Genomic DNA, 144,179 nt, shown 5'->3' on the forward strand with positions numbered 1-144,179 from the left:
CGGTCAACAAGTACAACTTCAACTTGAGAGTGGAGCTCTCAATAGTACAACATAATGACTTCAAGGGGTGGGGGCTCCAGATCTGAACGGCAGGAGTGTGTATACGCTTTCCATCCAGCCCAGCTCCTACCTGATTCCAAAACCGTATCGTATCGCGGCGATTCGTTAGGTTGATCATTTAAAGTCCGCTGTTAGAGCTGGGACAACAACAAAAAACGTCACACACTGCCGCTCTTCTGGACTTCCTGCAATGGCTGAAACAGGACCAACGTGTTCCAGGTTCCAGGTTCTTTAGTTGAGAGGTGATGAGACTCAGGCACACACATTGGTCCTGGAATAGTGACGATTGCAAAGAAGGTTCGCAATTTGGCATCAATGACATGGCAGTCATTCTACCTCAGAAGCAAACATGTGAATACCAATGAATTTAAATCCCACCATAGCATTTAGGACCAAATAGCATGACATAACCTTGCCTACTAGCTATACTAGTGATCGATACCAATGATCTAATACAGGCAAATATATTGATAAAAGCCTCCTTGTCCGAGAGGGATTGACATGGTTATCAAAATGTCACGCCAGGGTAACTACACAAAACCCAGCCCTCATTTCAAGTGTTTCTAAAAATCCCCTATTGGGAAATGAATGAATGAAAAAAACAATTGGGAACCATTTCTGTGTTTGACCTCGAGATTGTACAGGTATTACGACTCACACTCTGGTACTCTACAATGGCTTGAACAATAGGCTAGCGAGTCTGAGGAGATTGTCTAGGCAGAGACCATGGCGTGTTTTCTACGATGAGACTGTGGCAGCTATTACTCAGACCTTTTATGAATGTACACTCCCAGTCAGTAGCCTTTTTGGACTTATGAGCAGGCTACTCCTCTGGATAGGCATCGAGTTGGACAGCTAACGGGCTATTTGCTGAATGAACATCCCCTGATCAATCGCTCCCTGTGTCTCATATTTTACATGACAAAATGACTGTGTTATTGCCTTGCAAAAGAACCTTGTCCTCTATTTATCCCTCTATCGACATCTGTAAAGGATCCAAAACGCTGTGACCAGAGTTGAGGTCCATTCCATTTCAATTCCAGTCAATGCAGGAACAACACCGAAATTCTCTTCAATGCTTTTCAATTAGGGAAATGTGGACTTCGAATTTGCATTTTGGTTTGTTTTCTGAATTGAGTGGAATTGGGAATGGAATTGACCCTAAACCTGGTTGTGTAATTTGACTGCTGAGCTATTGTCAGAACATTATGTTGCGAAATAATTTCGGAAAGATGTGATCTAAAATGCTGAACGTGTGCACAGTGTTTGCAGTTCAAGTGCACTCAGTGGTCCCCCCCCCCCCATTGATGTCACAGAGCAATTGACAGATGTTCTTTCTGTTTTTCTCTGCAAAAGCATATAAAAAGTACTTCCATTTTAAAATGAGGTGAAATTAGATTACTATTGGTTGTGAATAGGCTACTGGAAGGCTGTTGAGTTGTTTTGTAAATTGTTGCTCAGTTAAAATATCCATATACGCCCTTTAAATTCATTACCAGTCACCGCCAGCACACAGAGACGTTGACATTAGGTTGCCTTATGCAACAATGCACCCACCGCACGCCCGCACTTACACACACACCACACACGCAGCACACATCACCATCATCAGAGGTGGCGCGTTGTTGGGAAGTTATTAAAATGGAAATGAGAATGTGTGATGTTGTGATGTTAATTGCGGAAGGGAAGAAATGATTTATGTTATTTAATGCAGTGTCTGAAAGAGGGAATGAGGCTGCTATCTGCTAAATAGGGTAATTAATGCTATATATTACTTATGTTTGTCCAAATTAAGGAATGAAATTATAGACGGTGGTGGCGGCTGCGACTCCGCGTTTATCTGTGAAAAACCGGCTTTATTTTTTATCATCTTTACTAGGCCCATTTATCTCTCTTCTCTCTCTTCAATTTTTACTTCAATTTTGCTTCCTATTCTTCCTCCATTTTTTTCCTGTTGTCTACATTGTCACATTTGTGCCGTCCGTCGGTTGCTGGTTTGAACAACAGTTTTTGGAGGTCATGTAGTCAGAGCAAGTCTCTGTCTCTCCTCAAAGACTACTTTTGAAATGCCATAAACAGTCACTGGGTTTTTCCGGTCTGTATCTGGGCTGAGACTTAAAGCTCTTGTGTCCCACTACGTGAAGAAAGACAAAGTTTTTAACCAATGACGCAAAAGGTATCAGCCCCAACCTCCCACCTATGTGTCCCCACCCTCTATTACTGAAACACTCCCACATAGGAAGAGAATAGCCTCCCCTCTTCATACAATTAACTTTGCCTATTACGTTGTGTGTGTTTGCCAAGTGCACTCCCCCCATTGATGTCACAGAGCAATTGACAGATGTTCTTTCTGTTTTTCTCTGCAAAGCTTATGAACGGCAGGAGTCTTCAGGAGTCTCATGTCACAAACTTCCAGATGTGCGGCCAAGTCTGTCGATACATGACTTGATGTACAAGATTTCTTATATCCATCTGAGATGCTTGCGTAAACTACCAGGTGGATCAGATTAAATCCAGACACATGTATTAAACTATGCATTTAATACACCTGATGGAGGCAGTAGAGTAGAGAAATATGATTTCCAGAAGTGGAGTTAGCCATGCACGACCATGATTGAAGCTCTAGTCTACAGCATGTTCATTTAGTCGGTAATATTCTGTGTGTAACCTACTGAAATGGGTTGTTTCACTACCCATCTCAGTGAGGACCCTGTTGTGATGATTGTCCTAACGACAATGTGAGTCCGGAGTGTCACTGCTCTACACAGGCCTCCTACAGGGCTTTACACTAGCTAGAGCTAATGTAGCAGCAGGACACATGCATGCGCGCATGCACACACACACACACACACACACACACACACACACACACACACACACACACACACACACACACACACACACACACACACACACACACACACACACACACACACACACACACACACACACACACACACACACACACACACACACACACACACACACACACCATTGCACCCTGCCCACTGCTGCGGCGTACCACTGAGATATTAATGTTTAAGCTAATTAGATCACAGACACCAAACTATTGGATCCATAGACGGTGTTATTGTAAAGGCTGCATATTTCACTTACTGAATGCAATTTGTATGGGCTGTAATTGCACGAGTGTATGGTAATTTCATGATGAAACAAACAATACTAATACGAATGCGCCGCATGGGAAGGGGTTGTTTTAGGCTACAGCAAGGTCATGAAGAAAATTTTTTGTTTTTCTTATAGAATAATTAAGGTGTATTGTTTTTACACACACAAATGACCAAAGAACTGGTCTAAATGAAAACGGAACATTGATTATGCTTTTCGGTCTCCTCATTGATATGTTAGATATCTGTTTAATGATAACAGTAACACATTTCAAGGGGTAGGGGTCATACTGTGCTGTGCTGTTATTTTTAACATTGACAGCTCTCTCATTCTCTCTCTCTCTATCTCTCACTTTCTTTCTCATGAGAAACATTTCATCCTCTCCTCTGCTCCTGAATGCATATGTCGCCGTAGAAATAGAATGAATAGAACGGGCAAACCCCATTCAAGTCATTGAGGGCATAATGGGTGGACTGGCAGCCAAGCAGTAAGTAAAAGCAGGATGTGCACTCATCCATATGTGCTGTGATGTGTTGATCCAACTCAACTGACATTACAACAACAACAAACAATCTATATTTCAGCAAAGACCAAAGTTTCATTATGTTAAGAGTCCATGTTATCACAGAAATGAACTCAACCGCATAGATGCCCATGCCGTCCCAGTGCCAACCCTACTCTCATTTTCTTTCTTTCTTTCTTTCTTTCTTTCTTTCTTTCTTTCTTTCTTTCTTTCTTTCTTTCTTTCTTTCTTTCTTTCTTTCTTTCTTTCTTTCTTTCTTTCTTTCTCTGTCTCTGTCTCTGTCTCTGTATCTGTCTCTGTCTCTCTTTATCCCTCTCTCACATTGTCTTTATCCCTCTCTCACATTGTCTTTATCCCTCTCTCGCATTGTCTTTATCCCTCTCTCACATTGTCTTTATCCCTCTCTCGCATTGTCTTTATCCCTCTCTCGCATTGTCTTTATCCCTCTCTCACATTGTCTTTATCCCTCTCTCGCATTGTCTTTATCCCTCTCTCGCATTGTCTTTATCCCTCTCTCGCATTGTCTTTATCCCTCTCTCACATTGTCTTTATCCCTCTCTCGCATTGTCTTTATCCCTCTCTCGCATTGTCTTTATCCCTCTCTCGCATTGTCTTTATCCCTCTCTCGCATTGTCTTTATCCCTCTCTCGCATTGTCTTTATCCCTCTCTCGCATTGTCTTTATCCCTCTCTCGCATTGTCTTTATCCCTCTCTTGTCTTTATCCCTCTCTCGCATTGTCTTTATCCCTCTCTCGCATTGTCTTTATCCCTCTCTCGCATTGTCTTTATCCCTCTCTCGCATTGTCTTTATCCCTCTCTCGCATTGTCTTTATCCCTCTCTCGCATTGTCTTTATCCCTCTCTCGCATTGTCTTTATCCCTCTCTCGCATTGTCTTTATCCCTCTCTCGCATTGTCTTTATCCCTCTCTCGCATTGTCTTTATCCCTCTCTCGCATTGTCTTTATCCCTCTCTCGCATTGTCTTTATCCCTCTCTCACATTGTCTTTATCCCTCTCTCGCATTGTCTTTATCCCTCTCTCACATTGTCTTTATCCCTCTCTCGCATTGTCTTTATCCCTCTCTCGCATTGTCTTTATCCCTCTCTAGGAGTTCCTGTCCTGTGTAGAGGCCCATATGAAGGTGGACTTGTGAGGCATTTGTTTCTCAAACAAGACACTCTAATGTACTGTCCTCTTGCTCAGTTGTGCACCGGGGCCTCCTATTCCTCTTTCTATTCTTGTTAGAACCAGTTTGCAGAATAGTATACAGAATTGTACGAGATCTTCAGTTTCTTGGAAATTTCTTGCATGCATTCATTTCTCAGAACAAGAATAGACTGACGAGTTTCAGAAGAAAGTTCATTGTTTCCGGCCATTCATTGTTTCTGGCCATTTTAAGCCTGTAATCGAACCCACAAATGCTGATGCTCCAGATACTCAACTAGTCTAAAGAAAGTAAGTTTTATTGCTTCTTTAATAAGCACAACAGTTTTCAGCTGTGCTATCATAATTGCAAAAGGGTTTACTAATGATCAATTAGTCTTTTAAAATGATAAATTTGGATTAGCTAACACAATGTGCCATTGGAACACAGGAGTGATGGTTGCTGATAATGGGCCTCTGTACGCCTATGTAGATATTCCATTAAAAATCTGCCATTTCCAGCAACAAAAGTAATTTACAACATTAACAATGTCTACACTGTATTTCTGATCAATTCTATGTTATTTTAATGGACAAATGTGCTTTTCTTTCAAAAACAAGGACATTTCTAAGTGACCTCAAACCTTTGAATGGTAGTGTACATCTTTTCACATTCCTTATATTATGCAAACCAGACGGCATAGTTTTCTCGTTTTAAAATGTACGGATAGCCAGGGGCACACTTCAACACTCAGACATCATTTACAAACAAGGCATTTGTGTTTCGTGAGTCCGCCAGATCAGAGGCAGTAGAGATGACCAGGGATGTTCTCTTAATAAGTGCGTGAATTGGACCATTTTCCTGTCCTGCTATGCATTCGAAATGGAACAAGTGATTTTGAGTGTCAAGGAAAATGTATGGAGTAAAAAGTAAATATTTTCTTTAGGAATGTAGAAAAGTAAAAGTTGTCAAAAATATAAATATTAAAGTAAAGTACAGATACCCCCCAAAAACTAATTAAGTAGTACTTTAAAGTATTTGTGCTTAAGTACTTTACACCACTGACAATGGGTGACCAAATTCACAAAGCATCTTAGAGTAGGAGTGCTGATCTAGGATCAGTTTTGCCATTGAAATCATAATGAATAAGAGGGGGGACCTGATCCTAGATCTGCTTTATGAATACAGGTCCAGATAAATGAACTAGTGCCCTGTTGAAACCAGTTGTTATATGAGTATAATGGCTGTTCTGTGTCGTTGGAAGATGATACAGTATATTTGTGAGAAACGCTCTGCCTTAGGAGATCAGAAGGGGGAAAGAGACTGACTCAGGTAAGACCACAGACACATACCTCACAAAATATAAAAGAATCAAACCCACGTTCCTGGCGTTGCAAGGGCCGTGTTTTACCCACTGAGTGCCTGTGCCCGCTCCCATGTGTTTGATGTTCCAGAGCCGAGGATCCTGTGTGAGTCAGGTGCAGAGGCAGGGGAGGAAGAGGAGGAGGGACTGTGAGCGCCTAACCTTTTTCACCGTCCTAACTGAGACGACTACCCCTCTCACTGAGCCATGCCTCCCGAGCCCACAACCCCTGAATGTGTGTTTGTTTGTATCAGGTTGGATACTGGTTGTATATGAAAGGTTTGATCCAGATGATATACTATGGGATTCCAATACCTCACCACTGCTGTCAGAATCTCATCTGTTATAGTTAGCTAAATGTGTGTGTGCGGTGTGTATGTGCGCACAGTGTGTGAGTCAGTGGTAACTATGTTAACAGGGCCGGCAACCAGCAGAGTGTTTTAATAATGTTTCTGACAGAAGAATTAATAAAAACAGTAGGAGGTTGTATCAGCTGTCTCCCAGCTAGTTGGCATGTGTGTGTGTGTCCTGCTGAGCTGTTGTCAGATAACCAGGCCTTTTCACGCTTATTAATCCAGGAGCACTGTCCTCAGAGCCCCCACACACACAATCTCCAGGATGATTAGACTACCACCGCCGATAGTGTGATTATGATGGTAATGTGTGTGGGGAGAAATCAATGGTATGACATTAGCCTCTCAGTCAATAAGAATCCTCCTCTCTTCCACTCATCCACCTTTCCTCTTCTCTTACGTTTTCCTCTTGTCCTCTCCTCAGTTCACCTGATTTCCTCCTTTCTTTTCCTCCTCTGCCTCCATTAGTTGAATCACATCCGCTTGATAATTCATAGTCGCTTTAGTTAATGACTCTGTAGGTTGTAGGCATATTACTGTGGGTTGTTTGTTCTGTTGCCAATACATATAATTGTTTCTACATATATCACACTGTGTGTGTGTGTGTGTGTGTGTGTGTGTGTGTGTGTGTGTGTGTGTGTGTGTGTGTGTGTGTGTGTGTGTGTGTGTGTGTGTGTGTGTGTGTGTGTGTGTGTGTGTGTGTGTGTGTGTGTGTGTGTGTGTGTGTGTGTGTGTGTGTGTGTGTGTGCGTGCATGCACACTTGTGTTTGTTCAGACGAGTGGCTCTGGCTCTGATCACTTAGCAGGTTTCCTATTGTGTGTGTGGCATTGATTAATTTCCCTAATAATCATCAGGCCCCTTTCTCTTCCAGTATGTGCAATTTGATTAGTAATCATTGTGAGGGGCTCGTGGGTGAGTTGGGGCCCCATATGTTTTCGGGGTGGTGGGTCCCCCAGGGGGCAGAGAAAGGGAGAGAGACAGTAAGGGGGCCAGGTGCGCGCACACACACACACACACACACACACACACACACACACACACACACACACACACACACACACACACACACACACACACACACACACACACACACACACACACACACACACACACACACACACACACACACACACACACAGTGGGAAATGAGGGGGGACAATAGAATTAGTCACACATAATCACAATCGTAGCTGTGACTGGCTTCAGAGTCACACATAATACAAGCATCAGGGTCCATTCACGCTCTAAGTCTAGCTGGAGCATCGCCATCTTGGCCAGTCTCTATCTTATCCGATCAATCAATGTTAATAATCTCAATAATGAAGTGGTGACTGTGTCATTTTAATCATGATGAAGACGTGTGATTAAAATGATCAATCAAGTGCACCCTGAAATGGTGATGATGTCTTTACATCCCATGAGAGTACAAGGGTAGACACGGGCTGGGTTTCATGGTTTGCATATTAGGTCGTGAAATTTTTACAATGGATACATTGCAAATTCATGCACAACTCTTTCTTTAAAATTGTTATGAATTCATGTAAAGGGTTCAAATTCAAGTTGTGTAGTGCAATTCATTTGTTCAATATTTATAGCCTTATAGCCCACTTTGGTGTACACTGTCATGTCCTCCGATGACGATGCAACACGGACTCTCTGTGTCCTCTCTCTTCCAGGTTAAAGCTAATGTGTGTGTGTGGTGGTGATCAGTGGCCTGCCTGTAACAGAGGGGCTGCTGTTGTTTGGGAGAGACCGTCTGTACGTGTGTGAGGTCTTTGCCGTTTTCCGCAGGAAACCAGAGAGAGAGAGAGAGAGAGAGAGAGAGAGAGAGAGAGAGAGAGAGAGAGAGAGAGAGAGAGAGAGAGAGAGAGAGAGAGAGAGAGAGAGAGAGAGAGAGAGAGAGAGAGAGAGAGAGAGAGAGAGAGAGAGAGAGAGAGAGAGAGAGATATTTCCCTCTCTTTCTACCTCACCTCCTCGTTATTTCTTCCCCTTTTACCTCTCTCTTTCTCCCATCCTACTCTCTCTATACACGTTCTGTGGTGCCAACATTGAGGTGACGTTAGAGGGATTGCTGAGGTCATAACTAATGCCAGGTGAACGTGGGCACATACACATACACAACAGGTAGATAATGTATATAGTAGAAACAGAAAGAACCCACTGCAAATTTTCAAGACATTCTTTATTTCAACATTTTACAACATAAAGACTGAAGGCAACCTCTCTTAATGGCCTGTGGAATCATTGTTTGACAGGTAAAATAAGAAATGTTCACCGTCGACCTAAACAAACAGTGACACAGTGCCAGGTGACGTACATTGATATGACCTGACTTCAATAGAAAAGTATATTCATTCGAAAATTACAATGGCAACATTGTTGTCCATTTTGTTGGTTTGAGCACTGTCTATTTGGACCAATCATCACATCATAGAACTGTGCTCAATTGCTCATTGGCTATGTAGAACTATATCCCGTTGTTCATTGGCTGTCCTTGAGTGTCAAATCTCTCCCTGGACCATTATTGGTCACTCCTCACCTCCACTGTTCCTGATTGGCTTGGGCCACTGAGTTTGGTGTAACCAGCCCGGAGTACGGCACACCCCTGCTCTCCGCCTCACCTTCTTTGTCCCTCCTCCGTCCTAGCATCCAGCTCCTCTCCTTCTTGCAACTCTCCAAACAGGACCCACACAGACTCCCCTCCTTAGCCAGGTACACCCCCTCCTCCAGCCCCCCTTCACCCCTCATCGCTCCCGAGTCTCCCTGGGCGTAGGACAAAGGGTTCCTCTTGGTGTTGAGTCTGATAATGCTCGGTAACACCTTGATAAACTCAGGCAGGGAGAGGAACAGGTTATCAAACAGGCCCAGCTCTTGGAGACTACAAAGCCCCACCATGGTGGGAGGCAGGGTGTCCAGGCGGTTCATGCCCAGGTTGAGGCTCCGTAGGCGGGCTAGGTTGCCTAGCGAAGGGGGTAGACCCGCAGAGGTCAGGCGATTGTTGGACAGGTTGAGGTGTGACAGCCCCACCAATTGGCTGACTGTCTCCGGTATGGCGTCCAACTGGTTGCTATGGAGATCCATCCAGCTGAGGGAGACCAGGTCACCTGGATGACCAGAGAGGAAATAGGTTTTACTTAATTGTCATTCTATGCATGTGCTTTGTTCTGTGTTTTTTAGAAGGTGGGCTCAATACACAGCTGTGTGACTTACTAACACACCTAATCAACAACAGAATCCAAATCTGCCAAGACTGATACTATTTGCTCTTCCCAATGTGACCATACCTCAAGGCAACCATCAATTCTTTGCCGATTGGAATTCTGTCACTCACTGTATATTATGATGTTGTTACGTAAGTCTACTATTGAAATAGCCAAACGATCTAAAGGACAGTAAATAAATACCAATGAAGTCTGGTAGCTTCTTGAGTTGGTTGCGGCTGAGGTCCAGCTCGTTGAGGTCTGGTAGTTTGAGGAGACACTTGGGGAAGGTTGCGATCCCCATATTACTGAGGTCCAGTCTGCGATGGCCATCAGTGGTCACACGCACAGCGTTCTTGGCCATCTTCAGAGTCACCTTCTTCCCCTTAGCACCTCCTCCTTTCTTCCCTCCTTTAGCCATGGTGCTGCAAGGAGACGTGGTGAGAACAATCAATCACATTATATCATTATCAGTGGTTACCCAGACTGGGGAGCGTGTTTCAGTACCAAAGGTGGCCAGGGCATGCATGTGTCGTGTGAGTCCTCCCTGCAGAGTAACTGAGTCCCAAACCATATTGTGTGTGTGTGTTCGTGTGTGTGTGCGCGTATGCGTGCGATGGAGAAAGAGTGAGAGTGAAATGAGAAGGCTGATGTTATTTACACAGGGGCTCATGTCTGGCCTGGGGTGGGAGAGAGGGCTCCACACTCGACGCAGAGTGAGGGAAATGTAGACCTGTGTGTGTGTGTCTGCCTTTGCCTGTTCACCCAGTGCTTCTCTTAATAAGGCTAATGCCTGACAGAGATCTATCTGAACAGCAGAGAGGCGACAGAACAGACACAGTGTAATACATACATAAGGTAATACTGGTAAACAAATGAGTGGTGAAGCTTCCACACAGTTCAGCTGGTTGAACTGGGAAGCCTCTCCCAGGTGGGAAGATGCATGCGTGAAAAGAGACTGAGTCAAATCAGGACGTTGATAAATTACGGTTAGGGCTCTGCTCCTCTCCCCTCTGTTGCAGAGAGCAGTGTGTGTGTGTGTGTGTGTCTCAGAGAGCAGTGTGTGTGTCTGTATTAAAACCCTAAGGCCCTCTATCGCCTCATTAATCATATTGAGGATCACAGAGAACAGAGAGGTGATTCACCATCGCTTGTTTCCATTACAACCTTAGATAGGAAACTATTGCTTGCAATGACTACCTGCAATTATACTATATTGTACAGAGCGACAAATGCAATGATTGATTTAGGCTGCTTTTACAAAATAATGTGATAAGGAGTTACTTGGGGTAAAAATTGCATATACTTCAGATGGCTCTTGATTTGTGAAATCAAGTGTATGACTTTGTATTAGTCTCGTAGAATCCAGAGATATCTCTGTAAATGGGAATGAGACCAAGGCATTTACCACAAGTCTGCTGTTCAGACTGCATTTCTGGGCTTTACGGGTGAGAAATAACGGAATATTATTGAGCTTAGTGAAACAATATGTCCTGATTTAAGCCCAAGTCCATTTTTGGATTTAACTTGGGGGCTTTTCACACTACTCAGCCGAACCAAGCCAAACCAAGCCAAGCCAAACCAGGCCAAGCCAAGCCAAGCCAAACCAAGCCAAGCCAAACCAAGCCAAGCCAAGCCAAGCCAAGCCAAACCAAGCCAAGCCAAACCAGGCCAAGCCAAACCAAGCCAAACCAAGCCAAGCCAAACCAGGCTGTATTGAACACGCCTAGTTACACATGCATCCACCATAGATGCTGGAACCATGTTGAAAAGAAATGGCCTTTCCATGCCTGTATATTTTGGTTTGGCAGGATAGAGGGTGAAAGAAAAGTTATGTACTGTAGTACTAGATGAGGATAAGTCATACACCCCCCTATCCACATCGACGGGACCGCAGTGGAGAAGGTGGAAAGGTTCCTTCCTCAGCGTACACATCACTGACAGACTGAAATGGTCCGTCCACACAGACGGTGTGGTGAAGAAGGCGCAACAACGCCTCTTCAACCTCAGGAGGCTGAAGAAATTCGGATTGGCGCCGAAAACCCGAGGTCAGTACAGGTGTGTCAAAGCTGGGACCGAGAGACTGAAAAACAGCTTCTATCTCAAGGCCATCAGACTGTTAAATTAGCCACCACTCGCATATTAGAGGCTGCTGTCCTATATACATCGACTTGAAATCACTGGCCACTATAATAATGGAGCACAAACTAATATTGTTTGCATATTTCGCATTACTCATCTCATATGTATATACTATTCTACTGTATCTTAGTCTATGCCTCTCTGACATTGCTCGTCTAAATGTTTATATATTTTTAATTACATTCCTTTACTTTAGATTGTGTATATTGTTAGATATTACTTGTTAGATATTATTGCACTATTGGAGCTAGAAAACTAGCATTTCGCTACAAAGGCAATAACATCTCCTAAACACGTATATGTGTAAATAACATTTGATTCGATTTAAGTACTTACCATGCTTTATCTACAGTAGAGTGAAGAGGTTCGACCAGTTGATCTGGCCTGGGAAGTTTGGTAGCAGTGTAGTGTGTCTGTCAGCAGCTAACTGGCCATTCCCTGCCACCTGAGAACCATGCTCCTTACAATCATAGACAATTCCGTTTTCAGACAATGCTGCATCTTGCAATTGCAAAACACGGTAGGCGTTCTGATGTTTCCGTTAGTGGACTCCATTAGAGTATAGTTTATGGTAGTATCAAACTTGAAAACACCTTTCATATGTGGATGAATAGATTTAGAGTTGAGTTGAGCACTCTCAATGCCCCAGTTGCACCCTCCCTCTTCCACTCTCCTTTTCTCTACACAGAGGTGGGCAGGAAAGGGTTTCTGTTGTTTAAGGACGTTACTAAGCAACAGGAGTCCGGGGCGCCAGGACTGTATAGCCATGTTACTGCCCCAGAGAGAGAGAGAGAGAGAGAGAGAGAGAGAGAGAGAGAGAGAGAGAGAGAGAGAGAGAGAGATACTGCCCCAGAGTGAGAGGGGATAGACATTTCAGCAGCCATTAAAATATAATAGTCTCCCAAATCAGATTAAAATATATCTAGAAATGTTTTCTAGGAGTAGAAATTGTAATTTTTGGCATAGATACTGTGGAGCTTCAACACACCGATTATATTGCAGGCTTCAGTTGTTGGACTGAGATATTTTGTGGGAGTAGTGCTAGTGCTCAGTAGTTGGCAGGTCTTCTAATGTCTGAACCCCCTCTTTTATTCTCGCTATACACCAAGTCACTTGGCTCTGTCATAACCTCACATGGTCTCTCCTATCATTGCTATGCAGACGACACACAATTAATCTTCTCCTTTCCCCCTTCTGATGACCAGGTGGCGAATCGCATCTCTGCATGTCTGGCAGACATATCAGTGTGGATGACGGATCACCACCTCAAGCTGAACTTCGGCAAGACGGAGCTGCTCTTCCTCCCGGGGAAGGACTGCCCGTTCCATGATCTCGCCATCACGGTTGACAACTCCATTGTGTCCTCCTCCCAGAGCGCTAAGAACCTTGGCGTGATCCTGGACAACAAACTGTCGTTCTCAACTAACATCAAGGCGGTGGCCCGTTCCTGTAGGTTCATGCTCTACAACATCCGCAGAGTACGACCCTGCCTCACACAGGAAGCGGCGCAGGTCCTAATCCAGGCACTTGTCATCTCCCGTCTGGATTACTGCAACTCGCTGTTGGCTGGGCTCCCTGCCTGTGCCATTAAACCCCTACAACTCATCCAGAACGCCGCAGCCCGTCTAGTGTTCAACCTTCCCAAGTTCTCTCACGTCACCCCGCTCCTCCGCTCTCTCCACTGGCTTCCAGTTGAAGCTCGCATCCGCTACAAGACCATGGTGCTTGCCTACGGAGCTGTGAGGGGAACGGCACCTCAGTACCTCCAGGCTCTGATCAGGCCCTACACCCAAATAAGGGCACTGCGTTCATCCACCTCTGGCCTGCTCGCCTCCCTACCACTGAGGAAGTACAGTTCCCGCTCAGCTCAGTCAAAACTGTTCGCTGCTCTGGCTCCCCAATGGTGGAACAAACTCCCTCACGACGCCAGGACAGCGGAGTCAATCACCACCTTCCGGAGACACCTGAAACCCCACCTCTTTAAGGAATACCTAGGATAGGATAAAGTAATCCTTCTCACCCCCCTTAAAATATTTAGATGCACTATTGTAAAGTGGTTGTTCCACTGGATGTCATAAGGTGAATGCACCAATTTGTAAGTCGCTCTGGATAAGAGCGTCTGCTAAATGACTTAAATGTAATGTAAATGTTTTGAACCCTGGCTTAGTGATCATATTACTGTTGAATTAGAAAACAGTTGGAGAAGAAACTTCGATGCCACTTCTATGGCTTAGTAAGAGTTCCTTTCTCTGTTGAAAAGCATGAAACACACACATAGATGGGTGCACACACACACACACACACACACACACACACACACACACACACACACACACACACACACACACACACACACACACACACACACACACACACACACACACACACACACACACACACACACACACACACACACACACACACACACACACACACACACACACCTCATGTGTGGTGATGGCTCCTTAGCGGTTTCACATCTTCAAACACCTGTTTAAAAAAGCACAATAGAGCATTGGCTCACCTTAATGTCATAAAGTAGCCTACCTAGTTATATTCGACCAGCAACTGTCTCTGATAATATTCTATGGAACATTTGTGTTGTCTTCGGGGACAAAAATAACTAATTCCCTGTAAACCCATAGATGGCACCATACACTACTCTACATGAGAACACACTTCACACACACACAAATATAGCTGAGTGTCCTTGTTTTTCTACAACACTCAATAACACACACAATCCATCTCACACACACAGCCTCACCTCTCCCCACTCACTACGGCACTGTTCTCGAGTCTGAGGTTGAGAACTCTCAAAGGCACAACAACAACATTCCCATGCATGGTTGCTAGGCAACCCACAGTCAGAACAGGTCCCTGTGATGTCACTGACTGACAGAGTTCTAAATGTTTTCATTCATAAAATCAACATTTGTATTTATAGAAGACCTTTCATACATTTCAATGGGACAATAGGGTAATCAAATTAAATCAAATTGTATTTGTCACATGTGCTGAATACAACAAGTGTAGACCTTACAATGAAATGCTTACTTACAAGCCATTAACCAACAATGCAGTTTTAAGAAAAATAAGTGTGTAAAAATAGATAAGTAAATCTAAAATAAAAGTAACAAATAATTACGAGCAGAAGTAAAATAACAGTAGCGAGGCTATTTACAGGGGGTACCAGTACAGAGCAAATGTGCTGGAGCACCGGTTAGTCGTGGTAATTGAGGTAATATGTACATGTAGGTAGATTTAAAGTGACTATGAATAGATGGTGTGTTTGGATCATGACAGTTTGTTGGTGATGTGGAAACCAATGAACTTGAAGCTCTCAACCTGCTCCACTACAGCCCCGTCGATGAGAATGGGGGCATGCTCTGTCCTCCTTTTCCTGTAGTCCACAATCATCTCCTTTGTCTTGATCACATTGAGGGAGAGGTTGTTATCCTTGCACCACACTGCCAGGTCTCTGACCGCCTCCCTATGGGCTGTCTCATCGTTGTTGGTTATCAGGTCTACCACTGATGTGTCAAACTTAATGATGATGTACAGGAGGGGACTGAGCACGTAAATCTGAGGGGCCCTGTGCCTCCTTTGCGTGCACACGCTTTTCAGTTCCGCCCACAAATTTTCCATAGGATTGAGGTCAGGGCTATGTGATGTCCACTCTAATATCTTGAATTTGTTGTCCTTAAGCCATTTTGCCACTACTTTGGAAGTATGCTTGGGGTCATTGTCCATTTGGAAGACCCATTTGCGACCAAGCTTTAACTTAGCAAATCTCTTGAGGTGAGATGTTGCTTCAATATATCCACATAATTTTCCCTCCCTCATGATGCCATCTACTTTGTGAAGTGCACCAGTCCCTCCTGCAGCAAAGCACCACCACAACATGATGCTGCCAACCCCGTGCTTCATGGTTGGGATGGTGTTCCTCAGCTTGCAAGCCTCCTCCTTTTCCCTCAAAACATAACAATGGTCATTATGGCCAAACAGTTATATTTTTGGTTCATCAGACCAGAGGACATTGCTCCAAAAAGTACAATCCTTATCCCCATGTCCAGGTGCAAACCGTAGTCTGTCTTTTTTATGGCGGTTTTGGAGCAGTGGCTTTCTTGTTGAGCGGCCTTTCAGGTTATGTCGATATAGGACTCGTTTTACTGTGGGTATAGAGACTTTTGTGCCTGTTTCCTCCAGCATCTTCACAAGGTCCTTTGCTGTTATTCTGGGATTGATTTGTGCTTTTCGCTCCAAAGTACGTTCATCTCTAGGAGACAGAACGAGTCTCCTTCCTGAGCGGTATGACGGCTGCGTGGTCCCATGGTGTTTATACTTGCGTACTACTGTTTGTACAGATGAACGTGGTACCTTCAGGTGTTTGGAAATTCCTCCCACACGTCTCAGAAAGACACGGCAGTTGGAACCAAAAATCTCCAATTTGGACTCCAGACTAAAGGACACATTTCCACTGGTCTAATGTCCATTGTGCGTGTTTCTTGGCCGAGTCAAGTCTCTTTTTCTTGTTGGTGTCCTTTAGTAGTGGTTTCTTTGCAGCAATTCGACCATGAACGCCTGATTCACACAGTCTCCTCTGAATAGTTGATGAGTTGATGTTGGGATGTGTGTGTTATTTGAACTCTGTGAAGCATTTATTTGGGCTGCAATTTCTGAGTCTGCGAACTCTAATGAACTTGTCCTCTGCAGTAGAGGTCACTCTGTGTCTTCCATTCCTGTAGCAGTCCCCATGGGAGACAGTTTCATCATAGCGCTTGATGATTTCTGCACTTTTTTTCCGTATTGACTGACCATGTCTTAAAGTAATGATGGACTGTCATTTCTCTTTGCTTATTTGAGCTGTTCTTGCCTTAATATGGACTTGGTATATCTTCTGTATACCCCCCTACCTTGTCACAACATAACTGGTTGGCTCAAACACATTAAGAAGGAAAGAAATTCCAGAAATAAACTTTTATCAAGGCACACCTGTTAAATGAATGCATTCCAGGTGACTACCTCATGAAGCTGGTTGAGAGAATTCAAAGAGTGTGCCAAGCTGTCATCAAGGCAAAGGATGGCTATTTGAAGAATCTCAAATATATTTAGATTTTTGGTTGCTATATGATTCCATATCTGTTATTTCATAGTAAAAATAAAGAAAAACTGAATGAGTAGGTGTTTAACCTCTTTGGGCTAGGTAAGTAAACTGCCTCTTACTCAGGCCCAGAAGCTAGGATATGCATATAATTGGTAGATTTGGATAGAAAACACTCTAAAGTTTCTAAAAACATTAACTTCATGTCTGTGAGTATAACATAACTTATATGGTAGGCAAAACCCCGAGGACAAACCATACTCCCCCAAAAACAGTTCAGCTTACCACTATTTTTCAATGGCTAGTACTATAATTATAAGCCCAAGTCCTCCAAAATTGCAGTTCCTAGGGCTTCCACTAGATGTCAACAGTCTTCAGAAAGAGTTTCAGGCTGGTTTTTGGAAAAATGACCCAGAAATTGTAGTTTTTCTAGGTGGCTCCCATTTTAGCTGTAGTGTATCCAAGCGTGTGGAGGAAAGCGTGTTCTTTCTTGTTTATCTCCGGTAAAGACAATAACAATTCTCCGTCTTAAATTGTATCCTTTCTTTGCGTATTAGGACACCTAAGGTTTGATTATAAACGTTGTTTGACTTGTTTGGAAAAGTTTATTAGTAACGTTTGGGATTAATTTTGTATGTATTTTGATGGAGGGAAACTGAGTGGATTATTGACTGAAGCGCGCCAGCTAAACTGAGTTTTTATGGATATAAAGAAGGACTTTATCGAACAAAATGACCATTTCTGAAGTAACTGGGACCTTTTGGAGTGCCAACAGAAGAAGATCATCAAAGGTAAGGCATTTTTTATATCGCTATTTCTGACTTTCGTGTCGCACCTCCTTGGTTGAAATATGTTTGTCATGCATATGTATGATGGGGCGCTGTCCTCAGATAATCGCATGGTTTGCTTTTGCCGTAAAGCCTTTTTAAAATCTGACATGGTGGCTGGATTAACAAGAAGTTAAGCTTTATTTTGATGTTTTGCACTTGTGATTTTATTAAAGTTAAATATTTCTAATAATTTAATTTGAATTACGCACTCTGCAATTTCACCGGATGTTGTCGAGGTGTTCCGCTAGCGGAACTGATACGCTCTTCTGACTTCGTGGCTTAGTTCATGTGCAACGGATATGAAAAATCTCATTTGAAAACCAAAATCACATTCCTATCTTAACAAAATAAGTTGAATCATTCGTCATATTATTTTAATCATCATATTAGATGGAAACTTGAAAGCTAGAATGTGTTTCCTTCTTAAGTTACAGTATTTTCTTTATACATATTTTAATGACAACACAAATAGAAAATCAATACGACAGGATTAATCTTTAACTTCTCTAGGGTAGGGGGCAACATTGGGAATTTTGGATGAAAAGCGTGCCCAAATTAAACTGCCTGCTACTCAGCCATAAAAGCATATGCATATAATTAGTCGATTTGGATAGAAAACACTCTGAAGTTTCGTAAACTGTTTGAATGATGCCTGTGAGTATAACAGAACTCATATGGCAGGCAGAAACCTGAGAAAAAATCCAACCAGGAAGTGGGAAATCTAAGGTTGGTCGTTTTTCAACTCATTCCCTATTGAAGATACGGTGGGATATTGGTCATGTTGCATTTCCTAAGGCTTCCATTAGACGTCAACAGTCTTTATAACCTTGTTTGATGCTTCTACTGTGAAGGGGGCCGAATGAGAGGGGAATGAGTCAGAGGTCTGGCAGAGAGCCACAAGCTGGCCACGCTCGTTCACGTGAGAGCGAGCTCTGCCTTACCTTTGATGATCTTTGATGATCTTCTTCTGTTGACACTCCAAAAGGTCCCAGTTACTTCAGAAATGGTCATTTTGTTCGAAACTGTCCTTCTTTATATCTCTTTATATCTATTCTCCGGTTGGAACATTATTGAAGATTTATGTTAAAAACATCCTAAAGATTGATTCTATACTTCGTTTGACATGTTTCTACGGACTGTAACGGAACTTTTTGACTTTTCGTCTGCTCCTAGTGAACGCGCTTTGTGAGTTTGGATTTGTTTACCAAATGCGCCAACAAAAGGAGCTATTTGGACATAAATGATGGACATTATCGAACAAAACAAACATTTATTGTGGTACTGGAATTCCTGGGAGTGCAATCTCATGAAGATCTTCAAAGGTAAGTGAATACTTATAATGCTATTTCTGACTTCTGTTGACTACACAACATGGCGGATATCTGTTTGGGTTGTTTTGGTCTCTGAGAGCCAGACTCAGATTATTGCATGGTGTGCTTTTCTCGTAAAACATTTTTGAAATCTGACACAGCGGTTGCATTAACTTCTTGCGTCGAGCCAACCCGGATCCGGGATCATGACTACAGCCTCAAGCCCATTACCATAACGCAACGTTAACTATTGATGAAAATCGCAAATGAAATGAAATCAATATGCTAGCTCTCAAGCTTAGCCTTTTGTTAACAACACTGTCATCTCAGATTTTCAAAAATATGCTTCTCAACCATAGCAAACTAGCATTTAGCATTTAGCGTTAGCATTTAGCATTACCATTTAGTGTTAGCATTAGCAGGCAACATTTTCACAAAAACCAGAAAAACATTAAAATAAATCATTTACCTTTGAAGAACTTCGGATGTTTTCAATGAGGAAATAGATAGCAAATGTTCAGTTTTCCTGAAAGATTATTTGTGCAGGAGAAAACGGTCCATTTTCTGCGTCATGTTTGGCTACCAAAACAAAACGAAAATTCAGTTATAAAAACTTTTTCCAAAATAACTCCATAATATCGACTGAAACATGGCAAACGTTGTTTAGAATGATGATGTATCGTTCCTGGAAGTGTGCTTCTCCCTCTGAATCGCATGGTAAAATGATTGCCACTGAGAATTACGCACCAATTTAGACAAAGGATACCGGGCGGACCCCTGGCAAATGTAGTCTCTTATGGCCAATCTTCCAATGATATGCCTACAAATACGTCACAATGCTGCAGACATCTTGGACGAACGGCAGAGAGCATAAGCTCGTTCACGGCACATTCACAGCCATATAAGGAGACGATAGTAAAACAGAGCCTCAAAAATTCAGCTCATTTCCTGTTTGAGGTTTCGCCTGTAGCATCAGTTCTGGGACACTCACAGATAATATCTTTGCAGTTTTGAAAACGTCAGAGTGTTTTCTTTACAAAGCTGCCAATTATATGCATAGTCAAGCAACTTTTCGTGACAAAATATTGCACTTAAAACGGGCACGTTTTTTAAATCCAATAATGACATAGCGCCCCCATAGGTTGAAGAGGTTAAAGAGAAGTGGATCTAAAATTCCATGCATAACAGTTGTATCTTTTAGTAATGTTTATTATGAGTATTTCTGTAAATTGATGTGGCTCTCTGCAAAATCACCGGATGTTTTGGAACTACTGAACATAACGCGCCAATGTAAACTCAGATTTTTGGATATAAATATGAACTTTACCGAACAAATCATACATGTATTGTGTAACATGAAGTCCTATGAGTGTCATCTGATGAAGATCATCAAAGGTTAGTGGTTAATTTATCTCTATTTCTGATTTTTTGTGACTCCTCTCTTTGGCTGGAAAAATGGCTGTGTTTTTCTGTGACTTGGCTCTGACCTAACATAATCGTTTGGTTTGCTTTTGTCGTAAAGCCTTTTTGAAATCTGACACTCTGACTGGATTTACAACAAGTGTATCTTTAAAATTGAGTAAAATACGTGTATGTTTGAGGAATTTTTATTATGTGATTTATGTTGTTTCAAATTTGGTGCCCTGCAGTTTCACTGGCTGTTGACGAGGTGGGACACTACCGTATAGAGGTTAAATCCCCACGGACCATTCTTAACATTCCTATCTTAGAAATATTGTTCCAATATTCACTTTCTGGACAAAAAGGTTTTGGATGCAAAAGTCTCCTGGAGGCCGCAGGCATTCCTTGGTTGATACTGAAAAGCCAAGGGACAGATTCCCCACATGCCTAATTTAGTGTTAAAGGTGTTAAAACCGCCCCCCCCCCTTCCCCTCTTCTGTGAGTAAGAGGGTCTGGTTGTTGTCAGCTATTTACTAAGGTGATCTGAGGCCTTTGCTCCTCACCCAGGAGAGTCATTACATTTACATTTACATTTAAGTCATTTAGCAGACGCTCTTATCCAGAGCGACTTACAAATTGGTGCATTCACCTTATGAAATCCAGTGGAACAACCACTTTACAATAGTGCATCTAAATATTTTAAGGGGGGGGAGGGGAGGTGAGAAGGATTACTTTATCCTATCCTAAGTATTCCTTAAAGAGGTGGGGTTTCAGGTGTCTCAGGAAGGTGGTGATTGACTCCGCTGTCCTGGCGTCGTGAGGGAGTTTGTTCCACCATTGGGGAGCCAGAGCAGCGAACAGTTTTGACTGGGCTGAGCGGGAACTGTACTTCCTCAGTGGTAGGGAGGCGAGCAGGCCAGAGGTGGATGAACGCAGTGCCCTTATTTGGGTGTAGGGCCTGATCAGAGCCTGGAGGTACTGAGGTGCCGTTCCCCTCACAGCTCTGTAGGCAAGCACCATGGTCTTGTAGCGGATGCGAGCTTCAACTGGAAGCCAGTGGAGAGAGCGGAGGAGCGGGGTGACGTGAGAGAACTTGGGAAGGTTGAACACTAGACGGGCTGCGGCGTTCTGGATGGGTTGTAGGGGTTTAATGGCACAGGCAGGGAGCCCAGCCAACAGCGAGTTGCAGTAATCCAGACGGGAGATGACAAGTGCCTGGATTAGGACCTGCGCCGCTTCCTGTGTGAGGCAGGGTCGTACTCTGCGGATGTTGTAGAGCATGAACCTACAGGAACGGGCCACCGCCTTGATGTTAGTTGAGAACGACAGGGTGTTGTCCAGGATCACGCCAAGGTTCTTAGCGCTCTGGGAGGAGGACACAATGGAGTTGTCAACCGTGATGGCGAGATCATGGAACGGGCAGTCCTTCCCCGGGAGGAAGAGCAGCTCCGTCTTGCCGAAGTTCAGCTTGAGGTGGTGATCCGTCATCCACACTGATATGTCTGCCAGACATGCAGAGATGCGATTCGCCACCTGGTCATCAGAAGGGGGAAAGGAGAAGATTAATTGTGTGTCGTCTGCATAGCAATGATAGGAGAGACCATGTGAGGTTATGACAGAGCCAAGTGACTTGGTGTATAGCGAGAATAGGAGAGGGCCTAGAACAGAGCCCTGGGGGACACCAGTGGTGAGAGCGCGTGGTGAGGAGACAGATTCTCGCCACGCCACCTGGTAGGAGCGACCTGTCAGGTAGGACGCAATCCAAGCGTGGGCCGCGCCGGAGATGCCCAACTCGGAGAGGGTGGAGAGGAGGATCTGATGGTTCACAGTATCGAAGGCAGCCGATAGGTCTAGAAGGAAACTGAGGCCTAGGGAGATGTCAGACCATTAAAATTATACCATACTCTGCTATAAATAACCAAAATATCATGTCTTTCCTTTGTTTTGGTGTAAAGAAGCAGAACATTAGGAAAATATTGAAATTTAATGAACTATCCTTTTACAAAACATTTCATGAAACACCTCATATTTCCTTAGACAAATGTGCAATTTACTTTTTTCATTCACAAATATGCATTGCAACTGATCCCACTGATTGTACAAAGAGCGCCTTCCTCAGACCCGCCAGCAATTCGTTAATCTTATCTCTTCTCAGTTGTCCTTGCAAGCCGTCATATTTTTCGCTGATACCGAAACTTGTTGCAAACACACCAAGCACAAAGGTTTTCCGTGCATCTCTGAAATAAATAGGAGCAGTCTCAGTTGAATGACTAGTCTTGAAACCTGACTGATTTGGATCAAGAAGGTAATTCTGAGAGAGATAGCGGGAGAGCTGACCAAGGACGGCACGTTCAAGAGTTTTAGAGAGAAAAGAAAGAAGGGATACTGGTCTGTAGTTGTTAACATCGGAGGGATCGAGTGTAGGTTTTTTCAGAAGGGGTGCAACTCTCGCTCTCTTGAAGACGGAAGGGACGTAGCCAGCGGTCAGGGATAAGTTGATGAGCGAGGTGAGGTAAGGGAGAAGGTCTCCGGAAATGGTCTGGAGAAGAGAGGAGGGGGGATAGGGTCGGGATAAGTTGGGCAGGTTGTTGGGGAGAAGAGAGGAGGGGATAGGGTCGGCCGGCCGTCACAAGACGCGAGATTTCATCTGGAGAGAGAGGGGAGAAAGAGGTCAGAGCACAGGGTAGGGCAGTGTGAGCAGAACCAGCGGTGTCGTTTGACTTAGCAAACGAGGATCGGATGTCGTCGACCTTCTTTTCAAAATGGTTGATGAAGTCATCTGCAGAGAGGGAGGAGGGGGGGGAGGAGGAGGAGGATTCAGGAGGGAGGAGAAGGTGGCAAAGAGCTTCCTAGGGTTAGAGGCAGATGCTTGGAATTTAGAGTGGTAGAAAGTGGCTTTAGCAGCAGAGACAGAGGAGGAAAATGTAGAGAGGAGGGAGCGAAAGGATGCCAGGTCCGCAGGGAGGCGAGTTTTCCTCCATTTCCGCTCGGCTGCCCGGAGCCCTGTTCTGTGAGCTCGCAATGAGTCGTCTAGCCACGGAGCGGGAGGGGAGGACCGAGCCGGCCTGGAAGATAGGGGACATAGAGAGTCAAAGGATGCAGAAAGGGAGGAGAGGAGGGTTGAGGAGGCAGAATCAGGAGATAGGTTGGAGAAGGTTTGAGCAGAGGGAAGAGATGATAGGATGGAAGAGGAGAGAGTAGCGGGGGAGAGAGAGCGAAGGTTGGGACGGCGCGATACCATCCGAGTAGGGGCAGTGTGGGAAGTGTTGGATGAGAGCGAGAGGGAAAAGGATACAAGGTAGTGGTCGGAGACTTGGAGGGGAGTTGCAATGAGGTTAGTGGAAGAACAGCATCTAGTAAAGATGAGGTCGAGCGTATTGCCTGCCTTGTGAGTAGGGGGGGAAGGTGAGAGGGTGAGGTCAAAAGAGGAGAGGAGTGGAAAGAAGGAAGCAGAGAGGATTGAGTCAAAGGTAGACGTGGGGAGGTTAAAGTCGCCCAGAACTGTGAGAGGTGAGCCGTCCTCAGGAAAGGAGCTTATCAATGCATCAAGCTCATTGATGAACTCTCCGAGGGGACCTGGAGGACGATAAATGATAAAGATGTTAAGCTTGAAAGGGCTGGTAACTGTGACAGCATGAAATTCAAAGGAGGCGATAGACAGATGGGTAAGGGGAGAAAGAGAGAATGACCACTTGGGAGAGATAAGGATCCCGATGCCACCACCCCGCTGACCAGAAGCTCTCGGGGTGTGCGAGAACACGTGGGCGGACGAAGAGAGAGCAGTAGGAGTAGCAGTGTTATCTGTGGTGATCCATGTTTCTGTCAGTGCCAAGAAGTCGAGGGACTGGAGGGAGGCATAGGCTGAGATGAACTCTGCCTTGTTGGCCGCAGATCGGCAGTTCCAGAGGCTACCGGAGACCTGGAACTCCACGTGGGTCGTGCGCGCTGGGACCACCAGATTAGGGTGGCAGCGGCCACGCGGTGTGGAGCGTTTGTATGGTCTGTGCAGAGAGGAGAGAACAGGGATAGACAGACACATAGTTGACAGGCTACAGAAGAGGCTACGCTAATGCAAGGAGATTGGAATGACAAGTGGACTACACGTCTCGAATGTTCAGAAAGTTAAGCTTACGTAGCAAGAATCTTATTGACTAAAATGATTAAAATGATACAGTACTGCTGAAGTAGGCTAGCTGGCAGTGGCTGCATTGTTGACACTACACTAATCAAGTTGTTCCGTTGAGTGTAATAGTTTCTACAGTGCTGCTATTCGGGGGCTAGCTGGCTAGCTAGCAGTGTTGATTACGTTACGTTGCGTTAAAAGAACGACAATAGCTGGCTAGCTAACCTAGAAAATCGCTCTAGACTACACAATTATCTTTGATACACAGACGGCTATGTAGCTAGCTATGTAGCTAGCTACGATCAAACAAATCAAACCGTTGTGCTGTAAAGAAATGAAATGAAAAATGTGATACTACCTGTGGAGCGAAGCGGAATGCGACCGGGTTGTTGAGTGCGGAAGTTCTATTCAGTAGACCTTACAAGGTGAGACATTACAAGGTGCAGGCTGTGACGACCCTCCCACTCTGTCTGCCGTATTCTGTCTTTGTTCTTGTTTCCTTATTAGGATGCCGGTGGGCGGAGTTGAGAGGGTCGTCAGCTACATGGGAAACACCTGGGCCAGGTGTCTCCCAGGATAAATAGACCTCTTCCACATTCATGGAAGAGACTCTCTCCATGCAGACACCTTTTGTAGATTGTGTTGTGGTTCTTGGTGGCCTTTTGTTTGTTTGCTTTGGCACCTTTCATCACCCTGCATTATCACATTCATGCATGCAAAACACACACTTACACTACTGATTACTGATTACACACACCATTGTATATTATACTTAGTTGCTTTAGTTAATAAATATATATTTTGCTACTCCTTATCTCCACGTTGTCTCCCTTTGTTACGGGCTTTGAGCCGGTTCGTGACAAGGCCATGTTGGACGACCTGGCCTAGCAACTGTGGTTAGTGCCTCACCACGTCATGGGCAAGGTTGGAGGCAACAGTGAGCAGTGACACTGGTGCAGTGCTTCCTAAGACATTACAACACCTTGACAGATTCTTCAAGCTCTACCACAACACTATCTCCATGAGGGTGCAGGAACATGCTGCAGAGGACCTGACGACTAACACAATTATGTCCCTCCTCACTTTGGACCTCAATTAATACTTACGAAGCTAAGTCTTTACTGTCCTCTCTGTGACTCATGTAGCATCAGTGATATCTGGGCACCAGTCCAATCATAACTTTCTATCACCTTAGGGTGTAAACTAAATGTGACCCGTTTCAAGAAGTATGTCACACGTCACTACTTCACAGGAGAGGCATTTGAACGTAATACTTTTTTTAAATAAAAAAGGTTTTGGGCAGAAATGCCTTCTGGAACATGTGAACTTTCATGTACCTTAATAACAAACGTATATGCCGTCTGTAAATATGAATGCAATTGTTAAATTACGAGCCTAGTTGGTTTAGCCACAGAGAAACACAGAAACCTTCCTGCTAGCCATGATTGGCTGAGATAATGTTTGGGCTGCCATGCCGAGAGCCGGATTCGGATTGGTCTGCCATGTAGAACGCTTCTATAACATGGGCTGGTCAGTACGTGTAGGTCATCCTTTCTAACGCTGCTTTTCTGAAAGATATCACGTAGTAGAACTGCAAAGGTGTTGCTCTCCACTTCCAGGAGGGCAGAGTTTTGAAATCAGTGGAATGCACGGTGGAATTACAGTATGATTACTAAAAAAGATGGAGAAAATTCTGGGGTTTAAGTTGCCAACATGCGGACGGAGTCAAAAAGAGAACACACAAAAGGCTGTTGTATAAAACACTTGTCTCCCGATTACATCTTCAAACTAAGGCAATCATGTCATCCGCGACAGAGAGAGAAGCATCAATCCATGTAAACGGGTGAGATAGTCTAGCTAGCTGCATCAAATATTACATTTTGTCAGAAATCATTTTCATTTCAAGTTAAAGTGTACTGTTAGCTAGCTAGCTAATAACATGATCTGTGTAGTAATATTATTCGTATCTCAGAGTCCTTTGCATTGCTAAGTATAGCCTAATGTTAGCTAGGTAACATTGAACATGGTTGGTTGTTTAGCTACCTGCAGATTCATGCAGATTCAACTCACGTTATGAGTTGGGATTATTGTTCATTGTTTAGCTAGCTATGCAAGTAACCATTTCAATAGAATGTTCAAGATGTCACTGCGACATCAAAACAGCCTAACCAGTTCTGCTAGGGCGAGTAAAATGTTCAAAGTGAGCTGTTCTCTGTTGGATTCTGTGTTTTACATTATAGCCATTACCATATATATGATTGAATATTATCTGCTGTTGGCTTGTGTGGATGTATGTATGTGTGCAACATAGCTGACTTGAAAAATTCAGTTTCAGGGCCATGGCCCTTTCTCATGATGGAAAAATGGTGGAACAAACTCCCTCACGACGCCAGGACAGCGGAGTCAATCACCACCTTCCGGAGACACCTGAAACCCCACCTCTTTAAGGAATACCTAGGATAGGATAAAGTAATCCTTCTCACCCCCCCCCCCCCCTTAAAAGATTTAGATGCACTATTGTAAAGTGGCTGTTCCACTGGATGTCATAAGGTGGTGAATGCACCAATTTGTAAGTCGCTCTGGATAAGAGCGTCTGCTAAATGACTTAAATGTAATGATGTAAATGAAAAATACAGAGTAGCATGAAGACAGGAACTGTGCAATGAGTTAGGGGTGGCACATTCAGAGCGGGGTGTTGCGAAAACAAGCGGTCTTTTGTTAGATAACAGGAGCCAGGTGCGAGATAACGGTATCGAGCATGAGCGCATGGATGTTCTTCACAGCAACAGTTACATCTATCAACAGAAGCGCCAAGAGGCGGGGACCCGCCTGAGCGCCTGCAATAGGCTGAGCAAGTTTAAACCACGCCCAGCCTCTACTGTGATAGGCCAACAGACGGGTTGGAACTGTCTATCACAGTATAAAGAATACTGTTTACATACATCTTGTCAGTTCTCTGTTCTGCCCTGCGTGGTATTACAGTGAGCCCGTATATACGAAAGTTGCATTTGCCATTTATTACTTAGCTAATAAAAAATACATAGTATAAAATCGGTGACTCATTGTTATATTTATCCTGATACCAGATTCGAATTTACGCAACCCTAACATCTCTCATTTGTGTCTGGAAGTAGCTAGCCAACGTTGACGAGTTAGCTTGGGTGCTTGACTGTTGTTGTTAGGTCAGAACGCTCGGATCAACCCTGACAACGCTTGTAGTTTTTGAGCGTCTAGAGCGCACTCTGAGCACACTTCCCATTGTCCATCAACTGGAGTGTATGATATACAATTTTCTAGCTCTAAGTGTCTACTTTTATCCAATACAAAAAAACACAATTGCACAATTTTTGTTATATTCGCCTACATTGATTTAATAGCTCCACAAACTTCAAAGTGTTTCCTTTCAAAGAGTATCAAGAATTTGCATATCCTTGCTTCAGGTGCTTAGCTACAGTCAGTTCGATTTGGGTATGTCATTTTAGGTGGAAATTGAAATGAAGGGTCCTATCCAGAAGAGGTTTTTAACCAACAACTTGGGCAAACTAAGTGGTCTAGAGATGCTACAGTAAGGTTACTTTCAGTGATGGAACTTCAGGATTTTGGGAACTGGTCAGCTGGGCTAGGACACCACAATTTTTATTAGCCGAGTCCAAAATCAGTGCCGAAAAGTACTAGATGCTGGCTATCGGGCTAGCTTAATTTCCATCCCTGGTTAATTTACTTTACATGTGTATTTGACCAGACCTCAGAATTGATTATTGTCTGAATAAGTACCACAAAGCATATAGTTTGTAGTATACATCAATTGTTAATATATCACGTCTGATGTTTGTGGGTGCCCAGATCGATGAGACCTTCATAGAGCAAGTCCTGCAGCTCTGTTTAAAACAGATGTCCTCATTCCTCATCAAGTAAAAAGGTTTTAGAAAAGATGTCATAATAATTGTGTTATGTTTTTGGTCATGACTTTACGTTGAGGTTAGTAAAAGTATCTCAGGGAATTCAATGTTGTCACACCCTGATCTGTTTCAACTGTCCTTGTGATTATCTCCAGGTGTTGTTATTTTCCCTGGTGTATTTATCCCTGTGTTTCTTGTCTCTCTGTGCCAGTTCGTCTTGTATGTCTTTCAAGTCAACCAGCGTTTTTTTCCATACTCCTGCTTCTATTCTCTTTTTGCTAGTCCTTCCTGTTTTGTCCCTGGCCTGTTTTCTGGACTCCGTACCCGCCTGCCTGGCCATTCTGCCTGCCCTGACCTCGATTCTGCCTGCCACTCTGTACCTCCTGGAACCCCGTTCCGCTAGCGGAACCCCCCCGCAACAGCCAGTGAAAGTGCAGGGCGCCAAATTCAAAACAACAAAAATCTCATAATTAAAATTCCTCAAGCATACAAATATTTTACACCATTTTAAAGATAAAATTCTCATTAATCCAGCCACAGTGTCTGATTTCAAAAAGGATTTACAGCGAAAGCACCACAAACGATTATGTTAGGTCACCAACAAAAGTTCAAAACGTTCCGTTACAGCCCGTAGAAACATGCCAAACTAAGTATGGAAGCAATCTTTAGGATGTTTTTACATAAAACTTTATTAATGTTCCAAACGGACAATTCCTTTGTCTGTACAAATGAAGTGGAATGTAGCTACCTTTCACGTGAGTGCACCATACCACCGAGGCTGTGGCACTCTGCCAGACCACTCAGTCAAAGAGCCCTTATGAGCCTCTCCTTTAGAGTAGAATCCTCAAAACAGGTTCTAAATACTGTTGACTTCTAGTGGAAGCCTTGTGAAGTGAAACATAACGAATATCACCCTGTATCTTCAATGGGGGCTGAGTTGAAGAACTACAAACCTCAGATTTCCCACTTCCTGGTTGGATTTTTTTCTCAGGTTTCTGCCTGCCATATGACTTCTGTTATACTCACAGACATCATTCAAACAGTTTTAGAAACTTCAGAGTGTTTTCTATCCAAATTAACTATATGCATATTCTAGCTTTTACGGCTGAGTAGCAGGCAGCTTAATTTGGGCACGTTTTTCATACAAGCTACCCAATACTGCCCCCTACCCCAAAGAAGTTAAACTAATAACACACAAACAACATGTTTTCATGTCTATATTGAACACACCATGTAAACATTCACAGTGCAGGGTGGAAAAAGTATGTAACTGGTTGACCCTCCTTTGGCAGCAATAACCTCAACCAAACTTTTTCTGTAGTTGTGGATCAGACCTGCACAATGGTCAGGAGGAATTCTGGACCATTCCTCTTCACATAACTGTTTCATTTCAGCAATATTCTTGGGATGTCTGGTGTGAACTGCTCTCTTGAGGTCACAGCATCTCAATCGGGTTTAGGTCAGGTCTCTGACTGAGCCACTCCAGAACGCATATTTTCTTCTGTTGAAGCCATTCTGGTGTTGATTTACTTCTGTGTTTTGGGTCGTTGTCCTGTTGCATCACCCAACATCTGTTGCGCTTCAATTGGTGGACAGATAGCCTTACATTCTCCTGCAAAATGTCTTGATAAACTTGGGAATGCTTCTTGTGAATAGCAAATTCAAACTTTGTGAGTGTTTTTTATAGGGCAAGCCAGCTCTAACCGCTCTAATCTCGTCTCATTGATTGGACTCCAGGTTAGCTGACTCCTGACTCCAATTAGCTTTTGGATAAGTCATTGGCCTAGGGGTTCACATACTTTTTCCAACCTTCACTGTAAATGTTTAAATGATGTATTCAATAGAAATACAATAATTTGTGTGTTTTTAATTTAAACACATTATGTTTGTCTATTGTTGTGAGATCAAATTTGATTACCAATTTATGCAAAAATCCAGGTAATTCCACTTTATATTCATTCATAAATTCTCTAAACAAATATGGCTAATGTATAACCATTTTTCCGCTCATATGGGGTCTATCAACAATTTAAAAAGGAGGTACTCTAAATCCACAGAGTCCTCTCAGATTAGAGCTGCCATAGAGAGGACACTGAAAAATGTGGCTAAGATGGCTGCCAGTTTCTACTGGATGAAGTATTTCTGGATCTTCTGTGACACTGATGTGTTGTATCTTGTATTTATGTGATGTGTTTAGGAGATCACAAGCAAGGCCCATCGTAGATTGGTGGTTGAGTGCATCAAAGCTGTAATCCAGAAAAGGGTCACACTTAAAAACGCAAACAAGAGGGGGCATTTCCTCTTCAGAAAACTCACTGCTTTAAGTGGAATACATACAGTGCTTCTAGAAAGTCTACATCCCCCTTGGATTTCTTCACATTGTGCGGAAAAGTGGGTTTAAAATGGATTTGTATTTTTTTTCGTCAACAATCGACACAAAATAGATTTTTTGATTATTGAAAAATACAACACTAACATACCTTGATAAGATAAGTATTCATCCCCCTGAATTAATACATGTTAGAAACATATTTTGGCAGCGATTATATCTGTGAGTCTTCTTGGGTAAATCTCATACTATTTTAAAAATTCTTCAAGCTCTGTTAAATCAAAATAATTTATAAAGCCCTTTTTCCATCAGCAGGTGTCACAAAGTGCTTATACAGAAACCCAGCCTTAAACCTTAATCAGCATGCAAAGCAGATGTAGAAGAAAATCTCCCTAGAAAGGTAGGAACCTATGAAGAAACCTAGAGAGGAATCAGGCTCTGAGAGGTGGCCAATCCTCTCCTGTCTGTGCCGGGTGGAGATTATAAGAGTACATGGCCATTAAGGCCAGATCGTCCTTCAAGATGTTCAAATGTTCATATTTGACCAGCAGGGTCAAATAATAATCACTGTGGTTGTAGAAGGTGCAACAGGTCAGCTCTACAGGAGTAAATGTCAGTTGGCTTTTCATGCCCAAGCATTCAGAGGTCAAGACAGCAGATGCGGTAGAGAGGGGGAGAGAGAGACAGAGAGGGAGGGGGGGGGAGAGGGTCGAAAACAGATGGTTCCGGTTAACAGGTCAGGGTTCTACTGCAGCGCCAGCTGTGCCACCAGAGACTCTGGGTTCCCGCCCAGGCTCTGTCGCAACCGGCCGCGACCGGGAGGTCCGTGGGGCGATGCACAATTGGCCCAGCGTCGTCTGGGTTAGGGAGGGCTTGGCCGGTAGGGATATCCTTGTCTCATCACGCACCAGCGACTCCTGTGGCGGGCCGGGCGCAGTGCACGCTAACCAAGGTTGCCAGGTGGACAGTGTTTCCCCCGACACATTGGTGCGGCTGGCTTCCGGGTTGGATGCACGCTGTGTTAAGAAGCAGTGCGGCTTGGTTGGGTTGTGTATCGGAGGACGCATGACTTTCAACCTTCGTCACTCCCGAGCCCGTACGGGAGTTGTAGCGATGAGACAAGATAGTAGCTACTACAACAATTGGACACGACGAAATTGGGGAGAAAAAGGGGTAAAAAAATAAATAAATAAAAAACAGGTCAGGGTTCCATAGCCTCAGGTAGAACAGTTGAAACTGGAGCAGCAGCACGACAGGGTAGCATGTCTGCTGAATAGGTTAGGGTTCCATAGCCACAGGAAAAACAGCAGAAACTGAAGGGCAGCATGACTAGGTGGACGACTAGGTGGACTGTGGATGGGGACAGCCGTGAAACAATGTGTCCCTGACCGACGATACCCCTGGATAGGACCAACCAAGCAGGATATAACCCCACACACCACAAGAGGGATATCAACAGATCACCAACTTACTACCCTGAGATTAGGCTGAGTATAGCCCAGATCTCCTCCACCGCACGAGGCCGAGGGGGCGCAAAACCGGAAGATCACGCCAGCTACTCAACCCACTCAAGTCAAGTATAGCGGAAAATAGCCTGGAATGACATAACGCACCCCTCCTAGGGTCAGCATGGAAGTGCACTAGTAAGCCAGTGACTCAGCCTCCCAGTAATAGGGTCAGAGGCAGAGAATCCCAGTGGAGAGGCAAAGACAGCAACGGCAGCAAAGGCAGTTCGTTACTCCAGTGTCTTGTCCTTCACCTTCGCACCTCTGTGCCAGACTACACTCAATCATCGAGCCTACTGAAGAGATGAGTCTTCAGGAAAGACTTAAAGTTTGAGACCGAGTCTGTGTGTTTCACATGAGTAGGGAAGTAAGAAAGCCCTGCCTCCAGCTGTTGGCTAAGAAATTCTAGGGACAATAAGGAGGCCTGCGTCTTGTGACCGTAGCGTACGTGTAGGTATGTACGGCAGGACCAAATCGAGGAGATAGGAAGGAGTCCATGTAATACTTTGTAAGTTAGCAGTAAGACCTTGGAATCAGACCTAGCCTTAACAGGAAGCCAGTGTAGAGGCTAGCACTGGAGTACAGAGGCAGAGCCTTGGTCTGACGCCATTAAAAGGTCATTTACCACCTTCACGAGTGCAGTATCAGTACTATGATGGGGTCTAAAACCAAACTGGAGCATTTCATATACATTATTGGTCTTCAGGAAGGCAGTGAGTTGCTACTCAACAGCATTTCTAAAACTGTTGAGAGGAATGGGAGATTTGATATATATTGGCTGATTTAAAAAATATATATAATAATTCCAGGTTAACGTTTGGCTTTTTCAGGAGAGGCTTTATTACTGCCACCTTTAGTGCGTTTGGTACACATCCAGAGGATAGAGATTTATGTATTATGTTCTACATAGGAGGGCCAAGCACAGGAAGTAGCTCTTTCAGTAGTTTAGTTGGAATAGGCCATGACTATTTTCGTGAATGTGTCGAGAGATACAGGATTTTAAAAAACTTGAGTGTCTCCATTGATCCATTGATCCTAGGAAATGTAGAAATCGTATTTCTGGTTTTCCTGTAGCATAAAACATATGCAGTACATACAAATAATTGTGGTAACATTAAACAACACGCAAAAGAAGAATCCTATTTGTTTGTAAAAGCTGCTGTTTAGGAATCCAATTGATGCCAATGAGAAGGACTGCATATTTGACAGTCATCATCAAACAATGAAACAATGAAGATATTAGCCTGTTGAAAACACGGTGCTCACTGTTTCCTTCAAACCCCAGACAAGCGTGTGCAGTTGCAGTAATATCTATAACTTGATTTATGTCCCTAACAGAGTTTAGACTGTATGAATTCTCATTATTATTCTCATTGAATAAAGGTAATTGTTTTACAGTAAATTACATTCCTCCTCATGGGATCTCTATCAGGGGGTTAGAGGACTTTACGGAAAAATGAAAAGCTTCAGTCAATGTCTGGCAGATATTTCCTCTCTTCAACGTAATAGAATGAACCATGTTTAATATGCTTTAGGTTACTTTATTAATGTTTCTATTTCAAGCTTTGGTTTGCAATGAGAAGATGCTGCATTTTCAGCCACTATGCACAAGCAGGCACACAAGAATGCACACACACACGCATGTATGCACACACGCACACACACACACACACACACACACACACACACACACACACACACACACACACACACACACACACACACACACACACACACACACACACACACACACACACACACACACACACACACACACACACACACACACACACACACACACACACACACACACACACACACACACACACACACACACACACACACACACACACACACAATAAGTTTAACTTTGATAAGTTAAGTCCAGCGATCAATTGAAAGTCTCCCTCTACCCCCCCCCCCTTCTTCTTCTTCTCTCTCTGTGAAAAAGGAGTGGGACACCGCCTCCAGAGACAACATGAGTGATGTCAGAGAGCTTATCCTAAGAGTTGTTCTACCTACCTGACTTCCTGGATAACGCCAACCATTTCAAACTAGGTGTGTGTTGTGTGTCAGTGTGTATTCTGACGGTGGTTGGGTGTCTCTCCAGGCTATATGCAGGATGGTACCACTCTAGGGGACGTTGTCCTCTCTCCCTGGGAAAAGCGAGGCCCCCAGGAGTTCATTAAGGTTCACCGAGAGGTCAGTTGCCTTTCACCCACGTCGTTAGTTGTACACCAAACATGACTGCCATTCTACCGACCATGTAAAGCTGCCTTACTGTTAAATGTGTCTTTGTTGCTTTTAAACCACCGGGGAATCATTCCCACAAACTTTAGGGTGTAAGTGCCTTGCTGAAGAGCACAATGGCAGGAGATGAAATGGGGATGTTGGTTCTTGTTATTCTAATTCTATATTTTTAGGACTGGTTGCTCCCAGTGTGCTAGTGTTTTAGCTGTTATCCATCTTCGTGGGGACATCTCATATTCGTATACCAATTTGTGTTAATAAAGAAAGGGCTAAACATAATTTTTATGCACTTTCATAGATAATCAGCCTTTGTTGTGCTCATCAAGGAAGGCTTGCTTTACTGTGTTTATTTGTGTTTAAAACCACTGGCATTACAGGATAACAGGCTTTTCAGAGCCTTTAAGAACAAACACACAATATACTCTCTTATAACTCTGTTACTACTGGATGAATGCCTGTGATCACCCTCGCTCTCTCACTCTGTGGTTTTCTCTAATTCTCTCTCCAGGACCGGACTACTGCATTTGGGGACCCGGGGATTTTTTTTTGTTCTGTACATTTTGTCATGAGGCTAAGAGAAAAATGTTGCATGTACTCCAGCCTTGTCTTTCTCCCACTTTCTCTTGCTGGCTGGCTCTCTATCTCTCTTTCTCTCCTTTCACTCCCTCTGTATTTCATCTCCCTCCCCTCTGCCTCAGTCTGTAATCTCATATAATGTCATATCGCCTCCCAGTACCACCAAATTAGCTGTTTTAGCTGCATGTTTTTGTCTTCTTCATATGCAAATTAACTCCATATGGAACAATATGGAGCAGCAGTTATGAGGCTGAGATCTGTTTTTGTTATTAAGGTCTTGTTAAGGTCTCGTTTACGGAGTGTCCACTATTTCTACTCTTTCCTCATTTACTGTTGAAAACCCGTCTCTAATTCAAGCAAAATGATTCTGTAATTCTGTGATTCAGTCGTGATGAGAGTATTGGCTCATAACATTGTCCTGCTCCTCACTTTAAATTAATTTATGTAGGAAATCACACCTGGATAATCTGATAGGCACTGGGCTCTCTAACGAGTTTCTGCTGCTTATTTCACACCTGGATTTGATTGCATCTCATTGTAACATATACTGTAGCAGATGAATGATGGTTTTAGGCTGACACTCCTAGCTGAGTTGCACCTGGTTTGTATGTGTGGCTAGGAGATCTGTAACGTGGACTCTGGGAGTCGGGAAGCAAGTGCAGGTGGTGAGTTTAATAATAAATATAACATGGAACAATACAACAAACACGAGTAGAGAATAGACATGAACCACATAGTCAATACTGCCTGGGGAATGAACCTAAAGGAGTGCCAGACAAAGGCGAGGTAATGAGTGAGATAATTGAGTCAGGGTGTGCCTATTGATGAAGCGCAGGTGCACGTAATGATGAATGCCAGGTGCGCTAATAAACGGTTGCCAGGACCGGTGGTCAGTAAAATGGTGACGTCAAATACAGGAAGGGAGGAGCAGGAGTAGACGTGACAATATCCCCTCCCCCCACCAGAGGGACGGCCCCGAGAAGGCCAGTCCGGGCGGCAAAGATGAAAATCTCAGATGATGTTGGGATCCAGCATGTCCTCCACCGGAACCCAACACCGCTCCTCTGGGCCGTACCCCTCCCAGTCCACCAGGTACTGGAACCGACCCCCAAAACGTTGGGAGTCCCGTAGGAATCTGCCGGTATAGGCGGGACATCCCTCAATCCCCTGGGGGGTGGAGGAGTGTCGTTGGGGACTGCATCATGCAGGGGATGAGGAACCACCGGCCTGAGAAGGGAAATGAAGGTGAGATACGGTAGTCACTGGGAAGCTGTAACCTATACGTCACCTCATTGACCCTCCGGAGAACCTTGAACAGCCCCACAAACAGGAGGCTCAGCTTCTTGCAGGGCAGGCGGAGTGTGAGGTTCCTGTTAGAGAGCCAGACACAATCACCAGGATGGAACACTGGTGCCTCACTGCGGTCGCAATCCACATGCTGGAGCCTCACATGAGCTTCACTCCAAACCTCCTCTGCGCACCGGAACCATTCGTTCACCGCAGGGGCTTCGGTCTGGTTCGGAGTCCACGGAGCAAGGGCAGGCTGATACCCCAGGATACACTGGGTTATCACATATTCCACCCAGGGAAGGAATCGGGCCCACTCCCCCTGCCGGTCCTGGCAGTGACTCCTCAGGAACCTCCCCAGCTCCTGGTTCATCCTTTCCATCTGCCCATTGGACTGAGGCTGGTAACCGAAAGTGAGGCTGACCATGAGCCCCAGTTTCCCCATGAAAGCCCTCCATACCTTTGACATGAATTGGGGACCACAGTCAGAGACGATGTCCTCTGGACAGACATAGTGCCAGCTGTGGAACAGACATAGTGCCACAACCTGCTGGAACAGTGCCTCTGCTGGTCTTTTTAGGTTCGTTCTCCTCTTTTTCTCTCTCCCTTCCTCTCTCTCTTCTCTCTATCGTTCCGTTCCTGCTCCCAGCTGTTCCTATTCCCCTAATCAATCATTTAGTCTTCCCACACCTGTTCCTTATCTTTTCCCCTGATTAGAGTCCCTATTTCTTCCCTTGTTTTCCGTTCCTGTCCTGTCGGATCATTGTCTATTGTTCACCGTGCTGTGTTTGTGTATCGCCCTGTCGTGTCGTGTTTCCCTCAGATGCTGCGTGGTGAGCAGGTGTCTGAGTCTGCTAGGTTCAAGTGCCTTCCCGAGGCAACCTGCAGTTCAAGATCAAGTCTCCAGTCGGTTCTCGTCATTACGAGTGGAAATTGTTTTATTTGATTGTATTTTTACTTTACTGGATTAAAGACTCTGTTTTCGCCAAGTCGCTTTTGGGTCCTCATTCACCTGCATAACAGAAGGATCCGACCAAGAATGGACCCAGCGACTATGGATTCTCTCTACTCTACTCTCGAGTTCCAGGGAGCGATGCTCGGCAGACACGAGCAGGAATTGTCTGCTGCTCGCCATGCCGTGGAGAACCTGGCCGCTCAGGTTTCGGACCTCTCAGGACAGTATCAGAGTCTTCGTCTCGTGTCACCAGCTACTTCCGGTTCTTCCGAGCCTCCGGAACCTAGGGTTAATAACCCACCATGTTATTCTGGGCAGCCCACTGAGTGCCGCTCCTTTCTCACCCAGTGTGATATCGTGTTCTCTCTCCAACCCAACACATACTCAAGAGAGAGAGCTCGGATTGCCTACGTCATATCACTCCTTACTGGTCGGGCTCGGCAGTGGGGCACAGCTATCTGGGAGGCAAGCGCTGAGTGTACTAACAATTATCTGAACTTTAAAGAGGAGATGATAAGGGGTTTTTGATCGCTCAGTTTTTGGGAAAGAAGCTTCCTGGTCCCTGTCTTCCCTATGTCAAGGTAATCTATCCATAACGGATTACTCTATAGAGTTTCGCACTCTTGCTGCCTCCAGTAACTGGAACGAGCAGGCGTTGCTCGCTCGTTTTCTGGAGGGACTCCACGCAAAGGTTAAGGATGAGATTCTCTCTCGGGAGGTTCCATCCAGCGTGGATTTTTGATTGAACTCGCTATTCGCATTGAACGACGGGTAGATCTTCGTCACCGAGCTCATAGAAGAGAGCTCGCGTTAACTGTGTCTCCCCTCTCTCCGACACTACCGTCTTTCCCCACTGACTCAGGTGTTGAGCCCATGCAGCTGGGGGTATTCGCATCTCGACTAAGGAGAGGGAACGGAGAATCACCAACCGCCTCTGTCTCTATTGCGGTTCCGCTGGTCATTTTGTCATTTCATGTCCAGTTAAAGGCCAGAGCTCATCAGTAAGCGGAGGGCGACTGATAAGCGCTACTAGACGGTCCTCTCCGTCAAGTACATGTACTACTTTACCGGTCCATCTACGCTGGACCGGATCGGCAGCTTCCTGCAGTGCATTAATAGACTCTGGGGCAGAGGGCTGTTTTATGGACGAAGCCTGGGCGCGGGAACATGACATTCCTCTCAGACAGTTAGGGAGCCCACGGTCATGTTTGCCTTGGATGGTAGTCCTCTCCCCAGTATATTATGTGAAACACTACCTTTAACCCTCACTGTATCTGGTAACCATAGTGAGACCATTTCTTTTTTGATTTTTTGTTCACCTTTTACACCTGTTGTTTTGGGTCATCCCTGGCTAGTGTGTCATAATCCTTCTTTTGATTGGTCTAGTAATTCTATCCTTTCCTGGAACGTTTCTTGTCATGTGAAGTGTTTAATGTCTGCTATTTCTCCTGTTTGTTCTGTCCCCTCTTCTCAGGAGGAACCTGGTGATTTGACAGGAGTGCCGGAGGAATATCATGGTCTGCGCACGGTCTTCAGTCGGTCCAGAACCAACTCCCTTCCTCCTCACCGGTCGTATGATTGTTGTCCTGTTCTCTTCAAGAAGCGTTTTGCATCCGCTCCTATCCTTGTTGCACCTGACGTCACTAAACCGTTTATTGTTGAGGTTGACGCGTCGGGGGTGGGCGTGGGAGCCATTCTGTCCCAGCGCTCCGATACTGACGATGGGGTCCACCCTTGTGCGTATTTTTCTCATCGCCTGTCACCGTCGGAACGTAACTATGATGTGGCTAACCGCGAACTGCTCGCCATCCGTTTAGCCCTAGGCAAATGGCGACAGTGGTTGGAGGAGGCGACCATTCCTTTTGTCGTTTGGACTGACCAAGAGAACCTTGAGTACATCCGTTCTGCCAAACGACTGAATGCGCGTCATGCTCGTTGGGCGTTGTTTTTCGCTCGTTTCGAATTCGTTATTTCTTATTGCCCGGGTACTAAGAACACCAAGCCTCATGCTTTATCCCGTCTCTTTAGTTCTTCTGTGGCTTCTACCGATCCCGAGGGGATCCTTCCTGTTGGGCGTGTTGTCGGGTTGACTGTCTGGGGAATTGAGAGACAGGTTAAGAAAGCACTCACGCACACTGCGTCGCCGCGCGCTTGTCCTAGTAACCTTCTTTTCGTTCCTGTTTCTACTCGTCTGGCTGTTCTTCAGTGGGCTCACTCTGCCAAGTTAGCTGGCCATCCCGGCGTTCGGGGTACGCTCGCTTCTATTCGCCAGCGGTTTTGGTGGCCTACTCAGGAGCGTGACACGTGCCGTTTCGTGGCTGCGTGTTCAGACTGCGCGCAGAAGTCTGGTAATTTTTTTTCTGCTTCTGCTCCTGGTCTTGCTGGGTCTCAGTCTGTTCCCTGCCATCGCATCTCTCCTGTTCTTGTTCCTGCCCTTGCTGTGTCTCAGTCTGTCCCTAGTTGTTACTCTCCTGGCCTGTTTGGTCCTGTTTGCTCTAAGGTTTTCAGTTCTCTACCCGTGTCTCATTTTTTTTTAGAGTAGTACCCTAGTTTCCCTTTTTATCGTTTTTCGTTACGGTCCTGAGGAGAGGAGTTGGGTTCTTTCTCGGGACGTGCTGGACCGTTTGTTCTATGATTTCCTCCGTTGCCGCCAGTGTTCCTCCTCGAGAGCGCCAGGAGGCGCTCGGTGAGTGGGGGGGTACTGTCATGTTTTGTCTTATTTTGTCTTGTCATTTTGCTTTTCCCTCTTCGTTTTCCCCCTGCTGGTCTTTTTAGGTTCGTTCTCCTCTTTTTCTCTCTCCCTTCCTCTCTCTCTTCTCTCTATCGTTCCGTTCCTGCTCCCAGCTGTTCCTATTCCCCTAATCAATCATTTAGTCTTCCCACACCTGTTCCTTATCTTTTCCCCTGATTAGAGTCCCTATTTCTTCCCTTGTTTTCCGTTCCTGTCCTGTCGGATCATTGTCTATTGTTCACCGTGCTGTGTTTGTGTATCGCCCTGTCGTGTCGTGTTTCCCTCAGATGCTGCGTGGTGAGCAGGTGTCTGAGTCTGCTAGGTTCAAGTGCCTTCCCGAGGCAACCTGCAGTTCAAGATCAAGTCTCCAGTCGGTTCTCGTCATTACGAGTGGAAATTGTTTTATTTGATTGTATTTTTACTTTACTGGATTAAAGACTCTGTTTTCGCCAAGTCGCTTTTGGGTCCTCATTCACCTGCATAACAGCCTCAGAGACCTGGAGAGATGTGTGGAGACCAGAGAGAGGAATAAAATGGCATGACTTTGAAAATCTGTCCACAACCACCAGAATGGTGGTGAAACCGTCAGAGGAGGGGATATCAGTAACAAAGACAATGGACAGATGAGACCAGGGACGCTGAGGCACGGGAAGGGGAAGGAGCTTCCCTGCTAGAGCGTGCCGGGGGGACTAAGTTTGGGCACATGCAGAACAGGAGTTAATGTAACTAATAACATCCTGCGCCAAGATGGGCCACCAATACTTCTCGGAGAGAGATTGAATAGTACAGGTGATCCCTGGACAGCTGTGTGTGCCCAGGTCAACAGCCACTCCCTTATCCCCGTAGGAACATAGATGTACTCAGGAGGACAGGTAGTGGGTGCAGGTTCCCTCCGCAGAGCCTGCGATTGTCCAAATCTACATCCCAGAACACAGGGGATACGACACGAGGGGGAACGGGAAAGCAGGTTCTCTGGCGTTCGGGTGACCAGTCCACGATTCTCGTCCTCGACCATGAGATGGTGGGGTTATGGCTTTGGAGCCATGGGAGGCAGAGGATGATCTTGTGACCACTAGTGGATGAAGTGACTCAATGGTTAGGGTGAGTGGTGTGGTGATGTGTGTAATGGTTCCAGATCCTAGTGGTCGATTTTCAAGGGCTTGGACCGGAAACGGAGAGGAGAGTGGGTATGAGGTGATATTAAGAGAGGAGGAAAAGGTCTGGTCAATAAAGTTCCCCGTGGCACCGGAATCCACTAGCCCTGTAGAAACAGTACACAAGGGACATGTACAAGCTCTTCTTGGCTGCCAGTCAACAAATAATTAGAAACGTAAAAAGTAATGAAATACTATTCTATTGTGATTATTGAAGTATCTTGAGTGCCTTTTAATTGCTGTGTGTATGTATGCTTGTGTGCAGGTGTGCGTGCGTCTTTCCGTCTGTCCATCTGTGCATATGTGGGTGTATATGTGTTTGTACCTGTGCATGTGTGTGTGTGTGTGTGTTGTATCTGATCCTATTGCTCTGTCCCCCAGGCTCTGGAGAGTGAGTATGTGGATCAACCCTCACTTTGGGCACCGCCAGCAGTGACCAGCTGCAGTGACCACATTTATCTAGTAAGCGCAAAATAATTCAAATCGCTTCCTATCTCACAGGCACAGGAGGTATTTATATGGTAGTGTTTGATCGGGTTCGATGCCAGCTGCTCAGCATAGGGAAAACTGTCATCAGTATCTGGCTCCGAGGAGCAGACTATTTACTGCTATCCAATATTGCATTCTGTCTCTGTTGTCATTCAGTAAAGCCTGTACTCGATTGACCTCTTTATGAATGACCTCTGACCTCTACCCTCTGGCTCTCAACTGTTCGCCAAGGCCCACCACCCTTGTGCCGGCTCCAAAAAGGAGGGGTCAGCACCCGCCCAGCCAACCCCCTTTTTTCTTCAGACTGGACCAACTCAAACCCTCCGTTCAACCAGTCAAAGGTCAAGTTCCAAGAATAACACGATCATAATATCACTCAAACCCTCTGTACCGCCCTTAACAATGTCTAACAATATTTAATCCCACGCAAACCTTATCCATGCACTTCCCTAACCCTGAGCAGAATCAGGAGTGCTGATCTTTACTTTACTGACTTTATCATTCCTGTGAGGAAAATGTGTGTGCAAGTGTATGCAATGTGTGTACACCAGAAAGACTGTATTTAATAATTCACCTTATTATTTCAAGATAACCTTTTCATACCTCAATTATTTTATTTAACTTCACAGCGTTCCTCAATTACTTTATACTGTATAATACATGGGCCAGGTCCATAGTAAGCAATAGGAACAGACTGGCTAGACACTCTTCGTTTACCCAGAGAGACTTAGAAACAGCAGGGTGCATAGACAAATACACACACACACACACAGACAGATCTGCTCCTATGGACCTACAGTATGGCGATGACTCCACCACGGAAGCCTTGCCTAATAATCTGAATATCCCTGAAGAGCCATTCGAAAGGAGATGAGCTGAACGTTTATGTTCAGGAGAGGCATTCCTTCTGACATATTGCATCTCATGTTACATCGGAGTGTTGACTGATCAATAAGCAGGTGGAGATGAATAGGGGGAAGGATATTCATGTGATATTAAGGTGATATTATATTATATTATTAAGGGTAATAATGCTCCAGGCGCTCTCTGCTTCCAGGGGATTTGGAAGGTAAAGTTGGCGATAGGAAAATAACAATTTCTTCCTGCCTGGGTTGGAGCAGGTCAATTAAAGGCCCAATTACAGGAAGTCAGATACACCTTTACGGGGACCAGGATGTGTGTGTATGTGCTTCCTTTAGGGCAGGGTGGCAGTGTAGGGTTTGCAATTGCAATATGGGATATTAATGTAATTGAATGAAATTCAGCAGAAGATGTGAAACTCTTTAATGTGATGGTTTTGAAGTAGGACAATTATTATTTTCCCATGGCATTTCATCTATGTACTGGCAGACTTACTGTTTTTTTGTATCCATCTCATATCATCTTAGTCTCGGTTTAGACTAATGGTCAATGCTTTTGCACTCTCTCTACTTTTTGTTTTCCCACATTCCAGAGTTGCTTTAAAAAAATGTATGTATATGGACATATAGGGATGATAGTTTGGAAAGAGGTTGGGACAAAGGGGCAGTAGGCTGGATTTGACCTATGCCGACACCGTAGACATGTGTGCCAAAGGCTGCGGTAGTACCTCTAGTTCAGGCAGGCCACCAGAGTTGCTTTTTGATGGCTCTCTTTCGCCGTTGCCTGACCCAGTAGGCGAGAGGGTTGAGGGGACAGAGAGGTTCTGGTCATAGAGAACAACAAACTTCTCTTACCTCCTAAGGCAGTGGTATTCAAAGTAGGGGTCACGACCTCTAGTGTGGTCACAGGGGAAGTGCAGTGTGATCGCATTTTGAGAAAGATTGTTTGAAAAATAATATTTGATTGAATAAAAGTATTTATTTCTTTTCATTTGACAAGAGGTGAAAATATAATTAATTGAAGGTTGTTTGCTTATGTAAGAAACTAAGTGTACATATTTTCCATCATTAGATTTGGGGTGGGTTCGTGAGAGATTCTTGCGAAAAATCTCAGCCGACTGAAAAAATGTGGATCCTCAAGAAGTTCTACAACGGCAAAGTCAAGAGCGTCTTGACCAGCTGCATCATCACCTTGTACGGAAACCAGTCCGCCCTCAAACATCACTCTGGGAGAGCTCCCTGCCCTCCAGGATGTCTACACTAGGCAGTGTCTGAGGAAGGCCCGGAAGATCGTTAAGGACTCCAGTTGCCTGAGCCTTGCACCTTAGTCTCTAAACTACAAATACTCTTCTATCTGCACCTTAGAGATGATTTGCACTGACTACCCACACATTCAACCCTTACACACAAACACGCACGTGCAAACACCCACAAACAAGCACACACACACACACACACTCAGAACTTATACAGACACACAGACACGGTCAACGCTGCTGTTCTATATACTATTTATTTGACTGAGTTACCAAGACACGACCCATTTTATATTTGTAAATACAGTCCATTATTTCTATGGATACGACCTCTTCCATTTGTTGTTGTTTTTGACTTGACTATTTTTTTATTGTTATTATTGATATTGATTAATGTACTGCAGTACATTAATCAATATCAATAATAACAATAAAAAGAGTCAAGCACATTAAGCTTTTTGCTGCACCTTTTTATACCTGCTGTGTGTGACGAATGTATTTTTCATTTGATTTGATTTCTATTCAATTATCTCCATCTTTCCATCTCCTCGCCCGGTCTCTACCCCCTCCAGAGCTTCTTCGTAGTCCAGTAAGCCAGGTGCTTTGTATGGACAGCAAGGTTCTGGTTGCAGAAAAGAACAGGCTAGTGATTCCTCCTGTGGAGCGTCTATTTCTCCCGGGGCTTCCCTGATAACTCCTGCTCCTTTGTACACTACAGCACTGAGAAAGTAGTACGCTATGGCGGCTATTTGATGAAATCAGACTGACAATGTTAGCGATATTACAGTCCAGTCCACTTCCTTCCTTCCATCCATCCATCCATCATGAACACAATTTTCAGAGGCAGCCACATAACATGCTCGACCGTTGGCCAACATCTTTATAACATTGACCATGGCTAACGTGCGTGTGTGTTTCTCTTTCCCTCTCATGGACCTTTGCCGTATGTGAGAGTGTGTTACTGGGGGGAGATGCTGTGTGCAGCGTGTCCCAACTAAACCATAACAGTCCCTGCCGGGACCAGCTCAAAGGTTTTTGGGTGGAATGTTTCCATCAGCAAGGATGGAAACTCAGACGGGATTGTGTGTGTGTGTGTGTGTGTGTGTGTGTGTGTGTGTGTGTGTGTGTGTGTGTGTGTGTGTGTGTGTGTGTGTGTGTGTGTGTGTGTGTGTGTGTGTGTGTGTGTGTGTGTGTGTGTGTGTGTGCGGTGATATTGGTGAGTTGTGGTATTGGTGAGTATGTATTTAGCCCTATTGAAAGTCATATTTTCTCCTGTGGTCCTTACTTTGATCATAAAACGTGTGTGTGTGTGTGTGTGTGTGTGCGTGCATGCATGCGTGCGTGCGTGTGTGTGTGTATGCATGCAGTGCATGTTTGATAAAGTGAATATCATAAACTGTCTCTCAGGCGTTGTATGATTATAACAATGTAGTAATGTGTCTGGTGGTGTCTAAGGTTCATGGAATGATGGTCAGAGGTTCTCTAATCAAAAGAAATGTAATTTATCACACTCGCCGAATACAACCGGTGTGGACCTTACAGTGAAATCCTTACTTACAAGCCCTTTAACCAACAATACAGTTTTAAGGAAATTGAAGCTCTCAACCTGCTCCACTACAGCCCTGTCGATGAGAATGGGGGCGTGCTCGGTCCTCCTTTTCCTGTAGTCCACAATTCTCGCGACCTCACCTGTATCCTGTGGGATCCAGAGGAATTCAACTACATCACTCAGCTACCTGCACACAAGGCTAGCGTCACAGCACTGGCTGTCAACGACCTCACGGTGAGCCTACACTCATTTCAAATCCAAAGTGCTGAAGTACAGAGCCAAAACAACAAAAAATGTGTCACTGTTACAATACTTTTGGAGCTCACTGTAGATTTAATTGAAAACTGTAACTCAACCACTCAGGAACATTCACTGTCATTCACTGTAACTGTTTTAAAGTCACGAAACACTTTTATTTTACAAAGGCGGAAGAACATACGCACATCCAGGTTCTTTTTTTGCAGGTGCTGGAGTTATAGGTGAACTCATGAAAAATAAACAGGAAAACAACACACACTGCTGTTCATGCTCCCGGGTGTTTTATTGTTATGTTTCGACCCTTAGGTCATGATCAGGCATCCATATCCTTGGTGGGGGAAGAAGGTCATATATATAGGGGCAGTGCTCAGTGACATCACTTCCTGAAGCGAGAGGTAAAAATATATCATATCGGTTCACAATATCAACATTCAATATATCAAAATATATAACCATACATGAGGAACGTGATAAATATTTACAGTAATATACACTGCTCAACAAAATAAAGGGAACACTTAAACAGCACAATGTAACTCCAAATGACAATAAATTTCACATGCTGTTGTGCAAATGGAATAGACAACAGGTGGAAATTATAGGCAATTAGCAAGACACCCCCAATAAAGGAGTGGTTCTGCAGGTGTTGACCACAGACCACTTCTCAGTTCCTATGCTTCCTGGCTGATGGTTTGGTCACTTTTGAATGCTGGCGGTGCTTTCACTCTAGTGGTAGCATGAGGCGGAGTCTACAACCCACACAAGTGGCTCAGGTAGTGCAGCTCATACAGGATGGCACATCAATGCAAGAAGGTTTGCTGTGTCTGTCAGCGTAGTGTCCAGAGCATGGAGGCGCTACCAGGAGACAGGCCAGCACATCAGGAGTCGTGGAGGAGGCTGTAGGAGGGCAACAACCCAGCAGCAGGACCGCTACCTCCGCCTTTGTGCAAGGAGGAGCAGGAGGAGCACTGCCAGAGCCCTGCAAAATGACCTCCAGCAGGCCACAAATGTGCATGTGTCTGCTCAAACGATCAGAAACAGACTCCATGTGGGTGGTATGAAGGCCTGACGTCCACAGGTGGGGGTTGTGCTTACAGCCCAACACCATGCAGGACGTTTGCATTTGCCAGAGAACACCAAGATTGGCAAATTCGCCATTGGTGCCCTGTGCTCTTCACAGATGAAAGCAGGTTCACATTGAGCACATGTGACAGACATGACGAGTCTGGAGATGCCGTGGAGAACGTTCTGCTGCCTGCAACATCCTCCAGCATGACCAGTTTGGCGGTGGGTCAGTCATGGTGTGGGGTGGCATTTCTTTGGGGGGCAGCACAGCCCTCCATGTGCTCGCCAGAGGTAGCCTGACTGCCATTAGGTACCGAGATGAGATCCTCAGACCCCTTGTGAGACCATATGCTGGTGCGGTTGGCCCTGGGTTCCTCCTAATGCAAGACATTGCTAGACCTCATGTGGCTGGAGTGTGTCAGCAGTTCCTGCAAGAGGACGGCATTGATGCTATGGGCTGGCCCGCCCGTTCCCCAGACCTGAATCCAATTGAGCACATCTGGGACATCATGTCTCGCTCCATCCACCAACGCCACAACGGGACATCATGTCTCGCTCCATCCACCAGCACCACAGACTGTCCAGGAGTTGGCGCATCAGGAGCATGCCCAGACATTGTAGGGAGGTCATACAGGCACGTGGAGGCCACACACACTACTGAGCCTCATTTTGACTTGTTTAAAGAACATTACATCAAAGTTGGATCAGCCTGTAGTGTGGTTTTCCACTTTAATTTTGACCTACATTTTGACATCCATGGGTTGATAAATTTGATTCCCATTGATAATATGTGTGTGATTTTGTTGTCAGTATATTCAACTATGTAAAGAAAAAAGTATTTAATAAGAATATTTCATTCATTCAGATCTAGGATGTGTTATTTTAGTGTTCCCTTTATTTTTTTGAGCAGTGTATATACACTGAGTGTACAAAACATTAAGAACACCTGTTGACTCCTGTTGACATGTTGACTCCAACACTTCCCACAGTTGTGTCAAGTTGGCTGGACGTCCTTTGTGTGGTGGACCGTTCTTTATACAAACAGGAATCAGTTGGCGCTTGAAAAACCCAGCAGCGTTGCAGTTCTTGACACAGGAAAACCTATTACTGCCGTCACTACAGGCATTGTGAAAAACAAAAGGCTCGTCGTTAAGGAATTGCTTGCTAGGCTATCCACTTCTAATGTGCGTGAGTGATGTAGGTATGTCCCATTCCCTAGGGTTATTTATCTCTCCCTACCACTAGTTTCACAGGTTTTGTAGTGCCACTCCACCCCCATGGGACACTCAAAAAATGAGAGGGAGGGCTAAGGGGGCTATTGGGATTGACTGTGAAGTTCCAGCATACACATGCTAACATCAAGGCTAGCTGCCTGGATTTATTGAGTTATTAAGTTATGAATAGATACCAAGGGTAAACACTGATGAGCAATTCTGCTGACGTTTGTGTGTGTGCGTGTGTGTGTGCGTGCGCGCGCGCGTGGATATGTGCACAGGCGTGCATGTGCAATTTAGAAAGCAATAATACCCAGCTGTAATTTGTTTGGTGTTGGTAGCACATCGTCAGCTCATAGCAGTATTACCCTGGTAAATTACATCAGAACAGTCCTCGTGTAATGGTGAGGTTTATATAGAGGGATTCTTCCCACTCTACCAGCCTGCTGACCATGTAATATAAGCTACTGTTGAAACAGGCTCTGGTGGTATTGTTCTCTCAAGGTCTTGTCAGAGCCTTGACCCTGATTGACTAATTTAAAAAGCTATCTTTCCCTCCTTGAAGAAATTTGACCTGATTGGATGGGTGTGCATAGTTGATTTTTAAAGAGGCTTTGTTGTTAAAGAGTTGTTAAAGAGGCTATGTTGTTCAATTATATTATATAGTTGGTATATCATCTTCTGTACTGTAGGTCTACTCTAACATGTCAGGGCTGGGAGAGACAGCTGGTGTAACAGGATATGTTATACTGTACTGTAGGTCTATTAGGGTAGAACTGATTTAATACTGTTGTTATATTGATCATTCCTGTGTAGGTACTGTATGTCTGGTCAGGGTCAGAGCTGGGAGAGATACCTGGTGTTGTGTCGAGAACTGAAGTCAATCCGTGTCCAGACGATGTAAAACAAAAACAATCCTACCGTCACTGCTCTAGCCATATCCAGGTAACACACATGCACGGGCGCATGGTCTAGCACACACATACGCATACCTATGATTAACTAAACACATACAGCCATGTCTTTCTCTGTCTGTGTATAGGACACATGCTACTCTGCTGGTGGGAGATGCCTCGGGTAGAGTGTTCACTTGGACTTGTGAGTGACGGGGGAGAAGTGTGTGTGTGTATGTGAGCATGTCCCATTCCACCAACAGCACACCCACTACCCAGCCTGCACTTCAGGAACTCTTTTCTTGCATTGCATGTGCGCAAACACTTGTTCACTCACTTTTCACCTCCACAATGACCATACACTCCAATTAGAGAGAGTTCTTAGAGGAAAGAACGAGAGTAAAGAAACGGCGAGAGTGAGGATCAGGACTTCTTGAGGGTTGTTAGGTTCTGACAAACAGAGTGAAGAACTAACGGACAACTGGTCAAAGCTCAAACCAAGTTGATTTACCCACTGGGTCAAACAGCTGAAAAGACAAATACATGTTTACACAGGCACATATATTTACACCCTCCTTCTAGGCAGAGTCTCCTCTTTTTTGCTCCTCTAGACAGCCAATACATTTCTGTTGCTAGGCGGGAATTTAACCTTTCTAGCGCAGGGGTTCCGCCTCGACAACATTCCGCTGAAAAGGCAGCGTGCGAAATTCAAAAATATTTTGGGGAAATATGTAACTTTCACAGCAAATGAAAGATAAACATCTCTTTAATCTACCCACCGTGTCCGATTTCAAAAATGCTTTACAGCTAAAGCACAACATATGATTATGTTAGGTCATAGCCAAGTCAAAAAACACAGTCATTTTTCCAGCCAAAGATAGGAGTCACAAAAAGCAGAAATATAGATCAAATTAACTACTAACCTTTGATGATCTTCATCAGATGACACTCATAGGACATCATGTTACACAATACATGTATGTTTTGTTCGATAATGTGCATATTTATATCCAAAAATCTCAGTTTACATTGGCGCCTTCCGTGCATTAATGTTTTGATTCCAAAACATCTGGTGAGGGCGCGTCATGAGACCAAGGCTCTCTGCCAGACAACTGACTCAAAGAGGTCTCATGAGCCCCTCCTTTATAGTAGAATCCTCATTCACGTTTTTAAAGACGGGTGACATCTAGTGGAAACTGTAGGAAGTGCAACTTTATCCATATCTCAATGTGGATTCGGTAGGCCAAGCTTTGAAAAACTACAAACCTCAGATGTCCCACTTCCTGGTTGGATTTTTCTCAGGTTTTCGCCTGCCATATGCTTTCTGAGATACTCACAGACATCATTCAAACAGTTTTAAAAACTTCAGAATGTTTTCTATCCAATACTACTAATAATATGCATATATTAGCATCTGGGACAGAGTAGGAGGCAGTTCACTCTGGGCATGCTATTCATCCAAAAGTTAAAAAATGCTGCCCCCTATCTCAAAAAGGTTAAGTGGTGACTGTTCCTTCTCTCTTCATCTGACCTGACCTCGGCCCAAATTCCTCACTCCTCCCTAATTCACGGCTATCCAACCTTATCAGTGACTTAAACCAGACTCTTACTCTTTGCCTCTCTCTATAGAATACATGAGATTTGACAATAACATGTTCTGACAGAATGTACAATTTCTGCACTCCACCTTATCCACCCTCCATTGACCACAATATATATATATATATATATATATACTCGTTATACGTGTAAATTCGTATGGTAATATGAATAAGTATGGTCCAAGCTAGAATCCAACAAGGTTTACAAACCCTTTACACTGGACCGTTTTACAAGATGAACATGTGACATGGAAGAAACAGATCAATGACATGCATTCGATCATTAGTAGACAATGTATCATACGCTTTCAACCTAGAGTAAAGTGACATGAAATTTGTACAGATTGTACATTTTAATACTACTGACGTTGTTCCGGGTTGGAGCGAGTGGTCGCATCGGCACTTCGCTCCCGCGGGTAGTATAACTTGTTCATTACATTTCATTACATTTCATTATATTTCATTATAGCACAACGGTTTGATTTGTCTAATCTTAGCAATTTCTTCTCAGCTAGCTTCATAGCCGTCTTTGTATCAAAGATAATTGCGTAATTATCGTATTTCGCCGTCCTAACGTAGTCTTCACTAGCCAGCTAGCTAACGTCCACTGATTAGCTGCACTGGAGAAACTATTACACTCAACTGAACGACTTGATTAGTGTAGTGTTAGCTAGCTACATAGCTGTCTTTGCTGTCTTCGTATCCAAGATAATTGTGTTGTTTAGGTTTAGAGTGTGTAGTCTTAGAGTGATTATCTTAATTTACCAAGGTTAGCTAGCCAGCTATTTGTCGTCCTTAACGTAGGAGACTCTGCTAGCTAGCCAACGCTAGCCAACGTCTTCTGAATAGAACTCAACAACCCGGTCGCATTCACAGGTAGTATCACATTTTCACTTCATTTCATTACAGTACAACGGTTTGATTTGTTTGATCGTAGCTAGCTATATAGCTAGTTACATAGCCGTCTTTGTATCAAAGATAATTGTGTAGTCTAGAGCGATTTCCTAGATTCGCTAGCCAGCTATTGTCGTTCTTTTAACGCAACGTAACGTAAACAACACTGCTAGCTAGCCAGCTAGCCCCCGAATAGCAACACTGCAGAAACTATTACACTCAACGGAACCACTTGATTAGTGTAGTGTCAACAACGCACCCACTGCCAGCTAGCCTACTTCAGCAGTACTGTATCATTTTAATCATTTTAGTGTATAAGATTCTTGCTACGTAGCTTAACTTTCTGAACATTCGAGACGTGTAGTCCACTTGTCATTCCAATCTCCTTTGCATTAGCGTAGCCTCTTCTGTAGCCTGTCAACTATGTGTCTGTTTATCCCTGTTCTCTCCTCTCTGCACAGACCATACAAACGCTCCACACCGCGTGGCCGCGGCCACCCTACTCTGGTGGTCCCAGCGCGCACGACCCACGTGGAGTTCCAGGTCTCCGGTAGCCTCTGGAACTGCCAATCTGCGGTCAACAAGGCAGAGTTCATCTCAGCCTATGCCTCCCTCCAGTCCCTCGACTTCTTGGCACTGACGGAAACATGGATCACCACAGACAACACTGCTACTCCTACTGCTCTCTCTTCGTCCGCCCACGTGTTCTCGCACACCCCGAGAGCTTCTGGTCAGCGGGGTGGTGGCACCGGGATCCTCATCTCTCCCAAGTGGTCATTCTCTCTTTCTCCCCTTACCCATCTGTCTATCGCCTCCTTTGAATTCCATGCTGTCACAGTTACCAGCCCTTTCAAGCTTAACATCCTTATCATTTATCGCCCTCCAGGTTCCCTCGGAGAGTTCATCAATGAGCTTGATGCCTTGATAAGGTGAGGACGGCTCACCTCTCACAGTTCTGGGCGACTTTAACCTCCCCACGTCTACCTTTGACTCTTTCCTCTCTGCCTCCTTCTTTCCACTCCTCTCCTCTTTTGACCTCACCCTCTCACCTTCCCCCCCTACTCACAAGGCAGGCAATACGCTCGACCTCATCTTTACTAGATGCTGTTCTTCCACTAACCTCATTGCAACTCCCCTCCAAGTCTCCGACCACTACCTTGTATCCTTTTCCCTCTCGCTCTCATCCAACACCTCCCACACTGCCCTTACTCGGATGGTATCGCGCCGTCCCAACCTTCGCTCTCTCTCCCCCGCTACTCTCTCCTCTTCCATCCTATCATCTCTTCCCTCCGCTCAAACCTTCTCCAACCTATCTCCTGATTCTGCCTCCTCAACCCTCCTCTCCTCCCTCTCTGCATCCTTTGACTCTCTATGTCCCCTATCCTCCAGGCCGGCTCGGTCCTCCCCTCCCGCTCCGTGGCTCGATGACTCATTGCGAGCTCACAGAATAGGGCTCCGGGCAGCCGAGCGGAAATGGAGGAAAACTCGCCTCCCTGCGGACCTGGCATCCTTTCACTCCCTCCTCTCTACATTTTCCTCCTCTGTCTCTGCTGCTAAAGCCACTTTCTACCACGCTAAATTCCAAGCATCTGCCTCTAACCCTAGGAAGCTCTTTGCCACCTTCTCCTCCCTCCTGAATCCTCCTCCCCCCCCTCCTCCCTCTCTGCAGATGACTTCGTCAACCATTTTGAAAAGAAGGTCGACGACATCCGATCCTCGTTTGCTAAGTCAAACGACACCGCTGGTTCTGCTCACACTGCCCTACCCTGTGCTCTGACCTCTTTCTCCCCTCTCTCTCCAGATGAAATCTCGCGTCTTGTGACGGCCGGCCGCCCAACAACCTGCCCGCTTGACCCTATCCCCTCCTCTCTTCTCCAGACCATTTCCGGAGACCTTCTCCCTTACCTCACCTCGCTCATCAACTCATCCCTGACCGCTGGCTACGTCCCTTCCGTCTTCAAGAGAGCGAGAGTTGCACCCCTTCTGAAAAAACCTACACTCGATCCCTCCGATGTCAACAATTACAGACCAGTATCCCTTCTTTCTTTTCTCTCCAAAACTCTTGAACGTGCCGTCCTTGGCCAGCTCTCCCGCTATCTCTCTCTGAATGACCTTCTTGATCCAAATCAGTCAGGTTTTAAGACTAGTCATTCAACTGAGACTGCTCTCCTCTGTATCACGGAGGCGCTCCGCACCGCTAAAGCTAACTCTCTCTCCTCTGCTCTCATCCTTCTAGATCTATCGGCTGCCTTCGATACTGTGAACCATCAGATCCTCCTCTCCACCCTCTCCGAGTTGGGCATCTCCGGCGCGGACCACGCTTGGATTGCGTCCTACCTGACAGGTAGCTCCTACCAGGTGGCGTGGCGAGAATCTGTCTCCTCACCACGCGCTCTCACCACTGGTGTCCCCCAGGGCTCTGTTCTTGGCCCTCTCCTATTCTCGCTATACACCAAGTCACTTGGCTCTGTCATAGCCTCACATGGTCTCTCCTATCATTGCTATGCAGACGACACACAATTAATCTTCTCCTTTCCCCCTTCTGATGACCAGGTGGCGAATCGCATCTCTGCATGTCTGGCAGACATATCAGTGTGGATGACGGATCACCACCTCAAGCTGAACCTCGGCAAGACGGAGCTGCTCTTCCTCCTGGGGAAGGACTGCCCGTTCCATGATCTCGCCATCACGGTTGACAACTCCATTGTGTCCTCCTCCCAGAGCGCCAAGAACCTTGGCGTGATCCTGGACAACACCCTGTCGTTCTCAACCAACATCAAGGCGGTGGCCCGTTCCTGTAGGTTCATGCTCTACAACATCCGCAGAGTACGACCCTGCCTCACACAGGAAGCGGCGCAGGTCCTAATCCAGGCACTTGTCATCTCCCGTCTGGATTACTGCAACTCGCTGTTGGCTGGGCTCCCTGCCTGTGCCATTAAACCCCTTCAACTCATCCAGAACGCCGCAGCCCGTCTGGTGTTCAACCTTCCCAAGTTCTCACGTCACCCCGCTCCTCCGTTCTCTCCACTGGCTTCCAGTTGAAGCTCGCATCCGCTACAAGACCATGGTGCTTGCCTACGGAGCTGTGAGGGGAACGGCACCTCAGTACCTCCAGGCTCTGATCAGGCCCTACACCCAAACAAGGGCACTGCGTTCATCCACCTCTGGCCTGCTCGCCTCCCTACCACTGAGGAAGTACAGCTCCCGCTCAGCCCAGTCAAAACTGTTCGCTGCTCTGGCCCCCCAATGGTGGAACAAACTCCCTCACGACGCCAGGACAGCGGAGTCAATCACCACCTTCCGGAGACACCGAAGACCCCACCTCTTTAAGGAATACCTAGGATAGGATAAGTAATCCCTCTCACCCCCCCCCTTAAGATTTAGATGCACTATTGTAAAGTGACTGTTCCACTGGATGTCATAAGGTGAATGCACCAATTTGTAAGTCGCTCTGGATAAGAGCGTCTGCTAAATGACTTAAATGTAAATGTAATGTTAAATGTTTAGGTATTTTGTTGATGAAGACCGATTATTTAAATGTATGCAATAAGTATGTAATGGATTGTATTGACTTATAATATATCTGTGACTTATAATATATCTGTTTGCTGTTATTTTGGTGTGCTGGTTGCTTTATTTGGAGATGTGTGGACAAACACACACATGTGCACTGGGCGTCAAAACAGGAAGTGCACGCCTTAATATGTCATATGGTCTATTTCAGCCAATTACATAGAAACAAGAACAAAGAAACAAAATGGAATTGCATTTGTATTTGTATTTATTATGGATCTCCATGAGCTATATTTATTATGGATCTCCATGAGCTATATTTATTATGGATCTCCATGAGCTATATTTATTATGGATCTCCATGAGCTATATTTATTATGGATCTCCATGAGCTATATTTATTATGGATCTCCATGAGCTATATTTATTATGGATCTCCATGAGCTATATTTATTATGGATCTCCATGAGCTATATTTATTATGGATCTCCATGAGCTATATTTATTATGGATCTCCATGAGCTATATTTATTATTGATCTCCATGAGCTATATTTATTATGGATCTCCAAGGATTCATCTCCTCTTCCTGGGGTGCAGCAAAATGAAGGCAGTTATACCATTTTTGAAATGTTACAATACATTTCACACCAGATTTCACAACACATGAAGTATTCTGCCTTCAGGCTACTACTCTACTACCGCATACAGTATCTACAACACAAAATCCATGTGTATGTGTGTATGTTATCATTTAAAAAATATGTATGTGGTCGTAAGATCTCAGACTGTTGTTTACGTTTAGAAGAATGCAGATACAGTGCATTTGGAAGGTATTCACACCTCTTGACTTTTTCCACATTTTGTTCCGTTACAGCCTTATTCTAAAATGGATTAAATCGGTTTTTGTTCCGCAACAATCTACACCAGGGGTGTCAAACATACGGCCCGCGGGCCGGAACCGGCCCCCAAGGAGGTTCGATCAGGCCCGCAGGATAATTTGTTCGATCAGGCCCTTTCCATCAGCAGGATAATTTGAAAGTGGAAAAAATGCATAAAAAATATGACGGCTTGCAAGGACAACTGAGAAGAGATAACATTTACATTACATTTAAGTCATTTACATGGAATTAATATTTTTTCCTCAATTCGCTGCAATTCATGGATTATCCGCTAAGGGGCGCACTCTTTCCATCAGAGTGAGAAGACAAGCCGCATCACTGAGACAGACTGAAAACAGCAGACCAGGTATCAATGCGCCATCTGCTGCATTGTTACGACGGGTTGTTAATACCTTGGTCTCTACCTCTCCCCGGGAGGAAGAGCTACACCCTCATTAGCTGCAAAATGTCGTTCATCCAAACGGAGAAAAGTAGATAAGCAATGATAAGAGAGACCATGTGTAGAATTTTCAAAGAAAATGGACCACGTCCTATTTATTTACAGAGATGCACGGAAAACCTTTGTGCTTGGTGTGTTTGCAACAAGTTTCGGTTGAATGAAGGAATATAATATTCAGACGCCACTACGAGACTCATCACAGCGAAAAATATGACGGCTTGCAAGGACAACTGAGAAGAGATAAGATTAACGAATTGCTGGCGGGTCTGAGGAAACAGGTGGGGTTTCAGGTGTCAGTGAGGGAGTTTGGTTCGGGGCCAGGCAGCGAACAGTTTTGACTGGGCTGAGCGGGAGCTGTACTTCCTCAGTGGTAGGGAGGCAGTCAACTTTCATCCAGAGCCGAGAAGTCAGTGAAGCAGCGGTAAAAGCCAGCTACCTAATTGCTAGCCTTTGTACAATCAGTGGGATCAGTTGCAATGCATATTTGTGAATGAAAAAAGTAAATTGCACATTTGTCTAAGGAAATATGAGGTGTTTCATGAAATGTTTTGTAAAAGGATAGTTCATTAAATTTCAATATTTTCCTAATGTTCTTGTGCTTCTTTACACCAAAACAAAGGAAAGACATGATATTTTGGTTATTTATAGCAGAGTATGGTATAATTTTAATGGTCCGGCCCACTTGACATCTCCCTAGGCCGTATGTGGCCCACGATGCGAAATGAGTTTGACACCCCTGATCTACACACAATACCCCATAATGACAAAGCAAAAGCTGATTTGTATAAATGTGCAATCATATTAATTTTTTAAAAATGGAAATATTACATTTACATAATTATTCAGACCCTTTACTCAGTACTTTGTTGAAGCACCTTTGGCAGCGATTACAGTCTATAGAGTCTTCTTTGGTATGACGCTACAAGCTTGGCATACCTGTATTTGCAGAGTTTCTCCCATTCTTCTCTGCAGATCCTCTCTAGCTCTGTCAGGTTGGATGGGGAGCGTGGCTGCACAACTATTTTCAGGTCTTTCCAGAGATGTTCGATTGGGTTCAAGTTGGGTTCTGGCCAATCAAGGACATTCAGGGAGTTGTCCTGAAGCCACTCCTGCGTTGTCTTAGATGTGTGCTTAGGGTTGTTGTCCTGATGGAAGGTGAACCTGTGGAGCAAGTTTTCATCAAGGATCTCTCTGTACATTGCTCCATTTATATTTCCTTCGATCTTGACTAGTCTCCCAGTACCTACCACTGAAAAACATCTCCACAGCATGATTTTGCCACCACCATGCTTCACCAAAGGGATGGTTCCTGGTGTGACGTTTGGCATTCAGGCCAAAAGGTTCAATCTTGGTTTCATCAGACCAGAGAATCTTGTTTCTCATGGTCTGAGAGTCCTTTAAGGGCCTTTTGGTAAAATCCAGGCCGGCTTTCATGTGCCTTTTACCGAGGAGTGGCTTCCATCTGGCCAGTCTACCATAAAGGCCTGATTGGTTGAGTGCTGCAGAGATGGTTGTCCTTCTGGAAGGTTCTCCCATCTCCACAGAAGAACTCTTGAATTCTGTCAGAGTGACTATTGGGTTCTTGGTCACATCCCTGACCAAGGCCCTTCTCCCCTGATTGCTTAGTTTGACTCTAGGAAGAGTCTTGGTGGTTCCAAACTTCTTCAATTTAAGAATGATGGAGGCTGCTGTGTTCTTGGGAACCTTCAATGCTGCAGAATTGTTTTGGTACTCGTCCCCAGATCTGTGTTTCGACAAAATCCTGTCTCAGAGCTCTATGGACAATTCCTTCGACATGGCTTGGTTTTTTATTCTGACATGCATTGTCAACTGTGGGACCTTATATAGACAGGTGTGTGCCTTTCAAAATCATGTCAAATCAATTGAATTTACCATAGAGGGACTCTATAGAGGGACTCTATTGATCACCTCAAGGATGATCAATGGAAACAGGATGCACCTGAGCTCACTTTCGAGTCTCATAGCAAAGGGTCTGAATAGTTATGTAAATGTAATATTTCTTTTTTCTAAAAACCTGTTTCTGTTTTGTCATTATGGGGTATTTTGTGTAGATGGATGAGGAAAATTAATTTACTGAGCTTTGGATTTTACCTCTTAACATGCACTGAAAACAAACACATTTCCGTTGAGTGGTATGTTTCAGACCCAGGTTTCTAACCCAGAAGAAATCTGTGTTTGCATTCTCTAGACAGAGGGAGGGAGAGCTATGGCTTTTTATAAGTAGCATGTCGCACAAGGTTTTCAGGATGTTTTGTGTGTGTTTGTGTGTTATCAGTGGGATTTGTCTGTGCCTGGTGTGTGTTCCCCCTTCAAACCATAGCCATGACCCTAACTCATAACAGATTACCCACACTGCTCTGCTTTCTCACAAGACAAACCACACATGAGCACACCCATGTGCCTCAATAATAATAGCCCACAACAACAACAAATCAAATTGTATTTGTCACGTGCCTTAACAGGTGTATGCTTTACCGTGAAATGCTTTCTTAGGAGTCCTTTCCCAACAATGCAGAGTTAAAAAGTAAGAAAATTAGCAAATTAAAATACTGCTACCGAGTCAATTAGCAGGGGATACCAAATACCTCATAGAGGAGACAAGCAAATATGGCAAGGCTAGGGTGTAACAATGTAGAATGTTTTTGAAACGGAATACCTTCCCCTTTCGCTCTATCTCTCCCACAAAGAGAAAAAGGCAGCTGTGGATGCCCATTAATTTGCTGTGACCAACTTGAAGAGCGAGGTCTCTCTCTCCCTCTTCCCATCCACATCGTTCCCTCTTTCCCTCCTACTCTCTATACCTCCAGCTCCATCAACATGCTCTGTAGCCATCCTAAGATGTCTCTTTCCTTCCACCTCGCCCTCCATTATTATGCTCCATGGCCACCCGATGCAGCCATAGCAATGGCTCTGTCTTTAACCTTTGAGCGTGGTGCTAATTGTGCTAAGTGGAGTGGCTTAATAGCCTGGAAAATAGTCCCATAACTCTCCCATAGAGCCAGCTATGACCTTCTCAGAGACAACAGTCCACGGCCATTCTCTCTCCTCCACTGGCTTTATGATATGAAATGCCACACCGTTGGGTTCATCAGAATAATTAAATCAAATAAATTATAGTTCCTAGGCAGAACCATATTGTAGTCTAACCCAATTATAATGCACTGTAAAGCTAATTATCAAGCATGATTACAATTAGTCTAATTTGAATAAATGTTCCCATTAGAGGGTTCATCCCAGTCACTGACTCCACCTCCTCCTCTTCCTCTTCCTCCTCCATATTCCTATTCCCTGTCTCTGCCCCCACTTTCTCGGTCTCTGAGAGAAGGATGGGAGCATTGTCTCATTCTCTCTCTCGTTCTCTTCATACATCCCATCACTCACTCCTTCCATCCTTCACAATCTGACCTTCACAAAATGGCCTCCTCCTTCACCCCTGGTGGGCAGTAGAGCGTGGCACCTCCTGCCTCCAGGATAAAGACTCACATTTAGTGTTTATGTCTGTGGTGTTTATGACTGGGGTGTGTTGTTGAAACTCTAGAAAGTAGACGGAAAATTAGGAGTGCTTCTGTGCTTAATAAGTAAGAAGTACGTCTTTCTGTCCCATGAGATCTCAGTGTCTGTGAGGAATTTCTACACGTTTAACCCTAGATTGTTTGCCATACATTCTTAGTACCCCTATTGTAGTGATATAACTGCATTTGTTTATCCTAATATTTGTTAATCCATTTATAGATGTGGGTCTGGGTTCAAGCGAGTCTAAATTCAACACCATCGACAGTTGTTTACCAACTCAAACAATAATGTTCTTTATTGAAACAGGATACAAATGTGAAAATGACAATATTTCAGGTATAACCCAGTTATAATATGATTTATACAATTACTTATGTAACATCTCCACACTTTTGTAGATACATTAGTGCTTATTTACCTTTTTTTCCTTATTTTTTTTAACGTTAAACAGAGACCGACTTTTAACTCTTTCTACCATAGCCAACTTGTTGTTGACTTTCCAATATTGGCAAGTTAATGAAATAGCTAGCATGTAGCTAACATTGTTGAAGACACCATTATAAGACACACATCTCTAACATGCTGACTACACCGGGCCCGCTCGTGGATGTAGATTTTTTTCCATCCACACCGGATGCGATCAGGAAAAGCAGGTTGAAATATCAAACCGAACTCTGAACCAACTATATTAGTTTGGGGACAGGTCGAAACATGAAACATTCATGGAGATTTTGCTAGCTAGCGTGCTGTTGCTAGCTAATTTGTCCTGGGATATAAACATTGGGTTGTTATTTTACCTGGAATGCACAAGTTCCTTTTTTTTCCTGGATCTTTGTAGGATTTTGACCCATTTTGAGTCACACAAATCGTGTATTTTCTACTCCGACAAATAATCCACAGATAAAAAGGGAAATTTAGTTAGTTTCTAGTAATCTCTTCTTCTTCTTCTTCTTCTTCTTCTTCATCTGTGGACTTTAGATGGCGGTTGGCAAACCAACTTTAAGGTGCATTACCACCACCAACAGGACTGGATTTGGACCTTAGTTCAGCTTTCAATCACCCACGTGCGTATATGGTCCTAAAAACCAATGAGGAGATGGAAGAGGCGGGACTTGCAGCACGTCAAAAAATAGCGTGTCAGAAATAGAATGACCATGACCTGTTCTAATTTTTGTTACTGTTAGAAGCAAATCAGAATGGGGCCGTAATTTATATTTATTTACTGACCTGACTAAAAATGAACAGAGATAAAATGGCATTTTACCCAATATGGCCTTATAAATCAGTGTATACCAGTGTTTAAGCCTACGCAAGGTCAATGACGACCAGCCAACAGCGCTGTAGAGATCACAATGATGTGTTAGACGTTTCTGATTTGTAATGAACCTGAGGGCTGCATGATATACTGAATCAAGTGCTCGCAGGGTAGTGGCTGAGGCCTGCATATACAGTATATAACAACACGAAAATCTAAAACCGACAGTAACGTACATCGTACAAGCCAATCATATTTTCAGCTTGAGCTTCCTTATCAAGTTCTCTACAAGCACAGTGAAGCTCAGCTTATCATCAACCCACACACCCAAATATTTTATACACTTTAACTTGCTCTATAGTATGTCCAGCCAATGTAGCAATGACATGATTTGTAACATGCCTGGCATTTGAAAATACCATGCATTTTGTTTTACCTGAATTTAGAATCAGCTTTAAATCATACAGATTCTGTTGTATGATGTTAAAGGCTCTTTGGGCATTTTCAAAAGCTAAAGATAAACTACTACCACTTGAATAAAGAACAGTATCATCTGCATAAAAATGAACATCCGCTGTTTCAATAAGATCCCCAATGTTGTTGATATACAAAATGAACAACGGTGGGCCCAAAATAGAACCTTGCGGAACACCTGAGCACACCTCAATGGATTCAGATTTACAACCATCTGCCACTACACATTGTGTACGATTTGATAGGTAATTTATAAACCAATCTAGAGCATAACCAGTAATTACACAACATTTTAACCTTTGCACTAACACAGCATGGTCCACAGTGTCAAAAGCCTTCAGAAAAGCAACAACCTACATATTTCATTATTGAAAAATGCTGTGAAAGGTACAGTAAATGTAAAATGAACATAAAATCAACAGTGTAATGTTTGGATTTAGTCTTGTGTTAGGTGAACTGTTGTGTCCTCACCTTTGGTCTGATAAAACTTTCAAAGTTTTGTCTTTCAATTGCTACCATGGTAACGCATATGCTTTTTCTTCTGTTAGAAACATTTCAATTTGGCCCTATCCATATTGGCCAATTTCCACAAGTGTAAGGACTTAACAGATCTGGTTCAGTGAACTATGCTCTTGCCTGAAACCTCGAAGGTTCGTAGCTTGTTCCAACACTTCAGCTCAGCAGGCTAACACAGTCTTGTAGCGCACATCAAAGACCATATAGATAAGTAAAGGTTAATTAAGAAATCTAAAGCGGTTTCTCCTGGAACAGGATCTGGGTATAGACCGTGTTGGAGCTGAAAGGGGTGGAGGCTACAGGCTCAGGGATGGAGGGAGAGGACGGAGAAGTGGAGGAGGAGGAGGAGGAGGAGGAGGAGGAGGAGGAGGAGGAGGAGGAGGAGGAGGAGGAGGAGGAGGAGGAGGAGGAGGAGGAGGAGGAGGAGGAGGAGGAGGAGGAGGAGGGGAATTCAGGCCTGGGTCATACCAGCTGCAACTCTGGATACATCAGGCTGTGCTCCACACAGACCTTCAACTGGAGGAGTGGAGAGGGAGAAGGTTAGCATAGTTTTAAAAAACTTTCTCCCCCTCATTTACAATTGTTGACGGTATTGGTTTACAGGCTTCACATTTTCTCCAGTATAACAGAACATTCTCTGTAACGGAAGAACTGGACAGGGATCTAAGGAGGGGAATTTTGTACAAAGGATCTCTATCCCTTGTCCTCAGATCCCCTTTCAGTCATACTAAATTCAATCAGCAATCTGTGTGGGAGCGACTCATTAATTTCTTGGCCAGGCAAAGTCAGACCAGGTGAATTACAGTGAATTACATTTACATTTACATTTACATTTAAGTCATTTAGCAGACGCTCTTACAACACAGCTCGGTCTCAACAATTAACACCCTTTTCTACCGACAGGATACAGATCAAAAGATATATTCACTGATCCTTTGTATTTTTATTTGTGGTCCATATTTGTATGATACTTTGTACAGTTAATGTAAATGTAATAAAGGCACAACAGACTAAATAAATAATTTTGGTTGGAAAGCAATAACGCTGAATAGAATTAGCAGGCTCACAACAGGAGGACAGAGCAGCAATAACTGCAGCAGAGAACACACACAACAGCCCTCTGAGACCAACTCTGGAACTTCCCCTCTCTTAGCTCCTACACCCAATAACGCAATTGAAAAATATAAGTAAATGAGATTTTTTAAATGCAAACGTTATACAATTTATGACAAAAAGATTAAACACGGAAAATGATTAATAAAGGATAGGAATCAGAAGGCAAAAATCCTGTAATTTAATTATGTAACTTTATGTGTTATAATTGGCTGAGGGTGTGGGTGTAGGTGACCAATAAGAGGAGCTCTTAAGGATAGACTGACATTTTGTCCAACTCAACGTGTCATAATATTTCCACATGACTCTCCCCTTGTATTGTAAAATACATTGAACCCCCTCCCCCCTCATAGAATAAACTCAAAATAAGGTATTCAACCACAATTAATAACAACTGTAGTGACCCTATCTTTAAAAAGACACAACAGACTAAATACATATTTTTGTTTGGAAAGAAATAAAGCTACAAGCATTTTGCTACACCCGCAATAACATCTGCTAAACAAGTGTATGTGACATATGCAACGTATTGTCCACCAACAGGTTTCTGTGCCAATGCATCACACAACCCATGAATAAAGCATACCAACTTTGGGCACTTCAATTTCATGGTTTGCGTTTTCAACACCACAATAAATAGACTATGCCAATCTGGACAAACAGAAAATACACCCCTCCCTACCTTGTAGGCTTACCCAGTATCGAAGGCTTGACAATGTTGGAATTTCATTAAGCCTTTTGGTGTTTTGTATGTTATGTCTCTTTCTATTCATCAAATTTCCGCTGCACAACTTTGATTGATTGACTGATTGGTTTTATATATATATATATGCACAAATAATTTAAAAAGTGACTGGGATTACACAATAAAGCAGTGGTGGGCCGTCAGGGCCAGCAAGGCCTTCTCTGCTGGCCTAATCATCATCAGAATATTAAAAATATATATATATATTTTCCCACAAATATGTTTTAAATTATTCCCCAGAGTAAGAGTTACAGTGCCTTGCGGAAGTATTCGGCCCCCTTGAACTTTGCGACCTTTTGCCACATTTCAGGCTTCAAACATAAAGATATAAAACTGTATTTTGTTGTGAAGAATCAACAACAAGTGGGACACAATCATGAAGTGGAACGACATTCATTGGATATTCAAACTTTTTTAACAAATCAAAAACTGATAAATTGGGCGTGCAAAATTATTAGGAGGGCTGGTCTTTATGTTAGATCTTTTATCCAATCATATTCAGTCATCATGTGTTGCCAGGGGTCTAAAATCTGCCCTCAGGCCTTCAGAATCAACAGTGCGGGCGCTTGTAGCTTAAAGTGAATGGAAATTAAAATGTAGTGTCAACCAATCAGCTTTAGAGTTGGCTATTGTACGCCTGCTGGCTGGCTCCAGTGTTACACAGGAGCCAACTAGCAGGTGTAGTGCTTGCACATCTTTTGATTGGATTACCTATATTGAGAGGCAAGTCCTATGGGCAGGTCTATGAAGAACCTCAGAACTAGGAAACTGAATTTGATAAACAAATTAATTTGCGTGCTACTAAGCTGTTTTTTCAACCCACAATGGCGGAAGGTATCGATTTGGTCGAGGATATAATTATAACGCCATTCTCAAGACGAACTTTTCATGAAAAGTTAGACATTGTAAGGAGAGGTCGCCCGACGCCGACGCTACAAAGCCCGTCACAGGCGGGAAAGGGGTTAATTTGCCACTTTCAAAGTTCCAACTACGAGCGCTATCAATGGCTCACAGGCTCCGAGAAGCACTGCAAACTGTACTGCTGGGAATGCCTATTATTTGCAAGTGATCGATTTGGTGTTTGGAGCCACACTGGCTTTGCAAACTTGAGTTGTCTAACCAAGGCAGCAATGAGACACCAAAGTACGGCTGGGCACTTACAAGCAATGGTGCTTTTGAAAACTTTTGGGGACACCGGAGTGGATCTACAGCTCAACGAACAAGCGCGCAGGGCAACGGAGCTGCACAATGAAAAGGTTGGGAAATATTTAAAAGACTCATTGATTTTGTCATGTTTTTGGGTAGACAGGAACTGTATTGTAAATTCTTTTGAACTTAAAGCCCAAAGTTTGTGGACCAGAAATGGATAGAAGAATATTAATATAACTCCGTTGCACTCGACTATGTTCTTGCCTATTAGTTGAACTGTACTGTATTGTACTCTTCCTCTGCAATTCTCTGAATAAAAATGTACATTTCAAGGTGACGCAATGCCTGGTTATACTGCGTTTCTGTCTAAATGTATAGTGTCTAGAGCCATGGCATCATAATGATGGTAATAAGAGGTGGATTCATTCGGGTGGGACTGTGTAGGACCTCACTGAAGGCCCAGGCCCCAGGTCCATGGCACGCCACTGCAATAAAGTCAGGGACTTATTTGCATTATGGTCCCTACATTTCCTGCAGCATATGCTACAGCAGTGGTTCCCAAACTTTTTATAGTCCTGTACCCCATACATTCAACCTCCAGCTGCGTACTCCCTATAGCACCAAGGTCAGCACACTCTCAAATGTTGTGTTTTGCCATTATTGTAAGCCTGCCACACACACACACTATACGATATACTTATTAAACATAAAAATGAGGGTGAGTTTTTGTCACAACCCGGCTCGTGGAAAGTGACAAAGAGCTCTTATAGGACCAGGCCATAAATAATAATATAATAATAATAAATATTTTTGCTCTTTATTTAACCATCCACCAACCACATATAAAACCTTATTTGTTCATTGAAAATTGTGAATAGCTCCCCACAGGTTAATGAGAAGGGTGTGCTTGAAAGGATGCACATGACTCTGCAATGTTGGGTTGTATTGGAGAGAGTCTCAGTCTCATAATTTTCCACACACAGTCTGTGCCTGTATGTAGTTTTCATGCTAGTGAGGCCCGAGAATCCACTCTCACATAGGTTCGTGGTTACAAAGGGCATCAGTGTCTTAACAGCGCGATTTGCCAAGGCAGGATACTCTGGCTTCTGATTAAATAGAACTTTCACCGAACCACTTGTTGCAATTTCGATGAGGCTCTCTTGTTCAGATATCGGTAAGTGGACAGGAGGCAGGGCATGAAAGGGATAATGAATCCAATCCAGTTGTTTGTGTCATTCGTTTCGGGAAAGTACCTGCATAATTGCACACCCAACTCACTCAGGTGCTTCGCTATATCACATTTGACATTGTCCGTAAGCTTGAGTTCATTTGCACATAAAAAAAATCATACAATGATGGAAAGACATGCGTGTTGTCCTTGTTAACCTCTTGCTCCTACCTGACACGCAGGCGTCCCATCTAGACATCTGGAAATGCAAATGCGCTACGCTAAATGCTAATAGCACTCGTTAAAACTCAAACGTTCATTAAAATACACATGCAGGGTATTGAATTAAAGCTACACTCGTTGTGAATCCAGGCAACAAGTCAGAGTTTTAAAATGCTTTTCAGCGAAAGCATGAGAAGCTATTATCTGATAGCATGTAACACCCCAAAAGACCCGCAGGGGACATAAACAAAATAATTAGCATAGTCAGAGCTACACAAAACGCACAAATAAAATATAAAACATTCATTACCTTTGACCATCTTCTTTGTTGGCACTCCTAGATGTCCCATAAACATCACTATTGGGTCTTTTTTTCGATTAAATCGGTCCATATATAGCCTAGATATCGATCTATGAAGACTGTGTGATCAACAAAAAAAATAGCGTTTTATAACGTAACGTCATTTTTTTTAATTAAAAAAGTCGACGATAAACTTTCACAAAACACTACGAAATACTGTTGTAATGCAACTTTAGGTATTGGTAAACGTTAATAAGCGATCAAATTGATCACGAGGCGATGTATATTCTGTAGCTGTACTTCTGGGTAAATCTCAACCAAAATATCCGGTCGGAGACCTGAAGAAATAGGCTGTCTCTTGTTCGTTTGACCAAGAAACAAAGCCTAGGCAAATGACAAGACTGTTGACATCGTGTGGAAGCTGTAGGTATTGCAACCTCGGCCCCATTTAATGTGGTTCACCTTTATCAATCGGTTGAAGTGGCGCATAGATATATTTTTCCATTTTCAGTGATCAGATTTTCCTGCACTTTTCGATGAAACGCACATTTTGTTATAGTCACAGCCGTGATTTAACCAGTTTTATAAACGTCTGAGTGTTTTCTATCCACACATACTAATCATATGCATATACTATATTCCTGGCATGAGTAGTAGGGCACTGAAATGTTGCGCGATTTTTAACAGAATGTTCAAAAAGTAGAGGGTCGACTTAAGAGGTTAATGCAGACAGGGAAAAGCTCCAACTTCTTAATCATAGCCTCAATTGTGTCCTGCACATTGTATATAGTTGTGGAAAGTGCCTGCAATCCTAGATTAAGTCCATTCAGGCGAGAACTAACATCACCCAGATAGGCCAGTCGCGTGAGACACTCGTCATCATGCAAGCGGTCAGAGAAGTGAAAATGATGGTCAGTAAAAGAAAACTTTAATCTCGTCTCTCAATAAAAAAAAACGTGTCAATAATTTGCCCCTTGATAACCAGCGCACTTCTATATGTTGTAAAAGCGTTACATGGTCGCTGCCCATATCATTGCATACTGCAGAAAATACACAAGAGTTCAGAGGCCTTGCTTGAACAAAGTTGATCATTTTCACTGTTGTGTCCAAAATGTATTTCAAGGTGTCAGGCATTCCCTTGGCATCAAGAGCATCTTGGTGGATGCTGCAGGGTACCCAAGTGGCATCGGGAGTGACTGCTTGCATGCGCGTTACCACTTCACTATGTCTCCCTGTCATGGCTTTTGCGCCATCAGTACAGATACAGTACCAACATGAGCAGCAGCTACGTTTGGCTACATATGGACCTTTAGTGGAATTCCCGCGAGAGAGTAACAGTGAATATGATTGGATGTTAATTATTTGACTAGGCTACCTGTATTTGACATTGTGTTGTTATTTCACTGAACACTAGATGGTTTAATTTTATTTTTGGCAGTGAAACGAGGCCACTCAGGCGAGAAAAAAAAACTCACCCAAATGTATAGCCCCTGTAAAGTCTGCTTCCAACTCACACCCTCAAACACGTAGATCCCTTGAACTCAGCTAACTTTCCATCCCACTTTCCAGCTCACACTCTCAAACACCTAGATCCCCTGAACGCAGCTCACTCTCCAGATCCCAATCACCTGAATTCTAATCTCCTGTTCACACACCATGTCATGACTTCCGCCGAAGTCGGCTCCTCTCCTTGTTCGGGTGGCTTCGGCGGTCAACGTCACCGGCTTTCTAGCCATCGCCGCTGCATTTTTCATGTATCCATTTGTTTTGTCTTGTTCCCTTCACACCTGGTTTGCACTTTGAGTAAGATTGTTTGTGTTACGTGTATTTTGGAATTGTGGATATTGTTAGGCACATTACTTTTTGTTTATGTTCCGTGTTTGGGCACATTTTATGTTACTTTGTGCCATCATTTTGGACCGGAATAAAAAGTGTACCTGTTCACTACACTCTGCTCTCCTGCACCTGACTTCGCCTCCAATACACACTCCTAACACACCAGTATGTCATGATCACACACTATTTAGTTCAGTTCTTTGCACCCCATCACTGTGAGGTATTGTTTGGAGCGCTGTTTTTCATACTTCCCATGTATGATAGTTTTTGCCTGCCTCACTAATGACGCCTATTCCCTGCCTGTACTTTAGCCTATTGGGTTTCCTGTTATCTACCTATTGCCTGATCTCCCGTACTACGTCACTAGCCTTTTCCCTGCATGTACTGTTGCCCTTTTGGACTTCCTGTGTATGACCTTCTCCCAGCCCCTAGACCCCTGGACCCTCCTGTGGCCCTTTGCAATAAACGCTTTGTTGTGCTCACTTGAACAAGGTGGCGCGGCGGTCCTTCGTGACAAATTTTGTCATCAAATATTTTATCAAAATCTGGCATTCTCTGGATTCATGGTGCTTTCAGAACAACTGGGAACTTGGAAAAAAACAAGGTTGACTCATGATGTCAGTGATCTTCAGGTCGGAGCTCTAAAGAGGCCTGAGTTCCCGACTTGGAATTCCCAGTTGGATGACTGTTCAAACAAAACGTATTTTCCCAGTAGGTGCTCGTTTTTTCCCCCCAGTTGTCTTGAACTCACTGAAGTCTGAGATTTCCGAGTTTCCAGTTGTTTCGAACGCGGCAAAAGTCATGCTGGATTGACAGTATAGCCAATGTTGAATGTTTATCCTTTTAAGGTTGGAAAAGAGACCCGTAAACCCAAACTTGGACCACACATCCACTCTACTGAATAGCAGGCTAGTGATTACTTTGCAATGGTAGCAGTTAGTCACTGATTCCTTCCAAACCACTCATTGTTGAATTTGCGTTGGCCGATGAACACCGATGCATTTTATCTATAATTCCTTTTCAGAATTTCTCTTCATATGACAAAGGATTTGCCAGTAGATTGTCGACTTGATTCATGATGATGACTGCTAGCTAAGATTTTGAAAGTGTGATCAGTCCAATCAAAGCCGCTGTAGATATAACGTGACGTCATTTTATTTGTGGCCAATGACCTTGAGCCTTCTTGGATGGGCACTTCTAATGTAACTCCAAGGCAGCACCCAAGGGGCTTGAATTTTCTAGCTCTCCCTGTAGATTCTGCGGTGACATAGTGTCCCCGTGAATGATAGAACACTGAGCCAATCACGGCGCAACTAGAGAACATTACGAACCCCTACACTCCATATTTTTCACTGGCTCCCCCACCACCACAGAAAGCAATGAGCTAGGCTGAAACACCTACATTTTGGAGCAGAAAAGAGACCATGTTTGTATGCAGCTTTATTAACTCAATGATAAAAAATAAAAATGAATGTCTACATTGTGTACAAACTGATACGGGACATGTATTAAAGTCAAAATAACATGCAAAACAGGCAACACTTGAAAAAAAAAGCTAAACATGTGGGTCTCAAAACAGGTGGGGCTCAAAACTGGTGGGACGGGTCGGATGGAGGCTTTGATAGAAAGCCTCTCATGGACAATTTGGCTCACAAAAATGTATGTATAGCGAATGTACCCACTCTGGTTTTGGCACATGCGCTCTAGCCAACAGCTTGCACATACAGTAAAACATGTATAAATCGAATCACCCCAGCCAACTCATGTCCTTAAAGTCCACCCAAAAACAATTTTGGTGTTTGTTTTATTAGTCATTTGTAGCCTACTACATGATGCAATTATTAGGGACAATTATTAATTATTTGTCAAATGGCAGCCAAGCATTCATCATCATGTCGCCAGAATAACACCCTCGATATTTATTGAAAGGAGCATCAACCTCATCACCTTGCACTTTCACCCCCCTGTGAAGTTCATCATAACTTGTTTCATCTGTAGCCTAATAAACAGCATGCTTTCCAATGATGTGGTGACATTTTTTTTATCAGACAGGTAGGCTACTTTACTCTTATACAGAGGTTGGATGGGAACCTAGTTGATGTCAAGCCATTTTTATGGATGCTGGAATTATATTTTGGATGAACGTGTCAAGGCCCAAGGCGAGACCCAAAAATGCAGACAGATGAGGCAGATGGTTGGAGTCTTACAATGTTTATTAATCCAAAGGGGTAGGCAAGAGAATGGTCGTGGACAGGCAAAAAGGTAAAAATCAGAGTCCGGTAGGTACAGACAGGCTCGTGGTCAAGGCAGGCAGAATGGTCAGGCATGCGGGTACAAAGTCAAGAAACAGGCAAGGGTCAAAACCGGGAGGACTAGAAAAATGAGAATGCAAAAAGCAGGAGAAAGGGAAAAAGGGAAAAATGCTGGTTGACTTGGAAACATACAAGACGAACTGGCACAGAGAGACAGGAAACACAGGGATAAATACACCGGGGAAAATAAGCAACACCTGGAGGGGGTGGAGACAATCACAGGAACAGGTGAAACAGATCAGGGTGTGACAGAACGTGCGAATGCCTACAGGAGACTTTTGAAGTAGCCTAATCAGATAAAACAAAGTGTGGCTGCTTGTGTTTATGCCACGTATAAAATGTAATACATTTAAAAAGTGATATTATAAATATTTAGACTATATTTAAGAGTTAGATTCTCGGTGCCCAAGGAATAGCCGCTCGGATTTGAGAAGAGGCAGAGCATGTGTTAAGCTTTCCTGAAGCTAGGCCGTCATTGTAAATACGAATTTGTTCTTATTACCTGACTTGCCTAAAGGTTAAATAAAAATAATTGAAGAAATAAATCAAATCAAATCAAATGTTATTGGTCACATGCACATGTTTAGCAGATGCTATTGCGGGTGTTTGCGAAATGCTTGTGTTTCCAGCTCCAAAAGCACAGTGATATCTAACAAACCACAACAATACACACAATACACCTAAAAGTAAATGAATGTAATTAAGGAATATATAAATAGGATGAGCAATATTGGAGTGGCATAGACTAAAATACAGTAGAATAGAATAAAGTATATACATATGTACACATGAGTAAAGCAAAAATATGTAAACATTATTAAAGTGACTAGTGTTCCATTATTATAGTGGCCAGTGATTTCAAGTCTATGTATATAGGTCAGCAGCCTCTAATGTGCTAGTGATGGCTATTGAACAGTCTGATGGCCTTGAGATAGAAGCTGTTTTTCAGTCTCTCAGTCCCAGCTTTGATGCACCTGTACTGACCTCACCTTCTGGATGATACCGGGGTGAACAGTCAGTGGCTCCGGTGGTTGTTGTCCTTGATGAACTGTGCCTGCCGGGAGCATATGTGGCCACATTATTACAGGAAGACTTGGGAGAATGATGATCGACAACAGTCAGTGTATTCAGTATCAGAAGTAAAAATACAGCCAGACTGGCCTGCTACTGTGCCTTTCCAGACCTTATAAACTGTCAAGAGTAAACCCACAACTGATCCCAAATGGAATAAACATTCAAATCACAGGGCTTTTGCAGGGTTATTCAAATGACATTTTCACTGCAGCCTAGAGTAATATGTTGTACTTCACTTGAAAACAATAATGCAATATTCATTGCATTGTGGTGTTGTAGGCTAGTCTAGGTAGGATAATTGTATTATCCCTTAACAAGATCAATAGGGGAGATTTTTTTAGCTGTGTGTCTCATGTCTCCGCTTCCTATCAGCAATTCCTATTTGTTCTTGTCGATTCAAATAAAAAATGTATGCAGCTTTGAATGTTTTTATGTGAGGTATGATTGCTTGTTAGCCTATTGCCGATCTGGACAAACTATCCACCTACCTCTATTGTCACTATGAATGGTGGATAGAGGGGCAGGATAGACTGTTAGACTGGTGGACTATATTGACCTGTGGTATAATACTGTCATGTTTTGTCATAGATTGTCATGTCTTGTCCCTGTGCTTTCTCTTCTATTCGTTTCCCCCTGCTGGTCTTATTAGGTTCTTTCCCTCTCTCTATCTCTCTCCCTCTCTCTCTATCGTTCTGTTCCTGCTCCCAGCTGTTCCTCATTCTCCTAACTACCTCGTTTACTCTTTCACACCTGTCCCCTATTTTGCCCTCTGATTAGAGTCCCTATTTCTCCCTCTGTTTCCGCTTCTGTCCTTGTCGGATCCTTGTTTGCTGTACTATGTCCTTGTTCCGTCCTGTCGTGTTTTTGCCTTCTTCAGATGCTGCGTGTGAGCAGGTGTCTCTATCAGCTACGGCCTGCGCCAACCCGAAGCGACCTGCAGTCTGTGGTCGCATCTCCTGTTGTTCCCCTCAACTGACTAGAGGATTTCAGTTATTCCTGTTTGGACATTACCAGTGAAAGAATTCAGGATTAATCGTTTTTTGTTAAGACTGGAATAAACTCTGTTTCTGTTAAGTCGCTTTTGGGTCCTCATTCACCTGCATAACAGAAGGATCCGACCGAGAATGGACCCAGCGACTACGGATCCTCGCAACTCAGCCGTCGAGATCCAGGGAGCGATGCTCGGCACACACGAGCAGGAATTGTCTGCTGCTCGTCATGCCGTTGAGACCCTGGCCGCTCAGGTCTCCGACCTCTCAAGACAGTTTCAGAATCTCCGTCTCGAGCCACCAGCTACTTCCTGGTCTTCCGAGTCTCCGGAACCAAGAGTTAATAACCCACCGTGTTACTCTGGGCAGCCCACTGAGTGCCGCTCCTTTCTCACCCAGTGTGATATTGTGTTCTCTCTCCAGCCCAACACATACTCAAGAGAGAGAGCACGGATCGCCTACGTCATATCACTCCTTACTGGACGGGCTCGGGAGTGGGGCACAGCTATCTGGGAGGCAAGGGCTGAGTGTACTAACGAGTATCAGAACTTTAAAGAGGAGATGATACGGGTTTTTGATCGTTCAGTTTTTGGGAAGGAGGCTTCCAGGGCCCTGGCTTCCCTATGTCAAGGTGATCGATCCATAACGGATTACTCTATAGAGTTTCGCACTCTTGCTGCCTCCAGTGACTGGAACGAGCCGGCGTTGCTCGCTCGTTTTCTGGAGGGACTCCACGCTGAGGTTAAGGATGAGATTCTCTCCCGGGAGGTTCCTTCCAGCGTGGATTCTTTGATTGCACTCGCCATCCGCATAGAATGACGGGTAGATCTTAGTCACCGAGCTCGTGGAAGAGAGCTCGCGTTAACGGTGTTCCCCTCTCCGCATCTCAACCATCCCTCCCACTGGCTCAGGTATTGAGCCCATGCAGCTGGGAGGTATTCGCATCTCGAATAAGGAGAGGGAACGGAGAATCACCAACCGCCTCTGCTTCTATTGCGGTTCTGCTGGACATTTTGTCATTTCATGTCCAGTAAAAGCCAGAGCTCATCAGTAAGCGGAGGGCTACTGGTGAGCGCTACTACTCAGGTCTCTCCATCAAGGTCCTGTACTACCTTGTCGGTCCATCTACGCTGGACCGGTTCGGCAGCTTCCTGCAGTGCCTTGATAGACTCTGGGGCTGAGGGTTGTTTTATGGACGAAGCATGGGCTCGGAAACATGACATTCCTCTCAGACAGTTAGGGGAGCCCACGCCCATGTTCGCCTTGGATGGTAGTCTCCTCCCCAGTATCATATGTGAGACACTACCTTTAACCCTCACAGTATCTGGTAACCACAGTGAGACCATTTCCTTTTTGATTTTTTGTTCACCTTTTACACCTGTTGTTTTGGGTCATCCCTGGCTAGTATGTCATAATCCTTCTATTAATTGGTCTAGTAATTCTATCCTATCCTGGAACGTTTCTTGTCATGTGAAGTGTTTAATGTCTGCTATCCCTCCTGTTTCTTCTGTCCCCTCTTCTCAGGAGGAACCTGGTGATTTGACAGGAGTGCCGGAGGAATATCATGATCTGCGCACGGTCTTCAGTCGGTCCAGAGCCACCTCCCTTCCTCCTCACCGGTCGTATGATTGTTGTATTGATCTCCTTCCGGGGACCACTCCCCCCCGGGGTAGACTATACTCTCTGTCGGCTCCCGAACGTAAGGCTCTCAAAGATTATCTGTCTGTTTCTCTCGACGCCGGTACCATTGTGCCTTCTTCCTCTCCCGCCGGAGCGGGGTTTTTTTTTGTTAAGAAGAAGGACGTTACCCTGCGCCCCTGCGTGGATTATCGAGGGCTGAATGACATAACGGTTAAGAATCGTTATCCGCTTCCCCTTATGTCGTCAGCCTTCGAGATTCTGCAGGGAGCCAGGTTCTTTACTAAGTTGGACCTTCGTAACTGTCACGTAGAGTAGGCCAGAAGGCTAAACTGGATAACCTAACCTCTATCAAAATAAAAAGATGGCGGAACCGCAAAAGTTCTTCTGTGCAAAGGTGTTTATTTACAAGTGATTCCGGAACAAAAAAACAACAGTACTGCCATCAACGTCTACCTTATGGGACAGCTTAAAAACAATGCTGCCCCATCCACAGCTCAATCCAAAACAAAAAACTTCCCCATGACTGAAAGAGAGGCTCCTTTTGTAGGGCTAGCCCCTCCCCTCAGAACAATTAACTCTAATTAATTAATCAATTAACAAAACAAACCTACATTTTCCATGAACTACACATACTAAAGGATATACATTGCAACACGGTTTTAAACAATATCACAACATAACATTTACAACATTACATCACTACTGACAATATCTTTCAATAAGCCCATATGCATTAATGAGCCATTTGGGACAGGCACTATAAAGCCAACCCAATTCCCTTAGCTCGGGTCCTTTTCCAGCATACCCGGAAGCCACAGAGATGGAGAGAGAGGAACAGAACAAACAAACAATGCGCCCATCCACAACATTGATAAGTACAATAATTATTGTATCTCTCAAATATGAACACTGACAGGTGTGAAATGCATGCACCAAGACAGAAGTTAATTTGTGTGTCGACCCACATTGTTAACTTATCTGAAGAATATGTGTGTGCGTTAAAGAACCAAATGCTGCCCGCGGCCAGTGACGGACTTCTACGTCACAGTAACGCTTACCATCTCGTGCGCATCAGGGAGGGGGACGAGTGGAAAACGGCGTTTAACACTCCGTTAGGGCATTTTGAATACCGGGTTCTGCCGTTCGGTCTCGCTAATGCTCCAGCTGTCTTTCAGGCATTAGTGAATGATGTACTGAGAGACATGCTGAACATCTTTGTTTTCGTTTACCTTGACGATATCCTGATTTTTTTCACCGTCACTCCAGATTCATGTTCAGCACGTTCGACGTGTACTCCAGCGCCTTTTAGAGAATTGTCTCTATGTGAAGGCTGAGAAGTGCGCCTTTCATGTCTCCTCCGTCACATTTCTCGGTTCTGTTATTTCCGCTGAAGGCATTCAGATGGATCCCGCAAAGGTCCATGCTGTCAGCGATTGGCCCGTCCCTAAGTCACGTGTCGAGTTGCAGCGCTTTCTCGGTTTCGCAAATTTCTATCGGCGTTTCATTCGTAATTTCGGTCAAGTGGCAGCCCCTCTCACAGCCCTTACTTCTGTCAAGACGTGCTTTAAGTGGTCCGGTTCCGCCCAGGGAGTTTTTGATCTCCTCAAGAAGCGTTTTACATCCGCTCCTATCCTTGTTACTCCTGACGTCACTAAACAATTCATTGTCGAGGTTGACGCTTCAGAAGTGGGCGTGGGAGCCATTCTGTCCCAGCGCTCCCATTCTGACGATAAGGTCCATCCTTGCGAATATTTTTCTCATCCCCTGTCGCCGTCGGAACGCAACTATGATGTGGGTAATGCGAACTGCTCGCCATCCGCTTAGCCCTAGGCGAATGGCGACAGTGGTTGGAGGGGGCGACCGTTCCTTTTGTCGTTTGGACTGACCATAAGAACCTTGAGTACATCCGTTCTGCCAAACGACTCAATGCGTGTCAAGCTCGTTGGGCGTTGTTTTTCGCTCGTTTCGAGTTCGTGATTTCTTATCGCCCGGGTACTAAGAACACCAAGCCTGATGCTTTATCCCGTCTCTTCAGTTCTTCTGTAGCTTCTACCGACCCCGAGGGGATTCTCCCTGAAGGGCGTGTTGTCGGGTTGACTGTCTGGGGAATTGAGAGACAGGTAAAGCAAGCACTCACTCACACTCCGTCGCCGTGCGCTTGTCCTAGTAACCTTCTTTTCATTCCTGTCTCTACTCGTCTGGCTGTTCTTCAGTGGGCTCACTCTGCCAAGTTAGCTGGCCACCCTGGCGTTCGGGGTACGCTTGCTTCTATTCGCCAGCGGTTTTGGTGGCCTACTCAGGAGCGTGACACGCGCCGTTTCGTGGCTGCTTGTTCGGACTGCGCACAGACTAAGTCAGGTAACTCTCCTCCTGCCGGTCGTCTCAGACCGCTTCCCATTCCTTCTCGACCATGGTCTCACATCGCCTTAGACTTTATTACCGGTCTGCCTTCATCAGCGGGGAAGACTGTGATTCTAACGGTTGTCGATAGGTTCTCTAAGGCGGCTCATTTTATTCCTCTCGCTAAGCTTCCTTCAGCTAAGGAGACGGCACAAATCATCATTGAGAATGTGTTCAGAATTCATGGCCTCCCGTTAGACGCCGTTTCGGACAGAGGTCCGCAATTCACGTCTCAGTTTTGGAGGGAGTTCTGTCGTTTGATTGGTCGCATATTACGCAGTCTTTCTTTTCGAAACCCTGCGTCTTGGGCAGAACAGCTCCCCTGGGCAGAATACGCTCACAACTCGCTTCCTTCGTCTGCTTACCGGGCTATCTCCTTTTCAGAGTAGTCTTGGGTACCAGCCTCCTCTGTTCTCGTCCCAGCTCGCCGAGTCCAGCGTTCCCTCCGCTCAGGCTTTTGTCCAACGTTGTGAGCGCACCTGGAGGAGGGTCAGGTCTGCACTTTGCGTTATAGAGCGCAGACTGTGAGAGCCGCCAATAAACGTAGGATTAAGAGTCCTAGGTATTGTCGCGGTCAGAGAGTGTGGCTTTCCACTCGTAACCTTCCCCTTACGACAGCTTCTCGCAAGTTGACTCCGCGGTTCATTGGTCCGTTCCGTATTTTTCAGGTCGTTAATCCTGTCGCAGTACGACTTCTTCTTCCGCGACATCTTCGTCGCGTCCACCCAGTCTTCCATGTCTCCTGTGTCAAGCCTTTTCTTCGCGCCCCCGTTCGTCTTCCCTCCCCCCCCCGTCCTTGTCGAGGGCGCACCTATTTACAGGGTACGGAAGATCATGGACATGCGTTCTTGGGGACGTGGTCACCAGTACTTAGTGGATTGGGAGGGGAACGGTCCTGAGGAGAGGAGTTGGGTTCCATCTCGGGACGTGCTGGACCGTTCGTTGATCGATGATTTCCTCCGTTGCCGCCAGGGTTCCTCCTCGAGTGCGCCAGGAGGCGCTCGGTGAGTGGGGGGGTACTGTCATGTTTTGTCATAGATTGTCATGTCTTGTCCCTGTGCTTTCTCTTCTATTCGTTTCCCCCTGCTGGTCTTATTAGGTTCTTTCCCTCTCTATCTCTCTCCCTCTCTCTCTCTCTCTCTATCGTTCCGTTCCTGCTCCCAGCTGTTCCTCATTCTCCTAACTACCTCGTTTACTCTTTCACACCTGTCCCCTATTTTGCCCTCTGATTAGAGTCCCTATTTCTCCCTCTGTTTCCGATTCTGTCCTTGTCGGATCCTTGTTTGCTGTACTGTGTCCTTGTTCCGTCCTGTCGTGTTTTTGCCTTCTTCAGATGCTGCGTGTGAGCAGGTGTCTATCAGCTACGGCCTGCGCCAACCCGAAGCGACCTGCAGTCTGTGGTCGCATCTCCTGTTGTTCCCCTCTACTGACTAGAGGATTTCAGTTATTCCTGTTTGGACATTACCAGTGAAAGAATTCAGGATTAATCGTTTTTTGTTAAGACTGGAATAAACTCTGTTTCTGTTAAGTCGCTTTTGGGTCCTCATTCACCTGCATAACAAATACAAGTTAGTACTTGAAAAAGCGTAGTGCATAAGGGAAGTACCAAAATACTCTATATATACAAAGTATATATAGACACCCCTTCAAATGAGTAGATTCGGCTATTTCAGCCACATTCGTTGCTGACAGGTGTATAAAATCGAGCACATAACCATGCAATCTCCAGAGACAAACACTGGCAGTAGAATGGCCGTTTCTGAAGAGATCAGTGAAAGGTTGCTGGATCGAATCCCCGAGCTGACAAGGTAAGAAATCTGTCATCTTACCCCTGAGCAAGGCAGTTAACCCACTGCTCCCCGGGCACTGATGATTTCGATTAATGATGCCCCCCGCACCTCTGATTCAGAGGGGTTGGTTTAAATGCAGAAGACTAATTTCAGTTGAATGCATTCATTTGTACAACTGACTAGTTAACCCCCTTTCCAACAAGACAGTCTGACAAATTACTGCCCTGCCCATGTCAACTGTACGTGCTGTTATTGTGAAGTGGAAACGTCTAGGAGCAACAACGGCTCAGCCACGAAGTAGTAGGCTACACAAGCTCACTGAACAGGAACGCAGAGTGCTGAAATGCGTACAATTTGTTTGTCCTCGGTTACAGAGTTCCAAACTGCCTCTGGAAGCAAGGTCAGCACAATAACTATTTTTCGGGAGTGTCATGAATTGGGTTTCCATGACCGAGCATCCATGGACAAGCCTAAGATCACAACGCGCAATGCCAAGCATCGGCTGGAGTGGTGTAAAGCTCGCCACCATTGGAAACACATTCTCTGGAGTGATTAATCACGCTTCACCAACTGGCAGTCTGACGGCCAAATCTGGGTTTGATGGATGCCAGGAGAACTCTACCTACCCAAGTGCATAGTGCCAACTGTAAAGTTTGGTGGAGGAGGAATAATGGTCTGGGGCTGTTTTCAATAGAAAAATAAATACTAGAAAGTACAATTCCCATGCTAATTTAGGTATACCAATGAATGTACTGTCAAATTGCCATGGTCTGAAGGGGCTTCCCCTTTCTAGTCATTCTATTGCTATACATAGGCTGTTGTGAGGTCATACCTTTGTCTGGAATGTGTGGCGGTTTCTCCTCTGGTTCTCTGGATTTGTCTCTCCTTTGTGCTTTGTGTCTCTTGTTGTTCCTGTGGGTTCCAGGAGACGAGGTGGAGGAGTTGGCCACTGTCTCTCCAGAGCTAGGGTCACACAGGAACAGGAGGAGTTAACATGATCAATCACCCATGTCAGATATAACAGTTATTATAAGAAAGATGTTATCTTGGAAGTTAACTAAATTGTATTATTCTATGATCTCCCCAGTTATGTACAGTATTAATGTGAGCTTTAGCTATTGATAATGGAGTCTATACATGAATGGTTAAGACTAACCTACTCTCTGGGCATTTGACCAGGTAGTAACTGGCTGTAAAGAAGAGTGGTCAGAGTTAGGCTAACAATGATGGTACTGCATTACTATGAAACACGTTCTTTCTGTAAATCAGGCACACATGGCTATGAAACAAATGTGGTGGTGTGAAATGAAGGCCTGTAAAATTGCTAAATAGCTAGCAAAATGGCTACATGGAGTATCTGCATTTGCCCTTCTATTTTATTAAAATATTTGCACTGACGATGCTGAAATTGATTACTGCACTGTTGGGAAAGAGCTTGCAAAAAAAATGTATTTCACTGTACTTGTGCACGTGACAATAAAAACGTTGAACTTGAGACTTGAAGTGACGAAGAAGAAAATGTGCAATTGTAATTCCTCTGATAACCTTTGAGTGTGTGTGTGTGTGTGTGTGTGTGTGTGTGTGTGTGTGTGTGTGTGTGTGTGTGTGTGTGTGTGCGCGTGTGTGTGTGCAGCTACCTTTTTGCGTGTGTGACGTGTGTGCAGGTACTGGGAGGTAAGGACCAACGTGAACAGGAAGATGGAGAGCAGCCCCAAGGAGCAGAGGAGCACTGCACACAGTTACATATTTGGAACACATAGACATTTTACTATCAAAGTGAGGACACATTTATAACACACACCTGGAAGAGTAAGACAGAAGCAGGAATGTCATGTTTTGATTCAAGGGTGGCGCAGAGGAGGTGTAGCAGAGCTGATGTTGTCACTCCAGGACCAAGAAAGGCTGAGTAAAGAGACTTGAGGAACTGTACCTCCGAATAGACGCTTCATTTTACTTAGCGAGTGTGAAGGGTAGTCCGTCAGTGTATTATTTTGGTTTCCATTATTTCCATTTGACTAGTAAAGCTAAATCAAGTGCGCCTCAAGTATTTGACAAACTGTTGTCTGTACTATATGTATTTGACCCAGGTCTGAACATTAACATTGAATCTAATGTTGTCTAAGAAAGCTCAACGTATACAGTAGAGTACAGTGTTGGTGCTGAAGACAGGGGAAAACGGAAATCTGTAGGCCAGTGAAATGGTACATTCTCTGGTGTGCGGTCCCACATGGCAGCCGACAGACTCCCTCAGTGGTTTACAGAAATACACCCAGACACAGATCGCTGTCAGATTGAGGGAGAGAGATGACTGCAGAGCAAGCTCTCATCCTGTCCCTGGTGAGCGAGCGGGTTCCCACAAGTGCACTGGGGTGGTGCTCTCTCCACTACAAGTGTACTGATTGGGCTAGGATTAGGGGGGGGGGGGCTTGTGTGGGCATGGGAGTGTGCATATGAATGTGTGTGCATGATTAGGCTTCAGTATGGGCCAAGGGCATTTAGGAGAAAGGAGGACCGGAGGGTGATAGAGGAGAGATTAAGGATAGATAAAGGAGAAGAAGGGTGAGAGGCGTTCTACAATGCATTCGGAAAGTATTCAGACCCCATGACTTTTCTACATTTTGCTACTTTACAGCCTTATTCTAAAATGGATTAAATAGTTTTTTTCCATCGTCAACCTACACACAATACTCCATAATGACGAAGCGAAAACAGTGTGGTTATCTTTAGCTAGCTATGACAATCGGTTTGTATTGCTTTATGTCTAAAAAAAACGACCCCAAGTTAAAGTTTACTGTTAGCTAGCTAGCTGATGACCTATCAAGTTAGCCAGGTGTGTCTGACGGCGATTACAGCTATCTATTGTATAATAATGCTAATATATTTGTATCTGCAATTTGTCATTTAGCATCAGTAGAACACGCCTGACTCTCCTCCACCAGTCATACAAAGAGAATGGTCCAACGCCTCCCATCAAAAAGAGAGCTGTCCCAAGCAAGCACAGTTTACACCTGAAGCATGAGGATTTGCAGCGAGTGGTGAACTTCATCAACAACTACGCAGAGGATAATGCAATAGTATCACCAGGACACCACCCAGGACACAAACACTTTTTACATATTCTTCATTCCATTCCATTACTTTAGATTTGTGTGTATTGTGTGTATTTTTGTGAAATTGTTAGATATTACTGAACTGTTGGAGCGAAAAAACACAAGCATTTTGCTACACCCACAATAACATCTGCTAAACACGTGTATGTGACAAACAACATTTGATTTGATTTGATCTATTGTGTTTCCTTGTGTCTATTGTCAGGAATAAAAACCAATCAACTGGGATGGCTGGCGAGACATTCTTTCTTTATTACACAACACAAGAGAGTTACGAAGTACGATCATCTGTTACACTGGTGCCTTGACTCAAGTTGGTGTGTGTGGACTTCTGGTCCGCTGAAGACTCCTCAAACAATCAATCAATCAATAGAAAAAACTCCCTGGAAAGGCAGGAAACAAAGATGAAACCTAGAGAGGAACCAGGCTCTGAGGGGTGGCCATTAAAGCCAGATCGTATTTGTGTTGTGGAGAAAAGACCAGGCAGGAGACGGGAGTACAGTTAGTTTTGTTTAGTCAAAACCTCTCCTGCTCTACAGCCCAACCCAATATTGTGCATGTGCATTTCTTATTAGGTATAATAACATAACACTCCCGTAATACGTTACTGCTTAGTAACAGCATAGTAACTAATATAACCTCGAGTCCAGTCAAGGTCTTCTTAAAGGTTTGCATGGCTCTCTCCGCTAATCCGTTTGATGCCGAATGGTAAGGTGGTGACAGGATGTACCTTACTCTGTTGTTCTTGAGAAATATTTAAAAATCGTTTGACGTGAAAAGAGAACTATTGTCCGACACGAGCTCATTGACTAGTCCAAGGATGCGAACAGGTGTCTGAGAAGATTGATGGTCTTCTCAGCTGTGGTCAGTTGAGTAGGGAACACTTCCATCCACTTGGAATGGACATCGACGAAAACAAGGAAATGTTGCTTGTCAATCTCGGCGTAATCCATATAGATGTGTTCCCATGGAGTAGCAGCCCAGGAACATGGATGAAGAGGTGCAGCAGCAGGCTTGTTGCAAACAGCTTCATAAGGTGAGCAGTGGCCTACGTGCTGTTGAATGTCCTGATCCTGTTCAGGCCACCACAAATAACTGCGGACGAGTGCTTTCATTCAAGTGATCCCTGGATGTCCCTCATGCAGGTCATCTTCCTTTACGTAGAGGTATTTGTGAAACTTCTTCACTTCGAATATTATGCTCAGGGCTTCCTTCTCAATTTGAGCATAATTTTTCTCACTTGGTGACAGAGTCCGTGATGCAAATGCAATAGGGTGTTCTTCATCTGACGGTAGAACATGTGAGATGACGGCTCCTACTCTGTAAGTGTTGTAGTGGGAAAGCCACTTGCTCTTTAGCAGACGCTGTTTGCAAGTCTTGAATGCACCTTTGCATTGTGGGAACCAATTCCGCCTTGTATCGGCCTGCAGCAGTTGGTGAAGCGGATGCAACAATGTGGATAAGATTGCCACAAACAGGAGCCCCAAAAAGGACCTCAGCTCTGAAACTTCAAGATATGGAACGCTTCGACGGGCCCCCCCAAAAAAACATTCCACTGTAGTTTGATGATATCAGTGAACTTATTGCCTTTCCCTAAGAGACACCTGATACGGGAGACAGTGTGGATCAGAGTGAGGAGACAGAGGCCTCATCTGTAAATAACATAGCAGACATGGACATGGGCGAGAGGACTAGTTTGTGGGTATCAGAGCTGACCTCTGGAAATTCACAGTCAGAACCCTCAGAACACCCCACCTTCTGAGGATGCCACTGATGACACAAGTGTGTCAAAGTTGACCTTTTTGAGAAGAAAGGTCACAACCCTCTGATGAGGAAAGGCATTCTGAAGATGACGCTGGGCCACAGTCGCAGAGCCCTTGACCTTGGCTATCCCTCAATTGTGGACAGTGACATATCTATGGTGGTCGACCTTAATCTAGCCTGGGCTAAAGCAAGGAAATCATGTTCTGATGCTGATTGGCTTATTTTTAGGCAGTTACGAAACAAGTGTTTTTTCCTTCTCAGGAAGGCCAAGTCTGAATATTTTATGTCTGTTACCACTGATAACCTGAATGACTCTAGAAAGTTTTGGAAGGCTATTAAGTCTATGCCTGGGAACAGTAATGTTAAGACCACCTCCATTCCAGTCATTACTGAAAGAGATCATGACACCTCACATCTCAAAATAGGGCTACTTAATGATAGATCACTTACTTCAAAGGCAATTATAGTCAATTAACTAATCACTGATCATAATCTTGATGTGATTGGCCTGACTGAAACATGGCTTAAGCCTGATGAATTTACTGTTTTAAATGAGGCCTCACCTCCTGGCTACACTAGTGATCATATCCCCCGTGCATCCCGCAAAGGCGGAGGTGTTGCTAACATTTACGATAGCAAATTTCAATTTACAAAAAAAAAGGCGTCTTTTGAGCTTCTAGTCATGAAATCTATGCAGCCTACTCAATCACTTTTTATAGCTACTGTTTACAGGCCTCCTGGGCCATATACAGCGTTTCTCACTGAGTTCCCTGAATTCCTATCGGACCTTGTAGTCATAGCAGATAATATTCTAATCTTTGGTGACTTTAATATTCACATGGAAAAGTCCACAGACCCACTCCAAAAGGCTTTCGGAACCATCATCGACTCAGTGGGTTTTGTCCAACATGTCTCTGGACCCACTCACTGTCACAGTCATACGCTGGACCTAGTTTTGTCCCATGGAATAAATGTTGTGGATCTTAATGTTTTTCCTCATAATCCTGGTCTATCGGACCACCATTTTATTACGTTTGCAATTGCAACAAATAATCTGCTCAGACCCCAACCAAGGACCATCAAAACTTGTGCTATACATTCACAGACAACACAAAGATTCCTTGATGCCCTTCCAGACTCCCTCTGCCTACCCAAGGACGCCAGAGGACAAAAATCAGTTAACCACCTAACTGAGGATCTCAATTTAATCTTGTGCAATACCCTAGATGCAGTTGCACCCCTAAAAACTAAAAACATTTCTCATAAGAAACTAGCTCCCTGGTACACAGAAAATACCCGAGCTCTGAAGCAAGCTTCCAGAAAATTGGAACGGAAATGGCGCCACACCAAACTGGAAGTCTTCCGACTAGCTTGGAAAGACGGTACCGTGCAGTACCGAAGAGCCCTTACTGCTGCTCGATCATCCTATTTTTCTAACTTAATTGAGGAAAATAAGAACAATCTGAAATTCCTTTTTGATACTGTCGCAAAGCTAACTAAAAAGCAGCATTCCCCAAGAGAGGATGACTTTCACTTTAGCAGTGATAAATTCATGAACTTCTTTGAGGAAAAGATTATGATTATTAGAAAGCAAATTACGGACTCCTCTTTAAACCTGCGTATTCCTCCAAACCTCAGTTGTCCTGAGTCTGCACAACTCTGCCAGGACCTAGGATCAAGAGAGACGCTCAAGTGTTTTAGTACTATATCTCTTGACACAATGATGAAAATAATCATGGCCTCTAAACCTTCAAGCTGCATACTGGACCCTATTCCAACTAAACTACTGAAAGAGCTGCTTCCTGTGCTTGGCCCTCCTATGTTGAACATAATAAATGGCTCTCTATCCACTGGATGTGTACCAAACTCACTAAAAGTGGCAGTAATAAAGCCTCTCTTGAAAAAGCCAAACCTTGACCCAGAAAATAGAAAAAACTATCGGCCTATATCGAATCTTCCATTCCTCTCAAAAACTTTAGAGAAGGCTGTTGAGCAGCAACTCACTGCCTTCCTGAAGACAAACAATGTATACGAAATGCTTCAGTCTGGTTTTAGACCCCATCATAGCACTGAGACGGCACTTGTGAAGGTGGTAAATGTCATTTTAATGTCATCGGACCGAGGCTCTGCATCTGTCCTCGTGCTCCTAGACCTTAGTGCTGCTTTTGATACCATCGATCACCACATTCTTTTGGAGACATTGGAAACCCAAATTGGTCTACACGGACATGTTCTGGCCTGGTTTAGATCTTATCTGTTGGAAAGATATCAGTTTGTCTCTGTGAATGGTTTGTCCTCTGACAAATTAACTGTACATTTCGGTGTTCCTCAAGGTTCCGTTTTAGGACCACTATTGTTTTCACTATACATTTTACCTCTTGGGGATGTTATTCGAAAACATAATGTTAACTTTCACTGCTATGCGGATGACACACAGCTGTACATTTCAATGAAACATGGTGAAGCCCCAAAATTGCCCTCGCTAGAAGCATGTGTTTCAGTCATAAGGAAGTGGATGGCTGCAAACTTTCTACTATTAAACTCGGACAAAACAGAGATGCTTGTTCTAGGTCCCAAGAAACAAAGAGATCTTCTGTTGAATCTGACAATTAATCTTAATGGTTGTACAGTCGTCTCAAATAAAACTGTGAATGACCTCGGCGTTACTCTGGACCCTGATCTCTCTTTTGAAGAACATATCAAGACCATTTCGAGGACAGCTTTTTTCCATCTACGTAATATTGCAAAAATCAGAAACTTTCTGTCCAAAAATTATGCAGAAAAATTAATCCATGCTTTTGTCACTTCTAGGTTGGACTACTGCAATGCTCTACTTTCCGGCTACCCGGATAAAGCACTAAATAAACTTCAGTTAGTGCTAAATACGGCTGCTAGAATCCTGACTAGAACCAAAAAATTTGATCATATTACTCCAGTGCTAGCCTCTCTACACTGGCTTCCTGTCAAAGCAAGGGCTGATTTCAAGGTTTTAGTGCTAACCTACAAAGCATTACATGGGCTTGCTCCTACCTATCTCTCTGATTTGGTCCTGCCGTACATACCTACACGTACTCTACGGTCACAAGACGCAGGCATCCTAATTGTCCCTAGAATTTCTAAGCAAACAGCTGGAGGCAGGGCTTTCTCCTATAGAGCTCCATTTTTATGGAACGTTCTGCCTTCCCATGTCAGAGATGCAAACTCGGTCTCAACCTTTAAGTCTTTACTGAAGACTCATCTCTTCAGTGGGTCATATGATTGAGTGTAGTCTGGCCCAGGAGTGGGAAGGTGAAGGGAAAGGCTCTGGAGCAACGAACCGCCCTTGCTGTCTCTGCCTGGCCGGTTCCCCTCTTTCCACTTGGATTCTCTGCCTCTAACCCTATTACAGGGGCTGAGTCACTGGCTTACTGGGGCTCTCTCATGCCGTCCCTGCAGGGAGTGAGTCACCTGAGTGGGTTGATTCACTGTTGTGGTCATCCTGTCTGGGTTGGCACCCCCCCCCTTGGGTTGTGCCGTGGCGGAGATCTTTGTGGGCTATACTCAGTCTTGTCTCAGGATGGTAAGTTGGTGGTTGAAGATATCCCTCTAGTGGTGTGGGGGCTGTGCTTTGGCAAAGTGGGTGGGGTTATATCCTTCCTGTTTGGCCCTGTCCGGGGGTGTCCTCGGATGGGGCCACAGTGTCTCCTGTCCCCTCCTGTCTCAGCCTCCAGTATTTATGCTGCAGTAGTTTGTGTCGGGGGCTAGGGTCAGTTTGTTATATCTGGAGTACTTCTCCTGTCCTATTCGGTGTCCTGTGTGAATCTAAGTGTGCGTTCTCTAATTCTCTCCTTCTTCTCTTTCTCTCTCTCGGAGGACCTGAGCCCTAGGACCATGCCCCAGGACTACCTGACATGATGACTCCTTGCTGTCCCCAGTCCACCTGGCCATGCTGCTGCTCCAGTTTCACTGGCCTGGGCCCTAGGACCATGTCCCAGGACTACCTGACATGAGGACTCCTTGCTGTCCCCAGTCCACCTGGCCATGCTCCTGCTCCAGTTTCAACTGTTCTGCCTTACTATTATTCAACCATGCTGGTCATTTATGAACATTTGAACATCTTGGCCACGTTCTGTTATAATCTCCACCCGGCACAGCCAGAAGAGGACTGGCCACCCCACATAGCCTGGTTCCTCTCTAGGTTTCTTCCTAGGTTTTGGCCTTTCTAGGGAGTTTTTCCTAGCCACCGTGCTTCTACACCTGCATTGCTTGCTGTTTGGGGTTTTAGGCTGGGTTTCTGTACAGCACTTTGAGATATCAGCCGATGTACGAAGGGCTATATAAATACATTTGATTTGATTTGATTTGAATAAATTACCGTCATGTGTTTTGAAGGACTCTGTTGCTATATATAGTGGGGCAAAAAAGTATTTAGTCAGCCACCAATTGTGCAAGTTCTCCCACTTAAAAAGATGAGAGTGTAATGAATTTCGTCTGCTGTTTGAAGAGAGTCAGACCGAAATGCAGCGTGTAGGTTACTCATGACTTATAATGAAGATATATGCGGTACATGAAATAACTGAAAATACAAAAACAACAAACGAGTGAAACTAATACAGCCTATCTGGTGACTAACACTAAGACAGGTACAATCGCCCACGAAATACAACGCGCACTCAAGCTACCTAAATACGGTTCCCAATCCGAGACAACTAGAATCAGCTGACTCCAATTAGGAATCGCCTCAGGCAGCCAAGCCAAACTAGACACACCCCTACTAATACACACTCCCAATTAATACAAACCCCAATACGAAATACAACATATAAACCCATGTCACACCCTGGCCTACCCAAACATATAACAAAAACACAAGATATAATGACCAAGGCGTGACAGAACCCCCCCCTAAGGTGCGGACTCCGGGACGCACCTCAAGAGCATAGGGAGGGTCCGGGTGGGCGTCTGTCCATGGTGGCGGTTCTGGCTCGGGACGTGGACCCCACTCCATAAATGTCCTAGTTCCTCCCCTTCGCATCCTAGGATAATCCACCTTCTCCGCCGACCATGGCCTAATAGTCCTCACCCTGATCCCCACATAACTGAGGGGCAGCTCGGGACCGAGGGGTAGCTCGGGACCGAGGGGCAGCTCGGGACCGAGGGGCAGCTCGGGACCGAGGGGCAGCTCGGGACCGAGGGGCAGCTCGGGACAGAGGGGCAGCTCGGGACAGAGGGGCAACTCGGGACAGAGGGGCAGCTCGGGACAGAGGGGCAACTCAGGATAGAGGGGCAACTCAGGACAGAGGGGCAGCTCGGGACAGAGGGGCAGCTCGGGACAGAGGGGCAACTCAGGATAGAGGGGCAACTCAGGATAGAGGGGCATCTCAGGACAGAGGGGCAGCCCGGGACAGAGGGGCAGCCCGGGACAGAGGGGCAGCCCGGGACAGAGGGGCAGCCCGGGACCGGGGAAGCCCGGTACTGAGGGGAAGCCCGGTACTGAGAGGGAGCCCAGTACTGAGAGGAAGCTCAGTACTGAGAGGAAGCTCAGTACTGAGAGGAAGCTCAGTACTGAGAGGAAGCTCGGTACTGAGAGCGAGCCCAGTACAGAGAGGGAGCCTAGTACTGAGAGGAAGCTCAGTACTGAGAGGAAGCTCAGGCAGGTAGTAGGCTCCGGTAAATCCTGGCTGGCTGGTGGACCTGGATGATTAAGGTTGTCTGGCCGATCTAGAAGATCTTGGCAGACTGGCACTTCTGGCGGATCCTGGCAGACTGGCACTTCTGGTGGATCCTGGCAGACTGGTGACGCTGGGCCGACTGGCGGCGCTGGGCAGACAGGAGACTCCGGCAGCGCAGGAGAGGAGAAAGGCTCTGGCTGCGCTGAACAGGCGGGAGACTCCAACAGTGCAGGAGAGGAGAAAAGCTCTGGCTGCGCTGAACAGGCGAGGCGCACTGGACGCGCTGGGCCGATTGGGAGCACTGGCGGCACTGGGCAGACAGGAGACTCCGGCAGCGCAGGAGAGGAGAAAGGCTCTGGCTGCGCTGAACAGGCGGGAGACTCCAACAGTGCAGGAGAGGAGAAAGGCTCTGGCTGCGCTAAACAGGCGGGAGACTCCAACAGCGCAGGAGAGGAGAAAGGCTCTGGCTGCGCTGAACAGGCGAGGCGCACTGGACGCGCTGGGCCGACTGGTAGCACTGGTGGCGCTGGACAGACAGGAGACTCCGGCAGCACAGGAGAGGAGAAAGGCTCTGGCTGCGCTAAACAGGCTGGAGACTCCGATAGCACAGGAGGGGAGAAAAGCACTGGCTGTGCTGAACAGGCGAGGCGCACTGGAGGCCTGGTGCGTGGTGCTGGAACTGGTGGTACTGGCGCGAGGACACGCACAGGAAGCCTGGTGCGGGGAGCTGCTACCGGAGGACTGGTGTGTAGAGGTGGCTCTGGATAGACCGGACCGTGCAGGCGCACTGGAGCTCTTGAGCACGAGCCTGCCCAAGCTTACCTGGCTCGATGCCCACTCTAGCCCGGCCAATAGGAAGGGCTAATTTTCAACCACAGTCCCTGGGCAGGTTATTAAAAACAATTACAATATAGACAATCAGTGAGCAGTGAGCACACGCAGAGCAACATAGGACAAGCAAGACGTAGCATATAGACAGAGCAACATAGAACAAAAAGCAACAAGACAAAATCCCTAAAAGTAACAATGTGGTTCCACACCTCACAAGCTACAGACAACAGACAACATGGAAAGCGGCAACACACAGCTAGGGACCATGTTCACAAATCTGATTGACCTTTAGCCATGTCTTCATGTTTTTTTTTGTGAAAGTGTGATATGTGGTGCAGTTATGTGTGTCTGATGGCAGTGTATTCCAGGAAGCTCGCACAGAGAAAGCGGATTTACTAAAGGTGCTTTTCCTTAAGGGAACTATACAGTCACCTCTCATGGCAGACCTTGTGGATCTGCTGCCATATGTTTGGGTTTTCTGTTTAACAAAAATACTGAGTGGAGGGGGAGCCAGGCCATATAGGATCTTGAATACAAGACATGCGTCGGTGTATTGCACAAGATTTTCCCAACTCATGCTTTCTGAGGATGTAACAGTGATGATGGCTATTGGGCTTCCTATCAAGCACTTTGAGAGCCTGTTTGTAGAGAGACTGAATAGGTTTTAATGTTATACAGCAAGCTTGGGCCCAACTAGTCAAGCAGTATGTTAAGTGGGGGAGCATCATAGATTTGAAGTACAGTTTTGCTACCTCTGTAGTCAAACAATTTCGTATAAATCGGAAATTAGCTGGTTGAATTTAGTTATTTGAATGACCTTTTTCACATGCTTATGTTCACAATTCCAAGCAGGAAAACCCTTTCAAAATCACTTATTCCACAACTGTACGAGAGCACACAGGCTTCAGTGCGGAAAAGAGTCCAAAAAGCTACTGCAGTTTGCCTCACCACTGACTGCTGGACATCAAGGGTAACCACTTCTTACATGTCAGTTACATGTCACTTCATTGAAGGTTTTTCGATGTCTAGCTGCCTTCTGGACTGCTTTGAGTTCAGCGACAGACACACCTCAGAGAACTTAGCAGAGGAACTGTTGAGAGTGGCCAGAGAATGCCAAGTAGATGGAAAAGTGGTCTGTTGTGTTAGTGACAATGCAGCTAACATAACCAAAGCCATGAAAATGTTTAAATGGACCCATCATCCATGTCTTGCCCACATAATCAACCTGATTGTAAGAGATACTCTGAAGGTGATGAAGCTCACTGTGGACGAAGTGAAAGCAGATGTGGAATACTTCCACAGGAGCACAGTAGGTGCTGAAAAACAAAAGTCTACACAACGCCAGATGGGGATGCCTGAGCTGAGGCCTAAACACGACTGCACTACAAGGTGGAATTAAACATTTTATAAGTTGAGGCGGTTTCTTGAGTCAAAGGATACCATCATCTATACCCTGGCCATTGTCAATGCACCTGTTGATGCTCTGACCCAAGAGGAATGGGAGGTGGTGGAGGAGGTGTGCAGAGTCCTGGAACCCTTTGAGCAGGTCACTGTGGAGATCAGTGGAGAGAGGTACAGTAAGCAGTTATTACTACATCATTATTTAACCCTGTATTATATATGTCTATGAGCAGTAGATGAGAATGTAGTATCAGTGGACAAAACATGAACCTGAACTTAGTTATTGTTCTCTATTTTCAGCTATGTCACAGCCTCAAAAATGATATCCCTGTGTAAGGTTCTGCAGCGAATCACAGCCAACCACCAGAGAGAAGCAAATGTAACCACAGGACATGTGACAGAGTTGATGGACACCCTATGTTCATCAATGGACAGAAAGTTCCACAGAATGGAATATAATATATATATATATATATATATATATATATATATATATATATATATATATATATATATATATATATATATATATATATATATATATATGTTTTAATGTTTTACCTTTATTTAACTAGGCAAGTCAGTTAAGAACTTATTCTTATTTACAATGACGGCTTAGGAACAGTGGGTTAACTGCCTTGTTCAGGGGCAGAACGGCCCCAACACTCTAACCACTAGGCTACCTGCAGCCCCACTTGACCCCAGGTTTAGAAAGTTAGCCTTCAGTGATGCCAGAGCGATTGATGAGGCTCTTCAAAGAATAACCTCAGCAGCAGGGAGGGACAGCCCCAGCAGTCAGCTGGCTCAGGCACCAGGGCAACAGGAAGAAGAGGGATCAGATGGAGCAGAAGCACCAACAGTAGTGCCACAAACGTCTGTTGTTTGGATGCTGTTTGACGAGAGAGCAACTGGGGATGTAGCGTGAAGGAATCCCTTAGCAGATGCCATAAGGGAGGTACGATCCTATTTGGAGGATCTGCAGATCCTCTGACCTGGTGGAAGAACAAGCCCTGATGACAGGGTGACTCTGCATAGTGGCCACATGCGTTCCCCCAGAGGGTCTTCTCGAAAACAGGACAAATAATTACTGAGAGAAGAAACCGCATTAGCCCCTCGAAATTGAGGCAGCTTGCATTTCTGAATGCAAATCTCTCATAAATGCAAAATATGGTCAGCATTGCTGTGTGCTGCTGGTTATAACATGGCATTAAAGAAGAGAGAAAAGAGGGACCAGTTTAATGTTTAAAGTGGGATGCTGCAGTTTTGCACCTTGATTTTAAAAATGTATCTTTGATATGGAGCAATATTCTATGATTATGTTGTTCAGATTGAATTTGTTTTGAATAGTTATAGTTGCACTTTGTTTATATACATTAACAAAGTTACACTTTAAATGCACATGTGTGATTAGTATCCTTCTTTTTTACACTTATTTAAATTTGTTGGATGCTGCAGTTTTGCAAATGGTTATTTATTTTTCTTTGATATGGTGCAATATTCTATTATTCTGTTCAGATTGTATTCGTTTTGAATGGTTAGATTTATATGCACTTTGTTTATATACATTAAAAAGTTGTACTTTAATTGCAAATGTTTAATAAGTACTCTTTTTTCATGCATTTTTAAATACATTGTGGTTAAGGTGGAGTATGATTTCATTTAATAATTTAATTAGAATTGTTTTAACACCAGTCATAGTCAACCTATCGCAAGATGTTTGACTTCAAAAAATACAAAAAGTGTTTTTTTTAAAGAGCAGTTTGGGAGCCAAAAGAGCCGGCTCGTTCGGCTCAGCTCACCAAAAAGAGCCGGAATGCCCATCACTACCACGGAGGTAGGAAGAGCATCGTTTGTCAACCATAAGCTCCCTTACACTTCAAACCACACAACGACACTCGATCGCGTTGACTTTTATCAAAGCAACCAATGAGGGAACAGTATCTGGCTTTATTGAAAGACTGTCATTTCCTGTTCAATACATTATATATGGGGTTTCCGCTAGATAGCACAGCCACATAGTCAAAACTGGCTATATAGAGTTAAGTCATGACAAAAAAATTCAGGATAGGAATAAGGTTAGTAGTGTGGCTAAGGTTAGGTTTAAAATCACATTTTAAGAAGATACATTGTAGAAATAAGCAGGGTTTATGACTTTGTACTGTGGTAATTGGTGACAACCAAATATTTGGCAGAATTATCAGCAGGGGATTTGATAAGAGTTTTTATTTATTTTTATTGTAAAAATGTAGACGTTATTGCCGTAGTAGCTACCCCGGTTTGTTGCTGATACTCCCCCCATTGAGCAATAGACTATCACAGTGACATCCAGTTTGTTGCAACCAATATTACACGTTATTTTTTCGTGTTGGCTGCTAGACTTCAAATAAAACCGAGTGGGGTGGAAACTTGGATACCGAGTTGGCTCCAGATGCGGGAAGCAACTGACCATGTAAAACTAGCCAACAAAAGGATTAGCCACAATGGTGTCATGTGCGGTTCGCTTCAAAATAAAAGTCCCCTATTGAAAGCGATGCAAACGGATACAAATAGTGGAATCATGCATATTTGGACTAGATAATGCTAAACAAGTTCAGAATGTTTAGCATTATCAACATAATAATTCCTTAATTTGACACAAAAAAAAAAAATCTGGTGAAATCGGCTGCAAATATATTTATGGATCTCCAGGACTTCACCTCCAAAATGTTACAGGGAGTACTGAATTAATAGGTTCCCCCTCTCAGGATCCTGAGCCTGTGTAGGGATCTGAATAGACATTTAAATCCAACTGAAGGAGTACAGTTTTTGATTAGATTTTTTGTTTTAGGTAATTAGTATGAATTTGTTCATCCAAAACATATATTTATATATATATATATATATATATATATATATATATATATATATATATACATGTTTTGTTGTTGTTACTTTTACCTGCTTTTCTCCTCAATTTCATGGTTTCCAATTGGCAGTTTTACAGTCCTGTCTCATCACTGCAACTCCCATACGGACTCGGGAGAGCCAAAAGTCGGTAGCTGGGCTTCCTCCAAAACACAACCCAACCAAGCCGCACTACTTCTTGACACAATGCCCACTTAACCCGGAAGCCAGCTGCACCAATGTGTTGGAGGAAACACCGTGCACCTGGCCCCGTGTCAACACGCACTGCGCTCAGTACAGTAGGTGGCGGCAATACACCTTATGAGTGTAGTCTGCCAATAAACCTTGAAGAAGAAGAAGAAATGGGAGGGCCACAAGAAAGCCACTGCTTGGGGGGGTAGATGGCGGAAGTGGATGCTGAGTTTGAGTCAAGCAGCTCGTTGAGCAAAGTTGGTGAATGGACAACAGCAGTAGCGAAAACTGGAACAAAAAGGAAATTGCCTCAAATTGGTTTGGAGGAAAATGAAAGATAATGAAAGATAATGATTCGCTTTTTGTTGGGATGCGTATGTTGAGTAATGATGCATATGTGGGAAACCCGTTTGAGGTGTTGAAAATGGTGAATTGTATTTATGAAGAACAGAGGAAGATTGCAGTGAGCCTCAAAAGAATCCGGAAAACAGAAGTTTTGTGTTTTGAACTTCGGAATAGAGCACCTGTCAAAGGAGTCATCTCAGGGGTGACGACGTATGTTCAGGTTGAATACCTGAAGAGAATACCTGGTGTAGTTGGTACCCGGCCTCTGACCCGCTGGGTGAATGGAGAAAAAGAGGAAAGTCTGTCGGTCCTGTTGTTTTTTGATAAAGAGCAAATGTGTACGCATGTGAAGCTTGGTTATGTAAAATACGCTGAAAGAGCGTTCGTCCCCAAACCATTACAGTGTAAGAATTGTAAAGAATTTGGCCATGTTTCAAGTGTGTGCAGACGGACAGAGTGTATTGAAGAACGGTGTGTAGAAGGACGACAGTGTTGCAATTGTGGTGGGGATCATGAAGACTTGCAAGGGGTACTGGCGCTGGAAGACCCGCCCTCCCAGTTTCCCCTTGAGCCTGTGTAGGGATCAGATCTGTTTTATTTTTTAACACAAAAGTTATTTGATTTAGTTCAGTTTATTATTGATATTTTCGGTAAAAAAAAAATTTTGGACTAATCTTCCAAGAGTCCTTAAACATTAAAATACAATTTATAATGCGAACATATTTCCACATATAACACACTATTACAAGCTGTCTCTTACCAACTGAATACCGTTGTGAATAACTTGGCCGTTTTACATGATGTATATTAGGAAATAAAATAAGCATGTTCCTTTCAATTATCTTATCGATTGATGACCAACCAAGAACATTGAGCATGACTGCAACAGAAGAACCATATCTCCACCTTAAAACAATCCTTGCTGCTTTGTTCTGTGCATTCTGCAGCCTCCTAACTTCACTTGATGATGCATTTCTCCAGACCACAGAACAGTAGTTCACCTGACTCTCAATTAATGCTTGTGTTATTTGCTGAAGAATTTTTTCTGATAAATATTTAGCTATCCTTCTGATTATGCCTGCTGTTTTAATAAAAAAATGTATACATAGATTAGTTATTTGAGATGACCATGATAAGCAGTTGTCTAGCTGTACTCCCAATAGTTTGGTTTCTGCCACTTCTTCAATTTGTACTCCTCCCATATTTAATTGTATCCCATGCTGTTTTGGCCTTTTCCTAGCGGAACTGACCAACCTAACTTTGGTTTTCTTGGTGTTTGTTTTGGCAAACCCACTCCCTAATATTCTCCAAATCTACTTGTAAAGCTTGCTGTACCTGTTGGACCGATTGTCTTGCTGCATAAATTGTAGTATCATCTGCAAATATAGTAGCTTGAGTTTCAGCTAAGTCATAGGGAAGGTCGTTGGTATATATTAAATAGAGAAGTGGCCCAAGGCAGCTGCCCTGCGGTATTCCACAGTTTAACACGAGGGGAAGAAAATTAACCATTGATATAGGTGGACTGTTTCCTGTCAGTTAGATATGACTGTACCCAATTCAATGCTACCTCCTTAAAACCACAATGCATTCATTTTGTCAAAATGATTTCACGATCCACTAAATCAAATGCTGCACTGAAATCTAAAAATAGTACACCCACAAACTTGCCATTATCCATAGCATTGAGCCACTGGTCAGTCATGTCAACCAATGCAGTGGTAGTGGAATGGTTATTGCGATAAGCATGCTGATTGGCTGTAATCAGATCATTCTTTTCCATGTACTCCTATATTTGTCAACTCAAAATACCCTCCAATATCTTACTGGATGTAGGGAGTAGACTAATTGGTCGACTATTGGCAGGAGTAATGGGTTCTTTGCAGTCTTTCGGAATAGGACCCAGTGTCGCATGTTTCCATACATTTGCAAACATCCCCTTTTCTAGTGACCAATTAAATATGTATCTCAGTGGAACTGCAATCTGGGGAGCAGCACAGCACAGGAATTGGCATCCAAAAAAGCTAAAAAGTGATATTAATCACGTAAGTAGCCAGATTGAATTAGTCATTCCTTTAGAAATATATTTAAAGTTACCTTATTGGAATTATGAAAAATCACCATAAAAATGTAACAAGGAACTTTTTACCAGGCGGATGCCTGCTGCACAGTTGTAATATGTACTGTACATTGCGTGTGGACAATGCAAGCCCCTAAAATTGAGTGAGGCACGAGGAACGTCATCCTGAAAACAAATATCGGTAAGTAGCTAGCTACTTGAGTAATGCTTCAAATTAAGCAGCAGCACGGAACTATAGACATGTTTTTTTTGTGTGTGATGCAATGACCTACTTGATTATAATATCTAGGTTAGTTATATTATAATTTTAATCGAATGTGACTTAGGCAAGAGTTGAATTCGTGGTGTTAAGCAATGTATCTTCTAGGTAAAGTTAGCTGGCTAGCTAGCTAGCTAATTTCCCCCCCGCCATCTGACACCTCCTAACTCCTAACACTCTCTAGCAGTTAGAGGATTAAATCACCTCGAGCTCAACATTTAAATGGACTGGAAAATAACGGTACATTTTGTGACTAAAGACACCATTCTAGCTAGCTGACCACTGATATTCATTGCAATTTATGTAAGTTGAGTTTTTAAAAAGTTATATATATATATATATATATATATATATATATATATATATATATATATATATATATATATATATATATATATATATATACACACATTTTGTGAGACACCCTGTATATTGTAGAATATGACTGCGCGCCAGACCACACATAAATTAATATTCAACTTTTTACCTCTGAAATATAGCTAATTGATTTCAGGTAAGTAATTATTTTTTTTATCTGGCAGGCTAGCCAACTCGTCAACTATCTAGTAAACACTTTGGATATGAGGTTGGTCTCTCTTTTTTTGAACAAAATTAAAAGGATATATATGTTAATGAACAAAATAGTAAGGTGGCCAATAACTGGGGACCGTACGCCGATAATACGGGCCATATTTTTGGGGGATAAACCGCTGATAGTAATAAAAAAAAGAAGCTGATTGTAGTATTTCCATTGAAATGCCAAACATGCTAATAGCTAAACCGTTTGCTAACATTTTTCCAACACCAATAATCACAAAACATTGATGGCTTGATCACAAGATAACACTGTTGAAGGTAATATATTTCTTAAACACTGTTGAATATGCTGATAATAAGGGGTGCTATGCTAGCCGTTTTGCTGGCCTTCCACAAAAAAGGCGCAATTTAGCTAGATACGCACAGGGTGTTTGAGGGTGTAACATAAACTCACTAACTTTTGTACATCGCCTTGGTCCGTACAATTTACCTTATGTTAGCGCCCCAAAAAAGTAATACTTCCAGATCAACTGTAATATCAATACCATTGTAAAGCACAATTTCTCCCCTTTCCAAAAGAATCAATTACATGACTCCCACGCTGCCCGTTTCTGCATAATTCAAGAAGGAAATGAGCCCCGCCGGGTCTTTTTAAAAATGGAGGGTGGGGAAGCGAAACTAATGCGTGATTGTGAGAAGGAGAGATGTGTGGGAAAATTGCTTTTTTTCACTCGATCTGTCCAACTTATCACCTTATCGCCTCTAAAATGTAAATAAAACACTATAAAGAGTTTATATAATGTGTCGTTACATACCTATGTGAAGGTTTGTATCACATTTTAATCAGGTTTTTAGGGCGGTGCTAAAGTGACCTTAGAAGTAAACAGCGGCTTTGAGAATGATGATCGCATACAATGATGACGCAAAAAATGACTAGGTATCCCCCCCTTACTGTCCATTTCTTGTTTTTAAAGGATGAGAGAAGTGCTACACCTGGTGGAGAGAGATTGTAAGACAGAAATAGTTGCTTTATGCATGCTGTGCGTTACGGCATGACACGTCACGATGTAACGGAGGGTCCGTTTTTTTCAACTTTTCTCCAATACTGTAGAGTCATTATCATGTCGATCAACGCTTGTATAGAAACGTAGTTCACACCCCCGATTTTGAAGTCAACACAGTCGCTACAGTCCCATCATTTTTTTTGTAGCCTCGTTTGAATGTTGCGGTTGCGCACATTTGTATGGAATGGGGTGAGTTTACTTTATGTGGCCCAACCTCATAGTATCCAGCTGTAGTCCCACAGCATGGCCTGCCACTAAAAACACTGGCCTCTCACTAAAATGAACATTAATATTATTGACTTTGGACAGTGAAGCTAATGTTTTTAATTTGGCTCTATACTCTAACATGTTTCATATGAGGCGATAGCCCAGAATGTCACCTTTCATTTAATCTGTTTTACCATTTAGAAATTAAATCACTTCAAATATTTATTACCCCCTTTTGAAGAAGTTGTGCATATTTGCAAAAGTCACTCAAAGTGTATTAAAGTAGTCAAAAGTGTTGTGTTTGGTTTATTATTCAGAGGACGCAATGTCTACATCAAGCTTGTGACAACACACTTTTTTGGACTCATTTGCAGTTTTTTGGGGGTTATGTTTTGCCAAATAGAAACTGAATGGTATGATAAATAATGATGAATGGGAAAGTCACAGAGGCTATAACAAAACATGCTATCCTCTCACCATTATCAATAACAGGAGAGATTATTATTTTTGGGGCGTATGATCTTTGTCCTCCTGTAACTTTCTCATTCACCATGGTGCTTGCCTACGGAGCTGTGAGGGGAACGGCACCTCAGTACCTCCAGGCTCTGATCTGGCCCTACACCCAAATAAGGGCACTGCGTTCATCCACCTCTGGCCTGCTCGCCTCCCTACCACTGAGGAAGTACAGTTCCCGCTCAGCCCAGTCAAAACTGTTCGCTGCTCTGGCTCCCCAATGGTGGAACAAACTCCCTCACGACGCCAGGACAGCGGAGTCAATCACCACCTTCCGGAGACACCTGAAACCCCACCTCTTTAAGGAATACTTAGGATAGGATAAAGTATTTAGATGCACTATTGTAAAGTGGCTGTTCCACTGGATGTCATAAGGTGAATGCACCAATTTGTAAGTCGCTCTGGATAAGAGCATCTGGTAAATGACTTAAATGTAAATGTAAAAATTCACAATTCATTCATGATTATCCATAATCATGTTAGTGTCCACATTAATGTAGCCATGTTCAGATACATTTATCTTTCTTCCCTAGCTTCCTTTCATCCTTACTTTCTTCCTTGCTTAGATCCCTTTCCTTCTTTCCGGGCTCACATTCATTTTTTTTGACAGTCCACCATCTTCTTAATATAACAGTTTCTTTGCTCTTGTCCATGTCTAATCCACTAGATTTCTCAAGACCATGCAAGACCTAGGCCCCAGCAGACACCACCACAAGAAATCCCAGGGATTCATTAGATGCTCTCCTCCTCCTCCTCCTGGTGGGCAGCACTTACGCATGTTTCAGTACCAGCTGATGGAGGGAGAGATGGACACATCCCTTCGAATAAGGGAGTTTTTGATTGGTAAAGATTTATCATATTTACAAATGTCCCATCACGACCCAAAAAGCCTCCTGCAATGTGATTACAATGACATTGCAATATTTTGTGCTCTTGTTCATTAGCTGCTGTCTGGAAGAATACAATAACATCTAGAGCGTCTGAGATGGATGTGGAGTCGGTCATGAAAAAGTGGTTGCAAATGTCAACAGACAGTGAAGGAGGGAGAAAGAAATAAGCCAGGAGTGAGAGATGGGGAGGATGCAAAACTTTCTTCAAAAGCCATTTACTAAGTTATTGAATTTATGAAGAGAGGTGAACATGGAGATGTGGTGCCAGGAGTGTGGGTGATGGATGGTGTGTACATTCTCGGCTCCCGGAGTGGCACAGCGGTCTAAGGCACTGCATCTCAGTGCTAGAGGTGTCACTACAGACCCTGGTTTGATTCCAGGCTGTATCACAACCGGCCGTGATTGCAAATCCCATAGGGCGGCGCACAATTGGCCCAGCGTTGTCCGGGTTTGGCTGGGGTAGGCAGTCATTGTAAATAAGAATTTGTTCTTAACTGACTTGCCTAGTTAAATAAAGGTAAAAAAGAAAGAAATGAATATGGCCAACTTTTAAAAGGAAGACACTGGAATAAGCTCTGAAACTTTGAGTCATGCCTGGCGAAGACTGGGTTCCATTTGAAGTCTTGCGAGGGAGATAACTGTGTTAAGATTAGCAACTGCATTACTTTGGTAATGAACATTCTTCTGTCTCAGGACAAGGCTTATGTTGTCTATAGGGAGTTAGTGCAGAAATAATCTTTCTTTGATTACCCTATAAACTCTTGTGAGTTTGTAATATATTTGGTGACCAACCTCTCTCCAAATCTAAAAATCATTAAACTTAATGAAAATGTACAGAAGTATGTCGAGTGAGGGAGACAACTGTGAGAGGGGTGCATTTGACGGTGGAGAATGGTATGTAGTGAGGGGTGGTAGGTGCTAGCTGGTGGTGGGAGAGATGGGGAGGATGTGTTCATCTGACGCCGACAGGCACATCTTCCCTGTCTCTTCTTCTTCTCCTGGTGAGCAGCAAGACCTCACTCACTCATGCTTCAGTACCAGCTGGTGGAGTGAAAGATGGGGAGGATCTGTTCATCTGATGCCGAGGATATCTTCCCCATCTCTTGGCTTGGGCGGTATATTGTTTATACCATATACCGGGTGTAATGTCTCGACTTGACTCAGACTCACCGGAATCATTGACATGTACTCCAAACCCATCCAACTGCATACCCCAAGCATAGCCTCCATCTGTTCCTCATGTGCCTCACAGTGCCTGCCTGGTATTGCACCACTAGGTGTCGCTAATACACTACACTGGGGTATTTGGAAATGCCACAGGATGGTTTTTCAATACTGTTAAAAATGTATTTGAAGTTTTTCATTATATTTTTATATTTTTAGCTTCTTTTTAAGTAAATACCTGCAGTCAACTTGTACAAAATGTTAGGATATAAAGCAGATCGGGTTCTTAAGTTTCACCTGCCACATTATTTTACATTATGAAGCTTACCATAGTTTCCCAGAACAGCTGAGCCAGTCACGTGTTTGTTTGTAAATAGCACAATGGGAAAAAGCGGGAGCAGGTGAGTGCATCAGTGTATTGACAGGCGTTTTATATTTAAAGTCAAATATTTTTTTGCTTCAGTACAGTCGTGGCCAAAAGTTTTGACAAATATTAATTTCCACAAAGTTTGCTGCTTCAGTGTCTTTAGATATTTTTGTCTAATGTTACAATGGAATACTGAAGTATAATTAGAAACATTTCATACGTGTCAAAGGCTTTTATTGACAATTGCATGAAGTTGATGCAAAGAGGCAATATTTGCAGTGTTGACCCTTCTTTTTCAAGACCTCTGCAATCCGCCCTGGCATGCTGTCAATTAACTTCTGGGCTACATCCTGACTGATGGCAGCCCATTCTTGCATAATCAATGCTTGGAGTTTGTCAGAATTTGTGGGTTTTTGTTTGTCCACCCGCCTCTTGAGCATTGACCACAAGTTCTCAATGGGGTTCAGGTCTGTTTTGTTAGTTAGTTATCGCTTTTGCCTTATGGCAAGGTGCTCCATAATGCTGGAAAAGGCATTGTTCATCACCAAACTGTTCCTGGATGGTTGGGAGAATTTGCTATCGGAGGATATGTTGGTACCATTCATTATTCATGGCTGTGTTATTAGACAAAATTGTGAGTGAGCCCACTTCCTTGGCTGAGAAGCAACCCCACACATGAATGGCCTCAGGATGCTTTACTGTTGGCATGACACAGGACTGATGGTAGCGCTCACCTTGTCTTCTACGGACAAGCTTTTTTCCGGATGGCCCAAACAATCGGAAAGGAGATTCATCAGAGAAAATGACTTTACCCCAGTCCTCAGCAGTCCAATCCCTGTACCTTTTGCAGAATATCAGTCTGTCCCTGATGTTTTTCCTGGAGAGAAGTGGCTTCTTTGCTGCCCTTATTAACACCAGGCCATCCTTCAAAAGTCTTTGCCTTACTGTGCGTGCAGATGCACTCACACCTGCCTGCTGCTATTCCTGAGCAAGCTCTCTACTGGTGGCGTGCTGATCCCACAGCTGAATCAACTTTAGGAGACGGTCCCGGCGATTGCTGGACTTTCTTGGGCACCTGAAGCCTTCTTCACAACAATTTAACATCTCTCCTTGAAGTTCTTGATGATCCGATAAATGGTTGATTTGGGTGCAATCTTACTGGCAGCAATATCCTTGTCTGTGAAGCCCTTTTTGTTCAAAGCAATGATGACGGCACGTGTTTCCTTGCAGGTAACCATGATTGACAGAGGAAGAACAATTATTCCAAGCACCACCCTCCTTTTAAAGTTTCCAGTCCAATATTCAAACTCAATCAGCATGACAGAGTGATCTCCAGCCTTGTCCTCGCCAACACTCACATCTGTGTTAACAAGAGAATCACTGACATGATGTCAGCTGGTCCTTTTGTGGCAGGGCTGAAATGTAGTGGAAATGTTTTTGGGGGATTCAGTTCATTTGCATGGCAATGGGGGACTTTGCAATTAATTGCAATTCATCTGATCACTCTTCAAAACATTCTGGAGTATATACAAATTGCCATCATACAAACTGAGGCAGCAGACTTTGTGAAAATGTATATTTGTGTCATTCTCAAAACTTTTGGCAACGACTGTACAGTGATCTGGGACGTGCAACTATAGTTTTCCTTAACAGAAAATGTATTTGTGCAACACATTTGGCAGAGAATTGTCACCTGATGACAACAGAAGTGCAATGCTATTTGGCTGGTAGCCACACGAGTAAATGAGTTTACAATAAAAAAGCAAGGTCTTTTTCAAATCAAATTTTATTTGTCACATAAAATTTGATTTGAAAAAAGACCTTGCTTTTTTATTGTAAACTCATTTACTCGTGTGGCTACCAGCCAAATAGCATTGCACTTCTGTTGTCATCAGGTGACAATTCTCTGCCAAATGTGTTGCACAAACGGTCCATGGCCATCATATTTCTAATGTTTTCATTGGGAAGAATGTAGCCAGCTTCATTTCATATTGTTTTTCTTAAATTAATCTTTCATTTACCAGAGAAAAGTAGGCTAGCTATACCGAGAAAAGTACCAGCGAAAAGTAGCTACGTAGTCAGAGTTCTGTCTGCTGATACATGATAGAATGTGCGTTTGTGAATTCTCATCCGACTAGAGAAGTGCAACTGAAGCACACAATCAGTTTAATGCCAAGCAGAAATTACAATAAGATAGATCTGCATTTATAAAACACAGCAAGATACTTTTTATGTGTTTTATCTTTATTTCCTGTGTGAAAAACAATGATTTATTTGTCAACACAACCCATGAGTTTAACTTATCTAGCAAGTGGCTGAAGTGGCTGAATAATAAGGCAACAGGGCATCATATTGTGTTATATTTCTGCCTTGTTTGAGAAGTCAAAGTCCTTTGGATGAGTTATCTGTACAACTGCCACTGCAGCTTGATTTCCTTGTGTTTTTTCTCCTCTCTGTTCTTGACTTGTCTGCTCCTCCCCCATCTTTTCCAAGCAGAGCAGGCAGACCCATTGCCCTAGCGACTCCAGACTCCACAAAGACACAGCATGTTCACAGTACTGTTCTTCCTTTAGACAAGCATGCAGCAAAACTTTGTTCATTTGCACAATGTCTCTCCTTCACATTTGCTTGTTAATTCACCAAAAATTACATACAGTAGTTCCAACCCATGTATGTGTAACTTTATGAGCGGGATTGCTCGTCTTTGCAATTCGTTTATTTTCGTTGTCGCTCATTAACATATTTAGCTAGCAATGTTCTATTACGTGTCCTAATTTTGTTAGCATTCTGGTAATAGACACCCAATAGTCTTGTGTACTAAGCCGATAATAACGTACACCCCGGGATGAGAGAAGGATGGTATGATGATACTCAAATCTGGCTACCGCCGAACCCTGCCTGTCTCTCCTTTTCTTATGGGGCAACAATATCTCACTCACTCATGTTTCAGTACCGGCTGGTGGAGGAAGAGAGGGGGAGGATGTGTTCATCTGACGCCAAGGATAGGCACGTCTTCCGTCCCTCCTTCCAGCAGCTTGGGAAATATACACTAACCCTATCAACACCAGGTAGAATTCTCAGGAATTGTTATTAGAATTGTTATTATTAATGAATTGTTATTAGTTTAACTGATGGTGTGCTATCTTAAAATTATGAAATAGAATGTTCAGAATAACAGACACAGTTTAAAGTCAATGGATTAGAATACATCATTTTTGGCTTTGAAGCCCTGCTTCTACTTACACTAGGCACAATAGAACCGTGCAAAAATCTGAAATTAAATACAGGGGAAAAAACAATGAATCCCATCAACACCAGTAGACTTGCCATGGGAAGGGGAAACAGTAATTAAAAAATGTCCTTACCCTTTAAGGAGTCTATGGACAAGGTATGGCAGCAGTCCATGCTTTGTTTTTGTTTACCTGGCCAATGTTTTCTAATGCTCATGTTTTAGCAGTTATGGCACAAATCCAAGTAAGTGATACTTATTTTGGAATGTTCCCTGTTCCCTGTTCCCTGTTCCCTAATCCCTGTTCCCTGTTCCCTGTTCCCTATTCCCTGTTCCCTGTTCCCTGTTCCCTGTTCCCTGTTCCCTGTTCCCTATTCCCTGTTCCCTGTTCCCTGTTCCCTGTTCCCTATTCCCTGTTCCCTGTTCCCTATTCCCTGTTCCCTGTTCCCTATTCCCTGTTCCCTGTTCCCTGTTGCAACTTTTTGATTGACTTTATCTGCAACTGCTCTTCTCTTTTTACGTTCTATTGTTTAAATGCAGCATTTCATAGCAGAGGTTCTGAATGTAATTTGGGCAGTATAGCTGGTTTAATGCTGGTTTAGCTGGTTTAATGTAGCCCCATATAAGGTATGTGTGGCAGATTGCATCTCGCCCACCTCTTGACTGGGGGACCTTGGAAAGACCTCAGCCGCACCTTTGGTATTTGATATTTATTAGGATCCCCAATAGCCGCTGCAAAAGCATCAGCTACTCTTCCTGGGGTCCACGTGAAACAAGACATAATACATAGTACAGAACATTATTTGTCAAGTACTGAAATACATCAATTTAAAACGTCATGCATTGCCTACATACAGTTACAATCAGAAGAATATACAGTTTGGAAAATTCCAGAAAATTATGTAATGGCTTTAGGAGCTTCTAAGGCTAATTTACATCATTTGAGTCAATTGGAGGTGCACCTGTGGATGTATTTCAAGGCCTGCCTTCAAACTCAGTGCCTCTTGACATCATGGGAAAATCAAAAGAAATCAGCCAAGACTTCAGAGATAGATTTGTAGACCTCCGCAAGTCTGGTTCATCCTTGGGAGCAATTTCCAAATGCCTGAAGGTACCAAATTCATCTGTACAAACAATAGTATGCAAGTATAAACACCATGGGACCCATCAGCCATCATACAGCTCAGGAGGAGACGCATTCTGTCTCCTAGAGATGAACATACTTTGGTGCGAAAAGTGCAAATCAATCCCAGAACAACAGCAAAGGACCTTGAGAAGATGCTGGAGGAAACAGGTACAAAAGTATCTATATCCACAGTAAAAACGAGTCCTATATCGACATAACCTGAAAGGCCGCTCAGCAAGGAAGAAGCCACTGCTCCAAAATCGCCATAAAAAAGCCAGACTACGGTTTGAAACTGGGGACAAAGATCATACTGTCCTCTGGTCTGATGAAACAAAAGTAGAACTGTTTGGCCATAATGACCATCGTTATGTTTGGAGGTAAAAGGAGGAGGCTTGCAAGCCGAAGAACACCATCCCATCCGTGAAGCATGGGGGTGGCAGCATCATATTGTGGGGGTGCTTTGCTGCAGGAGGGACTGGTGCACTTCACAAAATAGATGACATCATGAGGGAGGAAAATTATATGGATATATTAAAGCTACATCTCAAGACATCAGTCAGGAAGTTAAAGCTTGGTCGCAAATGGGTCTTCCAAATGGACAATGACCCTAGGCATACTTCCAATGTTGTGGCAAAATGGCTTAAGGACAACAAAGTCAAGGTATTGGAGTGGCCATCACAAAGCCCTGACCTCAATCCTATAGAACATTTGTGGGCAGAACTGAAAAAGTGTGTGTGAGCAAGGAGGCCTACAAACCTGATTCAGTTACACCAGGTCTGTCAGGAGGAATGGGCCAAAATTCACCCAAAACGTTTGACCTAAGTTAAACAATTTAAAGGCAATGCTACCAAATACTAATTGAGTGTATGTAAACTTCTGACCCACTGGGAATGTGATGAAAGAAATTAAATCTGAAATAAATCATTCTCTCTACTATTATTCTGACCTTTCACATTCTTAAAATAAAGTGGTGATCCTAACTGAAATAAGACAGGGAAATTTTACTTGGATTAAATGTCAGGAATTGTGAAAAACTGAGTGTAAATGTATTTGGCTGAGGTGTATGTAAACTTCAGACTGTATAAGTGCATCTAGGTCTAATACATAGTACAGTGCAAATTGTTTTTTTAACTGGTTTTATTGCTTGAGTTACCTGTGGTGGCAGAGAGTTCCATGTAGTCATGGCTCTATTTAATGCTGTGCGTTTCCCAGCCTCTGTTCGGGACCTGGGGACTGTGAAGAGATCTCTGGTTGCATATCTTGTCTTGTACCGAGGAGTGTCCAAACTGTGTTCCAACTGCTGAAACAAACAGTTCGGTACTTTTTTTTCCATTTTTTAGATATTTAGCACAGCTTATTGCTAGTTAACCATTCTAAAACTGACTGGAGCTCTGCGGTACACCACACACAACTGAATTTGCATGAGAGATGCATGCTTCCATTAACGAAAACTCTCTGTGTTCTATTAGATAGGTCACTCTCTTTCCATAATAAGGCAGAGGATGCAAATCCATAACACCAACATTTTTTTTAGCAATAGGTTATGATCAATGACATCAAAAGCTGCACTGAGGTTAAACAAAACAGCATCCACAATCTTCTTACTATCAATTTCTTTCAGTAAATCATCAGTCATTTGTGTCAGTGCCTAGCATGTTGAGTGCCCTTCCTTATTTAAGCAGTATGTGGGCCAAACCTGGGACGCTCTTGTTGATTTTACATATATTCTTTACTATATGGGCCAGATCTGGGCCATACCTTTTAGAATAAGAATTTTACAGTGGGACCCAGGCATATACTGGGCCAGAAAAACACAAAGTATGCCAGCTTTGGTCCGGGGACCCAGGCATATACTGGGCCAGAAAAACACAAAGTATGCCAGCTTTGGTCCGGAGACCCAGGCATATACTGGGCCAGAAAAACACAAAGTATGCCAGCTTTGGTCCGGGGACCCAGGCATATACTGGGCCAGAAAAACACAAAGTATGCCAGCTTTGGTCCGGGGACCCAGGCATATACTGGGCCAGAAAAACACAAAGTATGCCAGCTTTGGTCCGGGGACCCAGGCATATACTGGGCCAGAAAAACACAAAGTATGCGGCCCACAGCTGAGCCAGAATAATTTTCTGGGTACCTAACTCAAATTTGAGATGTCGGATCAAAACGAGACTAAAGTGACCATTTGGATTTAAAAAATGTCATTTTGACAAAGAGTGTTTTCACTCATAGTTCCCTTCAGCCAATTTTGGGGAACTCACTGCCTTTAATTTTTGTGCAGTGTGAATGCTTCAAAAAAACTCAAAAGAGCCCCCGAACTGAGACCATCTGAAGAAGTAGTCTGAGATCGGTTCACTTGAAGTCTGTAGTTAGGTTCCCTTTTTTTAGTGCAATGTGAACACAAAGCTCACCCAGTTCACTTATCATTATTTACGCACCAAGCACTATAAACTACTGCAACACCGTTTCCCCTGCCATAGCCCCTCATATTAGTGTCACAAACCCCAAAAAGATGATGTGCAGGTTGGCGGTACAATTTTGAGTATACATTTTTTAATTAAAGCATAATTTAATCTGTATTTTTTCATCTGCAAAACGCCCTAAATTTCTAGGTGCAACAGCTTTTATTACATTTATAATGTATTGCTCTCATGTGCACATTCCTGTCCATTAAAAACAAACTATGTACTTTCTACGTTTCTGACAATGCTAACATATTTTCAGCCAAATCTCAGAATTCTTTCTAACCGGGTCATTTTTAATATACTGTATATATAGAATTTTAAATATATATACACTACCGGTCAAAATGTTTAGAACACCTACTCATTCAAATGTTTTTCTTTATTTTCACTATTTTCTACATGGTAGAATAATAGTGAAGACATCAAAACTAATACACATATGGAATCATGTAGTAACCAAAAAAGTGTTCACCAAATCAAAATATATTTTATATTTGAGATTCTTCAAATAGCCACCCTTTGCCTTGATGACTGGAGACCATGTGAACGGAACCTTGGGTAAGGTGAGTGCTGACAGGGGGGAAGCCAGGGTGCTGTAACCCGGGATAAAGCGGCGATGGAAGTTCACAAACCTCAGGAAACGTTGCAGCTGCACCCTGGACATAGGCTGGGACTAATCCACCACCGCTCTCACCTTCCCGGGATCCATTTGTACACTCCCTGCAGCGATGATGTAACCCGGAAAAGGGATGGTGGAGCGATGGAACTTCTCTACTTTTACAAACAGCCGGTTCTCCAGGAGGCATTGGAGAACCTGACATACTTGGAACACATGTTCTGGGGTGGAGCGGGAGAAGATGAGGATGTCATCGAGGTAGACAAAGATGAACCGGTTCAACATGTAACAGAGAACATCATTGAGCAAAGCCTGGAACACAGCAGGGTCGTTGGTATGGCCAACTGGCATGACCAGATACTCGTAGTGACCACTGGCCATGTTGAAGGCGGTCTTCTTGCTCATCCCCTTCCCGTATCCACACCAGGTGGTAGGTGTTCCGTAGGTCCAGCTTGGAAAACACGGTGGCCCCCTGGAGCGTCTCGAAGGCCAAGGAGATGAGGGGTATGTCGTTGAGACCCTGGTAGTCAATGCACGGGCGGAGGGTCTTGTCCTTCTTCTCCACAAAGAAGAACCCTGCGCCAGTGGGAGAAGAAGACGGATGGATGAATCCTGCAACTAGTGAGTTGCCAATGTAGGTCTCCATTGCCTTGGTTTCTGGTCCCGGCAGAGAGTACAGTCATCCTTGAGGCGGAGTCGTGGTAGGGAGAAGGTCAATCCCCCAGAAGGTCAGTGCAGCGGAAGCGAAGTGGCCCGAGCCTTGTTGAACACCTCCCAGAGGTCCTGGTACTCGGCAGAGAGTTCAGGGGCAACTTCCTGAGCCCCAAGGAAGAAGTCACAGGTAAGGTTGTGCTGACTTCAGGAAATGGCATGGCAGAACGTGACATTTAGGGCCTGATTTAGCTGATATCTGTTTGTATTTATTCCCCTTTAAAAAAACAGCCCCTTCCCACAATGACATCTCATTCATGAAGTGTCCAGATTTTTTGGGTGGGAAAACAACGTTCATTACATTTCTATTTGTTTCCATAGGCACCAATTAAAGTTTCAATCTGCAACATATTCTTACATTTAAAATAGATCAAGCAATGGCAAAAACAAACCAAGGACTTCTGAGCACAGAAAATGATCTGGAGCATAGTGGTCCTCTTGGTGTGATGGGTCAGATCTGCAGTGAAGACAATCAGTGCATTAAAACTTGATCAAGTTCAGATTTTAAAAGTATAAAAAAAGAAACATCCTCTCACTGTCAACTGCATTTATTTTCAGCAAATTTAACATGTAAATATTTGTATGAACATAAGATTCAACAACTGAGACAAACTGAACAAGTTCCACAGACACAAACAGAAATTGAATAATGTGTCACTGAACAAAGGAGGGGGGTCAAAATCAAAAGTAACAGTCAGTGGCTGGTGTGGCCACCAGCTGCATTAAGTATTGCAGTGCATCTCCTCCTCGTGGACTGCACCAGATTTGCCAGTTCTTGCAGCTCGGAAGCCAGGGTATAGTCCAAAAAGCTCTCATCGGCCGCTGAGTTGATGAGGACCCAGAGTGATCTCAACTGGTTCCCCCACAGCAAAATGGCATGAAAAGGGGTGCGAGTAAGGGAAGAAAATGTCCTATCATGTCCATTCTGCCTGCCTTGACCCCGAGCCTGCCGTTCTGTACCTTGTCACACCACACTAGATTATTGACCTCTGCCTGCCCTGACCCTGAGAATAATTGCCGTTCTGTACCTTTTGGACAGATCTGGATTACTGCCCTCTGCTTGCCCTTGACCTGTGGTTTTGTCTGCGCCTGTACTAGTAATGGACTTTTGTTACTTCGACACTGCATCTGGGTTTTCCCTAAAACGTGATAGTATGAACTGGCCATGACTGACCAAGCAGACTCGGACCAGCTCCGCAACGCCATCTCCTCCCAAGGAGCCACCATTGGAAGGCACGAGGAGTTGCTTCGTGGTCTTATGGAACGGTTCCAGACCTTGGCCGGATGCCATGACTGAGCATTGAACACATTGCTGGAGCAATTCCGCTGGTTGTCTGTTAGGCAGCCTACCATGATGGTAATCTCAAATCCCCTTAGTAACCCGGCTGTTAGCAGCACTGCCTCCCCCGCCTCCCTGTTTCCCAGGAACCCCGCTTACCTCCCCCGGAGCACTTCGATGGTGAGTCGGGCATCTGTCGGGCGTTTCTCACTCAGTGTCCCCCCATCATTGAGCTGCCGCCCTCCTCCTTCCCCTCGGACCGCTCTAAGACAGCGTACCTCATCACGCTGATGTCCGGAAGAGCTCTCGCCTGGGCTACGGCAGTATGGGAACAACAGTCGGCCGTCTGCTTCAGTCTGGAGGAGTTTGTGGCGGAGGTAAAGAAAGTTTTCGACTCTCCATTGTCCAGGAGAGAGGCTGCCCGGAAGTTACTCCAGCTTTGGCAAGACTCCCGCAGTGTGGCAGACTATGCAGTGGAATTTCGTACTTTGGCAGTTGAAAGTGTCTGGAACCCGGAAGCGCTGTTCAACATGTTTCTCTCCTATCATTGCTATGCAGACGACACACAATTAATCTTCTCCTTTCCCCCTTCTGATGACCAGGTGGCGAATCGCATCTCTGCATGTCTGGCAGACATATCAGTGTGGATGACGGATCACCACCTCAAGCTGAACTTCGGCAAGACGGAGCTGCTCTTCCTCCCGGGGAAGGACTGCCCGTTCCATGATCTCGCCATCACGGTTGACAACTCCATTGTGTCCTCCTCCCAGAGTGCTAAGAACCTTGGTGTGATCCTGGACAGGTCCTAATCCAGGCACTTGTCATCTCCCGTCTGGATTACTGCAACTCGCTGTTGGCTGGGCTCCTTGCCTGTGCCATTAAACCCCTACAACTCATCCAGAACGCCGCAGCCCGTCTAGTGTTCAACCTTCCCAAGTTCTCTCACGTCACCCCGCTCCTCCGCTCTCTCCACTGGCTTCCAGTTGAAGCTCGCATCCGCTACAAGACCATGGTGCTTGCCTATGGAGCTGTGAGGGGAACGGCACCTCAGTACCTCCAGGCTCTGATCAGGCCCTACACCCAAATAAGGGCACTACGTTCATCCACCTCTGGCCTGCTCGCCTCCCTACCACTGAGGAAGTACAGTTCCCGCTCAGCCCAGTCAAAACTGTTCGCTGCTCTGGCTCCCCAATGGTGGAACAAACTCCCTCACGACGCCAGGACAGCGGAGTCAATCACCACCTTCCGGAGACACCTGAAACCCCACCTCTTTAAGGAATACCTAGGATAGGATAAAGTAATCCTTCTCACCCCCTCCCCCCTTAAAATATTTAGATGCACTATTGTAAAGTGGCTGTTCCACTGGATGTCATAAGGTGAATGCACCAATTTGTAAGTCGCTCTGGATAAGAGCGTCTGCTAAATGACTTAAATGTAAATGTAAATGTATGTTCCTGCATGGAGGAGAAAGTAAAGGAAGAGCTTTCAGTCCGGGAATTACCGACGGATCTCGACTCGCTCTTCGCCACGACCATTCGGATCGATGGGCGACTACGGGAACAAAGGAAGGAGAGGAGATTTGATTTCACTCGCCCGCCCAAGGATAGAAACCGTTGCTGAGAGAACCCGAGGCTGCCCGAGTTCCCCCGAGAGTCTACGAAGTCTGCCGGTTCACCTCTTCCCTAGCCAAGGCAACTAGTTAGAGCTAGGCTGTCTCCAGCCAAACGGCTATACAGGCTTCACACTAAGAGTTGCCTGTATTGTGGAACTACTGGTCATTTCGTATCCACCTGTCCACTAAAAGACCAGGCTCACCAGTATAAGCGAGTACATCTGGAGAACTTTTCCTCTCCCTCTCTGGGATTATGGATATTACCCTGGAGTCCAAACTGGGCATTCCCACTCAGCCCCTCTCCATTCTCATGGACATTAGAGTGCTAGACGGGCGCTCTATAGGCTGAGTCTCCCACTAAATCCACCCCCATCAACCTAAGTGTGTCAGGGAACCACAGCGAGACAATCCAATTCCTGCTCATTAAGTCTCCTCAGGTTCCCGTGGTATTGGGATTCTCTTGGCTCCAGCGACATAATTCCCTTATTGACTGATCTGCTGGTGCCATCATGGGCTGGAGCCCATTCTGTCACGCTCATTGTCTGAAGTCAGCGCAGCCTGCCACTGGACATCTTTCTGGGTGCTCGGAAGTTGGCCCAAACCTCCGGGAGATGTTTAGTAAGGCCCGGGCCACATCGCTTCTGCCGCACCGACTCTATGACTGTGGAATTGACAGCACCCTGGGTTACAGCACCCTGGCTTCCCCCCTGTCTGCACTCACCTCTCCTAAAGTTCTGTTCACGTGGTACCCAGCTGCTGACTGGGTGTTCCCAGGAACCACTCCACACCAGGGACGACTGTACTCTCTGTTGGTCTGAAGAACAAGGCTATGGAAACCTACATTGAAGACTCCGTAGCTGCAGGGTTCATCCGTCCTTCTGCCTCCCCAGCCAGTGCAGGGTTCTTCTTTGTGAAGAAGAGGGACAAAACCCTGCATCCGTGCATTGACTACCAGGGCCTCAACGACATCATGGTGAAGAACCACTACCTGCTACCACTCATCTCCTCGGCCTTCGAGCCGTTCCAGGGGGCCACCGTGTTCACCAAGCTGGACCTACAGAACACCTACCACCTGGTGCGGATACGGGAATGGGACGAGTGGAAGATTGCCTTCAACACGGCCAGCGGTCACTACGAGTGTCTGGTCATGCTATTTCGCCTTACCAATGCTCCAACTGTGTTCCTGGCTCTGGTTAACGATGTTCTCCGCGACGTGTTGAACCGGTTCATCTTCGTCTACCTCAACGACATCCTCATCTTCTCTCACTCAGCCCAAGAACAAGTGCTCCATGTGCGACAGGTTCTCCAACACCTCCTGGCGAACCAGATTTTTATGAAAACAGGAATTCCATCTCTCCACCATCCCCTTCCTGGGTTACATCATTGCTGCAAGGAGGGTACAGATGGCTCCCAGGAAGGTGAGTGAGATGAAGGATTTGCTCCAGCAAATGTCCAGGGTGCAGCTGCAACGTTTCCTGGGATTCTTTCAATTTTATCGCCACATTATTCAGGGATACAGCACCCTGGCTTCCCCCCTGTCTGCACCTCTCCCAAGGTTCTGTTCACGTGGTACCCAGCTGCTGACCAGGCGTTCCGGGATCTCAAACACCATTTCACCACAGCTCCCATCTTGGTTCATCCTGACCTGTCCTGACAGTTCGTGGTGGAGGCTGATGCCTGAATGTTGGAGTGGGGGACCTCAAGTTACAGCCCTGCGCCTTCGTCTCCCATCGCTCAATGCCATAGAGAGGAACTACGATGTCGGGAATCGTGAGCGTCTCGCAGTGAAAATGGCGTTGGAGGAGTGGAGACACTGGCTGGAAGGGCGGAACATCCGTTCATTGTGTGGACCGTCCACAGAAACCGGGAATATCTCCACACTGCCAAGCGTCTCAACTCCTGGCAAGCTGGGTAGGCTCTGCTGTTCACCTGGTTCAACTTCTCCCTCTCATATTGACCGGGATCCAAGAATGTCAAGACAGATGCACTGTCACTCCATTATAGCCCTATGGCTACAACACAAGAACCTCGTTCCTGGCAACGGCACTCAGCTGGGGAATAGGGAAGCATTTAATCCTAGACATTTAACACTAATAAAAATTCCCTGTCTTAGGTCAGTTAGGATCACCACTTTATTTTAAGAATGTGAAATGTCAGAATAATAGTAGAGAGAATTATTTATTTCAGCTTTTATTTCTTTCATCACATTTCCAGTGGGTCAGAAGTTTACATACACTCAATTAGTATTTGGTAGCATTGCCTTTAAATTGTTTAGCTGGGGTCAAACTTTTTGGGTGCCCTCCACAAGCTTCCCACAATAAGTTGGGTGAATTTTGGCCCATTCCTCCTGACAGAGCTGGTGTAACTGAGTCAGGTTTGTAGGCCTCCTTGCTCGGAATCTTTAAGTTCTGCCCACAACTTTTCTATAGGATTGAGGTCAGGGCTTTGTGATGGCCACTCCAATACCTTGACTTTGTTGTCCTTAAGCCATTTTGCCACAACTTTGGAGTATGCTTGGGGTCATTGTCCATTTGGAAGACCCATTTGCGACCAAGCTTTAACTTCCTGACTGATGTCTTGAGATGTTGCAGAACACATCTCCTTCCTGAGCGGTATGACAGCTGCGTGGTCCCATGGTGTTTATACTTGCGTACTATTGTTTGTACAGATGAACGTGGTACCTTCAGGCATTATTTATTTTTTCTGAGGTCTTGGCTGATTTCCTTTGATTTCCACATGATGTCAAGCAAAGAGGCACTGAGTTTGAAGGTAGGCCTTTAAATAAATCCACAGGTACACCTCCAACTAACTCAAATTATGTCAATTAGAAGTTTCTAAAGCCATGACATAATTTTCTGGAATTTTCCAAGCTGTTTAAAAGCACAATCTACTAAGTGTATGTAAACTTCTGACCCACTGGAATTGTGATACAGTGAATTGTAAGTGAAATAATCTGTCTGTAAACAATTGTTGGGAAAATGACTTGTGTCATGCACGAAGTAGATGTTCCAACCAAATTGTGAAAAAACTATAGACTAAAGCCAAACTAGTTTCGTTAACAAGAAATTTGTGGAGCGGATGAAAAATTAGTTTTATGACTCCAACCTAAGTTTATGTAAACTTCCAACTTCAACTGTATCAATGGACTTTGTCATAGGTCTCCCCCCCATCTGATGGCAACACCGCCATCCTGCTTGCCGTTCTGTACCTTTTGGACTCTGATCTGGACCACTGACTTGCCTGCCCTTGACCTTTAGTTTTGCCTGCCCCCTGTTCTAGCAGTAAACTTGTGTTTCTTCACCACTGTCTGCATCTGGGTCTGATACGATGAGCGATTCAGTTCATGGTTTGGTCCTATAATTACTTGTATGGCCATTGTATAACTTTTTGACAATCTGGACTTGAGATATTGTTCCCATGCAAGAACAATCTAACAAAAACAATAAATGGCTAGGAGCTAGCCTCATTCAACCATCCATAAGTCTCACAAACATACTGTCATGCCTGCTTCCACTCCCCCTCTCTGCCGCTTGAGGGTGCCAGGCTGCCCATCATTTCAGCACACCTATCACCATCATTACGCGCATCAATGCTTCATCGGACTCACCTGGACTCCTTCACGTTGTTTATTGCCCTTCCCCTTGTCAGGATTAATTCATGTCATTTTGTTTTCCCTGTCCAGACGCTGTCCATGTTTGTTTCATGTCCGTTATTTATTAAATATTCACTCCTTGTACTTGCTTCTCATCTCCCAGCGTCTGTCCTCACAGAATGCTGACACCAATGCATCAGGTAGTTTGTTTTGTTTTTTGTTTTAGTTGGTGGGTCCGAAGGAATGGGAGTGCCTCGGCTGGCTCGTCAGGCTTCCACGTCTTAGCTGGCTCGAGAGGTTTCCTTGCCTCGGTTGGATCGGCACACTCCCACACCACATCATGCCTCAGCCGGCTCTTCAGGCTTCCACACCTCAGCCGGCTCGTCAGGCTCCCACGCCTCAGCTGGACTGTTGATTACCTCCTTTATATCTGTCTGATCCTCAGTTTGTTCCCCGTGTCAGCATTAATGTTGTTTTGTTTTCCCTGTCCAGATCCTGACAAGATGCCCTCAATGCTGCATCTGTAGAAGTGCTTGCGGGTCTTAGAGGCCAAGCAGAATTTCTTCAGCCTCCTGAGATTGAAGAGGTGCTGTTGCACCTCCTTCACAACACTGTTTGTGTGGATGGACCATTTCAGGTTGTCAGTGATGTGCACGCAGAGGAACTTGAAGATTTTCATCCTCTCCACTATGGCCAGCAGAAGAGGATGGGGCGTGCTCTCTCTGCTGTCTCCTGAAGTCCTCGATCAGCTCCTTTGTTTTATTGACGCTGACACACACGTTGTACACACAGCAAGTAGTATTTCTTTCCAATAATATTAGGTGGGACCATTCAATATTATGAAGGGCCCACGGACATAAACGTAGAGGGATGACGGTAGGGTGAGATGTGTGTGTTGTGAGGTTGTGGATCAGGGGAAATCAAAGGAAAGGCGTTTTCAAAGCAGTTGAAGCTTCCAGTCCTCTGGGGGCAGTTGACATTCATTTAACTTGTTTGGGTGGTTATATAGCAACTGGAAAGACATGCACACGCACGCACGCACGCACGCACGCACGCACGCACGCACACACACACACACACACACACACACACACACACACACACACACACACACACACTAACAATAAATAAAGAGAGGGAAAGAGAAAGAGAGTGATGTTGTTGATTTAATGGAAGAAAGAGAGAGAGTAGCAGCGTAGAATGTGATTACTTAAACCTCCCTAATGAACTGTGGTAATTATCTGTGTGATAAAGACAGTCCCAATCCTGCCTCTAAGACATGGGGCAGAGAGGGGGAGGGGAAAATGAGGGAGGGAGACAGGGACTAGCGAGGAGGGTCTCAGTCCATATATTTTTCTTTAGAAGATGTAAGAAGGTTAAACCTCTTGATCACCCTCAGTGATTGGCATGGGGTGCTACTACGGGTACCAAATCCAGGACCTTTTAATCATGTACTGTATTTACATTCTATTCATTAATGATTCTACCCTTTGAAGAAGGAAATAATGTATTTTTTCTAGACAAAGCAATTAGATAATGGTTGTAGGTTGTATAAGAGTATGCTGCAGATTAAAGTGATCAACCAGATTCCACCCACAGTCAGAAGAGGATATATAGGTGTCCCACAGTCTAGTGGCCGTGTCCAAATACCCGTATTTGTGTTCTAAGTAGTAGGCTTTATAGGTGTGTGAAAATAGAATGTTTTATAGTATGTTAAATTTTAAAAATGTAGTATGCTTTAAATGCCAGGATGTCGTACTCGTCTAGAATGAATTCTCTGTACACTATTGAGGAAGAAAATAGTATTTTCAGACTGATCATTCAGACAAGGGAATGGGTTTATTCCAATATGAACGATGGCGGGGAACAACCCAATTGTGCATAAGATGCCACCTTCTTATGATGGATCAGCTTAGTATTTTGAAATGTTTTGATTACGGCACACATTTTTACTAAACTGGACAGCCAGGTCTCATAGACTAGACTTAACATGGTAAATGTAAATCCGAGAGACTCAGGTTAGTATGATATGTTACATTTGGTATGGTAATATAAGACAGATGGTCGGGATCAGTGCCCCATCCACGGGATGGTTGAGCTAATGTAGGCTAATGTGATTAGCATGAGGAAGTAACAAGAAAATTTCCCAGGACATAGACATATCTTATATTGGCAGAAAGCTTAAATTCTTGTTAATCTAACTGCATTTACCAATTTATAGTAGCTATTACATTGAAAGAATACCATGCTATTTTTTGAGGAGAGTGCACAGTTTTGAACATGAAAAGTTATTCATAAACAAACTAGACACATTTGAGCAGTCTTGAAGCAAAATTTTGAACAGAATGGTTCATGGGATCAGTCTAAAACTTTGCACTGGACAGCCCTGCTGCCATCTAGTGGCAAAGATATATATTGCAGCTGGGCTGGAATAATACATTATGGCCTTTCTCTTGCATTTCAAAGATGATGGTACAAAAAAAATACAAAAGAACGGTTTATTTTTTACTTTGTATTATGTTTAACCAGATGTATTGTGTTATATTCTCCTATATTCCTTTCACATTTCCATAAACTTCAAAGTGTTTCCTTCCAAGAATAGTTACAGGCAGTTAGTTAGGCTGCAAGTTCGAATGTCATCACGAACAACTTTAGCATTTTAGCAACTTTTCAACTAATTACTACTTTTTAGCTATTTTGTAACTGCTTAGCATGTTAGCTAACCCTTCCCCTAACCGTAACCATTTTAGCTAACCCTTTCCATAACTCTTTCAGCTAACCCTAACCCTAACCTTAACCCTTTTAGCTAAACTTTCCCCTAACCCTAAACTTAATCCTTTAACCTAACTCCTAAATTTAACCCTAACTTTAACCCTACCCCCTAGCCTAGCTAACATTAGCCAGCTAGATAATATTAGCCATCTAGCTAGAATTTATCATACATTTTGCAAATTCATAACATATTGTACATTTTGCAAATTCATAACATATTGTACCTTTAGCAAATGTGTAACATATAGTATAGTACGAATTGTAATTTGTAACATATCAGATGAAATGGGTGATGGACATACACAAATGAATACATTGATATTGGTGTTGGTCTTTATTTGGATCTCCATTAGCCGCTTTAAAAGCAGCAGCTACTCTTTCTGGGTTCCAGATAAAACATGACATAATACATACTACAGAAGATTATTAGTCAAGGACTACCGGTCAAAAGTTTTAGAACACCTTCTCAACAAAGGGTTTTTCTTTATTTGACTATTTTCGACATTGTAGAATAATAGTGAAGACATCAAAACTAAATCAAAATACATTCTATATTTCTACTTCAAATAGCCACCCTTTGCCTTGATGACAGCTTTGCACACTCTTGGCATTTCTACAATGTAGATTTTTTTTTTTTAAATAAAGAAAAACCCTTGAATGAGTAGGTGTTCTAAAACTTTTGACTTGTGGTGTACATGCATTTAAAACGTCACACATAGCCTACATATCATTACATACACACAATATCTAGATCTAATACATAATACCGTGCAAATTACAATACAAGATATATAGAATGGCTGTGTCTCTTCACAATCGCCGTTCCCCGTGCAGTAAGGTGCTCTTTTATCTGTTTTTATTGCTAGCTTGACTTACCTGTGGTGCCAGAGAGTTCCATGTAGTCATGGCTCTATTTAATGAATACTGTGTGTTTACCAGGCTCTGTTCTGGACATGAGGACTGTGAAGAGACCTCTGGTTGCAAGTCTTGCGTTTTTTGATGATTGTCCGAACTGTGTGCCAACTGCTTGAACAGACATTTCAGTACCTTCAACACATCAATACCTCGCACAAAGACCAATAGTGAGCCAGGAGAGATTGACATGCATGTTACTGACACTTACACTCCGTGTACATCTAATTTTATTTTTATTTTTATTTAACCTTTTTTTTAAACTAGGCAAGTCTTCTAAGTTAAGAACAAAATCTTATTTACAATGATGGCCTAGGAACAGTGGGTTAATTGCCTTGTTTAGGGGCAGAAAAACAGATTGTCAGCTCAGAGATTTGATCTGGGAACTTTTTGTTTACTGGCCCAATGCTCTAGCCACCTGCTGCTTTGTTCTGGATGACCTGCAATTGACCTATGTCCCTCTTTGCCGCATATGACCGCACAGAGTGGTCCAGGTGCAACAAACTAGGGCATGTAGGACCTGTCCGGTGGATCGAGATGTCAAGAAGGAAGAGCAACGCCCTAATCATGGTTAGACCTCTTCCCATGTTACTAACCATTGAGTCTATATGTTTTGACCATGACAGCGTGCTAACTAGGGTTACACCCAGCAGTTTAGTCTCCTCAACTTGCTCATTCGCCACATTATTCAATAATAGATCTAAATGAGGTTTAGCGTTGAGTGAGTGATTTGTCCCAAAAATTATGCTTCCATTTTTTTATATATTTAGCACCAGCCTATTGCTAGTTGCCCATTCTAAAACTGACTGGAGCTCTATGTATAGGGTGTCAGTTATTTATTTTACTGTTGTAGCCTACGTGTATACTGTTGAGTCGTCAGCGTACATAGACACACAGGCTTTAGTTAAGGTCAGTGGAAGGTCATTAGTAAAAGCAGAAAACAATAATGGTGCTAGTCAGCTGCCCTGCGGTACACCACACTCAACTGAATTTGCATGAGAGAGGCTTCCATTAACGAAAACCCTCTGTGTTCTATTAGATTGGTAACTCTCAATCCATAATATGGTAGTGGATGCAAATCCATAACAGCTACGTTTTTTCAGCAATAGGTTATAATCAATGACATCAAAAGCTGCACCGAACTCTAACAAAACAGCTGTCACAATATCAGCCAATCATCAGGCATTTCTGTCAGTGCTGAGCATGTTGAGTGCCCTTCCCTATAAGCATGCTTAAAGTCTGTTGTTAATTTGTTTTCTGTAAAGTAACTTTGTATTTGATCAAACACATTTCTTTCCGGAAGTTTGCTAAATACTTGTAACAGGATGATTGGTCGGCTGTTTGAATCATTGAAGAGTGCTCTGCTATTCTTGGGTAGTGGAATGACCTTTGCCTACCTCCATGTCTGAGGGCACACACTGTCTTCTAAGCTTAAATGGAAGATGTGGCAACAGGAGTCACAATGTATTTCACTATCAACCTCAGCAATTTACCATCCAGGTTGTCGGTAGCAGGTGGTTTGTCCCACTTTGTGGAACTTAACTACAGCGCTTGTGTTTCATTGTTTAGTCCATTGTGGCATGAATATGAAGGCTCAGCATTTGTTGTTTGCATGTCATGCCTAAGTTTGCTAATCTTGTCAACAAAAAAAGTTATTAAAGTGGTTGGCAATATCAAAGGGTTTTGTTATGAACAAGCCATCTGCCTCAATGAAGGATGGAGCCGAGTTTGCTTTTTTGCCCTGAATTTCATTTAAAGTATTCCAGACCTTTTTACTATCGTTCTTTAAATAATTGATATTTGTTCCGTAGTATAGTTTCTTATTTTTGTTTAGTTTCGTTATGTGATTTACATACCAATACATACCGATACATACCAATTTAGTAGAATGTATGCACACATGACTGTAAGTCGCTTTGGATAAAAGCGTCCGCTAAATGGCATATATTATTATTATTATTAGTATGATATGTTACGTTTCGTAACATATCATACTAAATGGAGTGTCTCGGGAATAATATGCAATGCTCTGAGACCAGGTTGGTATGGAGGGAGGGGATGAAGGAGAAGGGGAAGTGGGTGAGAGGTGGGTAAAAGGGAGGGGGGTTGAGAGGGAGGACCTCTGCCTTTCCTGAGGCATAGTAACAGTGTGTGTGTGTGCGCGTGCGTGCGTGTGTGTGTGTGTGTTTCCATTAAAGCCCAGCCCATGTGTGTTTGTCCATCACCCAGACAGGCCAGCCCTGGGAGAGGGCATATTTCCTATTATAGATGTGGACTGCAGGGGAAGGCAGTGGGGCGGTAAGGAAGACATGAGAAGGGGGAGAGGGATTGTAGTGTAGAGGACTCCTCTTAATGTTGCAGTAGTAGGGATGGGAAATGGGGGAAAGGGGGTTTGGTCATAAGGGTGTTAGGCAGTATGACACCTCCCACACCTCTGCTCTCCCCCTTCTCCTTGGTCTTCTGGCCTTTACCTCAGAGGTGAGAGTCTGCAGGGATAAAAGCTATAAAATAATTTAAATTAATTTACACTGAACATAAATATATACATAACATGTAAAGTCTTGGTCCCATGTTTCAAATGTTCCGTACGCACAAAAAGCTTAACTCTCTCAAATGGTGTTCACAATTTTTTTTTACATCCCTGTTAGTGAGAATGTATCCTTTGCTGAGATAATCCATACACCTGACAGGTGTGGCATATCAAGATTCTGATTAAACAGCATGATCATTACACAGGTGCACCTTGTGCTGGGGACAATAAAAGGCCACTCTACAATGTGCAGTTTTGTCAAACAACACAATTACCGGAAGCTGAAAATCTCCCAGTTCTTCCATGTCCTGCATATTCACAGACGTCTCACCAATTGAGCATGTTTGAGATGCTCTGGATCGACGTGTACGACAGCGTGTTCCAGGCCAATATCCAGCAACTTTTCACAGACATTGAAGAGGAGTGGGACAACATTCCACAGGCCACAATCAACAGCCTGATCAACTCTATGCAAAGGAGAAGTGTCACGCTGCATGAGGCAAATGGTGGTCACATCAGACACTGAATGGTTTTCTGATCCACGCCCCTACCTTTTTTTAAGGTATCTGTGACCAACAGATGCATATCTGTATTCCCAGTCATGTGAAATCTGTAGATTAGGACATAAGGAATTTATTTCTTGTTTTATATGAACTGTAACTCAGTAAAATATTTGAAATTGTTGCATGTTGTGTTTATATTTTTGTTCAGTATAGTTCATTCAGTTCTTCCTCACAGCTCTGAATGGGAACAGCCAAATGCTGCCACCAGGGAGAAGGAGGAGCAGTATGAAATAATCTCTCTCTCTCTCTGAATGCAACAACTGTTGTAAGGCCTTGATTCAATCAGATTGACCATTTAACCATGTTGGCCTACATAGAGGATGTTTTAGCGGTGTTCAAAATCAAATCAAACTGTATTTGCTACATGCGCCGAATACAACAAATGTGGACTTTACCGTGAAATTATTACTTACAAGCCCTTAACAAACAGTACAGTTCAAGAAGAAGAAAATATTTACCAAGTAGGCTAAAATAAAAAGTAATAATAAAAAGTAACACAATAAGAATAGCAATAATGAGGCTGTATACAGGGGGACCGAGTCAGTGTGCAGGGGTACAGGCTAGTTGAGGTAATCTGTAAATGTAGGTCAGGGCGAAGTGACCATGCATAGGTAACAAAGAAACAGCGAGTAGCAGCAGTGTATAAGAGGGTGGGGGGAGGGGGGGTCAGCAGTCTAATGGTTTGGGGGTAGAAGCTGTTGAGGAGCCTTTAGGTCCTAGACTTGGTGCCCCGGTACCGCTTGCCATGCGGTAGCAGAGAAAACACTCTATAACTTGGTGACTGGAGTCTCTGACAATTTTATGGGCTTTCCTCTGACACTGCCTATTATATAGGTCCTGGATGGCAGGATGTACTGATGATGTACTGGGTCGTTCGCACTACCCTCTATAGTGCCTTACGGTCAGATGCCGAGCAGTTACCATACCAGGCGGTGATGTAACCGGTCAGGATGCTCACGATGCTGCATCTGTAGAACCTTTTGAGGATCTGAGGGCCCATGCCAAATCTTTTCAGTCTCCTGAAGGGGAAAAGGTTTTGTCGTGCCCTCTTCATGACTGTCTTGGTATGTTTGGACCATGATAGTTTGTTTGAGGATGTGAATACCAAGGAACTTGAAACTCTCGATCCACTCCACTACAGCCCTGCCGATGTTCGGCCCGCCTTTTCCTGTAGTCCACGATCAGCTCCTTTGTCTTGCTCACATTGAGGGAGAGGGTGTTGTCCTGGCACCACACTGCCAGGTCTCTGACCTCCTCTCTATAGGCCATCTCATCGTTGTCGGTGATCAGGTCTACCACTGTTGTGTCTTCAGCAAACTTAATGATGGTGTTGGAGTCATGTTTGGCCACGCAGTCGTGGGTGAACAGGGAATACAGGAGGGGACTAAGTACACACCCCTGAGGGGCCCCTGTGTCAATGCTCAGCGTGGCAGATGTGTTGTTGCCTACTCTTACCACCTGGGGGTGGCCCGTCAGGAAGTCCAGGATCCAGTTGCAGAGGGAGGTGTTTAGTCCCAGAGTCCTTAGCTTAGTGATGAGCTTCATGGGCACTATGGTGTTGAATGCTGAACTGTAGTCGATGAACAGCATTCTCACATAGGTGTTGCTTTTGTCTAGATGAGAAAGGGCTGTGTGGAGTGCAATTGAGATTGCGTCATCTGTGGATCTTTAGTGTTGCTTGCCTCGAAACGAGCATTAAAGACATTTAACTTGTCTGGTAGGCTCGCGTCACTGGGCAGCTCGCGTCTGGATTTCCCTTTGTAGTCCGTAATAGTTTTCAAGCCCTGCCACATCCGATGAGATTCAGAGCCGGTATAGTAGGATTCAATCTTAATCCTATATTGACGCTTTGCTTGTTTGATGGTTCATCTGATGGCATAGAGGGATTTCTTATAAGTTTCCAGATTAGTGTCCCTCTCCTTGAAAGCAACAGCTCTAGCCTTTAGCTCGATGCGGATGATTTCTGTAATCCATGGCTTCTGGTTGGAATATGTACGTACAGTCACTGTGGGGACGACGTCATCGACGCACTTATTGATGAAGCCGATGACTGAGGTGGTGTATTCCTCAATGCCATTGGATGAATCCTGGAACATTTTCCAGTCTGTCTTATCAAAACAGTCCTGTAGTGTAGCATCCGTGTCATCTGACCACTTCCGTATTGAGCGAGTATTGAGCACTGCTACTTCCTGCTTTAGTTTTTGCTTGTAAGCAGGAAACAGGAGGACAGAATTGTGGTCAGATTTGCCAAATGGAGGGCAGAGAAGAGAGTTTTGTATGCATCTCTGTGTGTGGAGTACAGGTGGTCTAGGATTTTTTTCTCCCTGGTTGCACATGTAACATGCTGGTAAAAATTTGGTAAAACTGATTCAAGTTTTCCTGCATTAAAGTCCCCGGCCACTAGGAGCGCCACTTCTGGGTGAGCATTTTCTTCTTTGCTTAATGTCTTATAGAGTTGGTTGAGAGCAGTCTTAGTGCCAGCTTTGCTTTGTGGTGGTAAATAAACAGCTACAAATAATACAGATGAGAACTCTCTTGGTAGATAGTGTGGTCGACAGCTTATCATAAGGTACTTTACCTCAGGCGAGAAATGCCTTGAGACTTCTTTAATATTAGACATCGCGCACCAGCTGCTATTGGCAAAAAGACACACACCCCCAACACACACCCCCACCCCTCGTCTTACCAGCGGTAGTGTCTCTGTTCTGCTGGTGCATGGAAAATCCCGCCAGGTCTACATTGTCCATTTCTTCTTTCAGCCACGTCTCGGTGAAACATAAGATGTTACCATTTTTAATGTCCCGTTGGTAAGATAATCTTAATAGTAGGTCATCAATTACATTTTCTAACGAGTGCACGTTAGCAAGGAGAATGGAAGGCATTGGGAGTTTACTCGCTTCTCAGAAGCATCCTCGATCTGCTTCCCTTTTCCAGCGTCTTTTCTTCACGCAAAGGCGTGGATCTGCACCTGTTCCAGTGAAAGCAGGATATCCTTCTCGTCAGACTCATTAAAGGAAAAAGTGTCTTCCAGTCCATGGTGAATAATCGCTTTTCTGATGTCCAGACGTTATTTTCGGTCATAAGAGATGGTAGCAGCAACATTATGTACACAATTAGTTTTAAAAAATATAAGTTACAGAAAACGCTGAAAAAAATTACAATATTGCACAATTATTCGGGAGAAAATAAAACGTCAGCCATGTTCTTCGGCACCATCTTTATGGGTCTAGAGGTGTAACTGTGGTATTTTATGTTCATTTGGATAGGGATAGGCTATCTGTCTAATCGAGGTGTGGACAACAGAACATCATGCATTTGAGTGTTTGAACTTGCAATTTGAGTGTTTTGAACTGCATGAACTTCAAACGTGGCAGTGTGGGATTTGTCAGACATAAAGTTGGTGTGGTTTCGTTGCATCCGTTGGCAGTGTCTGCGCAAGGAGACGCTTGTAGATTTGACAGCTCTAAAGCAGTTCCAACTCTTACACCGCCAAAACAACAACCATGTGGATTTCAGCTAGTGCGGATCTTGCCAGGAAAAAAGATCCAGAAACCGTGCAGGGCATTGTTTTAGCGATGCATGTTCCCTTGAGCTGTAATACACACTCAGAACTGAAGACTATAAACAGAATACCTGGAATACAAACAGAGAGGCTGGCTGATTGCTGAAAATTGTACAGGGGAAATTACAGCGCACATGGTCTGAAGTTGGTAGATAATGGTCCTATCTATGGTCAAAAACACAATGAACAACTTCTAGAATAACCCAGAGTAATCTAGAATAATTATCGGAGTTGAAATCTTTGTCCTTATTTGTGGGAGGCTCAGAAACTATTTGTTGATGCGCTGTAGCTCTTCTCTCTGTAGCCATATGAAAAGGGTGAGCTCAGAAGTGAGCTCAACAGGCTATTTTTATTTCCCAAGAGAGCACATGTGCCCAAGCACCCCCTCCCTCCTACCCCCATCCCCTTACCACAACAACAGAACTGGAGGAAAAGGGTTCTCTTCTAACTTTAGACCCATGTTTTTCCCTCTGTTTTATAGTCTTCCGAGGTGCTGTTAGCAACTAGCCATTAGCATTAGCCGTTAGCAGAGAAGATTTATAAATAGTTTGAGGGGCCTGTTTGTTTCATCTGTCTGACACTCGACACCGACCGTCTGTCAGATAGCTGGTTATGTGCACTAGTTGAAGGCCCTGGTAACCGTCCCCAGCCTACCACACTAGCTTTCTCCTGGACGGCTCGTCTTTCTCCAACCTGGTCTTCAGACCCTTCTAACCAAGCCTTTGACCAGCGCTCCGAGGCCTGAGAGAGTACTGTATGGATGGAGGACTGGGCTGGAGCAGCATGTTGAGTAGAGAGGCACAGAGCGGTCAGTGTGCTGTCTGAGAGGGCTCTGGGCAACAAAGGGCCTGTCTTTCTGCAGCTGCTGGCTTGGTGCAGCATGCCAAGGCTCTCCTCAGGACAGACTTGTGTTTGAGGATTTACTAAAAGATCACTACACGAATATGGAATACAGCAGCAGAAGGTAAGAGAGTACGCCGGTTTCTTTCCACCCACTGCTTTGTGGGTTTTTTTTGGTCACAAACAGGGGTAGATAGATACTGTATGAAGGAACGCATGTGCGCTTATCTCCCCTGGGTACTGTATGGTTGACACATTCACTGAAAATAGCTGTTGCTGCACAGTCTTTCACTGCATTGGACTGACTGCAATTGAAACCTGTGAACATGGGACTGGAATAGGTACAGTACATGACCAAAAGTACACTAACGGTTTCTGTTATATCGTGCTAGGTTCAGTAACTGTAAGGTGTAACTGTAACTGACCACCAGCCGTTTTAACTGGAGGCCCGGTGGTATCAGGTTTTAGAGGACCTTCATTGGTTAAAAATAAACCTGCCGCATGCACAGATGATACGAAATCACCCTATGACAGGAGAGATAAGATTATGGGCATCAAAGACCGTGGAGCTAGGACTAGAGACAATCTGTCAATTTAATGAGGTGAACTACATGACCAAAAGTATGTGGACACCTGCTCGTCTAACATCTCATTCCAAAATCATGGGCATTAATATGGAGTTGGTCCCCTCTTTGCTACTAAAACAACCTCCACTCTTCTGGGAAGGCTTTCCACTAGATGTTGGAACATTGCTGCGGGGACTTGCTTTCGTTCATCCACAAAAGCATTAGTGAGGTCAAGCACTGATGTTGGGTGATTAGGCCTGGCTCGCAATCAGAATTCCAATTCATCCCAAAGGTGTGCGATGGAGTTGAGGTCAGGGTTCTGTGCAGGCCAGTTAAGTTCTTCCTCACCGATCTCGACAAACCATTTCTGTATGGACCTCGCTTTGTGCACGGGGGCATTCCCCACACTGTTGCCACAAAGTTGAATTCACAGAATCATCTAGAATGTCATTGTATGCTGTAGCATTAACATTTCCCTTCACTGGAATGAAGGGGCCCAGCGCAAACCATGAAAAACAGCCCCAGACCATTATTCCTCGACCAAACAATACAGTTGGCACTATGTATTCAGAAACGAGCCGTTATTGCTCCTAGATGTTTCCACTTCATAATAACAGCACTTACAGTTGACCGAAGCAGCTCTAGCAGGGCAGAAATGTGATGAAAGCTGGCACTATGTTGAAAGTCACTGAGCTCCTCAGTAAGGCAATTCTACTGCCAATGTTTAGCTATGGAGATTGCATGGCTGTGTGCTCAATTTTATACACCTGTCATCAACGGGTGTGACTGAAATAGCCAAATCCACTAATTTGAAGGGGTGTCCACATACTTTTGTATAGTGTATTTTAAGACTGGGCTGGTATGATGGATGTATGATGGATATTCTGCGATACTGAATGCAGCTTTTCTGTGAATCCCAGGTCAGTGCAATCAAAATCCCGGGTCTGTCTTGTATCTGACCGGTATTGCTGTAGTGAGTGCTGTGTGATCCTCCCAGTCAGGTCAGGAGGTATTAATGGCCCATCAGTAGATATTCTGGGCAGGGTAAAGACTGCCTGGCAGCTGCAGTAAAATGAATCACCCATGATGATCGCCCTGTATTACACTCCTCGTACCATTCAGAGTGAATGGTACGCTTATATGCCATTCTAACTCAACAAAATATGTCTATTACGTAATTCAATAAGCAAACAAAACATCGCCTCCAAAAATTTGAATGTAACATTCCTTTAAATTCCCAAGGGAACGTGCACAATACTGTAGCGCTGTTTTGCAACTTTAACCATTTACAGATCTCAGTTATTCTTTAGAGACACAGGAGATGTCATTCATTGATGGGAAATACTGTAGTGGGTAAGGAAAAGGAAAGGACTTTAACTGATTTGCCAAATGAAATGATCAGGTGATTGTTTTCATCGTATAGAGCATTATGTCCCATTTAATGTCTTCTTTTCAGTTCTGAGAACTGACGTTTGGCCGCCTCAGGTACAATGTTGAATAATCCTTGAACAAGCAGCAATTAATTTGTGAGAAATACCATCCTCCTCTTCCTCTTCCTCCCAGGACCAGCCTCCTCTGGTATTTACATGGTAGTTACATAGGCAGGTATAGTGTATTTACAGTGTATAGGTACGTAATTGTTACTTATAGGATTTATAGCTTTCTTGCAGTTTATGTAATTATCTGTTTACATTTTGATCTGTGTAATTAACACGTAATAACATACCTATTAGGGACACTTGGCACCAAAGTCTTTAGTAATCAAGAAAAGATTTAGTCTAATGAAAGCAATCTATAATTATTTTCACCCTACCACTCCATGCAACATCCCTATTCAGTTTTAGATTTAAGCCATTGAACTGCTGATCTTGTTCTTATGAACGACTCGACAAACATTGAGTAAAATCTCACATGAAATTGCTAATGATGACTTGGTCAAGTTCAAGAAGCCGGATGCATGAACTTTATATTAGATAGTGTATACAGTTAGGTCCATAATGATTGGCACCCTGATAAAGATGAGCAAAAAATATGGTATAAAATATATACAAATACTGAGCTACACTATGTATACAAGAGTATGTGAACACCCCTTCAAATTATCGGATTCGGCTATTTCAGTCACACCCGTTGCTGACAGATGTATAAACTCGAGCACACAGCCATGCAATCTCCATACACAAACATTGCCAGCAGAATGACCTTACTGATGAGCTCAGTGACTTTCAACATGGCATCGTCATAGGATGTCACCTTTCCAACAAGTCAGCTAGTCAAATTTCTGCACTGCTAGAGCTGCCCCGGTCAACTGTAAGTGCTGTTATTGTGAAGTGGAAACGTCTAGGAGCAACAACAGCTCGACCAGAAAGTGGTAGGCCACACAAGCTCACAGAACGGGACTGACCTCGGTTGCAACACTCACTAACGAGTTTCCAATTGCCTTTGGAAGCAACGTCAGCACAATAACTGTTTGTTGGAAACTTAATCAAATGGGTTTCCATGGCCGAGCAGCTGCAGACAAGCCTAAGATCACCATGAGAAATGCCAACCATCGTCTGGAGTGGTGTAAAGCTCGCCGCCATTCTGGAGCAGTGGAAACGCATTCTCTGGAGTGATGAACCATGATTCACCATCTGGCCGTCCGACAGATGAATCTGGGTTTGTCGGATGTCAGGAGAACGCTACCTGCCCCAAAACTTAGTGCCAACTGTACAGTTTGGGCGAGGAGGAATAATGATCTGGAGCTGTTTTTCATGGTTCGGGCTAGGCCCCTTAGTGTCCGTGTAGGGAAATCTTAATGCATATAGCGTACAATGACATTCTAGACGATTCTGTGCTTCCAACTTGGGGAAGGCCCTTTCCTGTTTTAGCATGACAATGCCCCCATGCACTAAGTGAGGTCCATACAAAAATGGTTTGTCGAGATCCGTGAGGAGGAACTTGACTGGCCTGCACAGAGCCCTGACCTCAACCTCATCGAACACCTTTGGGATGAATTGGAACGTAGACTGTGATCTAGGCCTAATCGCCCAACATTAGTGCCCGACCTCACTAATGCTCTTGTGGATGAATGTGTTATGCAGGTGAGTGAGGACCCAAAAGCGATATAACAGAAACAGAGTCTTTAATGTCCAAACAGGGAAAACATAAATCCTCAATCTTTACAGGAGATGTCCAAACAGGGAAAACATAAATCCTCTAGCTTAACAGGAGGTCCCCCTTCTAGTAGTAGGGGAGAATTGCAGGGCTAGCGGCAACAGACAGCAGGTCCCTTCGGGTAGGCGCGGGCCGTAGAGGATAGAGACACCTGCTCACACGCAGTATCTGATGAAGAGGCAGATTACAACAGGACAGAACACGGGCAAAGCAAACAAGAATCCGACAAGGACAGAAGCAGAAACAGAGAGATAAATAGAGACTTAATCAGAGGGCAAAAGAGGGGACAGGTGTGAGAGAGTAAACGAGGTCGTTAGGAGAATGAGGAACAGCTGGGGGCAGGAACGGAACGATAGAGAGAAAGAGATAGAGAAAGAGAAAGTAACCTAATACGACCAGCAGGGGGAAACGAAGAGAAGAGAAAGCACAGGGACAAGACATGAAAATACATGACAGTACCCCCCCCACTCACCGAGCGCCTCCTGGCGCACTCGAGGAGGAAACCTGGCAGCAACGGAGGAAATCATCGATCAGCGAACGGTCCAGCACGTCCCGAGATGGAACCCAACTCCTTTCCTCAGGACCGCACCCCTCCCAATCCACTAGGTACTGATGACCACGGCCCCGAGGACGCATGTCCATAATCTTCCGGACCCTGTAGATAGGTGCGCCCTCGACAAGGACGGGGGGGGGGGGAGACGAACGGGGGCGCGAAGAAAAGGCTTGACACAGGAGACATGGAAGACCGGGTGGACGCGACGAAGATGTCGCGGAAGAAGAAGTCGCACTGCGACAGGATTAACGACCTGAGAAATACGGAAAGGACCAATGAACCGCGGGGTCAATTTGCGAGAAGCTGTCATAAGGGGAAGGTTACGGGTGGAGAGCCATACTCTCTGACCGCGACAATACCTAGGACTCTTAGTCCTACGCTTATTAGCAGCTCTCACAGTCTGCGCCCTATAACGGCAAAGTGCAGACCTGACCCTCTTCCAGGTGCGCTCACAACATTGGACAAAAGCCTGAGCGGAGGGGACGCTGGACTCGGCGAGCTGGGACGAGAACAGAGGAGGCTGGTACCCGAGGCTACTCTGAAAAGGAGATAGCCCGGTCGCAGACGAAGGAAGCGAGTTGTGAGCGTATTCTGCCCAGGGGAGCTGTTCTGCCCAAGACGCAGGGTTTCGAAAGGAAAGACTGCGTAAGATGCGACCAATAGTCTGATTGGCCCGTTCTGCTTGACCGTTAGACTGGGGATGAAAACCGGAAGAGAGACTGACGGAAGCCCCAATCAAACGACAAAACTCCCTCCAAAATTGAGACGTGAATTGCGGACCCCTGTCCGAAACGGCGTCTGACGGAAGGCCATGAATTCTGAACATATTCTCAATGATGATTTGTGCCGTCTCTTTAGCAGTAGGAAGCTTAGCGAGGGGAATAAAATGAGCCGCCTTAGAGAACCTATCGACAACCGTTAGATTAACAGTCTTCCCCGCTGACGAAGGCAGACCAGTAATAAAGTCTAAGGCGATGTGAGACCACGGTCGAGAGGGAATGGAAAGCGGTCTGAGACGACCGGCAGGAGGAGAGTTACCGGACTTAGTCTGCGCGCAGTCCGAACAAGCAGCCACGAAACGACCTGTGTCACACTCCTGAGTGGGCCACCAAAAACGCTGGCGAATAGAAGCAAGCGTACCCCGAACGCCGGGGTGGCCGGCTAACTTGGCAGAGTGAGCCCACTGAAGAACGGCCAGACGAGTAGAAATGGGAACGAAAAGAAGGTTCCTAGGACAAGCGCGCGGCGACGAAGTGTGAGTGAGTGCTTGCTTTACCTGCCTCTCAATTCCCCAGACAGTCAACCCGACAAAACACGCCACTCAGGGAGAATCCCCTCGGGGTCGGTGGAGGCTACTGAAGAACTGAAGAGACGGGATAAAGCATCAGGCTTGGTGTTCTTAGAGCCCGGACGATAAGAAATAACGAACTCGAAACGAGCGAAAAACAACGCCCAACGAGCCTGACGCGCATTGAGTCGTTTGGCAGAACGGATGTACTCAAGGTTCTTATGGTCAGTCCAAACGACAAAAGGAACGGTCGCCCCCTCCAACCACTGTCGCCATTCGCCTAGGGCTAAGCGGATGGCGAGCAGTTCGCGGTTTCCCATATCATAGTTACGTTCCGACGGCGACAGGCGATGAGAAAAATACGCGCAAGGGTGGACCTTATCGTCAGAATGGGAGCGCTGGGACAGAATGGCTCCCACGCCCACCTCTGACGCGTCAACCTCGACAATGAACTGTCTAGAGACGTCAGGTGTAACAAGGATAGGAGCGGATGTAAAACGCTTCTTGAGGAGATCAAAAGCTTCCTGGGCGGAAACGGACCACTTAAAGCACATCTTGACAGAAGTAAGGGCTGTGAGAGGAGCTGCCACCTGACCGAAATTACGTATGAAACGACGATAGAAATTTGCGAAACCGAGAAAACGCTGCAGCTCGACACGTGACTTAGGGACGGGCCAATCGCTGACAGCATGGACCTTAGCGGGATCCATCTGAATGCCTTCAGCGGAAATAACAGAACCGAGAAATGTGACGGAGGAGACATGAAAAGCGCACTTCTCAGCCTTCACATAAAGACAATTCTCTAAAAGGCACTGGAGAACACGTCGAACGTGCTGAACATGAATCTGGAGTGACGGTGAAAAAAATCAGGATATCGTCAAGGTAAACGAAAACAAAGATGTTCAGCATGTCTCTCAGTACATCATTCACTAATGCCTGAAATACAGCTGGAGCGTTAGCGAGACCGAACGGCAGAACCCGGTATTCAAAGTGCCCTAACGGAGTGTTAAACGCCATTTTCCACTCGTCCCCCTCCCTGATGCGCACGAGATGGTAACTTCGAAAAAATCCTGGCTCCCTGCAGGATCTCGAAGGCTGAAGACATAAGGGGAAGCGGATAACGATTCTTAACCGTTATGTCATTCAGCCCTCGATAATCCACGCAGGGGCGCAGGGCGGGAGAGGAAGAAGGGAATACGGTACCGGCGGACGAGAGCAACAGACATATAATCTTCGAGAGCCTTACGTTCGGGAGCCGACAGAGAGTATAGTCTACCCCAAGGGGGGGGTGGCGGTACCCGGAAGGAGATCAATACAACAAACAAACGACCTGTGAGGAGGAAGGGAGGTGGCCCTGGACCGACTGAAGACCGTGCGCAGATCATGATATTCCTCCGGCACCCCTGTCAAATCACCAGGCTCCTCCTGTGAAGAGGGGGCAGAAGAAACAGGAGGGATAGCAGACATTAAACATTTCACATGACAAGAAACGTTCCAGGAGAGGATAGAATTACTAGACCAATTAATAGAAGGATTATGACACACTAGCCAGGGATGACCCAAAACAACAGGTGTAAAAGGTGAACGAAAAATCAAAAAAGAAATGGTTTCGCTATGATTACCAGAGACAGTGAGGGTTAAAGGTAGCGTTTCACACTGAATCCTGGGGAGAGGACTACCATCCAAGGCGAACATGGCCGTGGGCTCCCCTAACTGTCTGAGAGGAATGTCATGTTCCCGAGCCCAGGCTTCGTCCATAAAACAGCCCTCCGCCCCAGAGTCTATCAAGGCACTGCAGGAAGCTGCCGAACCGGTCCAGCGTAGATGGACCGACAAGGTAGTACAGGATCTTGACGGAGAGACCTGAGTAGTAGCGCTCACCAGTAGCCCTCCGCTTACTGATGAGCTCTGGCTTTTACTGGACATGAAATGACAAAATGACCAGCGGAACCGCAATAGAGACAGAGGCGGTTGGTGATTCTCCGTTCCCTCTCCTTAGTCGAGATGCGAATACCCCCCAGCTGCATGGGCTCAACACCTGAGCCAGTGGAGGAAGATGGTAGTGATGCGGAGAGGGGGGAAACGGATAACGCGAGCTCTCTTCCACGAGCTCGGTGACGAAGATCTACCCGTCGTTCTATGCGAATAGCGAGTTCAATCAAAGAATCCACGCTGGGAGGAACCTCCCGGGAGAGAATCTCATCCTTTACCTGCGCGTGGAGACCCTCCAGAAAACGAATGAGCAACGCCGGCTCGTTCCAGTCACTGGAGGCAGCAAGAGTGCGAAACTCTATAGAGTAATCCGTTATGGATCGATTACCTTGACATAGGGACGACAGGGCCCTGGAAGCCTCTTTCCCAAAAACTGAACGATCAAAAACCCGTATCATCTCCTCTTTAAAGTTCTGTACTCGTTTGTACACTCAGCCCTTGCCTCCCAGATTGCCGTGCCCCGCTCACGAGCCCGTCCAGTAAGGAGAGATATGACGTAGGCGATACGAGCTCTACCCCTGGAGTATGTGTTGGGCTGGAGAGAGAACACAATATCACACTGGGTGAGGAACGAGCGGCATTCAGTGGGCTGCCCAGAGTAACACGGTGGGTTATTAATTCTGGGCTCCGGAGACTCGGAAGCCCTGGAAGTAGCTGGTGGATCGAGACGGAGATTGTGAAAATGTTTTGAGAGGTCGGAGACTTGGGCGGCCAGGGTCTCAAAGGCATGTCGAGCAGCAGACAATTCCTGCTCGTGACTGCCTAGCATCGCTCCCTGGATCTCGACGGCTGAGTAGGGAGGATCCGAAGTCGCTGGGTCCATTCTTGGTCGGATTCTTCTGTTATGCAGGTGAGTGAGGACCCAAAAGCGATATAACAGAAACAGAGTCTTTAATGTCCAAACAGGGAAAACATAAATCCTCAATCTTTACAGGAGATGTCCAAACAGGGAAAACATAAATCCTCTAGCTCATGACAATACATGACAGAATGGAAGCAAGTCCCCGCAGCAATGTTCCAACATCTAGTGGAAAGCCTCCCCAGAAGAGTGGAGGCTGTTATAGAAGCAAAGGTGGGATCAACTCCATATTAATGACCATGATTTTGGTGGTGTCCACACTCTTTTGGTCATGTAGTGCATATTGTATCCTAAAAAACTGGGGGAAATATATTATTTTATACTAATACAATTTGTCACAGAAAAGATAGGGTTGCAAAAAAGATAGGGTTGCAAGGATAAGGTCACTGAGCCTTTTTCTAAAATGTTTTATGAGATTGAAGAACACCATGCAGAAACTTTCCAGATCCTTGATGTCCTTCATTTGCGCTGATGGACTGCCCTATTCAATTCAAACCACAGGTTTTCAATGGGGTTCAAGTCCAGAAACTGAGATGGCCATGGTCAATTCATTTCTTTGTGGATTTTGATGTGTGCTTGGGGTTAATGTCTTGCTGGAAGATCCACTTGCAGCCAAGTTTCAACCTCCTGGCAAAGGCAACTGGGTTTTTGGTTAAATATCCTGGGACTGAAAAATCATTATGGCGTTGACCTTAACAAGGGCCCCAGCACCAGTGGAAGCAAAATAGATCCACCACCATATTTTACAGTAGTTACGGGGGTTTGTTTCTGCATATGCATCTTTCTTTTCAACGCAAAACCCACCGATGGTGTGTGTGGCCAAAGAGCTTTATTTTCATATGGCTTTCATGACACTGATGAAGGCTTAGGCCAAAACACTTGTCTATCTATCTACACCTGAATGAAATAAATACTAAAAATAAACCATGAATCTCCTTTTCCATCGCTGCTTAATGAACAGAAAATCGCTTTAAATAAATATAGCTTTTGTTCAAATGCTAAACGACCACCAGTATCCCCTTGCACTTAATAGTAGCTTGATATGAAGTTATATGGGACAACTTACTTGTATGTTCCCTTTTAGGGCAACAAAGAAAAAGTCTGATGGTCATGAAGACACAGTCAAACATTCATTCAATAGATTTAGGTTAAAGAATAATTTTAGGCCTTTTCCACTTTTAACTCTGTTCTCTCGTCTATTCTCCTCCTGCAGGACACACAGGATGTCATGGCTCCTTCTGCTGCAGAACTGCAATACGCCTTAGGGGCCCACCTGGAATACAACCACGCCTTTGGGGCTAAGGCCCTCCAAAGAGACTGATTGGGCCCCTCTGAGGTTCCTAACCCAGCCCCAGCTAAACACTGCTGTCTGGGTGTGTGACTGAGCAGTAGACATGAGCTGTGTCTGAGTGAATGTGAGTGTGTGTGTGAGGTGTGTGATTGAGCTTTACCCATGACGACGGTGGAGAAGCGCCACTTCAGCCGGAGGGGCAGCGGCCACAGGAAGCACAGCAGCGGCGGCTTGAGCGACACATCCAGTGGAGGCTCGATCCTGGATGACACAGACCGTGAGGTCAGCAGCCTGACTGACCGAGCCTTCAGGAGCCTCTGCATTGGGGAAGAAGCCATTTACAATGACTCTGACCTGGGCTCCTCACCGTCAGCTCAGAGGGAGAGACACCAGGCCTTCAGCCAAGATATTATAGCTGCCCAGGAGAAGGAGGACAGGGAAAGGGATGCTCTCAAGAGAGCCGCCCACGAGAGCTTCAGCCTCAGTCTCCAGCAATATGGCCAGGGAGGGGGTGAGGCGGGTTGGGAAGGGGAGGGGAGGATGTGGACAGGACAGTATGGTTTAGAGAACCAGGGTTATTCAGGGTGGGAGGGGCAAGGGGAGGGAAGAACAGAGGGAAGGGTGTCTACCACATTCCAGCACTCCTTCATAGACGTGTCTCAGCAGGAGAAGACTCTGAGGGAGGAGAGACTATCCTTCCTGAGTTATGGAGGGTCTGACACCAGCTGGCAGCAGCGTCGCAGTCGCTCCCGAGTCTCCTCTCTCATCAAAGCCTTTAGCTCGGAGGGTTATGGAGGTGGGGACGGGTGGATGGAGGGGAAACTCAGGGACTGGAACAATGAGTCCTCCTGGGACAAGTCAGCTCTGATGAGCATCCAGAGAGAGCTGTCTGAGTTCTCTACGGCATACCCCCATAACTTTAACACTGGCCCCTTCCCCGCGGCCGGCACCTTCTCCCAGCAGACAGGCCCCTTACCCCCCAGTAGGAACAGCCTGCACCCCTCTGAGGTATCTTCTGCTGTGTCTCAGATGGACAAAACATCCTCCTTTATGAGATCCTCCCACAGAAAACACTGTAGTAAACAAAGCATGTTTGCACAGCTCAACTCAACCTCTAACTTCTTTCTCCATAGTGAGTTCAGCCCCTTCCAGCCCCTGTGGAGAGACCATAACAGGTTCCCCTTCCAGCAGGGGGGTGTCGCCGGGTTCATGTCCCCTGCAGACTTCCCTAAATGGTACGACTCACCCATGTACAAGGAGCTGACATTCGAACAGCAGTTCTACACCCACCCTGGGATCAAGGAGACAGTGTGCGGACCCCAACGTAAGCCCCTGGAGGGAGGCTCCACAGTGCTGCAGAAGGCCTCAGCCCTGGAAAAACGCTCTGAGTCTGAGCTGGTCGGTCACCACCCACCATGGAAACGCACCCAGAGCGTGGGGTCAAACAGATATCCCTCACTCCGTCCCTCGACCGTCTCTCCTACCAGTGAGAGGTCCCGGCGTGGCCACGATGCTGTCAGCGCCATCACTGAGTTTCAGCACACTGAGCGGTTTACCAAATTGACCGCAGAGCAGAGTGTTACAACAGTCCTAAACAGCTCTGAGCAGATTAGTGCAGTGAAAGGCAACAAGAACAGTGTCATTTCCTTTCACAACAAGGTTAGCACAGTAGCAGTGGAGCAGGGTGTAGTCGCTAGCAACACCAGCACAACGCCCTTTAACATCACCCAGCTGCTGACGCCAGTCATCCATAACCATCAGGACACCTCAGAAGCTCTGCAGTACGCCCTCTCACCCTCCGTCGCCATCGAGCAACCCCCCGCCACAGTAGCAGTGGAGCCGGGTGTAGTCGCTAGCAACACCAGCACCACTCCCTTTAACTTCACCCAGCAGTTAACACCTGTCATCCACAATCCGCAAGACACTGACACCACCTCAGAGGTGCTACAGTATGCCCTCTCACCCCCCCTCGCTCTCGAACAGCCCAACGTCTGGGGCGAGAGAGAGAGGGAGAGAAGGGGGGCCACACCAGAGGTGAGGATGTCCAGCTACAAGTCCAGAGCCTCCGGTCTCCTCTTCAACCTGAAAGACAATAGGAAGAGGGTGAAAAGCACATACAGTCCCACCAAGTTCAAAGGCCTGGAGGTGACTGGCAGGAGTAAATCTAACCTGGACGGCTATGAGCCCAGAGACACAGTGATAGATATGCCAGCTATCTTAGACATCTCTGTTCCCCAGGTGGTAGTACAGGAGGAGCCCAATGCAATAGACACTTCATTTCACCCCCATACCAACCCACAGTATAGCCCCTCATTGCAGCCAACCACTGCACACTCTGACCAACACTTGGATTACACAGACACTAGTAAACCAGAGGCCTATCAGTCCGTGAAGTCTTCTCAGACTCAGGAGGAGATGGTTTACCGTCAGGACTACAGTGGAAACTGCAGAAACAGAGATCCGCTCACTACTAGTCAGAACGGCCAAGGTGGGATATCACAATTTATTAAATCCGATGAAATAAGTAGGACTGAGCTCCTCCAAAATGATATGTATGAGCAAGTCAGCCCCACGAAACCAGGTCTAAACAACACCCTTCCCACAGTGAGCTCACACCTCCCTAGCACTAAGCCCAAACCTTACCCTAGCCCCAATTTTACCACTAACCCACCCCCAGCAGTCCCAGACACTTACAGGATAGATGGAATCCCTCCAAACCAAACCAACACTGTAAACAGAGATGCACTAGTATCCAAACAAAGTCTTGAGCCCAATACAAACCAGACTACAGTAGAGAGATACACAAAGGCAGGTGGATGTGAGCACGTAAGAGAGAACCAATATGGTTTGGGTGTGAATGACAGAGTTACAACAGAAGTGCCTCCATGGACAGGGGAGATCGCTGCGCTAATAGAGAAAGACAAACAGTCTCAACCCTCACAAAGAGCAGCTACAATGAAGCAGGACCCAAACCAGAAATATGGAAATGAGTGGAATATGTATGGACAACAAGAAAAGAGAGAACAGGGGGAGCAGAATGTGTCTGATGGAAGGCTGCATCCAGCTGGTGAAGTCTTAATAGGTCAAAATATCCTTCCATATAAGGACATGCTTCCAGTTCCTGACCACACACTGGCCAATCAGGAGGAACTGTCAAACAGATTAGCTCAAAACACAGTCTGCCCTCTTAGTCAGCAGATCATCAGAGACACTGTAAAAGAGCAATACTATTCTGGGACTTTTATGGACAAGTATGGAATTGTAGATCAGTATCGAGTCAATGAGGAATCTCTCACAACCAAAGAGAAGTATCAGAACCAAAATGATCACTTGTACAGGGGTACAGGACAAGACCACAGAAAACAGAGTCTGTATTCGGAAGGTGAAAGAACATATACAGTCCATAACACCCTGACAGAAAGGGAGCAACCTGTTCAGAGAAAACCACATGCCCCATGGGTGGAAGACAACAAACTGTCCAGACACGAAGGATATGTAGATAAACAACAATATGACCAGGATATACAGTGGAATTCATCATACAAGAATGAGAACAGACAATACAGAGACAATGCAGCTACAACAGCACAATGTGCAAAAGATCACAACCAGTATACCGACAGGACTGCTACAATACTGCAACAGACAAATGGAGAATTTAGTGCAATTAACAGTCACCAATATCCCAAAAGTACAACAAATGACCCCAATAAGATGCACACAACAGGGCTAGCTAAAGCAAAGCTAGCTAAAGCAGAACAAGCTCAAATAGAGCAAGATAAAGCAGTGTTAGCTCAATCAAAACAGGCTAAAACAGAGAAAGTGAAAGCAGAGCTAGATAAAGCAGAGCACATTCAAGCAGGTATAGCTGAAGCAGAGTTAGCTAAAGCAGAGCTAGCTAAAGCGGAACAAGCTAAATTAGAGCAAGATAAAGCAGATCAAGTTCAAGCAGATATAGGTGAAGCAGAGTTAGCTACCGCAGAGTTAGCTAAAGCAGAACAAGCTAAATCAGAGTTAACTCAAGCTAAACTTGCTAAAGCAGAGCAAGCTAGAGCAGAACTAGAAAAAGCAGAGAAAGCTACAACTGAGTTAGCTAAAGCAGAGCAGGCTAAAGCAGAACAAGTGAAACCAGAGATAGCTAAAGCAGAGTTGGCTAAAGCAGAACAAGCTAAATCAGTGAGCGCTAGAGCAGACAAAGCTAAAGTTGAGTTATCTAAAGCAGGACAAAACAAAGCAGAGCAAGCTAAAGCTGAACTAGCTAAAGCAAAGTTAGCTAAAGCTCAAGCAGAACAGTCTAAAGCAGAGAAAGTGAAATCAGAGCTAGCAAAAACAGAGTTGGCTAAAGCAGAGAAAGATAAAGAAGAGTTAGCTAAAACTCAAGGGGAACAAGCTAAAGCAGAGTTGGCTAAAGCAGAGTTAGCTAAAGCAGAATTAGCTAAAACAGAACAAGCTAAAGCAGAAACTGCTAAAGCAGAGTTGGTTAAAGCAGAGTTGGTTAAAGCAGAGTTGGATAAAGCAGAGTTGGCTAAAGCAGAGTTAGCTAAAACAGAACAAGCTAAAGCAGAGTTAGCTAAAGCAGAACTGGCAAAAGCAAAGAATGATGAACCTGCTCAGTACAGTTCATGGTCAGCCAGTGAGGACAGATACGGTATAAATGATATCCTCACTACCAGAGACTATGAACAGGTGAAGAGAGAGCGACTGAGAGAGAGAAAGCACACTGTCAACGAAGCCGTTTCAGCAGCAGACGATAAACTCACCAATCTCAACATATCTGCAAAGGCAGAGAACAAAACACTCCAACAGAAAGATGTCTCTCCCACCAGCAAGTATGAAAGGGTAGACAGGGGGGTAGATGACTACAACAAATTGAGAGAGAAATATGGGTTCAGTCATGCAGTTTCAGCTAAGGAAAACAAACAGCCCTCTAAGGATGTAGTTGCAACAGATGACAGTAAAAAGACTCAGAATAATGCACCTGCCACTAATAAACATGAGCGGGGGAATGAGGGTCAATGGGTGTACAGCGAGTCATCCAAGCAATTCAAACTGGCCAGTCAGATTGAGAGGAAGACGAAGCCTGCTGACCACACTGTAGCTATGATGAAAGACGTCCATCCGTCCTCATTCAGAGCTCTGTCACTAAAAGAGAAAGGCCAGACCAAGCAAGAGATACTGACGTTAAAACTGAAGGCCCACGCTGAAAAGGAGATTTCAGCCATCAAAGAGAAAGGTTTTGGTAAACGAGACAGACTCTTATCAAGAAACCCCACCAAGCACCAGGTACAGAGAGAGAGAGGACAGAACGGACAGGAAGTGAAGAGCGTTAAAAATGATCCATCCAGGGTTGAAAAACAAACAAACAGCCAACTCAGCGTCAGGAAGGAAGCACCTCAATCAGAACATAAAGAGCCAGCTAAAACTGAAGCATCGGCTGTCAGTGATGGTCAACAGTCAAGAGCATCACTGGAACAGGCCATACACGGGTCAAAGGTCAGTGGTGTAATTGAAAAGGAAGTGCATCAGTCAAAGAGGGAGGAAAGTGCAAATGAGGCCATTTCCGGTGACAGTTTGCAGATCATGGGGATAATGGTGACCATAAGAGAACCCTCAGTGAATGAAGACAGCGTTTTTACTCCACATCATCCCACCCTGGTAAAAGATAAGATAAACATGGAAAAAGAGGCAATTATTTCCAATAGAAATGAACTCAGCTCAGGTCAACTTCCCAGCAACAATTCAGGCTATTTGAAACAAGAGACTCCTCCAGCCATAGCTCCCATTGCAGATGAAAGAGTTTCGGAAAATGCAGTTAAATCAATTGTAACAAGCAAAAGGGAAGACACTACATTTGCTGAACCTGTAATTACAGAAAAGACCAGAGTTAAACAGCAAACACAGTTGCCAGAAGGGAAAGGTGAACCTAAAACAGAATGTGTTATGAGTGGGAGTAAGCAGGCTAGAAGTGCACCTGAAACCACAAGGACAAATCCAGAGAAAAATGACAAATCTGTGAGGAACGAGAATTACTCACGGGAGATTCCTAAATCGTATGGGAGAGATCAGTCTCAGAGGGAAACTCTACTCCATGACACCTCTGCAGTTAAAGATGGACACTCAGCAGAGGTCAAATCGGCTAAAAATAAACAGTTGGCTGAAACTCAACCTCTCCTCTTTAAACATAGCATCACCGCAAGAAACCCTAACGACTACGCAAACAACAACCATCCCCCTAATGAAAGCATCGGCAAGGCCGACCTTGCAGCAGTGGAAATGGAAAAGAGCAGTGTCATTCAAAGTGGCAAAGACATCAGTGTTCAAGATGGCCAAGTGGAGAATTTACACATAGGAAGTATTACAGTCCATGTTGTGTCACTAATAAGTGAGATTGACAACCACAAAACTACTGAAAGTCACTCAGTTACCGAACAGGTTTCCTCGGGAGCAGAGAAACCCACTGGTGACAACCATGTTCACATTGATAGTATAGCCATCCGTGTTGTGTCAGGTGTGAGTGAGAACGACAACGTGGAGACAACAGCAAGAGAGAGAGTGCATAACCCTGCACTTCCAAGTGAAAAAGTGTTGCATAAA

At 44.5% G+C, this 144,179-nt stretch overlaps 1 protein-coding gene across 1 annotated transcript; it reads right to left on the reverse strand.

The window, feature by feature from the left end:
• Positions 1–8,792: 8,792 nt before the first annotated feature.
• Positions 8,793–12,581, reverse strand: lrrc18a (leucine rich repeat containing 18a). Its single transcript, XM_046357930.1, has 3 exons — positions 12,251–12,581; positions 9,977–10,197; positions 8,793–9,676 (listed from the first exon to the last, which is right to left on the reverse strand). Exons 2-3 carry the CDS (start codon positions 10,191–10,193, stop codon positions 9,108–9,110), a joined length of 786 nt encoding a protein of 261 aa, XP_046213886.1. The 5' UTR covers positions 10,194–10,197; positions 12,251–12,581; the 3' UTR covers positions 8,793–9,107.
• Positions 12,582–144,179: the final 131,598 nt, after the last annotated feature.

This window comes from Oncorhynchus gorbuscha, linkage group LG08 (genome assembly GCF_021184085.1).
Source record: "Oncorhynchus gorbuscha isolate QuinsamMale2020 ecotype Even-year linkage group LG08, OgorEven_v1.0, whole genome shotgun sequence".
Classification (NCBI taxonomy): Eukaryota; Metazoa; Chordata; class Actinopteri; order Salmoniformes; family Salmonidae; genus Oncorhynchus; species Oncorhynchus gorbuscha.

What these genes read in the sequence shown, in the direction of transcription:
- lrrc18a (XM_046357930.1), bottom strand. Translation starts at nt 10,193, where the DNA reads ATGGCTAAAGGAGGGAAGAAAGGAGGAGGTGCTAAGGGGAAGAAGGTG. An exon ending in GAAGCTACCAGACTTCATTG is followed by an intron (nt 9,677 to 9,976) that starts GTATTTATTTAC and finishes CTGGTCATCCAG; the next exon opens with GTGACCTGGTCTCCCTCAGC.